Source organism: Manis pentadactyla, chromosome 14 (genome assembly GCF_030020395.1).
Source record: "Manis pentadactyla isolate mManPen7 chromosome 14, mManPen7.hap1, whole genome shotgun sequence".
NCBI classification, from domain to species: domain Eukaryota; kingdom Metazoa; phylum Chordata; class Mammalia; order Pholidota; family Manidae; genus Manis; species Manis pentadactyla.
In genome coordinates, this window is record NC_080032.1 from 22,298,924 (window position 1) to 22,434,229 (window position 135,306).

At 42.4% G+C, this 135,306-nt stretch overlaps 3 protein-coding genes across 10 annotated transcripts; 2 read left to right on the top strand and 1 right to left on the bottom strand.

The window, feature by feature from the left end:
- The first annotated feature begins 8,852 nt into the window (after positions 1-8,852).
- PPP1CC (protein phosphatase 1 catalytic subunit gamma) lies at positions 8,853-34,310 on the top strand. Of its 2 annotated transcripts, XM_036929410.2 has the most exons (8): positions 8,853-9,134; positions 22,223-22,354; positions 23,506-23,736; positions 29,477-29,581; positions 30,587-30,810; positions 31,020-31,154; positions 32,964-33,024; positions 33,920-34,310. In XM_036929410.2, exons 1-8 carry the CDS (start codon positions 9,080-9,082, stop codon positions 33,988-33,990), a joined length of 1,014 nt encoding a protein of 337 aa, XP_036785305.2. In that variant the 5' UTR covers positions 8,853-9,079; the 3' UTR covers positions 33,991-34,310. The 2 variants fall into 2 exon arrangements, with proteins under 2 accessions (XP_036785305.2, XP_036785304.1); XM_036929409.2 differs by having other exon boundaries at positions 8,856-9,134; positions 32,964-34,310.
- An 18,345-nt stretch (positions 34,311-52,655) lies between these two features.
- Positions 52,656-88,305, top strand: HVCN1 (hydrogen voltage gated channel 1). 6 transcript variants are annotated; one of them, XM_036929222.2, is made up of 8 exons: positions 52,656-52,862; positions 53,243-53,325; positions 57,500-57,537; positions 76,056-76,331; positions 80,588-80,689; positions 83,219-83,450; positions 87,587-87,699; positions 87,839-88,076. In XM_036929222.2, exons 3-8 carry the CDS (start codon positions 57,502-57,504, stop codon positions 87,866-87,868), a joined length of 789 nt encoding a protein of 262 aa, XP_036785117.1. In that variant the 5' UTR covers positions 52,656-52,862; positions 53,243-53,325; positions 57,500-57,501; the 3' UTR covers positions 87,869-88,076. The 6 variants fall into 6 exon arrangements, with proteins under 6 accessions (XP_036785117.1, XP_036785113.1, XP_036785115.1 ...); XM_036929218.2 differs by lacking the exon at positions 87,839-88,076 and adding an exon at positions 88,083-88,305 and having other exon boundaries at positions 52,672-52,862; XM_036929220.2 differs by lacking the exons at positions 52,656-52,862; positions 53,243-53,325; positions 87,839-88,076 and adding exons at positions 53,011-53,212; positions 53,374-53,520; positions 88,083-88,305.
- Positions 88,306-88,381: 76 nt separating this feature from the next.
- TCTN1 (tectonic family member 1) lies at positions 88,382-113,210 on the bottom strand. Of its 2 annotated transcripts, XM_036929214.2 has the most exons (15): positions 112,892-113,210; positions 109,741-109,861; positions 104,354-104,484; positions 103,100-103,251; positions 101,295-101,382; positions 99,632-99,741; positions 98,200-98,220; positions 95,316-95,450; positions 94,665-94,790; positions 94,181-94,266; positions 93,504-93,638; positions 92,201-92,363; positions 89,960-90,085; positions 89,406-89,544; positions 88,382-88,533 (listed from the first exon to the last, which is right to left on the bottom strand). In XM_036929214.2, exons 1-14 carry the CDS (start codon positions 113,109-113,111, stop codon positions 89,407-89,409), a joined length of 1,752 nt encoding a protein of 583 aa, XP_036785109.2. In that variant the 5' UTR covers positions 113,112-113,210; the 3' UTR covers positions 88,382-88,533; position 89,406. The 2 variants fall into 2 exon arrangements, with proteins under 2 accessions (XP_036785109.2, XP_036785112.2); XM_036929217.2 differs by lacking the exons at positions 109,741-109,861; positions 112,892-113,210 and having other exon boundaries at positions 88,382-89,544; positions 103,100-103,221; positions 104,354-104,488.
- Between the last annotated feature and the right edge of the window lie 22,096 nt (positions 113,211-135,306).

Consider the following 135,306-nt stretch of genomic DNA (forward strand, 5'->3'; position numbering starts at 1 on the left):
TTCCAAATACAGCTACATTGAGGCACCAAGGGCTATTCAACATATTTAAATTAGCAGAGAATGGCCCTTGGAGGTGAACCCAGAAAGGGGGCGGCCAGCAGCAGGGACCTCACTGTTCTGAGCTCTGTCACAGCCCCCTAGCCTCCCCAGGGTTAGCCTTTGTTTTCCAGCTGGCTCTGATGCCACAGTTTTATTCTAATTTCAGGACTATGAGAAGGACATCAGGTTTGAACACTCAAAGGCAGAAAAGACAATTTGCTCAGAGGCAGGACCTGGGAGCCTGCTCTGGCTTGGCTCTGGAGGGCTCTGAAATCTGGATGGAGCTTCCCAGCCAGGTTGGGTGGGGGCCAGAGTGTGGGCAGATGGAAGAGCTGGTGGAAAGTACTTAATCCAGAAACCATCAGTGTGGGCTCATATCCTCAGCAAGGGAGCTGGAGGGCCAGTCATTCCAGGCCACACAAATCTGAGATCCACAGAAGGCTTTCTAAGCTGAGCCAGCAGCCCCTTTATTGCAATCAATATTTCCTGGGAGAAAAGGCCAAGACAGTGCAGAAACTGAAATGGTCTCTGGGGACTACTGGTTTTTCTGCTCAGTGGCTGATCATCAACCTCTGTTGGGAGCAGCATTCAGTGCTTTTCCAGCCTGTTGGCAAGGAAGTATTGCTTTGGAGATCTGACACTAGAAAATTGCCAGAACAATGTGGAAGGGAGGGGAGGGGATGTCAAAGAATATGCTTTTTATTATTTTTGTTTTTTATCTTTCCCTTTTTTAATTTTTGAAACAATTTCAGATTGTGTATTTACTTTTTAATAAACCATCTCAGGCATAAAAATGATAGATAGTCCCCAAACTGGAAAGAATCCAAATACATCCTAACAAGTAAATGGCTAACCATATTCTGATCTATCTATACTAAGGACACTACTCAGAATATGAATGAATGGACTCCACACACAGACACACATGCACACACACACGAATCCTAAAGGCATTAGGCTGAGTGAAAGAAACCAGACACAGAAGAGCCCCCTCTGTACGATCCCATTTATCAAAACTCTGGACAAGACACATCTAACCTGTAAATAGTAGAAAGCAAGTCATTCGTTGCCTGGGACTAGGGCTTCCAGGGTGGAGAAAGATTGACTATAGCCTGGAGGAACTGTTTGGGGTGATGGAAATGTCTATCTAATTGGAGTAGTGGTTACATGGGATTTCTCATTGGTCAACACTCATTGAACTGTACACTTAAAATGAGTTCATTTTATCATATGTAAGTTATAACTTTAAGAAGTTGATTTTAAAAACAGTAATATAACAAGCTTCCACAAAATCACCTTCCAATATAGGAAACAAAACATAAGAAAATTGCACTCCTATGTCTGGCTCTCCAATCTCTTCCCTTCTTCTTTCCTCCTAAATACGACATGCCTCATAAATGGGTCTTTATATTTTTACTACATGGAAACACTTTCCTGAGTATGTGTTTCTTTCTCATGTGTCTTTGTACTTTCATTGCATGGTGGATAGTCCAAAACCAATATTTCTCAAACTTCTGGTTGCAACCCCTTTAGTAGATTGTATATAATCAACTTAGAGGGTCACATCAGCATTTAAAAATAAAGATAGGATAAGATAAAAAAAAATAATCAGAGTGTATCACATGTAGTAAGGTAAATACTGTCTTGTGAAACTTTAGTTCAAGTTTTACATCTGTGTATGTGTGTACTGAGTTGGGATATAAAATATCTTTCTTATAGTAGGGTGTGGCCCCCAAAAAGTTTGAAAACCACTGCCCTAAATATATAATATTGTTTTGTCATTTTAAACTTTTATGTAAATAGTATATACTCCTAATCCTTCCCCAGCTGGTTTGCACGCACTTCGCATTAGCTTCCAGATGTATCCAAATTGATACATGTAGCTTGGTTTCACTCACTTCCATCACTGTATAAACATGCCACAAGTTGTTTTTCCAACCACCTCTTATTGGATGTTTTCTTTTGCCAAATGGGACATTTAAAAAATAGCTGTCACTATCACTATCGTTTTACATCAGGAAGAACATTGTCACATAAAGTTGGAAAGCCCTACTCAGAATCAGAGGCAGTCTTTTAAATTGAAGACATCTGGCTTCATAAAACCACATTCCATTTGTCCCTGTGGATTAAAGGTGGTTGTTACTTGCTGATTGTTAGGTTGAGGTTGTTTATAAGTTAAGCTAGTTACCTCTGGGAAGGGGTGTGGGGGAAAGGGGAAGGATGGAAAAGGGATAATGTTGGATTTCTTTTGTTATCTAAAAAAAAAAGTCTAACTCAAATATGGCCAAATGTTAACATTTGTTAACTCCAGAATGTGAATGGGGTCATTCAAGCTTTGCTCCAAGATATACATTGTTCATTAAAAAATATTTTTTCATCACCAAACTAAGTTTTATATAGTTCATTAAAAATGTTTTCAACATCAACAATAGTTAGGAAATTTCTATTACAGGTAAAACAAGTAAAAGTTCAGTCTTCATAGTTTAAAATCTTGGGCTGCCAGTTTATCTTTTTACTCTGTGATGTTAGGAGAAATCATTTAACTTCCCTGGGTCTCATGTCCCTCATCTGAAAAAAAAACCATGAGAACCCAAATGTCCATCAGTGGATGAATGGGTAACAACATATGGCATATCTATGCAATGGAATATGATTCATCAATAAAAGCAGGGAAGTACACATGCTACAATGTCGATGAACCTCAAAAATATGATCCTAAGTGAACAAAGCCAGATACAAAAGGCCACATACTGTATGATTCTACATACATGACATATCAGGATAGTCAAATACAAAGAGAGTAGAAATAGATTGGTGGTGGCCAGGAGCTGGGAGGAAGAAGGAATCGGAGGTAGTGATAATAGGTCTGGGGTTTCTTTTTCGGGTGATGAAAATATTTCGGAACTAGACAGAGGTGATAGTGCACAACACTGAAAGGACTAGAAGCCACCGAATTGTACACTTTAAAATGGTTCATTTTATGTTATGTGAACTTCATCTCAATTTGAAAAAGTGGGGAGAGGGTGTGCCTCCTAGAATCACTGAGGATGAAATTAAACAAGACACATATTCAGAGGTCCCACAATGCCTCGCTGGGAGGCACCATTATTGTGCCTCTATTATTGCTCAAAGCGCCACCATCACCATGGAAGGGAAGGTGGGGCTGGCCTTATTGAGCACATTTCACCTACTAAGTCAAACCAGTGACTTGGCCAAAGCCTCACAGTGAGTCACATGTGGACTCTGCACTAGAACTTGGCTTTTCCAATCTGTGAGTACAGAACAAGTTCTCTCCATGTGCTTTTCTTAGTAGATATTATCATGGCCACTTTACTGTTTACAAAATATTTTTCCCTGTATGATTTTCTAAGACCCCTGGCTTCAGAGACTCAGTATAGTAGAGTGGTTAGAGAGCATCTGGGTTCAAATCCAGGCATTGTCACTTCAAAGCTGTGGGTCTTTGGGCAAGTTACCTAAGCCCTCTGACCCGTGGTTTCCCCATGTATAAAATGGAAACAATGATTTACCCTAGGTATTAAGGGGGAATAAGGCTGGAAGATATATATTAAGCAAGAGTTAGGTCAAATGCCTAACACATAGTAAATTCTGAATAAATGGGGTCTAGTAGTAGTAGTAGCCAAAGCAGCTACTCTGGCGAAATACTTACCATGTAGGGTTAAGAGTGACAAAGAAAAAACAATTTCAAAGACCCCAAATGTGCCAGAGCAGTGGTTCTCAACTGGGAGGGGGAAGGGATTTCAACTCCCAGGGGACATTGGTGCTACCTGGAGACAGTTTTGAATGTCACTATTGGGGAGACGGGGTGCACCTCTGACATCCAGTGGGTAGAGGTCAGGGATGCTGCTGAACGTCCTGCAAAGGGCAGGACAGGCTCCATGACAGAGAATGATCTGGCCCAAAACAGCAACAGTGCCCAGGTGAAGAGATCCTGCTCTAAAGAGCCTCCCTTGGCCAGACTTAGTTTCAAACACCAGTGGAACCCACCCTCCACATACTAGGACAGCTGGCTGCTTTCCTGACCACAGAGTGAGTCATTTTGTGAAGCTAAAACATTAAGCAAGGAATAATCGTCCTAGTTTCTCTGTTGAGTAAATCTAGATGGAAGCACATTTGGGGCCTCTTTCTCAAAGAGACATGCCCAGCATCAATACAGACTCCTTAAAGGCCAACGATGGATCAAGAGATTGTGAAAGACCCATCTAAATCCCGTCTGGGAGCATCCCAGAGAACCTCCTCACCCTGGTCATGCATGAAAGGCCATCAGCACAGACTGGAACCCAGTAAGACTCAATAAATGCTAGCTATTCATATCATCATCTTCCTTGTCATCTTTATTACTGTTATCTCCCCAAGTACATTGGAAGGTACATTCTCACAACTTTCTGAGATGGGTGATATTGTCCCCATTTTACAGATAAGGAAACCGAGGCCCAGAGCAGGGATCCCACACTTGCCATCAGCCCCCTCCTGGATCTCACAGCTTCTACTACTCCTGCCTACCTGCACCTCATTCTCTTTGCAGACCCCAAAAGTTTCTTAAAACTGAAATTAGAGCATATTTAGGAGGAGATGCTCTCTGGGTAATGATGCTATATGACATCATTTCTTTATGATTTTGTTGTCCTGGAAAATTAAGAGCAATGCCATGGTTGTACAAGATGTTACCATTAAGGGGACACCAAGTGAAAGGTATATGGGAACCCTCTGCACTATCTCTGCAACTTCTTGGTAAATCCAAAATTATTTCAAAATAAGCTTATTTAAAAATGAATCATATCATGTTACTCCTCTGATTAAAATCCTGTAGTGATTTCCCCCTGGGCTTAGAATAAAATCCAAATGTCTTCCCACAGCCTCTGAGGCCCTAGGTGGTCTGGCTTTTGAACACTTCTTCAACCTTCCCTCCTAATACTTGCCCCCTCAACGACACTCCAGCCACTCTGGCCTTTTCATTCCAACAACGCTGGAAGATTGTTTCTGCCTCAGGGCCTTCATACTTGCTGTTCCCTCTGTTGGAAGAGTTCTTCCCCTATAAAGTTCTCCCCATGACTTTCTCTTTCTTATCTTTCAGATATTGATTCAAATCCTGAGTCCGTCTTCTATGTAGTCACATAACCCGTCTGATTCTCACAAAACTCACCATTCCCTGAAATTATCTCTTTGATTGGTTTCTTTGTTCCTGTGTGTCTCCTCTGCTAGACCAGGAATTCCCTGAGGGCAGCGGCTACCCTGGTTTGCTCACTGCTGTGTCCTCAGCTTCTCACACAGTGCCTGACACAAAGGAAGCCCTCAGTAAACATTTGCCAAAAAGAATTCCAGTGTCTGCTGATAACACCATGGTTGAAATAAGCTGTGACATGGTGGTGGTGGGGGTCATGGGGAAGACAGTGCAGCACAGAGAAGACAAATGGTGACTCTGTGGCATCTTGCTGCATTGATGGACAGTGACTGCAATGGGGTATGGGGGGGACTTGATAATATGGGTGAATGTGGTAACCACAATGTTTTTCATGTGAAACCTTCATAAGAGTGTATGTCAATGATACCTTAATAAATAAAAAAAAGTATTAAGATAAAAAAAGAAATAAAGCTGTGAACTTTGTCAAAGGGCTTTCACCTGTATTTTTTCATGTGGCTCCCTTCTTTGTACAAAACTCCAGAAGACCCAGGCAGGTCCAGAGTTGCTGGCAGACCCCCTAAACAACACTTCTTTGACTCAGTTAGCAATAATCCTAATGCTCATTAAATTGGAGTAAGGGAGGAGGAAGAGGTTACCCCCAACCTTCCAGAATGGAGTTCCAAAGTGTTGCCCTAGGGCCAACTGTAGCCCAGAGATATATTTTGTCAGCCTTACACAGAGTTTTAGAAAAATTTGAGTTCATGGCTAACTTTTAAAAACGGGAATTCATATACCCAAGTTCTCCCGAAAACTCAGGCAGCTGGCCACACTAGGCCCCAGTTTCCCATATGGCCTCAAAGGACTAGAGCTGGAAGAGGCCCCTGCTTAGATGGAGTGTGAGCTCCAGTGCACCATGGTCCATATCTACCTGGCTTCATTCTTCCATGTTACCAGGCTGATCTCTTTTGGGCCTAGGGGCACCCTCAAAGCCTAAAGTATCCTTAGAAATACTATTAGTTTTCAAATATTTTAGCCTCTGTCCCTCCAAATCTTACATAGGAGCTCAATGTATAAAGCAGATAATAGTAATGCTTGTCAATATTGCATTGAGAGCTTACTGTGTGGCATGGCTTTGCTTGGGTTGACCTGAGGGGGTTGTGGATCAGAAGCCCATCAACTACCCATAATCTTCAACAGCCTTTTAAGAAAGCTCTGTGCATCCAAGGAAGACAGTTCAAAATGTACATTTTAATCCACTCTCCTCATTTTACAGGTACAGACAAACTAAGGCCTAGAGAGGAGAAGGGATACTCCACCCAGTCTTTAGGCAAATGCTTGTCTGCTGGTCCTTAGGGGGGACCACTGGTGTTGATAATAGCAGAAACAGGCCAAAAGGGGATAGGTCATTTCCTTCAAGACCTGTTTGCTGGTTTCTGGGAGCCATTCAGGTCTACCCTGTGAACCCATGCCACTCTTGGGCTCCAAGCCAGCTAATTCACTTAGACATGTGCCAGTAAAACTGGACTCTGGAGGGGAGTTGCCCAGAGAAGAATGGTATGTGGGTAGAGGCCCTCCCCATGTCTCAGTCCAGTCTGAAGTCCTCCTCTCGCCCTGACGTCAACAGATGTTCACACACCTGCCATTCTGTGTATGGAAAACTAAAGCACTTTTATTGTGGGTAGAGAAATGTTTAGATCACTCCATGGGGTCTCACATTTGTATGTGCCAGGTTTGTGCTAGGTGCTGGGGGTTTACACACAATGGAGATTTATTAAATATGAACAAGTGCTTCAGTTTCCTGCTATCATGAGTACCATCCTTGGCTCTGTAACTTCCTAGCTGTGAGACCTTCTGCAGACTACTAGTCTCTCTGTGCCTCATTTTCTTCATCTGTCAAGTGGGAATGATAGGAATAGTAAATAATTTCCAGGATTATCTTGGAGATATGATGATTTTTGATACATTCTAATAAAGTGAGTGCAGTGCTTTTATTTTTCCTCCACTCCACTTATCAGCTGGTATTTTTGTTTGCGTCTTTGTTTATTGTTTGCCTGGCTTACTAGATGACTGTCCATGGGAGAAGGGCCTTGTCTGTCTTGGTCACCCCTGCTTGGTTGTCTAGAACAATACCTGGCACAGAGTAGATGCTCCGTAAATATTTGCCTGCTGAATGAATCGCAGTCTTTCATATTCTTGCTTAATTGCCACTGCAATGTTGTGCCCTGTCCTGGAGGAGCCCAGTCTTGTGAACTCGTGAGGGCCACCCTGACCTTGGCAGCCAGCTGTTTATAACAGCGCTTGGCATCAATTCTGAATGTCACTAACTAGGCTCTGTGCCTGGGCTGACAAAAGACAGTTGTGTGTCTTCTGATGGACAGAACTACAGCACTGGAGAGTGAGCAGGCAGCTGGGGAAAGGAGTGAGCAGGTGAGCCTAGCAGTGGGAATCCTGAACCTCAACACCCCTGCACCAGGAGCAAGGGGGCCATGTGTCCACGTGGAAGGATCCTACACCCTGCCAGTGCTTGGGCCCTGAGAGGACACTACTACCAAGGATGGATAGCCAGGTAGCACAATCAGCTCAATGGTATTTGGGACGGGACCTGACTCCTGCTTACCTTGAGAAACAAGATGAAATTTCTCGGGAGGGAAAGGTCTTTGCACATTGTAAAGCACTGCAGGGAAAACATAAATGGAAAGGTCAAGAAAGAACATGTTTTTGCTGAGTGTGGGCAGCACTTCCAAACCCAGCTAAAAGCGACGCGCAGCCTCCAGAGGTGGTATATTTGGGGACCTCATGGAGAGGCATGCACTCGGGGAGGCTAGGAAGCCAGAGGGATGGGCCAAAGTTTCCCGGGATGTCTGCAGCCCCCACTCCCCGCTGCAAACTGCTCTTCTCTTCCAGCCTCGAGCTCCCGATGCGCGAAATCTGCATATTCTCCCTTTATCTGCTTGCACAGGCTCGTTCACCTTCTTTCTGGCTAGAAGCAGGGTAACCGTTCCGATGGTGATATAACTTACAGAGTTCAAGAAGATACTCCAAAGTTGGGGATGATGAAAAAATTTTTGAGGGTAGATTAAAAAATTTTTTTGCCCCAAATGTAAAAGTTAGAGCACACACACACACAAAAAATACATACACATATACAAATACCCATATTCCCACCACTCAAAATGTTTAGCTGTTACCCATTTTGATTTATCTGGGCAAGGACTTTTTCTATGTCATCAAATAAACCTTTCCCATATCCCAGCAAATGTGAATCCAAAATAAGTCAAATTCTCTTCATCCGCCCTCTCCACCTCCACCCCAGATTTATTTTAAAAGATAAATCCCATAGTCCCCCAAAATCTTCCACATCGTCAGGTCTGCAAACGTTTGGCGCAAAGAACAAAACCCAGCGGAGGCCGTCATCCTCGGAGCGCACAGTAGAACCTTCACCTCCATCCCTAACTCCCGTATGCAACTTCGTAACTCACGCTCCCGCCAGGGGGCCTATTTGCTCGGCCCGTTTGGCGGAAGGATCCCGCGCGTGGTCGCAGGCACTGTCAACCGTTCCGCCCTTCCCCCTTCCTGGCCACGCCCCTTCATCCACGGTCACGCCCCCTTCCTCGCGTCCTACGGCCCATAAAGAAGTCCCGGCAGGGCCGCTGTACTTCCCCGCGCGCATCCCTGCGCCGCCCAAAGCTGGCTGAGGAGTCGGCGGCCATTTTGCTCTTCTCGTGGTTCCAGTAGAGAGAGAAGGAGGAAGCAAGGAGCGGCGCGGTTGGGGGGGTACCCGCCGCGGCTGCTGCCACAGCCGCCAGCACCGCCTCTGCTCGTGGCGTGGGAAGGGAGGTGTGAATCCCGGGCGCGAGCCGGCGGTGGCGCCGCTTCGGGAGGGTCGGCGGTGGAAAGGCGATGGCGGATATAGATAAACTCAACATCGACAGCATCATCCAACGGCTGCTGGAAGGTGAAGGGGTCGGCGGGCGGGCTAAGGGGAGGCGGGCAACCCCGGTGCCCCTCAGTGGAAGGGGGAGTTGAGAGGCCGGTTGGGCTTGCAGCAGGGAGGGGAGTGAGACCCACGAGTTGGCCCGCGGGCCGGGGGCTGCAGGCGCAGCCGGCGGCTGGAGTCCTGCACTTGGCTCACCGCGTGGACCCCCCCGGCCCCGCCCATTTATTGCACGAGGGCGCAGCCTTTCTCCTGGTCGGGAAATTTGAAAACTCCGCTCCCCACCCCCACATTACCTGTCCATACCGCCGTGCTCCCCGCAAACGAGACCAGTCTTGGGAGGAGAGAAGGTTGGGGTCCCGGTCCTACCTGCAGGGCGGCGTGTTCCGTACTTTCTGGTACTCGTCCTTCCGGAAAGCAGTTGGGGATGTAGATTCCACCAGGTTTGGGGGGCTTTTTCCTATTTGCTGCTTGTGGGGCTGGGATCGGGCGGTCCGTTTCTTGTTATGTGGGGACGAACGTTTATATTTCAAAGGGGTGCTGAACTCATCTCCTGCCCTCCCAAAGACTTTTAAGTTACTCTTACCTTGAGGAGGTCCCCGCGCCCTTTTCTGAGCGTGCATTTAACGTGAAGTCAGCGATTGTTAACAGTTTCATTTTTCTAACGTGCCGTCTCTGTGTTAAGCGCTTTGCCTTCATCTGAAAATTACAATGGCAAAATAGCCAGCGCCTCTAAAGCACCTACTGTGTGTCTACCTTCTTTGAGCACTTACACAAATTTCATGCAATTCTCCCGCCAACCTTTCGAGGTAGGTGCTATTATTTTTCCCTGTTTTTCAGAGGAAACTAAGACAGACGTGAAGTCATTTGGCCAAGGTCACACAGTGGTGGTCCGGTTTCAAACCCAGGCAGCCAGGAGCTAGAACTCTAGACGTTCAACTTACTCTGTGAAGGAAGGTGCTGCCCAGTGGCCAAGCAGAGGTTAAAAATAAGGCTTTATATTTGACGAACCTAAGACTCTTGAGATTGTAGCAATGAATTCATATTGATGTGGGAGATGTTCGGATTTTAAAAGACACTGAAGTGAAACACTTCTCCCACCCCCAGTCCAGAGCTACTGCTAATGTCTTTTTCTGAGACTTTGGAGGAATTGAAACCCCTTTCTTGATTTGGCCATTGAATAATGTAGATTTGGCTGGATTTTTAACTGCTTTTTGCCTTTATACAGTCTTCCTAAAATAGTGTACTGTAAATTCTTGAGAGATGGAGTACAGAACATGAACAGTTGGACAGCTCTGGTAGAATTTGCAGGTTTTTAAAACTAAGTCACTAAAATGAAATACCTGGAAATAATCTTATAAAAAATATTTTATAAGAAATAAATGAAATTTATTGTGCGGTTTTTTTTTCCTTTTATAATTTCTTAAAAACCCACTGAATGTGTGTGTATAAAGACCTCTGAAATGCTCTTGAAATGTTGCTGCCATTTGTGGGTGAAAACCTTGTCATTCATTCAGTACTTGGCATTTATTGTAAGACCCATACTTTTAATACTGGTTAATACAGTTCTTTTGGTATATGAGGCAGCAAACCAATTATAGTGGTTAACAGTAAGAAAGGAACTTAAATCCTTTAATTTTTAAGTCTTTAACTTCCGCAGATCTGTGGCTAGATTAGGGTGGATGAAAACAAAATTGGAATCTATGTGGATAGGAATCATTTGAATTTTCAGATCATTTAAGTTCTGTATTGCCCATAACTATTCACTTAACAGATTTGTTCACTTTAACCTTTTTAAAATTGTGCTAAGAAATTTGCCTTGATAAACTTGGATCATCTAAAACGAAAGCAATCATTTCTTAGTAGTACTTTACATATTACATTGCACTTGAAAACCATGTTTTATTATATTTTATTTTTCATCGAAATAAAGCAATGCATTTTAAAGCCGTGGGAATAGGTTAGCTGCGCAGTACACTTAAATTCCCCCTTTATTTCTCATGGATGTTAAATTTAAATCGGCAGAGAAGTGGTTGGAGGTGTTCCCATTCAGGGTATATATATATGTCCGAGGTGGAAGGTGTTGATAAATTAAGTATATTTTAAAACAGGGAATATGAGTTTTGTAACCTTGTTAGAATTTGCATGTTGAGAATCGTCTTTTTAAGGTTGAGGACTGTACAAGATGAGAAGTGGCTCGGTATAGTACTACTAATAGTACTAAAAAGGCAACTCAAAAAGTGAAATTTTTAGAAAAGCAGCATGTTTAGGTTTTAGTCACTATATCTTTGCAATTCTTTTTTACTCCAGACTTTATAGTAGTTCTCCCTTAAGAGATACCACTTCTGCAACCTACCTTGGTAGTTTTTATCCAAGGCCTGCCTTGCTGGTGATAAAACTTGAAAGTTACACTCCTTCGTATAACTACTGTCCGGTTGTTTAAGTAACTGCATAGTAAAACTTAGGGGATTTAGAAAGAAAGTAAGCCAGCTGTTGATTTGATCGGATATTCCTACACTGTTGGAGAAAAGATTTAGGGCAGAGTTTTACTTTGTTAAGTGACCTTGTTCAGGAGCAGTGATGGCTAGCACTTTTTTTTTTATAGCTGGCAGTTGTAACTTATTTCACATCCAGATTTGCAAAATGCACCTTTGCTCTGAAGCTGGCCATTGTCAAACTGCAAGACCATGCCAGGCTCTGCATAATTGCCCTCCTTGGTTTAGAGATTTAAATATGACCTATGCCCTGGACCGGAGAAAGCGCCTACTATTTAATCCTCTGATGTGTAAGGATTCATCTGAAGACAGTGTTCAGATATTGTAAAACTCCAGTTGTTTAACCCATGTCTTTAGTTTTTTGAAGTGAAACACGTTTATATCCTAATGGCCCTGAACATACTAAAGGGCAAACATGATGGCAAAAAAAGAGTTCCTAAATTTCTGATAAAAGAAATCCTAATGAAACCTCGACAATTTTTATTTTTTACCCTCAGGTAATTTTAATAGAGGTTGTTCTTGGAATCAGTTATCATAGAGCATTTTGTTGATAAAGACAGTAATATCAAAGTTGTGTTAGAATTCCCTAACTTAGAAGTCTGTGCTGTGAGCCCCCTTGTTTACCTGGCCTTCCAGTACGTCAGTACAGTGCTGCATCCTCTCTGATGTGATAAAGACAGCATAGCTCTATTGGAGACATGATCTTCAGTTTGCACCAATCCTAAAGCACAGCATGGAAAGGGTTACTTTGCTTGTGCCTGAAGTGCCCCCTTTGTTTGTCAGTAGCGGCAGGCAGCAGTGAGGTCTACCAGGATGGTGTGTGTCATTTGGTTGTGCTTGGGGGAAATGTTAGCCACCAGAGCAGAGATCAGGCTTTGCTCCTCCCAAACTGGTGAAATGGAGGCAGGATGGGGCTCTGTGTTAGTAGCCTTGTCCATAGGAGAGGTAGGTGGGATTGTTTTGTGTTTTTGAAACTGCAGTTCTAACTTTCGAGTTGTTGTTCTGCAAAAGCATGTGCCGGTGCCAATCTGCCTGACTAGGTGAAGATTACTGATCTTGAAGCAGGGAAATAATTGATACTGGTATTTGATGGACTTGACCATTTCACTTAATTTGCAATCAGGGCTGCTAGTAGACCTTAAAGATTGAAATGTGAAGTAGATAGTATCTGATGTGAATTGCTTCGTAGATAAGAAAACTGGAAAAGTCTTATTCAAGAGAAATAGGAAAGATTCCATGTTTTAGGGACAAATTTTTAAATTTTAGGATCAGAACCCTGTATCCAAAGCATGTAAGAAAGATGGTTTCCTTACAGGTCTTGGTGATTTATCTGAAATCTTATAATTTCTCCATTCCTCTAGGATTTGCTGGTATTGAAAAAAGTGGGTGTCACTGATTTAGTATCATCTAAGGCCTATGAAAAATGAAAACTCATAAATGTAGGGTCAGATGTCTAGTTCTCATCAGTGGTATTTATCAAAATGACTTAGACTGGAAAATAAAACATTGTCCAATAAATACACTTCACTGTAGGTCCTTTGAGAGTGGTAGACCGTATTTTGCAACTATATTCCATCTGCCTTGAGAAAAATTGGTGTCATCTTTAAGTGCCTGACATGTGACAGCAGCAGTTAGGAATGGCAAATGGGGAACAGTGTGGTGTGGAAACAGCTAAGATGATCAGAAAGTGGGACTTTTCCTGCTAGTGGCATTGTAAAACCAAGGGATTTTTTATAACATTTTTGTGGCTTACATTTCTAGTAGAAAAGAACTCAGTTTTTTGTGGAAATTGCAAATATTCACTGATTCTCACTTATTTTGGTTTGAGTTCTTAACTTTCATAAGTCTGTCATATTGTGAAGTTACTGAATCTGTGAATAAGATGTGCAGTATTCTTATGATCATAACCTACTTTATAAAGTATTATCTTAAAACAGCAAAATCTTTGTTGACTTAACTTTTATACTGGTTGTGCCATTCTTAGGTTCTAAAAACTTCATTGTAATTCAGCTGGAGCTTTCTTTTTGTGTATGCTGTTCCTTTAACATGACCTTTCAACAATTAAGGGGCAAAAAGAATACTTTTTTCTTTCCTATAAATAATACCAAGGTGGTATTGGATTTCATTCCATAGTTTTCGTCCTGCTTTGCTTAGTGCCAGACTGTCAAAAAAGTTAATGTTGCTTGTGTGAAAAAGCTGCTTCTCCAGATAATCGCCTATAATCTTTTCATTATTTCAAGTTTTTGTCAGTTGATTTTGATAAAATTCATGGAAGGTTTTACCATGTGCTCATGTCAGTGATTTGCCAGGTAAATAGATTACATAAGTTCCTATAGAAAATAGCCTTTGCTGGTAACAGCCATACACGTTTTTCTGAATCTACCTTTCTAGACAGGTAAAGAAAAGCTTTTACTCAGAATTTACATGTTTATGGTCTGAGTTGGTAATTTTAATGTACTGATCACTAACCTACACTTGTTCACAATGCCTGCCTACTTTATTTCCATGCAGTGAGTGCATAGCTCCTGGATTTATGAGAAACTCTCCAACTGGAGAATGGAATTCTCATTTGTTGGAACATTTTGCAGTTGAAATAATTTTATATTTACTATTTATTTATTTATTTTTATTTATTTTTTTGAGAGGGCATCTCTCATATTTATTGATCAAATGGTTGTTAACAACAATAAAATTCTGTATAGGGGACTCAATGCACAATCATTAATCCACCCCAAGCCTAATTCTCATCAGTCTCCGATCTTCTGAAGCATAACAAACAAGTTCTTACATGGTGAACAGTACAAGGGCAGTCATCACAGAAACTTTCGGTTTTGATCATGCATTATGAACTATAAACAATCAGGTCAAATATGAATATTCGTTTGATTTTACACTTGATTTATATGTGAATCACACATTTCTCCCTTATTATTATTATTATTATTATTATTTTTAATGCTGAAGTGGTAGGTAGATGTAAGATAAAGGTAGAAAACATAGTTTAGTGCTGTAAGAAAGCAAATGTAGATGATCAGGTGTGTGCCTATAGACTAAGTATTAATCCAAGCTAGACAAGGGCAACAAAACATCCACGAATGTGGAAGATTTCTCTCAAAACAGGGGGGGTGAGGTTCTAAGACTCCCCTCTGTTGATCCCCAATTTCTCACCTGATGGCCCCCCTGTGACTGTGCCTGTCTTAGGTTGTTCCTCCCTTGAGGAATCTTACCCGTCTGGCTAACCAGTCATCTTCCGGGGCCATACAGGGAAATGTAAAGTTGGTAAGTGAGAGAGAAGCAATATTCTTTGAAAAGGTTAGCTTTTTACTTTGCAGATTTATGCCCTGTGGCTTTTATGCCCAGCATTTGTCTTGAGGTATCTTTACCACTTGGAAGAATTATGATACTCGGTAAATTCGATCTGAGGCACGAATTCTATTTAAGGGTTGTAATTAGGAAGGAAGAAGAAAAGCTATAGAAGTAGCAGACGGAAGAAAACATGGGAAGATTGATTATTTCTTTGACATATCTTCTTGTAGAGTAACTTAAGCATGTATAGGTTTTAAACTACTAATTCAATTGCGCACACACATTAACGTAATAGGAATACAGTTACATAACCAAAGCAGACCTACAATTACCAGCCATCTCCAGTGAAGCCAAGAAAACCAGTTAGGCACCCTAAGCATTTGTGAAAACTTATCTATGATATGATGGATATTGTCTAACTGAATTTGAATAGTTTGAGAAAAATCAGACAAATTAAAACAACACATTCCTGGGAACTGTTCACATCCCATATGTGCTTTTAACAGTAGATAGTCTGTAGTCTCAAGATTTTGAAGTGCTGCAACTTGGACTTCTCCTAATTCTTGGTTGAGTTCCAACAGTATATAGATCCAGTCAAATTTGTTGTTTTACTGTATGCACAGGCCAGCTTAGATATCTCCTTCTTCCTTCCAATGGCAATTCCAGGAACCAGTGGGATGAATGCAGCTACAACTGCAACAGCGCCAGGATCTTTGTTGACGTTTTTTGATGATCATCTTCTGGAATGACTCTTCCAGAGTATGTTGATGTTGGAACTTCTTCTCTTCATATCATATCTTAGTTCGTTTTCTGGGTAGCCAAATTAGGCTTTGATCCTCTGTATAAACACAAACAGACCCTTTGCCCACACTTTGATAAGCCCTTTATACCATTGTGAAGAACTTATTGGAGGTCACCACACAGGAACTGCTTTTTTTTAATAAGAGAAAGGAATATTATCAGAAAAATGTACTTCCATAGCTGATCATCTGACACCCTTTAAATGATCAAAATTAAGGATATTTAAAGCATGCATTAATCGATGATTTACAGTTAGTTTTATCCTATCAGGGAGTAATCCCCCTTTCCTCTTTTTTTTTTTGTTATCATTAATCTACAATTACATGAAGAATATTATGTTTACTAGGCTCTCCCCTATACCAGGTCCCCCCTATAAACCCCTTTACAGTCACTGTCCATCAGCATAGCAAAATGCTGTAGAATCACTACTTGTCTTCTCTGTGTTGTACTATATTTACTGTTTAAACTGCTACTACTCAGGAAGGCATCATGAGGTGACAACCCTTGAATTTCCCATCTAGAATCTCCTTTTTGTGCACAGAGCTTAGTGAGGGCCTTAAACTTCTATGTTAGTATTAACTGTTTATCGAGCAGAGCTGCACTGCTGTGATTTTCTTTGTAGTTACTAGTGATAGACAAGTTTTTGTCTTTTTAATGGTATTGAAAAATGTCACTGAATTACAGTTTTATCTTTGTAGAGGGATAGTTCTAGTTCTAACATTTATAACAATTTACATTTACCTACTTAGTCTTTTCTGTGTCCTTTGCAAGAAGAGCCAAGGTTCTTGTATATCCTGTTGCCAGGGTATCCCCCAGCATCCAACAGTAGTACATAGTACCCACATAGTAGGTGCTCAGTAACTATTGTGTTGAATGTTTGAAGTATGTTGAATAAGTATTGATAGTCTCAACAGATTGCCTAATTTAGTTCTTATTTAATGCTTCCAATTTGTAAGGATCCATTATGATTTTATATCCCATACCAGATTTTTCTTAGGGAGTAATGACTGTATATTGGGGCTTTAGTAGTGTGTCCTATACAAACCCCTTTGATTTGGAAATTTAATGAAGAACAGATTCTTAGTTGGGAGGGTGGTATGGTGGACACAACTAAACCTGAAATCACTCGGGGCCTGGTGTCCTCCTACAAATTATACGACCTTGGACCAAGTCACTGAACCTCTCCCAGCCTGAAACAAGTGACATTGCCTGACTTCATATGGTGGTTGTGATGGCAGTGTAAAGCCCCATAGCACAGTCCCCACCCAACATGTGGTACGTACTTGGTAAATGTGAGCCAAGACTAATAAATAATTATGTTAGGTGGACTTTGAAAATAGTAAAGTAGATTTTTATGCTATTGACCAATATGACCACTTTTTTTCTTTATTGACTCTTTTTTTAAAAATTTTATTTTGGTATCATTAATCTACAGTTACCTGAAGGACATTATGTTTACTAGGCTCCCCCATCACCAAGTCCCCCCCCTCTTCCCCGTTCACAGTCACTGTCCATCAGCCTAGTAAGATGCTGTAAAATCACTACTTGTCTTCTCTGTGTTGCACAGCCCTCCGGTGCCCCACACACACACTATACATGCTAATCGTAATGCCCCCTTTCTTTTTTTCCCCCGCCCTTATCCCTCCCTTCCCACCTGTCCTCCCCAGTCCCTTTCCCTTTGGTAACTATTAGTCCATTCTTGGGTTCTGTGCTTCTGCTGCTGTTTTGTTCCTTCAGTTTTCTTTTGTTCTTATACTCCACATATGAGTGAAATCATTTGGTACTTGTCTTTCTCCACCTGGCTTACCAATATGACCATTTTAAAGAAATATCATCAGTGCTCACTTGGACTGCCAAAATTTATTTTGAAAATCTTTGTCTTCTTTTAGATAGATAATCTTCAACTTGAAATTTAAGAGTAAAACTACATTCTTCAAAACTAGAAAAATAGTCTAGTAAAGCCTGGTAGGAAAATGACACTATTTGTAGTTTTAAAGCACAGAAAGTTTTTTTGCTAATCAGCTGTATATAGTCTGGAGTGCATGTTTAATTCTGATGACTTGAGTCATCAGTACTTAGAGATTTATCCAGAACCTCCTTCATGCAGCAGATTTTGAGCACCTGTCATGTACTGGCTATGCCGTACACTACAGAGTGAGTGGTGTGGTTTTGGGATCCAGATGAATAGGTGGGAGCAAAACAGTGAACAGAAGTATGGTTTGTGCAGTGTAGTGACCAGGTATTTTTGAGACCATTTCAGAAGGCGTAAAGCAGGCATGAAAAGGTAAGAGGAGGGGAAGGGGGTAGGAGGGTATTTCCGGGGTGAGCTGATAAATAGTCTTGAAGATGAACAGATATTTGGCAGTTGGTAGAAGAAGATGGTATTGGCAGATCTATTTTTATAATTTTACTCTTTAAGCCAATTATAGGGAATTTAAGAAGCTTTGGGATCCTGTTGTTTTTAATGAGCATTGTTCCTCAACCATAAAATAAATCTTGGTTTTGGAAAAATTGCATTTAATCCTTACTTTACATTAAGGATAATTTTTAAATTGTTTGTAATACTGCTTTTTACTAATCTCTGTATACTCACACTCAGAGGTCAAATAGGAAAACAGAAGAAGAGAACTGAAACTACCATAAGCTGTCTGAAGAGGGTAGTAGGAAGCCTCCAAACCTAGTAAAATTTGTATTAGCAACATTGATTTAATCTGACAGCATTGATATAATATGATAGTATTGATATAAAAAGAATAGCCTGTGTTCCTCTATAGATAATTCCTCAGGAGATAAATGCATATTCTCCTGAAAGATTTAGAGAGGGTTATTCATTCACAAATGTGGGGGCTCTGCTGAAAAAGATTCAGGTTGAAACCAGAAGCTCTTAGGAATCCCCTCCTAGCCCAAAATAAAATTCCCTGATGGGCAATCTGCCCAAGCTTTTGGCTGACTGGTGGTAAAATCACTAATGGTTGCGGTTTTCTGGCCAGTGTAGCAGGGATCCCACCGTCTTTCCACCAGGAGTGTTTCTTAAGTTCTCTACTACGTGTGTGTCTAGAGAAAGAAACTAATGTTCTTCAGGAAAAATCATTTTTTGTCGCTCAGTTGCTCTTGTATTATTATGTGTGTGTCCGTTTCATATCTTCCCTTAAAGATTATCGCTACTGTGTTTTCCCTTTAATTGCTTCTTGTTTTCATAATTTGGGATCCAAAGTAGTGATTTACCCAAGGCTATAGAACCAGTACAGAAATGTGGGGCTCCTGGCTGCAGCCCAGTGCTGTCTCAACATTTTTCTCTCTGTAGTGTGCTTTAAGAGTCTGACCATTCCCTCTTGTCATCCTTTCTTGTTTATTATCTTTTATTGAAAAAATCATACCCATTATAGGGAGGACTTGATAATATGGGTGAACGTAGTAACCACAATGTTTTTCATGTGAAACCTTCATAAGATTGTGATATCAATGATGCCTTAATTAAAAATAATAATAATAATATCCCTCTACACAGTGTTCCATTTCTGCTCAAAACTTGTTACTTAATAGAATGGTTCAGTGACTTTTCAGACTGAAGGATTCCTTTACTAAACTACAACAGTATTTCTGAACTTAGACACATCCGGTTTTTGGGGTTTTTTTTTTTTTTAATGAAGGTTTCACAAAAGTAACATTGTGGTTACTACATTCACCCATATTATTGAATCCCACACACACATCCCATTGCAGTCACTGTCCATCAGCATAGTAAGATGCTATAGAGCCACTACTTGTCTTCTCTGTGCTGTACTGTCTTCCCTGTGAGCCCCCTACATTATGTGTGCTAATCATAATGCCCCTTAATCCTCTTCTTTCTCCCTCCCCTTTGGTAACCACTAGTCCCTTCTTGGTGTCTGTGTGAGTCTGCTGCTGTTTTGTTCCTTCAGTTTTTGCTTGTTGTTATACTCCACAAATGAGTGGAATCATTTGGTACTTGTCTTTCTCCTGGCTTATTTCACTGAGCATAATACCCTCTAGCTGCATCCATGTTGTTGCAAGTGGTAGGATTTGTTTTCTTCTTATGGCTGAATACTTTTCCATTTTGAGTAAGTACCACATCTTTATCCATTCGCCTACTGATGTACCCTTAGGTTGCTGCCATATCTTGGCTATTGTAAATAGTGCCACAATAAACATAGGGGTGCGTTTTGAATCTGGGATCTTTTTTTCTTTGGGTAAATTCCTAGGAGTGGAATTCCTGGGTCAAATGGTATTTCTACTTTGAGTTTTTTGAGGAACCTCCATACTGCTTTCCACAATGGGTAAACTAATTTACATTCCCACCAGCAATGTAGGAGGGTTGCCCTTTCTCTGCATCCTTGCCAGCATTTGTTGTTCCTTGTCTTTTGTATGTTGGCCATCCTTACTAGTGTGAGGTGATATTGTGGTTTTTAATTTGCATTTCCCTGATAATTAGTGATGTGGTGCATCTTTTCATGTGTCTGCTGGCCATCGGAATTTCTTCTTTGGAGAAGTATCTCTTCATATCCTCTGCCCATTTTTTATTTGGGTTATTTGCTTTTTGGGTGTTGAGGCATGTAAGTTCTTTATATATTTTGGATGTTAACCCCTTGTCAGATATGTCGTTTACAAATATATTCTCCCATACTCTAGGATGCCTTTTGTTCTGTTGATGGTGTCCTTTGCTGTACAGAAGCTTTTTAGTTTGATGTAGTCCCACTTGTTCATTTTTGCTTTTGCTTCCCTTGCCCAAGGAGATGTGTTCAGGAAAAAGTTGCTCATGTTTATATTCAAGAGAGTTTGGGCTATGTTTTCTTCTAAGAGTTTTATGGTCTCATGCCTTAACATTCAGGTCTTTGGTCCATTTCGAGTTTACTTTGACAGCCGATTTTAATGGAAAAAAATTCTCAATGGACATCATGTTTTTTATTCATAATTTTTATTACTCTGTAATATTACAGAACAAAGCTAGATACAGACCAGTTAAAACTGTTGCTCTTATTCAGCTGTTGGGCCAAATAATTATACAATTTGAATACAAACACAGCCTCCAAAACCGGTGAAATTTAAATTGGCAATACTGATCTAATCTGATGGATTTTGTGGTTTTGCTAAAACTAAATCACTTTATATTGGGTTTAATGGTGGAAAGATGTAGCCTTACATTCTGTATTTAGTTTGGTCCTGAGTTTTTGCTTTAATTTAATTCGGAGAATGCCTACTTTCATAAATCATTTGTACAAAAAAGTATTTAAGACTTTGATTGCAAATAGAGGATGATCAGTCCTTATATTGAACCAGCCCCTTCATAACTGTAAAATTAAGGTAAAATTAGCAATGTAATGCTATTTAATCTGTGTTTAATGAATGAATGCTCTGTTGAAACTGGAATCGAAAAAAATATTTCCTACTACTGCCTGCCTGGTGATAAATGAACTAGGAGCCCAGAGTGCTTCTCTTTGATAGGGAGCAGAACTCAGAATACTCGGGTGCGGGCAGTTGTGAGTTTAGTACACTGGGTGCTATGCCATGATATCTTTATCCCTTTTCTTGATTTTATCTGCTCATATTACTAGGAAACTTTCTTCCTTGCAGCACACATTGACATCCTGTGCCCCATACAGGCATGATTGTATTCACAAATACAGGCCCAGAAATCGCACAGCAGAATATGCACCACAAGCCTACAACATGTTTTAATGAAATGAAAACCAACACTTAAATTTTTCATAGATAAATGGGGCTCTTGAGATACCAGGGATCCTCTAAAAAATATTGATGGCTGGGGGTAGATTCTTGAGTGTTTCCTGTCTCATATTTTAAAACAAGGGATTTTTAGAATCAATTCAGTAGCATAGTAATCTCTAAAATCTGTCATACAAATACTAATTCATTAAAATGAATAATGGGCAGCCTGTAGGTAAACAGGGCTTATTATGTGGCATGAATGCAAAACTGAGGCCTTGAGCTGTGCCACTGGGAGTCTGATTTCAGCAAGTGGTTAAAAAAAAAAAGGAAGGTCTTTCTAACAGTTCATATTCATACATACAGAGGATGGCCTATAGTTCAGGATACTGTAAAGAAGGTTGAACTTGGTATAGAAAATGCAACTGAATCATCTCTGAAATCCTGTCTGAGGTGTTCAGATTCTTTGTAGACATAACCATATTCTTTGTAAGTGTCCTGAAAGTAGCGCCAGCCAGAAAGCTGGTTTAACTGTTTTTGCCTCCTCTTTACCTAAACCTTGTATCTTTTCAGGTATTTTCAATTTTTTCATTAAATTTTATTTTAATTTTTTTCTTTTTAGTAAGGAATGCAATCTTAGGAAGGTCTCACATGAGTAACACTGTGATTTCAACATTCACCCATATTATTAAGTGCCCCCCCACACCCCATTGCAGTGACCATCCATCAGTGTAGTAAGGTGCTATAGAGTCATTAATTGTCTTCTCCGTGCTAAAAATTTATTTAAGTTAATTAAATCATTTAATTGAGGTTTTCTTCCCCCTACAGTGAGAGGGTCCAAGCCTGGTAAGAATGTCCAGCTACAGGAGAATGAAATCAGAGGACTGTGCTTAAAGTCCCGAGAGATCTTTCTCAGTCAGCCTATCCTGCTAGAACTTGAAGCACCACTCAAAATATGTGGTAAGTTTTGATACACTAACAGTTACCTTTGGCTATGTGATTAATAAACAGTCAAAGATATGTAGATGACTTTGTATTAGCCAGAAGAATAATTTACTATACATGAATAACTTGTAGCTATTTAAAATTAAGTTACCTTAATTTTAAGTCCATACCTCTAATGGACTTAGTTTACTTAGATTTGCTTCAAATTTTCTAAAAATTATTTCACTAAAGGAATATAAACATTGCAAAAGGAAACAAAGAAATGACACAGAATGGAGAGCTAAGAAAATTCTGAACTACATGAATGTGTAGGAATTATATTTAAGCTTAAAGCAACACTGGTTATGCCTAAAAGTAGACCTTCCTTAATGCCATTTTGTTGTTTCTACCTGATAGATGCACATAATCTGTATAAAAACTAAACTTTATTTAGGTGAGTGATGCTATATTCTAGTGTATTTGACTACATTGATAAAATAAAGCTTGTATGCATGTTTTTAAAGTAAAATGCTCTTTGGCATTATCTAGCAGGGAGAAATTGAAAGCCATATGCTTTGATGGATGTTGTGTGTGTGTACCTTTGTTCACGTGAGGCCAGGGCTCAATAGGAGTGCCACAGTTCTGCTGACACAGTGTATTTGACTACATTGATAAAATAAAGCTTGTATGCATGTTTTTAAAGTAAAATGCTCTTTGGCATTATCTAGCAGGGAGAAATTGAAAGCCATATGCTTTGATGGATGTTGTGTGTGTGTACCTTTGTTCACGTGAGGCCAGGGCTCAATAGGAGTGCCACAGTTCTGCTGACACAGTACCCATAGTCTGAACTGTCAGATATCTGATACTGATCAGCAGGCCTGAAAAGAAAATCGTAGTACTTGGCAAAAAAGCCTGCTTAGGCATTAATAATCCTTTCTACAAAATAAATTCTTAGTGAGTTGAGTTTTATGTGAGATTCTGGACATATGCATGTACTTAAATTTTTCATTAAGCTCAGTTGAACTAAATACAGTACAAGATTGGAAATAATGTTGGCTCTCAAATTAACTCATTATAAGAGGTCACTGCCATTGTGCAGTGAGTTTAAAGGATGTTTTTTCAGAGCTTTGTTAGTGGGATTGAGCGATAAATATGAAGACGCTGTGTAACAAAATTCCTGCTTCTAGGTGATATCCATGGGCAATACTATGATTTGCTTCGACTTTTTGAGTATGGTGGTTTCCCACCAGAAAGCAACTACCTGTTTCTTGGGGACTATGTGGACAGGGGGAAGCAGTCATTGGAGACGATCTGCCTCTTACTGGCTTACAAAATCAAGTATCCTGAGAATTTTTTTCTTCTCAGAGGAAACCATGAATGTGCCAGCATCAATAGAATTTATGGATTTTATGATGAATGTAAGTACTTTCTATGTCTTAAGGAAGAATTACTTAAATTGAGACACTTGGTCCTAAACTGAAGTATCACATATTTCTGTTAGGATTTGTGAAAGTTTAGATGCAACGTTATAATCTCATGTTTTCTATTTCATTAACTTGTTTTGTCTTAGTTTTTTCTTTCATGGGGTAGAAAAATAACACTGCCACTCACTATAATAAAGCTGGATTCTTTTTTTTTTTTCATGAAGTAATGATTAGATTAGGAACTGATGATAGAGGTGATAGTCACACACCCCCACCACCCACCAGGAATAAATCCCAGTGGTCATGGTATATAATCCTTTTAATATGATGCTGAACTCAGTTTGCTAGTATTTTATTAAGATTTTTGAAACCATTTTCTTTTTTAATTAAAGTCTCATTGATGTACAATATTCTGAAGATTTCACATGAACAACATTGTGGTTTCAGTGTTCACTCATATTATCAAGTCATCACACCCCCCATTACAGTCACTGTCCATCAGTGTAGTAAGATGCTATAGAGTCACTACTTTTCTTCTCCGTGCTGTGCTGCCTTCCCCGTGACCTACCTATATTGTGAGTGCTAATTATAGTGCCCTTTAATCCCCTTCTACCTCCCTCCCCACTCCAGCCCTTTCCCTTTGGTAACTCCTAGTCCCTTCTTGGGAGTCTATGAATCTGCTGCTGTTTGTTCCTTCTTTTTAGCTTTGTTTTTATACTCCACAAATGAGTGAAGGTGATAGTTTCTTTAAGATAGTTGTTGTGAATATTCACAGATAGCTTAGTTCTTAGTACAGCTCTGAGAACCTGTCCAAATAGCCATTCTTGTTTTTAACAACTTCACTGAGATAAAATTTTCTGTAAAATTCATGTTTTAAATGTATAATTCAGTGATTTCTGGAGTTGTGCAGCCATCACCAGAGCCCCAGACAAGCACTTATCTACTTTCCGTCCCTGTAGACTTGAATTTTCTAGACATGTCATATGAATGGAATGCAATATACAAGTAATTACTTTTTGAAATTAATGATGTAGGTTTTTTTTCCTTTTGTCATTTCTACACCTAGGAAAAACAGCAGTTAATATCATAAAATGTGCTGGAAGGAGAAAGCCAAAATATTTTTTAATTATATAATATTTTACTCGTTTTATGACCCATTTTGGCTTATTTAGTTGCAGGTGCACTTTGAATTGCATAATTGACAGAAACAAGATTCTTAAAGCTCTGAATCTAATTAGTTTTGGTGGGGAATTTTTTGTTGTTGCTGTTTAAGTAACTGCAAAATGTAAAAGGAGGGAACGTTTGAATTCTTACCTCCACTTTTCTTGGGTTCATTATTTCTGCCAGGAGAGGGTTCAAGCTGGGAGGACAGGGTGTGGTTACAGAATTGAGTTAGTAGCGTTTGTCCATGATCATAACAAGCAGTACACCTTATCACCAGTGGCCCTTCCTGGACTGTAGTCATAACCCACAGTCTCTCAGGGTGTAGTGGTTTTCTATCTGGTTTCATACAGGTATGTTCAGCTACCTCATTTGTTAGAAAGGTTACTACACTCATAGACATGGCCCTCCTATGCCCACCCTCTCCCACAGTTGGCTGTTTGCTTGGCCTTTGGTCTTGAACCAGTAAGATGAGGTGGGAGGGATCAAGAAGGAGAAAAAAACCTGTGGGTTCTGAACTGACCAGGACAACTGAGTCTGTGTCAAGAAAAATGTTTAATATTGACATTGAGTTTATCAGAGAAGTACTTGGCAGGCATATGCCACTCCTTAGGAAGTAAAATCAGAGGCAGAGGGTTTTATAACATTGTGTTTTGGATATTTGTTACCGATGCTATTTAGAACAGGTTAAGAAAAGCTTTCTTTTACACAGCTGTTATTAGCTCAAGTATTTTGATGTTTGCATTGATGAAGTTCAGATCTCTTTGTTGTGACATACATTCTAGTGTGAGAATACAAGCCACATCATTTTCCATTTTCATTTAATGAAGAGGCCTTTAAAAATGATGTAGAAGGTCAGCATTGGTTGGTATTGATTTTGACTCTTACGTGGTTGACAAGATATAAATCAAGCAGGTACAATTTGCCCCCTAATCTACTTGTGTTCATGAAAGTGTCCTGGGCATCAGTGGCTTTCAGTTGGCAGCTTACAGACTTTTAAAAATATAAATTACTGTATTTTAATGGAAAGTTTTGTTCAAATGTAGATTTCCATGGTACAATTTTAAAAACCACTGCTTTATATGAGAGACTTGGTTCCTACATATAGTAAGCACTCTTCATGCTACCATGCCTTTTCTTCCCAACTTAATGGCTGCAGTCCTGGAAAGGCTGAGGTATCTGTTGTTGGATAAAATGTGAACTTATGTTAGTTACCCTGTCCTGATACCAGAGCTGTCTGATTTGTAGTAATAGGAAACTGCGTTAGGGATTCTGGCTCAGACTCCTAGGATTTAGGAGCTTGAAGAGACCTTGGCAATTGTCCAAGCTAAACCTTTTTGGAGCCAGATGTTCCTAGGGATCTGAACTGGCCTTAGGGAGGAAATGTAGAGAAAAGAGAAAGGAAGAAGAATCCTAATTTTGATGGAGGAGCCAACAAGATAGCAAAGGAGTCTGCAGGAGAAGCTGGAGTGTTTTGTGACTATAAAGGAGTGAAGTGGACTTCAAGAAGGAAGAGGATTCTTTGGCACTGGCAAGTGCAGCATATGGGCAAAGGAAAAATCCAAGGGAGCCATTGGAGGGAAGTTCAGAAACAAGTTTCATAGAAAACGGAGATGGAACCAATTCACTTATTTTTCTTTTATGTTTATTTATTTTTTAATTAAAATATCATTGATATACAATCTTGTGTTTGTTTCGAATGTACAACACAGTGGTTCAACAGTTACCCATATTATTAAATCCTCACCCCCTCTAGTGCAGTTACTCGCTTAATGTAGAAAGATGTTACAGAATCACTAACTATATTCTCCATGCTGTACTGTCATCCCTGTGACCAACTTATATTGTGTTTGCGAACTATTAGGCCCCTTTTTTATCCTCTTCACCCTCCCCTGCACCCGTCTGCCCTAACCCCTCTGCCTTGGTAACCACTAGTCCCTTCTCAGTGTCTGGTGAGTCTACTGCTGTTTTGTTCCTTCTGTTTTGCTTTGTTTTTATATTCCAACTTTAAGTGAAATCATATGGTATTTGTATTCTCCTGGCTTATTTCACTGAGCATGATACCCTCTAGATCCATCCATGTGGTTGCAAATGACAGGATTTCTTTTCTTTTTATGGCTGAATAATATTCCATTGTGTATATGTACCACATCTTCTTTATCCATTCATCTGCTGATGGACACTTAGGTTGCTTCCATATCTTGGCTATTGTAAATAGTGCAGCAATAAGCATATGGGTGCATATGTCTTTCAAATCAGGGATTTTGTTTCCTTTGGGTAAATTCCTAGGAGTAGAATTACTGGGTCAAATGGTATTTCTATTTTTACTTTTTTGAGGAACCTCCATATTGCTTTCCACAACAGTTGCACTAATTTACATTCCCACCAACAGAGTAGGAGGGTTCCCATTTCTCTGCATCCTTGCCAGCATTTATTTCTTGTCTTTTGGAACCAATTCACTTTTATAAATGGGGGTTAAGACAGCCCCACTCTGTTCTTGTTATTTATCACCATCGTCGTCATTTTTATTGAAAATGGGAGGTGGTGATTGTGCACAGGTTCCCCTTCAGCCTTTTGTAGAGGAATTCTGTTAAGCTTCCAGAACCCTCCTGTGGAGGAAGATAAGGAGCAGGGCATTAGTGGCCTCCAAAGAAATACAAAACAGGGTGAACCATGGTGAGAGTTGTACCACATAAGCTGTTAGGAGAAAAAGGTGGTCCTCTGTAAAGGGTGAGTCAGATATTTGTCGAATTTGCATTACATTTCAAACCCTGTGCTAACCTCTCTCCCTGATTGAATTTGTGGAGGATGTAGCTTAAGAAGCCTGCTGCTTAGGCCAGTCTCTAACTCAGAGAAGAGGTGGGTACAGCTTTAAACCTTTAGGTGTCCCCAGGATACAAAAAGAGAGAGAAGACACTAAGGACAAGCTCTTGGTTTAGGAATGTTGTTCTTTGACCTTCAGTTTTTCTAGTATGAAGGGTACAGGAGACAAAGGCACCCAACAGTTGGCTATTCACAACCAGTTCAGAAAGATTTGTACTTCCAAGGTCTATGAGTAGGTTTTTTTTGTTTTTGTTTTTTTTGGTATCATTAATCTACAATTACATGAAGGACATTATGTTTACTAGGCTCCCCCCCTCACCAAGTCCCCCCCACATCCCCATTCACAGTCACTGTCCTTCAACATAGTAAGATGCTGTAAAATCACTACCCATCTTCTCTGTGTTGCACAGCCCTCCCCATGCCCCCCCAACACCATACGTGCTAATCATAATGCCCCCTTTCTTTTCTTCCCGCCCTTATTCCTCCCTTCCCACCCGTCCTCCCCAGTCCCTTTCCCTTTGGTAACTATTAGTCCATTCTTGGGTTCTGTGCTTCTGCTGCTGTTTTGTTCCTTCAGTTTTCTTTTGTTCTTATACCCCACATATGAGTGAAATCATTTGGTACTTGTCTTTCTCCGCCTGGCTTATTTCACTGAGCATAATACCCTCTAGCTCCATCCATGTTGTTGCGAATGGTAGGATTTTTTTTTTCTTATGGCTGCATAATATTCCATTGTGTATATGTACCACATTTTCTTTATCCATTCATCTACTGATGGTCATTTAGGTTGCTTCCATATCTTGGCTATTGTAAATAGTGCAGCGATAAACATAGGGGTGCATCTGTCTTTTTCAGACTGGAGTGCTGCATTCTTAGGGTAAATTCCTAGGAGTGGAATTCCTGGGTCAAATGGTATTTCTATTTTGAGCATTTTGAGGAACCTCCATACTGCTTTCCATAATGGTTGAACTAATTTACATTCCCACCAGCAGTGTAGGAGGGTTCCCCTTTCTATGAGTAGGCTTTTAACTCAGGATATAATTTCCATGTAGAAACAGTACCTTAAAGGCCTGCTCTGTCCGTATTACAGTCTGATTCCAGAGCGCATGGAACACCTAGGCTGGTGAGGGGACATAATCACCCTATAATACTGTTCCAGTGGGGAACATTCTGAGCATTTGTACACTGTTCAGAATAGATATCCCAGAGTCCCTGCAGTAAACAGTCTGTATTCCCCTCTAGTCATTGTTCCTCCTCCTAGAGTACTTAGGGGTTGGGAACTGTTGGGGCCTAGTAGGTTATTGAGGGTGGTGGGAGATAGTATAGGTTTTAACTCTCAGAGGTGTCCTCAGAAGGAAGGCAGTTAGTGGCATATATAACCATTGTTCATAATTGCCTTTAGAAACAGGTACTACCTGTGGGTTAAGATTGATCAGAACAGACTAGATTTCAGAGTTGGTGCTACTAAATAATTGCTGGGGTTTGTTCCTTAATCACTGTATCTGGGATTTTGACTTCAAACTTACATGGAATTTTTTAATACTTCATGTGAAAATGAAAATTGCTTTTGTGTATCAACATCTCCAAATGCTATATATATTTAATTCTCCAGAACCTCTCTAGGGGATTTTTAATAAAAGCATAGTTTTTGTTTACTTAATAGGTGATCAGAACCTTGCTTTGAGGGAAATTGTCCCAAGAGAATGAACCTACAGAACACCAGTCTTTAACCATCCTAAAATTTTCACAGGTAAAAGAAGATACAACATTAAACTATGGAAAACTTTCACAGACTGCTTTAACTGTTTACCGATAGCAGCCATCGTGGATGAGAAAATATTCTGCTGTCATGGAGGTGTGTGGGCTGATTTTAGTTCCAGACAGATTTTGATCCTTCTGAAGGGTGTACATTTTTCCATGTATCACTGGGGTGACTCCTAGTCAGGTAACTCTTTTATAGATCGATTACATCATGGGTCCACTCTGGCACATCCAGGATCATTTGGAAAGAAGTCTGAAGCAAGCAGTTGATTTTTACAGGGAATTGTAGACTCTAACAGTTTGACTTGAAAATAGAGCAGGAAGTATTTTTAAATATAAAATGAATGGCAATTAATATGCTGGGCCATAGATACACTAGAAAATTGAAAATGTGTATAGACTTCCCCTTGGTTTTTGATCCTCTCAGAGATTTTTCTGACTTGAATTTTAAAACTTATTTTGCTTTGTATAATGTAATTAAAATAGTAATTTCAAAGAGAACTTACTTTCATCTTGCCCAGAAATTAGACAGCCGTAAAAGAGCCAACACAGTATATCTTAATAAATCCATTACTATGCCCTCCTGCACTTAAACTGGTTTGGTAGAGTTAGATGTGTGATTTTCTTAAGCTCAGGCAAGAGTCAGCTACATCTGAGCTGATCTAATAGAAGTGATGGTCCTTAGCACAGGTCTCTGAGACATCTACAGCACCTGTGTATCTGCATCTTCTATACCCAGTCATTACAAAAGGTCAATAATAAAATCTTCCATGTATGTTATTCTCATCAACTGGGGAGGTGCTCAGAGGAGTAGAGTAGCTTTTAAATCACTGGACATTAATTTACAGAGTCTATGTGTTGAGAAGGGTAACTGTTTCCATATACTGTTTAAACATAATTGTGCCCCCAGAATTTAGTGAATTTAATAAATTCCAGTGCATACTCAGTTTAGTTTTTTTTTAACCAAGGCTAAATAAGAAAACAGCCATAGATTTTAGATTTTGTGTAAGTTATTGAGTCTCTGTAGACAAATTGAACTGTTAAAGTGCTAACATTCTTTTTGAAGTTCTGTTTTCTTCTATTTTTTCACATTTAATAGGTTTATCACCAGATCTTCAATCTATGGAGCAGATTCGGCGAATTATGCGACCAACTGATGTACCAGATCAAGGTCTTCTTTGTGATCTTTTGTGGTCTGACCCCGATAAAGATGTCTTAGGCTGGGGTGAAAATGACAGAGGAGTGTCCTTCACATTTGGTGCAGAAGTGGTTGCAAAATTTCTCCATAAGCATGATTTGGATCTTATATGTAGAGCCCATCAGGTATTGATTTTGGATTTTACATGTACACTTAAGAGCATGTGTGTGAGCACAGATTCTCCTTGTTGATTTTGGTGGGTAGGTATTGCTTATTTATACAGAATGTCTCTGGAAGTGACTTACAGGATATCAGGCTCAGTGTAAAAGAGAAGAGTGGTTTTTACTCACCTAAAATCTGCACCTTCTTATACTGAAAACATTTTCTCTCCAAGGTTGTTGAAGATGGATATGAATTTTTTGCAAAAAGGCAGTTGGTCACTCTGTTTTCTGCACCCAATTATTGTGGAGAGTTTGACAATGCAGGTGCCATGATGAGTGTGGACGAAACTCTCATGTGTTCTTTTCAGGTAGAGGATGTTTTCAACATTGTTTCCTTTAATTACGTCTAAATTTTATTGATTAAAAATAGGCTACTTTCTGCCTCAACGTTCATTTATGTTGAGTAGACTGAATTTTAATTTTTCCTCGACCAATGTTTGTCCTAGTTCAGTAATAGACCCCTTTTAAAGGTAAAAAAAAAAATGTTACAGAACCTTGCCGTAAGTGTTGAATTTAGCTGCTTTTTCATTAAATAGGTAAAAAGAGCAATATATTAGTTCCTTGTCCTTATAGCTCCTTTACTATAAATTTAAAACTATGTCAGTTAATGTGCAGCTGCAGTTAAATCACCACTTGCATATGAGAATGGTACTGCCATGTGCCAGATATGGTATGTAATTACTCAGGTCTCCCACCACTCTTCTCTAGTCTAATTTCTACAAAACCTCTGTTGATTCACCATAACATCATTTGGCCTTCTCGTGGCATAAAAGCATCGTTTACACTTAAAAGTCTGCCTCGATCTTTTTCTCATTCACTTACTAGAGTTAAACTTGTACAACTTCAAGCAAGCCCACTTTTTTTATTATTATTATTTTTTTATTATTATTATTAAGGTATGATTGATACACACTCTTATGAAGGTTTCACATGAAAAAACAATGTGGTTCTACATTTACCCATATTATCAAGTCCCCACCCATACCCCAATCCAGTCACTGTCCATCAGTGCAGCAAGATGCCGCAGATTCACTATGTGCCTTCTCTATGCTACACTGTTCTCCCCGTGGTCCCCCACACCATGTGTACTAAACATAATACCCCTCGAACTGTTCGCCCTCCCCCACCCCTCCCCTTTGGTAACCACTAGTTCCTTCTTGGAGTCTCTCAGTCTGCTGCTCTTTTGTTCCTTCAGTTTTGCTTCATTGTTATACTCCACAAATGAGGGAAATCATTTGGCATTTGTCTTTCTCTGCCTGGCTTGTTTCACTGAGCATAATGTCCTCCAGCTCCATCCATGTTGTTGCAAATTGTAGGATTTATTTATTTCTTATGGCCGAATAGTATTCCATTGTGCATATGTACCACATCTTCTTTATCCATTCATCTACTGACAGACACTTAGGTTGCTTCCATATCTTGGCTATTGTAAAAAGTGCTGCAATAAACATAGGGGTACATATGTCTTTTTGAATCTGAGAAGTTGTATTCTTTGGGTAAATTCTAAGGAGTGGGATCCCCTGGTCAAATGGTATGTCTATTTTTAGTTTTTTGAGGAACCTCCATATTGCTTTCCACAATGGTTGAACTAGCTTACATTCCCACCAGCAGTGAAGGAGGGTTCCCCTTTCTCTGCATCCTCGCCACAAGCTAGCCCACTCTTAAAGCCACTGAAGTCATGTGGCAGTCATCCGTGAAACGAATTAAAACAATTTTTTTAAACCAGTTACCAGGGAGAATTTGCAGCTCCCAGAAATTGAGAGAGGATCCCCTAGGAGTTTGAGAACACTGCTCTAAAGAACTTTACCCCTTTATGTCAGAAAGGATAGCCTGTAATACTACAAGATAAGACTTCATAAAGTTATCATTTTATCCAGAGACAAAGTAAGTTGTCCTGATCATACATTTTATCTGCTTTTCATCATAACATGTATTACCAAAATTTTCACTTATTGGTTTGATTTATGTTAATATGCTGGGGGGTCTCTCAAAGTTGATATGGCAATATTAAATGGCCAAAATCTTCCTGAGCAAAAAATGTAAGTGAGATTTAAGGAATCTTAAGATTTTAGATTGAGTTTAATTCCTAAAATTCACTGTCCTTTGAATCTTTGCAGATTTTAAAGCCTGCAGAGAAAAAGAAGCCGAATGCCACAAGACCCGTAACACCTCCAAGGGGTATGATCACAAAGCAAGCAAAGAAATAGATGTCATTTTGACATTGCCTAGTTGGGACTTGTAACATATAGGATACAACCTTCATTTTTAAGACTGTAATGTGTATTGGTCAGCTTGCTCAAATAGTGTGTTTGTGGGGCTCCTCTTTCCATTTTTGATTGAATGAATGGTATTTGCTGGTTATAACAGCAAATGAAAGACTCTGTACTCCCAAGAAAAAAATGTTTTGTTTTTTAATTCTCTATTCCCTTTGCAAACAACTTTAATGATGGTGTTAAAGCTGTACACCCAGGGACAGTTTATGCTGTCTAAGGGGTAAGTGTACAATCGATCTTTTTTAATTCAGCTCAACCCATGAATAATGTAAATGCTTGTATTCTTTAGGATATAAAGAGAGCCCTAGGGTGCTCAATCTGTACATGTTATTGTCATAAAATGCATACTGTTGATACAAATCACTGTGAACATAGATTTTTTTTAACTTTTAAATTTTGTTTCAAAGGGATTGCCTTTCTCTCATCGTCTTGTCTTGTACAAACTAGTTTTTATAGCTATCAACACAGAATTAACTTTTCAACCTTGCCAGCATCACTTGTATGATGTGTATTTAATTAAAGCACACTTTCCCCTACCTTACACTTAAAATGACAAAGCCATTATTTTAAATGTTTATGACTCTTTCCTAAAGCCAAAGTTTCTGTTGAAATATGTATTGACACACCCCTTAAGTACAAGGTGGCATGGCTGTGTATGTGTGCCACCTTCTTGGGGATTCAAAAACAGGTTTTTGATTTTGAATAGCAATTAGTAACATAATGCTGTTTAAGCTATTAATAATTAAATAACATTTTGTACAATTTCCATATAGTCTATTCATTAAGTAATCTTTTTACAGTTACATCAGGCCTGAACCCGTCCATTCAGAAATCTTCAAATTATAGAAACAATACTGTTCTATATGAGTGACCAATTATGCTTTCTTTGGCCTACATTCTTTATTCTGCTGTGAAGTTGAGGCTTATAAGTCAAAACAAAGGAACTAACTTACTATTCACCAGTTTATACAGAACTCACAGTAACTGACTTTTTAAAACTAAGATCTGTTAAGAAGAAATCTGTTTCAACAGATGACTGTGTACAATACCATGTGGTGAAACTGAATTCAGACTTATTAAATGATGAACTTGTTAAATCCTCTTGGTGTCTATTTATCAGCACAATACACACAGGAGAACTGTTGATGGCATATTGAATAGATTTTAATGAATAAATTGCTCTGGAAACCACACAGTTTCAATTTGGGTTTGTTTTCCTTCAAATAGTCTGTTTTCCAAAGATGGATTATAATATGGATGCTCATACTCACTGAGTTCTAACCTGGATATAGCTAAGTTTCTGAAGTAATGAGTGATGAGATTAAACTGTGCTCCCCTACTGCTTGGATGGGTGTGTTATGCCGTGAGGTGTAACATCATCTTTATCGGTAGTTTGGTTTTTGTCTGGGTTCAGTTGAACTTGGTAAAATTCAAGAGTTACTTTATTATTCTGAGTCAGTCAACAGTGTTTTCTTGCAGTTATTTATTCTCCCTTCCCTGGTTCATATGAAAGTGTTTTGTCATACTACATTTGTCATACATGTGTTGAATGCATATTTATTTCTCGGAGTACATTAAAAGTGGGCAAAGAGCATGTTATTTGCAAAGCACATTCTTCTATCAAAACTGGTCTCCCTTAGGGAGTTGGGAGAGGACCTCCTAGGGAGAAGCTGTTTGACTGGACAATCGTATGGGGAGGAAAAGCACCAGAGTACTGGGGCCCAGCCGCCCATCCTCACCAACAACCTCTGGGCGCTCTCTGTGCTCCTTTGTCGGGGACAGAGGTTGGATCTTGTGACTTGTCCCTTCCTGTTCCACATTCTGTGACTAATCCAAACTTGTATTATTGTACTTTCCTATCACAGTCTCCCAGATCTCTGACTGCAGGAAGAAAAAGCAATGATTGATTGTGTCAAAGGCATGTTTCGGTTGTCTATTAATCTGTGCCCTAGACATTATCAAATTATGTCACTTCTAGGATTTCAAAATCCTGTTAAGTTATAAAATTGGGGCAGTCTCCTTGGGTTATAGAGTGTGGAGTGTGGTATCTAGCTTAAAAGTCTTTCAAAAAACATAGGCATAGCACTGGTTACATAAAGAACAAAATCAGTGTTTGATTTTAGGACATGAGATCTTAGGAGAGACTCAAATAACAGCATGTAACAACAGAACTTGAGGACTTGACTTAAATTGCATTCTACATTCACCTTACTTCCTCATCTCTCCATGGGCATTTGAAGTCAATCTGCCTTTATAAGCTAGTGGTTACACTTGGACCAAGTTCTCTTCTGGAGACTGACTTGTCTCCTAGCTGTGAGATTTGAGTGAGTGACCTGAATGTTGAGCCACAGTGTCCCTACTTTAAAATAGGGACAGTACCTGCCTGTCACTGAATCTTGAATGAAATAATGTGATGTGCTCAGAAGAATGCTTCACTCCATGGTATTCAGTAAATGATCACTACTTATTACTTTATGATTAATGCCAGTTTTCATGTGTTTGAAAGCTCAATTGGCTGAGTTCTAAGTAGCAGGTGCCTTTTGTTTGTAACCCTATTAAGACCTGAACCCAAGCCGTGGACAGCTATTAAGCATTTCTGAGCACTGACTACATACAGAACACCTGTAGATATTTTCAGCAAATGCAAAATAACTAGGAAACATGAAGATGTTGCAGTTATCAGTGTAATATTTTAAATTATAGTTTTCTCCTATGTGACTTTTTTTAAGTGTTCTGTCCTCAAGATAACAGCACCATTACAAAACCAAAAAGAAAGGTGGTTCTTATGTTTAGCCATCTTTATGTTGCTAAATTAGTCTGTGTAGTTTAAACCCATCCATTAGAACCACTGTTTTGTATTGACTAGGCCTGCCCACATCTAGCTGTAGTCCATCCTTGTTCTTGAAGCACCTTGTTTTTAAGACTAGAGACTCCTTAGGTAACATATAAATGGATAATGGGACAGGGAACATATGATTGAATACTGAGCCCTGAAGAAGATAAAGCATTTCAACTGATTGAAAGGAAGACAAATCATTTAACGTTTCCCACTGTGGGACCATGGTAGAAGGTTGAAAGGAAACTCAGTTTGCTAGAAAGTGAAGATAAACAAGCTGGTTAACTAAGACAAGGTGGGCATCGTCGTATCCAGGAAGGCCAAAAGAGTTATTGCAGGGAAGTGCCACATGAAAAATGTTAGGTGTGCTTTTTGGCAGTTTGCAGACTAAGCATGTGACTGGAAGCAGACCTGCCAAGGCCAGGGTCTTGTCCAAGAATCATGAATTCAGTAATAGATTGGGTAGAGCTGGGGTTCTGCGTGAGGGCAAAGAAGGAATGTTTTGCTCATAAGACGACATGTAAAAGATGAGCTCTTTCAGAGAAAGTAAAGTTTGAAGTTGTGTGTGGCCATTCCTCTTGAGAAAAGACACCCAAAGCTCAGTCAGCCTTGCAGACCTGCTAGCTTGAACCTGTAAGGGTCATTCTTCACTTTTTTCAGTTCTGCAAATCAGATGTACACATTAGTCTGGACCAGAATGTGACACCACCTGCTCCAGGCTCTGGTTTCTCACCTCTAAACAGAGAACTAGAATACTTAACTGATGGGATTAGGAAGATTGAAAACCCACAAGAAGTGCCTACAACCTGGCTTACACATTAATTATTTCAGTGAAGACATCAAAATACCACTCAAGATTTACATGAATGGCAACACAAAGGAACTTCATTAGGAAACTTGATCCGGGCACAGGCAGAAGTCCACTTTAATTCATCTTTGCTGGATTACGGATGTGACTTCAGATGAAGAGTAAAATTAAGACATACTGTCAATGCTTTCACCCTCAGCCCAAGACTAACAAGAATGAATACCTAAAATTCCTGCCATTCCTGAATTAGTGCATGATTAATGATGATTGGATCACATAGATGGCCACCAACCACCTGTCGCCTGAACAGATGGAAATCAGATTTGTTGTAAATACCTGAATAATTTTAACTGCAGGTAAGCATTTAGTTGACAGAATTATGTGTGTAAGTGCATTGTCAGCTACTTGAAGTATGTGTTATAAAGCACTTGTTAGTTTTGAACACTTGTAATCAAAAAGCCAAAAATAAAACAATAGGGAAATAGATTGTTATCTAGATAAGTTCAGGAAGAACTTTATATTTTTCGAGCTAACAAGTTTGTAAGAATTTTTAAATAAAAGGCATGCAAAATACTGGAATTAGTGTGGCAACAAAGCTTTGAGGTGGAGGGATTGTGTAAAATCATTGTCATCAGCCAGGGTTTTTTTTAAGTCTAGGAATTGAAGAAGACATAAGTCACTATCTTAGTATTGGGTCACAACACTCAATTTGGTGGCAGGGCCAGCCAAAACAAAAATCAGACTCAGATGAAAGTGAGCATCAACTTGGTATTGCAAATGTGCGCATGCAATAAAGTGTCTGATGTTGCTAAGAATCATTCCTGCCTAGCGTCAAACTGAACAATTCTGACAGTTTAAATACTTATTTGCATAGATTTCATATTCATTCTTGTGTCCCAGTTTTTTTTAATTAAAGTATCATTGATAAAACAACCCACAACCAGTTCTCTTACAGTGACATTTGTGACCAAAAATAAAATTTTAATAACTATTCCAAGATATATTTGGTGCAATTGTAGAAAAATTTCTTAGGAGCCATTTAAAAACATGTATTCCTTTTCTCTTCTAGCCACCCAGTTAGCACAGTATCAAATACCGTATCTCCCAGAGAACTGGCCCACACACCAGTTCAGGGCTGGTGAACAAGAGAACAGTCATATTCTGGGACAGACTGGCTGCTGGACTATTCCAGCAAAACCCTGGCCAGTTAGGTAGGTGGCAGAGGGGATGGGATAAAGGTATTGCTCCTGAGGTTGGCAGATCATACGCCATCTGCTGGAGATTTGCTTATCACTAAGTTCCAAGACCCTTTAGATGAGTCAAATTCTATACCTGTTAGTTGCCAAAATGAAATCACTTCTTTCCAAGTTTTGATGACCCACCCGCAAACACCAGTATCTTCCTTCTCATGTTTAGTGCTAACACCAATGATTAAGGGATAGCTGGAGTTGACTAAGATTGTAGACCAGTACCCCTGCCCGGAGGCTATGCAGTATAAATGATAATATGCATAGACCCATCAAGGATTGGCAGTTGTCTGGATTTTGCTCCCTGGTTTGGCATAGACTGGATTCTCACTGTTCCTAGGTATTTCTCATGACAATGTCTTGACAAAAGTGGAAAGAGCTGGCTAAAGATTTGCTGCAGTGCAAATTGCTTATCGGATGTACATTTTGGTCACCATGAATGGTGTGTTTTTATAAAATTATTTTAAAAACCCATAATCTTGTTCAGGTTAACACCATTTCATTCAAAACTTCAACTTCTGCTTTCATTTATACAATCAAGATTTGAGGAAGGTGATCTACATTCTCTTCCCAACTCCTGAAAATTAGGATTCCTTTAAGACAGTTCTCAAACTTTTGACAGGTGATACCCTTCAAACAAAATCATATATCAAAGGCATCATATATAAAATCAGAATGGCTCAGTAAAAGCAGAGGCTGGGGCTGCCTGTTCCTCAAAGCTACAGCCTCCAACAATTTGCAACCACTGCTCTAAGAAATACTCGCTGCTATTTACAGACCCATTTGTAAACCTGCTTCGGTAAGATGTCACTACAACCTTCTAATAGAGCTTCTCAAACTTTGTGGTGCCTTGTCTTAAGATCAGATCAGCTAAGAAATTCAACTACTTTGCAGCTAAGAAGTCAAGTAATCACTATCAGAGTAGCTGGCTTTTCCTTCTTAGTGTGGGACACAGTAGGTGATCTAAATAAACTATCCTTTAGGAGACCACGGTTTTGCATTGAGAGGTTCCAGGGCCCCCTTTTTTTGTTTTTTGTTTTTTTGTTTGTGTGTATGGGTGGGTATAATTTAATTAAATGTATTATAATGTGTGTATACATCAAGGTATATTACCATTTTCTGTTACGTATTTTATTTTCTGTGTATTTCTCATCTGCTTTTTTGGTGAAGTATCTTAATACAAAAAAAAGTACTTAGAACACCCACATTCCCACCACCTGGTTTAAGAAATAGGAGTATCACCAATATCTTAGGAGCCCACTCTATCTTCCTCTGTGTAACTAAACTCCCTCCAGGGTTAACCACTATACTGAGTTTGAGATTAATCATTTCCGTGTTTTTTACTGTGTGTGTTCCTAAACAATATATTAAGTTTTGCCAACGTTTGGACTTTTATTATGTAATTTTTTATTTCTGTAATAATAACCATGGCTGTTTTATACTCCATCTGACTATTGCAATATCTGAGGTCTTTGGGTGTCGATTATTTATTATTCCTACTGTATCTTGTTCTGTGTGTGTGGTGATTTTTTTGAATGGGAGTCGCCCATTTTCCTTGAATCTTTATATGTGGGGAATCTCTATGGCCTGGATTGAAGTTGAGTTCCTCCAGAGAAGATTAGAGTTTGCTTCTTCCAGGATACTAAATTCCTTACTTGATGTTTTTCAGTTCATGCAGGTATCATGAAATTAGGCCTCAGCCCTACAAGTCCTAGTTGTGAATTCTCAGAAGAGAGCTTTTTAAGTCCCCTCTACCCAGTGACAGGATCAAGATAGGCAGGCTTCTTTGCTGTCTCCCATGTGGCAGTTATTCTTTATCCTTGTGCCATATACCAGCTGTATTTGGGGTCTACTATAATTAGGTTGAACCATAGGAGAATGCCTACAAAATTCAATAATGGCATAAAGTTTTTGGTCTAAAAAAAATGGCAGCTTTCCAATAGCTTCCCCACCTTGAGTAGTTCCTGGGCTTTATCCCGTCCTGCAACACCCCAGAGAGTTGTAAAACCGAAGCAGAAGGTCTCCAGGGTCTTGTAGAAGCCTTGAAGGCAAAAGCCATCTTGGCACTAACCTGGCTCCCAAAGTTCAAAGTTCCTATTTCCAGTTTGTTGAGGGGTCAGACTGCTAATCTCTCTCATGCCAGCCCTGTAGTTTTTTAATGTAGTTTTTATATTTCATTTAGCATTTTTATTGTTTTAACCAGGAGGATCTCAGGGTCTTTTTTTCCAGGCTTTGGTTTCTCCAAGTCTATTTTAGTAGTTGACTAATTAAATTAAATCCTTGGCATTGTTTTTATAGTTTCATGAATTAAAGCATACCTCCCCTTAAACTCAGAGACTTTAGAAATTGGTTGCCTGTCAGATTTCTCTTTAGTCGTTTCATTCTTTGATTCTAGATCCCAGTTCAGTGGTGATTATCTTTTACTTTTAATTCTTTGAGATTTCAATCTGCAAATCCTTTTTAAGATCAGTTTGATGTAGAAAATGGTTTACTGCATGGGTATATTACTACTATTATTTTAAAGACCCCTGTTGATTTTTCTGTGCAATATTCCTCATATGTGAGTTGATCGGACCACTGGATTCCATATGAGGAAGTGAAGGTGCTCTAGCAAAAAGACTGTCAGCACTCACAGAGGCTCTTTGGTAATTCTGTACCTCAGCCTGTGGTGGTATCAGTCTGGGTCTGTGAGCTCCCTCAAACTATGCAGTATATTATCTGTGAATACCTTACCTCTGTGAATCTTTTTTTTTTTTTTGCTATTATTAATGCACAATTACATGAGCAATATGATGGTTACTAGACTCCCCCTATTATCAAGTCCACAGCACATAACCCATTACAGTCACTGTCCATCAGTGCAGTAAGATGCTATAGAATCACTACTTGTCTTCTCTGTGTTACACTGCCTTCCCCGTATTCCCTGCCCACCTGCTACATTATGTATGCTAATCGTAATAGCCCTTTTCCCCCCTTATCCCTCCCTTCCCACCCATCCTCCCCAGTCCCTTTCCCTTTGGTAACTGTTAGTCCATTCTTGGGTTCTGTGATTCTGCTGCTGTTTTGTTCCTTCAGTTTTTGCTTTGTTCTTATGCTCCACATATGAGTGAAATCATTTGATACTTGTCTTTCTCTGCCTGGCTTATTTCACTGAGCATAATACCCTCTAGCTCCATCCATGTTGTTGCAAATGGTAGGATTTGTTTACTTCTTATGGCTGAATAATATTCCATTGTGTATATGTATCACGTCTTCTTTATCCATTCATCTACTGATCAACACTTACGTTGCTTCCATTTCTTGGCTATTGTGAATAGTGCTGTGATAAACATAGGGGTGCATCTGTCTTTTTCAAACTGAGCTGCTGCATTCTTAGGGTAAATTCCTAGGAGTGGAATTCCTGGGTCAAATGGTATTTCTATTTTGAGTTTTTTGAGGAACCTCCATACTGCTTTCCACAATGGTCGAACTAATTTACATTCCCACCAGCAGTGTAGGAGGGTTCCCCTTTCTCCACATCCTCCCCAACATTTGTTGTTTGTCTTTTGGATGTTGGCCATCCTTACTGGTGTGAGGTGATATCTCATTGTGGTTTTAATTTGCATTTCCCTGATGACTAGTGATATGGAGCATCTCTTCATGTGTCTGTTGGCCATCTGAATTTCTTCTTTGGAGAACTGTCTGTTCAGCTCCTCTGACCATTTTTTGATTGGCTTAATTGCTTTTTGTTTGTTGAGGTGCATGAGCTCTTTATATATTTTGGATGTCAATCCTTTATTGGATCTGTCATTTATGAATATATTCTCCCATACTGTAGGATGCCTTTTTGTTCTATTGATGGTATCCTTTGCTGTACAGAAGCTTTTCAGCTTGATATAGTCCCACTTGTTCATTTTCGCTTTTGTTTCCCTTGCCCAGGGAGATATGTTCATGAAGAAGTCGCTCATGTTTATGTCCAAGAGATTTTTGCCTATGTTTTTTTCTGAGTTTTATGGTTTCATGACTCACATTCAGGTCTTTGATCCATTTCGAATTTACTTTTGTGTATGGGGTTAGACAATGATCCAGTTTCATTCTCTTTTATGTAGCTGTCCAGTTTTGCCAACACCAGCTGTTGAAGAGGCTGTCATTTCCCCATTGTATATCCATGGCTCCTTTATTGTATATTAATTGACCATATATGTTTGGGTTAATGTCTGGAGTCTCTATTCTGTTCCACTGGTCTGTGGGTCTATTCTTGTGCCAGTACCAAATTGTCTTGATTACTATGGCTTTATAGTAGAGCTTGAAGTCAGGGAGCATAATCCCCCCAGCTTTGTTGTTCTTCCCCAGGATTACTTTGGCTATTCAGAGTCTTTTGTGGTTCCATATGAATTTTAGAACTGTTTGTTCCAGTTCGTTGAAGAATGCTGTTGGTATTTTGATAGGGATTGCATTGAATCTGTTGATTGCTTTAGGCAGGATGGCCATTTTGACAATATTAATTCTTCCTAGCCAAGAGCATGGGATGAGTTTCCATTTGTTGTGTCCTCTTTAATTTCTCTTAGGAGTGTCTTAAAGTTTTCAGGGTATAGATAGGTCTTTCACTTCCTTAGTTAGGTTTATTCCCAGGTATTTTATTCTTTTTGATGCCCTTGTGAATGGAATTGTTTTCCTGATTTCTCTTTCTGCTAGTTCATCATTAGTGTATAGGAAAGCCACAGATTTCTGTGTATTAATTTTGTATCCTGCAACTTTTCTGAATTCAGATATTAGATCTGGTAGTTTTAGAGTGTCTTCTTTAGGGTTTTTTTTTATGTACAACATCATGTCATCTGCAAACAGTGACAGTTTGACTTCTTTACCAATCTGGATTCCTTGTATTTCTTTGTTTTGTCTGATTGCCATGGCTAGGACCTCCAGTACTATGTTAAATAACAGTGGGGAGAGTGGGCATCCCTGTCTTGTTCCCGATCTCAGAGGAAAAGCTTTCAGCTTCTTGCTGTTAAGTATGATGTTGGCTGTGGGTTTGTCATATATTCCCTTTATTATGGTGAGGTACTTGCCCTCTATACTCATTTTGTTGAATGGATGTTGAATTTTGTCGAATGCTTTTTCGGCATCTATGCAGATGATCATGTGGTTTTTGTCCTTCTGCATAGTTTTTATAATGTGGTATTTCTTAGTGAAGAATGAGATTTTGTGAAAAACCGTTCTCAGTACTGTGGGGAGCAGGACTGAGGGAGACAAATGGAAGTGGAGAGACTGTTGTGAGCACGATGGTGGTGACATGACCCAGCAGGGCTGCAGTGAAGATGAGAAGGGGCTGTGCCTGGAGGCTCTGGGAGTTGGGGTTCTTGGGGTTTTGGGGAATCATCAGCTGTGGGGCAAGGAGGAATCAGGACTGCTTCCTGCCATGAAAATTCCATGTGCTTAACAAGTAAAAAATTATGTTTTCATTCTGAAGTCAGAACAGGCAGTATAGTGAGGTGTTTACTAGTGAGGACTTTGAAACAGACAGAACTGGTGTCAGATTCGCCAGCAGAGTGACATTAGGCAAGTCAGTAGCCTCTCTCAGCCGCTGTTTCCTTAAAGGAAAAGTGCTCAGCACTGTACAAATTGAGGAAGGTGTGCACATAGAACATTCCCTTAGAGTGGAGCTGGCACTTGGGAGAAAACCAGTCAGTGGAAGAGCTCTGTTACTGAAAATCCAGAGACTTGTTTCAGCTTCCAAGTTGGCGGCAGGATCTGGGTTGGATCCTAGGTTACCTAGTTAAGCCCTGGTCTCAGACTAGGTGCCATGAGAATCCCCTGGAGCCCTTGACAAAGTGCAGTCAGTGTCCTGGGCCTTCAGAGCTTCTGATTTGGACATTAGGGCCCAGGAATGTGCATTTTCATGGAGTTCAGAGTGACGCAGATACTGGGGTTTCATGGATCTCCCAGAAACACAGTGCTCTAGGCCCTATACTTTTATAAAATATGCAAGTGCCCCCACCCCTCCCCTACCCCATGTGATGGTAAAAGAGGCCCAGCATCAGTATTAGTTGGCATTCTTTAGGTGGCAGCCATAGGAACACCAAGCAAACAGGCTGTAGCAAAAGCAGCATTATTTACTGGTGGTGCAATTAACACATCCAGGGCGGCTCTGAGCTCAGCTGGACGCAGGGCCTTGAAGGAGATGAGTGGGCTGCTGCCTCCAGCTTCCCTCAGATGCCTCTGCTCTCCTCCCGAGCATGCCATGTCCACAGTGCCCCACAGAGGACTTCTTAGCCAAGGGTTCCCAGCCCGAGTGCCCCACGGAGCCCCACTGACCTGGCTGGCTCAGCCTCTCAAGAGACGGCTGCCTTGCGTCTATTGTCCTGTCTCTGTTCATCCCCTCCTCAGTCCTGCTGCCTGAGGCACCCATGCTGCCATGTTTGACCATGAGACCGAAGGCAGCAGTGAGCCGCAAGGTGCTCGGTGAACAGGGGCACCTTCCCAGCCCTGGGCTTTGGGCCTCCTGCCTTTGGCCTGAGAGGTAACTGGCTGGCTTGTTTCAGCCACTGACGTCTGAGGCTGTCTTAAAACAGCAGAGCCTGACCCGGACTCCCCAGAGTTTTCTGCCTTGCGGGGTTGTATGTGGGATGTGCGGGCGCGGTGCCCGGCCCTGCGAACTCTCCCTTGCGACTGGCTGATTTCTCCCAGTTAATACTGTGGCTGTGATTTCATTCTGCCTCGCACTCCACTGGGTTATTTACACTCTGCCTCCCACACTTGGGTGCCGCCCTTCCCATGAGAGCTCTGTCTTCCCTCCCCCTCAGCTCCTGACCTGGCTTCTTTGGGTGCAAACCGGGTTGCTTGGAAGACAGAGGTGCCCAGAGGGTGGGTGGGAAGCTGGAGACCCATACTGGGTACAGAAAGCACCAAGAGCCCCAAGGCTTCGCTGCTGCAGAACGCCCCCCCCGCTGTGTCTGTCTCTCTCCCCTCGGCTCGGTTTGGGTCACATGCCCCACTTCAGCTAGCAGAGGGACACACCTTGATGAACAGTCCACAGCACCAGACCCAGCAGGGGTGAGTGAGTTCCCCAAATGGAGTGGATGCTATTCCCAACAGAAAATGAAGTATACACTGAGCAACAAATGTGCAAGCCCAGGCAGGACAGTAACCCCAACCCAAAACAACCTCTTGAAAACGCATGTGTGCACGTGACTGCTCAGGGCAAGTGGGTTGGTGACTTTTCACCCTGGCTCTACCCGCAGACCTGAGGAGAGGGAGAGAGGCAGGTCCTGCAACACTCCTGGGAAGAAGACACTTCCCAGGGTCCCCAGCAGGCCTTCCCCCAGGCCTCACTGGCCAGAGCATTGGGTCACATGCCTTCCCAGAAACGTAATGGCAAGGAGAAATAGACTCACCAAGGTTGCTTTAGACTAATCTCCTGGGTGGAGAGAAGTTGAACTCAGTCCCAGGCCTGCTTTTGGGCCAATGTGGGACTCGTCTGGTCAAACCTTCCCCAGCTGTCCAGGAGGGCTGAGCCACATTGTCAAGAATAGTTTCCATGAGTTACCAGCAGGTGGAACAAGGTGATGCTGCTAAATCCCTTAGTTTGAGGTTCTGCTCACCAGGAGTCAGAAAACATTACCAGTGTCTCCTACCCTCTTCTGCCCAGGGTGAAGTCTTGCCCACTTCAGTAGGCAGGAAAGATTCCAGAGAACAAGAGAACTTGACCCACAAACATTAGCACCACTGCTCCTGCCACAGGTAGGGCAGCAGTCTATTGAGAACCTTGACTTTGGAGCATGCTTCATGTTCCAGCTCTGCCTCTTACAGCTGTGTGGCCTTGTTAACTAACTTTCGGAGGCTCAGTCTTCTCCATGACATGGACAAGATGCTCAGCACACAGCCTGACCAAGAGTCAGAGTCATAAGCAGGAGGTCATACACTCCGGGTGCACTGCGAGGCCAGCGGTGGTGGTGGACCAGTGTGGGCCCTGTTGTCCCATCTCTCCCCCTTTCAGGAGCACCACTCTGCCCTGAGTGGTTTGTCATCTCCCCGCTTCCCTCCCTCTGCACTCCTCAGCCCACTCCTATCCGCATTTGACATTGACTCCTTCGTCTTCCTCGACACGCTGTCTGTCCTCTCGGTTCCCAGCAACCCCACACCCTTGATTTTTCCTTCTACTTCAGTTCTACTATGTCTCCTTTGCAGCCTCTTCCTCACCTGACTGACCTCTAGCTCAGCCCTCAGCCCTTTTGTCTACACCCTGGGAGGGGTACCTCAGCCTGGTTCTTGGTTTTCAATACCAGCTGTATGCTGATGACCCCCTAAAGGAAAAACTCCTTTCTCTACACTCAGTATTCTGTTTCAACAAATGCGTGGGTTTTTTACACCAAGTAGTTCTGACACTGCCTGGCATTACTGCAGACCCCACAGGTTGAAGGTTCAGTCCCCTTTACTCTGCTGCCCTTCAGACACCAGCCACAAGTCTGGGTTGTCACTGGGCTTCTGACTGGCCAGCTATAAATCAGAGGTTCCCATGACCCCCTCCTTGAGTTTGACAATTTGCCAGAATGGCTCACACAACCCAGGAAAACAGCTTATTTACAATTAAGAGTTTATTATAAAAGGACACAACTCAGGAACAGCCAGATGGACGAGCTGCGCAGGGCAAGGTATGAGGTATTGGGGGCGGAGCGCACAGCTTCCCTGCCCTCCCCGGGAGCTGCCCTCCGACATCTGCAGGTGCTCACAGCTGGAAGCTCTCTGAACTCCATTTGGAGTTTTGAATGGAGGCTCCCTTACACAGGCAGGCATGATTAATTAAATCATTGGCCATTGGTGGTCAGCTCAGCTTCTAGCCCTTCTCCTCCCCAGAGGTGGGGCTGGGGTGAACTGAAAGTCCCAACCCTCTAATCATGTGGCTGGTTACCCTGGCAACCAGCCCCCATCCTTAAGGGCTTTCCAAAGTCACTGACTGCAGCAACATAAACTCTGGTGTGTTTGCAAGGGGCTTCCGAAAAACAAAAGATGCCCCTTTGACCTTTGTCACTCTTGCGCCTTTTCAGGAGTTGGGAATAAAAAGCAAATACTATAAGGAAAGATGCTGCTATTGCTTTTCAGACTTAGGAGATTACAACGGTTTTAGGAGCTCTGGCCAGAAGCCAGGATGAAGACCAAAAGACATATTTCTTCTCTCACAGCATCACCCCAGACCTCTGCCAAGCTCCAGCCTCACATCCTCCTGCCCACACAACACCTGCATTCGACACCTCAAAGCAAACTACCAAACGCAGCCAGGGTGTCCTTCCACCTGTGCCCCAGGCTCCTCCATCCCCATGGTGGCACCCCTGGGCACTCAGGTGCCTCTTCCTCACCCTCCAAGTCCAGCCTGCCCACGGTTCCCATCTGTCGGTCTCCCAGATGGGTCCTGAATCCATGCCCATCCTAACTTTCCTGCTCTCAACACGCTAGCCCATCTTCTCACCTCACTTCCATTTTTACCTCCCTATGACCAGCCCCACCCAGCAGCCAGTTATCTTTATAAAATCAAACAAATCGAAATCGATAGGTGAATGGATAAACAAAATGAGGCCTAGCCATGCAATGGACTATTCAGCCATAAAAAGGATGGGGAGCTGGCACATGCTGCAATGTGGATGAATCCAAAAACATGCTGTAAGAAATAACATGCTGCTGTCACCAAAGGCCACACTGTGATTCCATTTACATGAAATGTCCAGAATGGGCAAATCCACAGGGTCAGAAAGCAGGTCAGTGGGTGTTCAGGGCTGGAGGAAGGCAGAAGTGGGGAGCAACTGCCATATGGGTATGGTTTCCTTTTGAGATGATGAAAAAGTTCTGGAACTGAGTAGTGGTAAAGGTTGTACAACATTGTGAATGTACTAAATGCCACCAATTGTATACTTTATAATGCCTGAAGTGGTAAAGTTTATGATATGTGTGTTTTACCACAATTAAAAAATTCAAACTATGTCCCTCCTCTGCTTAAAATTCCCCTGGTGTCTTGCCCTTTGCATGAACTCCAGCCCTTCCTATTGGCCTCTGCTCTCATCTCTGACCAACTTCTCACCACCCTATTCCCCTCCTACCCCATCTTAATAATTCTGGCCTCCTCCTAGTTTCTCAGCAGGCCAAGTTCTTTCTCTCCCCAGGCCCTTTGCACCTAGTTTCCTCTGCTTAAAAGATTTTCTCCTCTCTTCACGGTAGGCTCTACCTCAGCTTTCAGTATTAATTTAAATGTCACAGAGAGGCCTTCCCTGACCATCCTGCCTCGGTGGGGCCTCATCTCTGTCCCCACCACCATAATTGTCTGCCATGCCTGCTCGCCGTGTCTTTCATAATACCATAACCGGGTCTTTGTGTGCCTCTCTATAGGAAGTGAGTTCCATGACAGAAGGAGGGACCTGTCTGTCTCGTACCTCTGTATTCTCAGTGCCTACCACATAGTTGCCTCAGTAACTATTTGCTGAAATAATGAAGGATCACACAGCTAGCAAGGAAAGAGATGGAGGCAGGATTTAAACCCAGGTCTCTCTGATGCCAACCCCTGTGTTCTTTCTACTCTTCCATGTGATTCTGATCTGTGAAGCAGAAGTTGAGCTGTCAGGAAGGGGGTCCGAGTTAGCCATGACCTTTTAATGTAGCTACATTAGTACACCCAAACCTTGTGCACATATCATCGTGTGCCTGTCACTACTATAAGTGAATCACATCTGCTGGCAAAGGAGCTACTAGACCCAGTTGGCAGATGTAACTGGGAAATCCAAACAGAACCCCCATTTCTCTGCTACTTCTCTTTCCTTCTTCCCATTTTCACATATTCTCCCAGAGCCAGGAGATGGGAAACTGGATCCTGATTCCTAAAAAATATAGAAATAGGTCCCTGCTGGTGGCCCCAGTCTCCAGGGCATAGGTCAGTTTGGCAGCTGCAGGCTTTTCCAAGACCACTGCAAGGTGGGGCACAGAGAAAGCACACAGGAAGAGTACTGAATAATGCCTCCAGCAAGAGTCAGCCAGAGGATCAAGTTCTGGGCAGAGTCTGAGCCTTACCTTAGCAGGACCTGTTGAGGCCACCACCTGTTTGTACTAAGCTTATAGTTATAGTAAGGACCATTATTAAAGTTAACAGAAAGAGGATTTCAGCTTTGAGGTGGGCAGGTAGGTGAGGTGATACCTGATATCGGTTCCCTCTGCCCTCCTGCACACTAAAGGGGTGAACGCAGAGAACAGTCCAGTCCACATACGCTCCCTCTCCATCTGTCTAGCTGGCTCTGGGAAAGGAGGGGAGTTTGTAATAAAACATGGGTTTCAAGTTTAAAATGGACCAGACTATACCTTAGAGACTGGAATGAGACTGTTGTAATAACAGTGTGACTGAGAAGTCAAATCAGACCAAGATTTTTTTTTATTTTACTGAGGAGTCATTTTTCTAAATTGAAATATCATTGACATACAATCTTATGTTGGTTTCAAATGTACAAGACAGTGGTTCAACAGTTACCCATATTATTAAATCCTCACCCCCTCTAGTGTGGTTAATATCTATCAATGTGGAAAGATGCTACCGAATCACTGACTCTATCCTCCATGCTGTGCTACCATCCTTGTGACCAACTTATATTGTGATTGAGAACAATTGAGCTCCTTTACCACCCTTCCCTGCTATCCACCCAACCCCTCCTTCTTGGTAACCACTAGTCACTGCTTAGTGTCTATGAGTCTACTGCTGTTTTGTTCCTTCTATTTTGTTTTGTTTTTGTACTCCACAAATAAGTGAAATTATATGGCATTTGTCTTTCTCCACCTGGCTTATTTCACTGAGCATAATACCCTCTAGATCCATCTATGTTGTTGCAAATGGCAGGATTTCTTTTCTTTTTATGGCTGAATAATATTCCACTGCATATATGTACCACATCTTCTTTATCTATTCATTTATTGATAAACACTTAGTTGCTTCCATATCTTGGCTATTGCAAACAGTGCAGCAATAAGCATATAGGGATGCATATATCTTTTTGAACCAGGGATTTTGTTTTCTTCGGGGAAATTCCTGGAAGTAGAATTACTGGGTCAAATGGTATTTCTATTTTGAGTTTTTTGAGAAACCTCCATACTGCTTCCCACAATGACTGCATACCAGTTTACATTCCCACCAACAGTATAGGAGGGTTCCCATTTCTCCACATCCTTGCCAACACTTGTTATTTCTTGTCTTTTGGATAGTGGCCATTCTAACTGGTGTGAGGTAATATTTCATTGTGGTTTTGATTTGCATTTCCCTGATGATTAACAATGTGGAGCATCTTTTTGTGTGCTTGTTAGCCATTTGTATCTTTTCTTTGGAAAAATGTCTGTTTAGGTCCTCAGCCCATTTTTTAATCAGGATTTTTATTCTTTGTGTGTTGAGGCATTTGAGTTCTTTATGTATTTTGGATGTTAACCCCTTAACAGATGAGTCATTTATGAATATATTCTCCCATACTGTTGGATGCCTTTTTGTTCTGCTGATGGTGTCCTAAACTGTACAGAAGCTTTTTAGTTTGATGTAGTCCCACTTAATTCATTTTTTATTTTGTTTCCCTTGCCCAAAGAGATGTGTCCAAGGAAAAAACTGCTCATACTTATGTTCAAGAGATTTTTGCCTATGTTTTTTTCCAAGAGTTTTATGGTTTCATGACTTACATTCAGGTCTTTGATCCATTTTGAGGTTACTTTCATGTATGGGATTAGACAATAATCCAATTTCATTCTCTTGCATGTAGCTGTCCAGTTTTCCCAACACCAGTTATTGAAGAGGCTGCCTTTTCTCCATTGTATATTCATGGCTCCTTTATAGTATATTGACTATATATGTGTGGGTTTATATCTGAGCTCTCTATTCTGATGCATTGGTTGATGGGTCTGTTCTCGTGCCAGTACCCTACTGTTTTGATTATTGTGGCTTTGTAGTAGAGCTTAAAGTCATGGAGCATAATCCCCCCAGCTTTGTTCTTCTTTCTCAGGATGGCTTTGGCTACTCGGGGTCTTTTGTGGTTCCCTCTGAATTTTAGAATTATTTGTTCTAGTTCATTGAAAAATGCTATTGACATTTTGATAGGGATTGCAGTGAATCTGTAAATTGCTTTGGGCAGGCTGGCCATTTTGACAATATTAATTCTTCCTATCCACAAGCATGGGATAGATTTCCATTTACTGGTGCCTTCTTTAATTTATCTCATAAATGTCTTATAGTTTTCAGAGTATAGGTCTTTCACCTACTTGGTTAGGCTTATTCCTTGGTATTTTATTCTTTTTGATGCAGTTATAAATGGAGTTGTTTTCCTAATTTCTCTTTCTGCTGGTTTGTTGTTAGTATATAGGAATGCAAAAGATTTCTGTGTATTAATTTTGTATCCTGCAACTTTGCTGAATTCATTTATTAGTTCTAATAGGTTTTTTTGGTGGAGTTTTTAGAGTTTTCTATGTATAATATCATCAGACCAAGATATTTATAAGAAAGCTGCTACCCAGTGGGAGGAAGGGACAGGACTGAAAGAGCAGACTCAGTAGAAGCTAATGGAAACAGTTCCCCTGTGGGAGGCAGAATACAGCACTCCCCAAAGAAATCACATCCTAACCCCCAGAACCTGTGGATATGTGACCTCACATGGCAAAAGAGACTTGATTAAGTCAAGGGTTTTGAGATGGGGATGTTTTCCTGGATTATTCAGGTGGGCCCAGTGTAATCCCAAGTGTCCTTTTAGGAGGGAGGGAGAAGCGTCAGATCTAGAGGTGATATGAGGATGGCAGCAGAGGTCAGAGTGATGTAGCCAGGAGCCCAGGAATAGAGTGCAGGCACCTCTAGAAGTTGTAAAAGACAAGGAACCGGTTCCTTCCTAGGGTCTCCAGAAGGAACCAGGCCTGCAGAGAGGTTGATGTTCACCCGGTAAGACCCATTTGGACTCCTGACTTCCAGAGCTGTAAGATAACAATGTTGTGATGTTTTAAGTCCATGGGTTTTGGTAAGGTATCATAGCAGCAAAAGGAAGCTAGTACACCTCCAAGGAGTTGAGATTCTTCCCACCCCCAACTAAACCAGAGGGAAGGAGGGGTGTAGGAGATGGCTTCTGCCCTTAGAATTTGGGAACAAGTGGTCTTGTTAGGGAGACAGTGGCTAACAACCGATTCCAACATGAACAGCCCAGAAATGAAGCATGAACAGAGTGCGGGTAAGCCCCAGCCAGGAAGCCCACAGGGAAGGAACATCGGTCCTGGAAGGTGAGAAGGAGTCAGCCGGAGCAAGGGGCGCAACCTCCAGGCAGGCCCTCAGGCAAGGGCCCTGTTCACCTCCGGCCTCAGCCCCTCATCCAGGGGCCCCCGGACAGCTTCAAGGTGAGCCCCTCCACCACCTGCATAAGGTGTAGGGGGCGAGCAAGGCCACTCAGAGCCACTCCTCGGTGATCAGGAGGTGGGGGCTGCTGCCAGAAGCCAGGCCCGCCTTCCCTGCGAGTGTGGCAGGGACGGGGTGGACTCGCCACCGCTCAGTCGCGCTGTAGGAAGGAAGTGGTTCCCTCCTCCCACCCCTTTGCTCAGGCTCGCCTGGGCCAGGATTCTCGTGACTCGAGTTTGGCTCCCACGGGCGGGACCTTTGTCCATCTGCGGGACGGCGGGAGGCTCTGGCCTGCGGAGCGGGAGGGGCCGGGTGGGGGAAGCCGCAGACCCACGGGAAGGCCGACACACAGGCAGGGGCAAGCACAGGGCCACAGACCCACTAGAGCGGGAGCCGCGGCGCCCTGAGTTACGGGGCGGGAGGGGCGGGAGGGGCGGGCGGAAGGGCGGCGCGGCGGCACGGAGCTTGCAGTTGCTGCGGCGGCAGCAGGCGGGAGGGGCGCGCGGTAAGTGCTCCCGGCCTGGGCGCGCAGCCCTCTGCGAGCGCGCCCAGCCCAAGCCCCCCGGGGAGCTGGGACCCCCCGAGGGACCCCGTCCCCAGTCACCCCCGGGTCCTACTATTTCTCAGCTCCGGCCGACGCGGATTGCCCCGGGGCCCCTGCCTTGCCCAGGATACTGGGGTCCTGCGGAGCTGGAGGGCAGAAGGAGGCACGCAGGGGACCTAGCAGGGAGGCCCCGCTTGGCCTCAGTTATCTGCCCTTGAAAGTGGAATTATTGATAAGAACTACCCTTTGGTCTGGCGTGCTTACTTGGGCCAGGTGCCCACCTCATCATACGCTCAGCGGCAGCAGGTGAGGTAGGTAACCTCCTTGTCTCGTTCTTACAGGTGAAAACACCAAGACTCAGAGAGGCAAAGTCACTTGCCTGGGGTCACACAGCCAAAGGAGGCAGAGCCAGACGTACGCCCAGGTTTGTGTGAACCCCTAAAGCCTTTTATTTCTCATCCCTGCCCAATAGGGAGACTGCAAGGAGAGAAGGGGAGTAAAGACAGCACGTGGTGTCCCAGGAGGAGGCTGGAAGGAGGCAGTTGCCTATCCCTGCAGGAAGAACCCCTAGAGCAGCAAACCCTTCACTTGGAAATATTTTAAACATTTGCCTCTTGGGGTAAGGAGTGCCAAGGAACAGGACTGGTGGGTCCCAGCCAAATTAAACTCCAGGACGCAGAGAGGGAGCATTGCATCCCCTCCAGAAAATCCTAGGCTTTTACCCTGCTCCTCTGCTTGGGTGCAGGGGCTTTTGCAGGCTTAGCCATGGGACTTCATCTTTCTGGGCCTCCGTTTTCTCATTCGTCCTGTGGGTTAAACATGATACCTATCTCATAGGATTGCTGAGAAGATTAGATGAGATGGTTGGTGTAAAGGCTTAGCCCAGCACCAGGGCCAGGGGTACTTCCCAGCTGTGCATCCTCCACTCCACCCCTCTGAAAGTATTTCTCTGTCCCTGGACACCTTTAACCTCAGGCTGGTCAGGGCTGTCTGAGATCTGCAATATTTCCGGACAGCCCCACCAGCAGCTGGAAGCTTCCTGAGCAAGATCAAGACTGAGGGCAGCAACTTCTCCCCTTCTGGCTCCCTGGGGGGAAAGACTGGTAGGCACAGGTTTTAAAAATCTTTGGGCTGAGGCTTGCACAATTCCAGAACTGCTCTGCAGCCTCCAAACCCTCCCTGGCCACTGGTTTAGCAAGAAGGAGGAAACCCAGAGTATTCTTGTCCCAAAAACTGCTCCTCTTCTCATATACCTAGGCCAGCAGCAAGTTCTACCCCTCAACATACTCTGAATTAGGTCACTCCTCTGCATCCCCATCTCAGTCCCCCAATCCAGGCCACCGTCATCTCTTGCCTCCTCGTGGCCTCTCTGCCACCACCCTTGACACCCAAATCCTCGATATCATCTGCCAAGTCCGCTACGTGATCTTGACTCTTGTCTTCTGCTGCCATCCTCACTTCACTGCTCACTGCAGCCACACTGGCCTCCTCTTTCTTCCTTGGACCTTTGCAATCTCAGGGCCTGAGTATATGTTCTTCCTTCTCCTGAGAATGCTCTTCCCTATCATCTTCTTGTGATTTACCTCTTTGCAATTCAGGGATCACCATAAAAGTCACATACTCCATTCTCCCCTGACCACCCTATCTACATGCAGGAGCTACCCTCACCTGCTATTGCATCACTCTCTTTCTTCCTGTGCTTAACCCTGAGTGATGTTACCTTGCTTACATGTTTCCTCATCTCCCTGGTTAAACTGTCAGCTTACCAGGGCCCTGAACTTTTTCTTTCCTCTTCATTTTGGATTCCCCAGAACCCAGCATATTGCCTGGCACATAGTAAAGGTGCTGATAATCTTGTACAATTGTAAGCAGTATGTGCAACTATCAGAGTTCTACTTTTCTTCTCATTGCTTAACAGCATTCTTTCCACATTTCTGCATAGACCTCAAAATTGTCATTCCTCCTAACAGCCCACTGCCTTCCTCAGCTTTTATCTAAAGTGAAGCTTGTGGGTGTTTCTGGATTCTAGCCAACATCCACCTTAACTTTAAAGATCATTGTCCATACTGCACATGTTTTTTGCTACCAAATGATTTCTTTGAGATACTGTTCTCAAACTGTTGTGTTCAAGTCAAGGGTATGATTATTTTGAAGGTACTTGCCACTTATTGCCAGATGGCTGTTTAGAAAAACTATCCCTGGCAATGTGTGCTACTTTCCCTATAGCTCCATAAGCATTGGGGTTTATCATTTTTATTTGTTTTGTCTAGTTTAATGGAGAGATCTAAATTTAATGATAGGGTTAAATTTTCTGTTGCTCGAATTAGTGAAGCTGGGTGTTTTTCTATGTATGTACTAATTCTGTTTCCTGTCTTGTGGAGGAAGGAAATCTCCAGGGCACTTTAATTCCTCCCTTCACTTTTGTTTGTGGTGATGGTTCTACTTGAGCCCATCTTGGAAGAGCAGTGAGGAGGGCCCCCAGGGGCTGGACAGGAACACACTAAGCTGAACTCTGCTGGCTGCAGAAGCTGCTCTGCCAGTCAACCAGGAAGAAAACCTGAGAGTCCTGTATACCCTCAGTTTAGTACTATGGGGAGAGAAAGAACTTTTTTTTTTAAGTCTGTGGATATTTTTTATTACAAAATCACTTGGTGTACAGAGTTATTCACTGGAACACTGGGGCAACCAAATATTGGGCAACAGTCTAAATAATGCTGATCACTAGTAGGTCTACACACATTCCTATAGGGGAATCCTCTGTAGTCATTCCAAAACAGTACACTTGATCTAGAGCATACTGACCTAGAACAATCTCTAAGATACTGTATCAGTCTCCTGTGGCTGCTATAACAAAAGACCACCACTTTGATGGCTTACAACAACGTAAATTTATTATCTTACAGTTCTGGAAGTCAGATGCCGAAAATCAGTCCAGTGGGCCAAAATCAAGTTGTTGGCAGGGCTGCATACGTTTTGGAGGCTACAGGGGAGAATCTGTTTCCAACTTTTAGAGGCTGCTCATATTCCTTGGATCGTGATCCCATACCTCCACCTTCCAAGCCAGCAGCAGAACATCTTCAAATTTCTCTCTGATTCCAGTCTCTGCTTTCATAGTCAAATTTCCTTCTATATTGGATTCTCCTGCTCTATTCATAAAGACACTTAGATTATAATGGGCCCATCTAGATAATACTCCCATCTCAGCATCCTTAATTTAATCACATTGGCAAAGTCCCTGTTGCCACATAAAATGACATATTCACAGATTCTGGGGATTAGGATGTGTGCTTCTTTGGGGAGGCCGTTATTCAGCCTATTTCACCCTTAGGGGAAATGAGCAAGGTCAGAGCAGTGTGTGTGGGCTCCTATTTATTTAAGGAAAAGAGAGAGAGAGAGAATAGAAATGTGCTTGAGAATGCAAAGAATACTCCCGAAGGCCATATAGGAAACTGGTAAGAGTGGTTCCTTCTGAGAAGAATTGGTAGAAAGGAGACTTACTTATCATAGTGTATCTTTTTGTATTATTTAAGTTTTTACTACATGCATACATAACCTATGTTAAAAATAATTTAAGAAGTAACACATACTCATTGTAGAATTCAGACGTCCCAGAGGCAAAGAAAAAATACTATCCCCAAATAATACCTTTTTTCTCCAGCAATAATCACTGTGAAGAGTTTGGCTATATCCTTATAGACTTTTAAAAAATGCAGATGTAATTTTTTTGCGAAGAGATGGTCATACCTTACACACTGTGCTATGATGTGATTTTTTATTTTGGCTTACTGTATTATTCACAACTTTCCTCATCCACATTTGAAGATTTAACCGTACTAGAGTTTCTCAGTGCTCAGATGCCCTTGAACTGACTTAACCGGACCCTCCCTGTTGGATATTTAGATTCTTTGCTGCTTTTCAGAACAGTCGTAACACTGTGATGTCTGTCTTGTTTCTTTTTAACTTTAGTGAAATTAACCATTTTAAAGTGAAAATTCAGGGGCATTTAGAACATTCCCATTACCATGTAACCACCACCTCTGTCTAGTTTCGGAGCATTTTCATCGTCCCAAAAGGAAACAGCGCACCCATTCAGCAGTAACTCCCCATTCCTCCCTCCCACCAGTCCCTGGCCTGCTTTCTGTCTCTACAGATGTGCCTTTTCTGGATATTACATATCAGTGGAATCATGTAATATGTGACATTTTATGCTTCTTTCAATGAGTGCAATGTTTGAGAGGTTCATTCATGGTGTAGCATGTGTCAACACTTCATTTCTTTCTATGGCTGGATAACATTCCATTGTATGGATATAACATCTTTTATTTATCCATTCATCCATTAGTGGACCTTTGGGTTGTTGTCACATTTGGGCTGTGAATATCCATGTACATGTATTTGTGTGAGTGCCTATTTTCAGTTCTTTTGGATGTTTACCCAGGATGTACATCCCACTACATATACTTTGAGCTTTATACTACTTGCAGCCACTGTTAACTTAAGCAAGTTAAAAATAATTTGTAAGAAAGTGTTGCAAAGCACACACTAAGGCAAATGATAGCAGGATGACAGATCCGAACAAACGTTTTCTTCTTTTCCAGATATGGACGACAGGAAAATGGACACCTGGGATGAAAAGGTAAATTGATTCTGGTGGACCAGCAGTGTTAAAGGACCTCTGGCCTTGAGAAGATAACTCTGTTTGGTGTTTCTAACAGGATAGAGGGAAAACACCTGTGCAGGTGTTGCCACCATACCAGTGTTTAAAGTCACAAGGGTGAAAACTAGAAGGAATTCATGCAACCTCAGGTAGCCTGATAATCTGAATCAGACCATTCAAACCCCAGTTCCGCATCTTAATGACTATATGTCATTAGCCCAAGCCCTTCACCTCCCTGAACCTCAGTTTTCTTATCTGGAAAATGGGGGAAACCTACCTACCACCCTGTTCCTTAAGGCTTGTTGGGAGGAGCTGAAACAATGATCTCAGAATGTTAAGTCAATACTTAGCCCACAGGGGCTCTTCCCTACTACCCACTTCACAGAGAAAGATATTTGGGCACAGAGAAGATTTGTTCAAGATCACACAGGTAGGAAGTGGCAGAAATGGGATTTCAACCTGGCCTGAGCCCATAGTGAATGTTTTGTCTGCTGTGTCATGCACTGTCTCAAGCAGGACTAATAAGCTCTGTCCTTAATATCTGGGGTGCAGGTTCACTGTGGTTGGGGGGCACTGTTTATGCAGGGTGGGGACTGATGGAGAGGAAGTGTTGGATTTCATCCCAGGTGTTCACCTGGCGATTCTGGGGGCCTCGCCAGGCAGTGCTGTCAGGGCCGTTAGCCGCTCAGGCCGAGAGGCAGGGTGTGGGGGGTTGGTGATGATGACCCTGTGGCTTATCAAATTGCTGACCCCTTTAATTGTAAGGGTCATTCTGATTTTAGGGCTGTTTACAACATGGGAGGCAGAAATGACCAATGGCACTTTTTAGGATACCACCCATTCCGATTTCAGAAATGTTGACATACGAGGAAAATGTCCATCTTTGAATTTATGAATTATGGTGGCAGTAGTAGTAATAACAACACAGGCAACCAGCTTCCATTGAGCACTTTGTGTGAGGCATGTGCTGAGGACTTTGTGCGTATTTATTTCTTTAATCCTCACAACAGCCCTTATGACAGCATGAAGTACTGTTATTCCCCCCATCTTACAGATAGGGAAGTTGAGGCACAGCAAGGTTTAGCAACTTGCCCAACAGCTGGTGAGAGGTTCAAACCCTCACAGCCTGGCCCTGATGGTCTTAATCACTGTGATTGTGCCCTGTACTGTTTTCAAACACAAATCTCTCCCAAAGATAGGATGAGTTTCCAGGGGGATGAGCCTGGAGAAGAGTCCAGGCAGGCAGGAAAGAAGCTGAAAGCGGGGAGCATGGGAGCAGCAAGGGCTCTCGGGGAGCACTCCTTCCCTCATTCACAGATCCACCTGACATGTTTATGAAGCACCGTGTGCCACACGAAACATAGCTATCAGGCCACAGCAGCCAAGCAGGGGACTGGTCCCTGCCTGCCCGCAGCGTCCTCCCCAGCTGGGAGACAGACCCTTATCAAGAAGTCACAAAGTTGAATGTATGAAGGTGCACATGGAGAGAGCTGTAAAGGAGAGGCCCTGGGCAATGTGGGAGCTTCCCAGGGGCCACTGGGACCTTCAGATCACAGAGGCCTCCCTGAGCTGAGACCTTGAAGGCTGCAGGAGGAAAACTGAGAAGGTGTCCTGGCAGAGGAAGCAGCCTGAGCAGAGGCCAGGAGGCAGATGGGAGTGAAGCCTTGGTGGGCAACTTGGTGGGGGGCCAGGAGGTGCTAAGACTGGAGAGGCAAGGCTGTGCAGAGCCTAGGGGACACTGAAAGTTTTGGTGGTGGTTCCAAGAACAGTGAGCTGGCAATGCACGGGTATGAGCTTGGCAGCAACTGATCAGGAACTAGGCTTGGAAAAGTCTCTGGTGTTGTGTGGAAATGGCTAGAAATGCCAGAAAGGACAGGGAGGTGGGGAGCCCTCCTGCAGGGAAGCAGGGGCATGGCAGTGGTGCTGGAGAGAAGTGAGCTATTTGGGAAGGATTTACTGAGTGCTGTGGAATGCACACAGAATGTAGGAGTGGTGTTTCTCTTGGAGCATCATGGAAGGTTCTGCAGAGGAGGAAGCCTTTGAGCTGGACATTGGGATTTGAACTTATGGGGTGGAAGGAAAGGGCATTTCCAGCAGAGGGAACAGCATGGGCAAAGGCCTGGAGGCAGGCTCATGTAGAATTCTACAGCGAGGAGGGGAGTGGGGGTGATGAGTGGTTGGTGAAGGGCTTTGAGTGGCCCGCTGAGGAGTCTGCACTGGCATCAGAGTGAGCCTTGGTTCCGGAGCAGAGTTCCTGTCAACCTGGGAGATGCTGACCTCCAGCCTGGTCCAGCCAGTCTTTGGATGCTCTGTGGCTCCAGGGGCTAAAGGCCTGGAGGAAGCTAGGGAGAGCAGTGGCTCAGGGCTTGACAGCCTAGGTTCAAATCCTGTCTCTACTTCTTGCTGGCTGTGTGACCTGGAACTGGTTTTGGAATCTCCCTGAGCCTCCATGTCCTTGGCTGTGAGTGGGCTTGACAGCCATATAGAGTTGTGACAGTTCCTGATAAGATCTGGGAAGCATAACCCCTGCCACCTGATTGTAGTTGCTCCATGAGTTCCAGTTATTATTATTAATCAAGGAAAGGCAAGTGGAAACGTTCATACTTTCCTTCACTTGTAATTCCCTATTAAGTTAGGCAAACTAAAAAGCAAGCAGAAATGCTCAATGCTGGTTGTTGGTAATAAAACAGGGAGAGGCTAGATCAACCTGTACAGATGTTCTGAAAAAGAATTCAATAGTGTATATCCAGAATCCTGAAAATGTTCATAGTCAAACCTGATCATCTCATTTATGGTAAAGGAAACAGCCCATAACAAGAAAAAGGTGTAATTTATGGCACCATATTCCTTAGCACATAAGACACCATAGATTGTAGATACACCATTATTTTATGTACTATGAAGAAAAAAATGTGCTGCCATTTACCGTGATATAAGGTGACACAGTGCTGACAGTGGACACTTGTAAGACACACTCAGATTTCAGAAATGTTAAAAGATGAGAAAATGTCTTAGAATTGGTGATAAAGGTGCTAAAAATGAGGAGCAGTTGGTATATGCAATAGTGAGAGCATTGATTCCTTGGTAAGCACTCAGCCATTAGAAAGGCAGAAGTCTGATGCATATAACTAGTGGAAAAAATAAGACACAAAATTGTAGTCAGTCTTTGATGATAATTGCAAAAGATACATAGATTAAAGAGAGGTAAGGGACAAGTCTGGTGTGTTGGGATTATTGTGAATTGATTTCCCTTGGCTCATGTTTTCACATTAGTAATACCAAAAGGAATAGGTCTAGGGCAAAGTTCTGCTCATTGGGGTGAAGGAAAGCAAGTAAAGCTGGGCGAACAGTGTCCAGGAGGGTCTGGCAGTCTCAGTGAAGCTAGGGAGCTACAGGGGTGGGGTGGGGGGGTGAGGTTCCAGAAACCCAGGGGAAGCAGGGTTGGAATGCAGACCCAAGGGCACACCTCGGGGAACTCCAGGGGTGGGGCCTCTCTGACCTCCCACAGAGGCCAGTGCCAGGGGCTGGCCCAGTGGCATTGTGGGAAGGTTGGGCCAGGACCACCTGTAGCAGATGCGCCTCTACAGGTTCAAAGAACAAGTTACATTGAGTAATTGACCCTTATGGAGTTAACTGTGTTTTTTTAAAAATTGTTTTAATAGGATTGCTTTTAGAATATTTTTAGTGGTCTGGTTCACCTAGTTTTTGAGGGGAAAACAACTGATTTGAAGGAGAAATTATTGGGGTTTTTAGCTGTGATTCAGACCTGATTTGCCGTAGCCAGCCCTGCACGGGGGCTCAGCAGACTGGACACCTGCCGTCCTCAGAGTCTGCTCTGCCCCTGCACCCTCCCTGAAGGCCTGTGAGCTGGTAGCAGTAGCGCTCCCTCCTAGAGGTGAGGAGTCCACAGGACCTGCACGGGAAGCACTTACCAGGGTGTTGGCTGCAGCAGACACCTCAGACCCGGAGCTGTTGACTCCATCGGGATAGACTGGGTCTTCAGCCCACCAGCTGACCTGTTCCTCGTCTCAGATGATTGCACATTACCAGCCCCATCTGGGGAACCTGGGAGCCAGCTGTGCTTAGTAGTCCTTGTGACCCTGTGGCTCATTTGTCATGAGATGCCTGGAGGCTCTGTACTCACTTAGGGTGCTGGTCCTGGACCTTGGCACCTTGTAGGAGCTCCCAACACCCAGGCCATCCACAGATCAACTGGGTCACAATCTTGGTGCCTGGGATCCAGGGCCTTGAGGTTTTATACAGCTTCCAGGTGGTTCCAGTGTGCAACCAGAGCTGAGAAAACCACTGGTTAGACTGTGCCTGGGCAGGGCCTCCTCCACAGATCAAACCACAGCAAGACAGGAGAGAGGGGTGCCCTAGACGCTATTATCCCCTTTGCCACGGCTGAAGCATTGCGAAGCCACTGGGGTCGGGGTGGCCCAGATGAGTTAGGCACGCAGGTAATAAGTCTTAATTTATATCTGGATGACTGTTTTTTTTTCCTGAGCTTGTGTGTGTGTGTGTGTGTGTGTGTGTGTGTTTGGTATGCTTTTGTAAACAAATGGCAGCATGATTTTATGCCTAACACAGCTGATGTCACAGACTTTGGACAAGATTGTTGCCTCTGATGATCATCTCCCCGCCCCAGGGAAATAGGATACACACCCTTCCCATACCTGTGCCTTTCAGATTCAACCCATTGATGACTCCTAAAATGCCTTAGTGGGCTGTAATCAGCCTTTTAAGGAATGAAATAGAATAAAATGGAAAACATAAGAGTTCACACACACAGTAACTTTAGCATTGGTCATGGAACATGTATGTGTCACTGTGTACTAAGAGGCAGGATATAACATGCATTTCTTACTGAGTAACCCTGGGGAGAACTCCCTGCCCAACACTGGCCTTCACCAGCTCTGAGCCAGGTCCTCGGCTGTGTTCAGAGCCATGGTGTGGGCAGAGGGGGCCCCGGCCAGGCAGCCTGTGTGGGAGTCCAAATGCTGCTTTTTGCCGGCTGTGTGACCTGGGACAGATTGCCTGGCTTCCCTGTTCCCAGTTTCCTCAGTTAGAAACGGTGAGGATTCAGTCCCCACCTCATGAAGTTGCTGCAATGTGTTATAAGGGCTTCCACAGAGTTCAGAAATGGCAGGTGCTCTGGGCATTGTCACGGTCACTGCAGTTCCCACTGCCATAAATGCTGGTTCCTGCATCATACCCACCCAGCCTCATGATTGTCTTGCCAGGTTGACAGATGCATTTATCAAGACAGGAGGGATCCAGACATGAAAGGAAAGGAAAATGTTGGCAGGCATGGCTCTGGGGTAGTCGGTCAGGCTCCTCGGCCCGAGCAACCCTGCCTTCCCAGTAAGCTGGTCAGCTACCAGCGGGGGTTGTTTCAGAACCTCAAACTTCCTCCCCACCCTAGAAAAGGAAAAGCTGCAACGCTTATTTAAAGACTTCCCTGATCTTAAAAATAGGCATTCCTCAGAACACAACCCCCAAGGGGCTGGGGGGTGGGGCTGGGGCAGGTGGGCTCACTCCTGCCTCCCCGCAGAGGAGAGATCTGCTCAAGGGATTCAGTCTACCATCCAGGTGTGTCTAGGGGGAATCTGCAGTCTGCCAGTTGTGGAGGATACGGGGTGAGCCGGGACCCACTCAGTCTCTGCCCTGATGGCAGGTGACAGACTCAATTACACAAACAAGTGGACCTGACTCCACAGGGAGGAGTATGGGGCCATGTGCCAGTACAGCAGGAGGTATACCTGCTGAGTTTCCTGGGGCTGGAATGCTTGAGGAAGACCTCCTACAGCAGGAAAAGAAGATAAATGACCAGGTGGAGGGAGGGTGGGCAGGAAACCACATGTACGAAGGCCTTGTGGTTGAAGGAATCTGTTGAGTTACCAAGGGCTGAATGGAGACTGGCCAGAGCAGAGAGACAGAGGAAGGTGAGGTCAGACGGGCAGGCAGAGGCCACAACATGCAGAACGGGCCTGGGCCTGAGCAGGGCACTTAGGTCTTAGTTTTTAAGAGCAGTGGAATGCCAAAGAAGAGTTATAAATAAGGGAGTCTGTCAGGGGTCCCCAATATCACTCCAGGTTCAGTGATTCACTCTGAGGATTCACTGGACTCAGAACACAGTACCACGCATGGCTCAGATTTTTGCAGCAAAAGGGATACTGGCATACCTTGTTTATTGCTGTTTATAAATATTAAATTTTTTACAAATTGAGGGTTTGTGGCAACCCTATATTGAGCAAGTCATTGGTGTCATTTTTCCAACAGCATTTGCTCACTTTGTGTCTCTATCACATTTTGGTAATTCTCACAGTATTTTAAACGTTTTCCTTATTATATTTGCTAATGTGATCTGTGATGTTTGATGTTACTGTTGTAATTGTTTGGGGGGGCCATGAACCACACCCATACAAGACAACAAATTTAATCAATAAATATTGTGTGTATTGAGACTGCTCCACTGGCCGGCATTTCCCCGAGCACCTCTCTCCCTCTTCCCTGAGACGGAGCAATGTTGAAATTAGGCCAGTTAATAACCCTGCAATGGCCTCTTAAGTATTCAGATGGAACGAAGAGTCTCACATCTCTCACTTTAAATCAAAAGCTACAAATGATTAAGCTCAGTGAGGGAGGCACATCAAAAGTCAAGATAGGCTGAAAGCCAGGCCTCTTGTGCCAACAGTTAGCCAGGGTGTGAATGTAAAGAAAAACTTCTTGAAGGAAATTGAAAGTGCTACTCCAGTGCACTCATATATAATAAGAAAGCAAAACAGCCTATTGCTGATAAGGAGGAAGTTTTCATGGTCTTGACAGAAGATCAGACCTGCTTCCGTAAGCCAAAGCCTGGTCCAGAACAAGACCCTGACCCACTTCAGTTCTGCAAAGGCTGAGGGAGGGGAGGAAGCTGCAGAAGAAAAGTGTGAGGCTCGCAGAGGCTGGTCCATGAGGTTTAAGGAAAGAAGCCGCCTCCATCACATAAAAGTACAAGGTGAAGGAGCAAGTGCTCAGGTAGAAAGTGCACCATTAATTGCATTAATATCAAGATCATTAATGATGGTGACTAAACAATAGATTTTCAGTGTAGATGAAACAGCCTTATATAAGAATACGCCATCTAGGATCTGTATAGCTAGAGAGAAGAAGTCAGGGACTGACTTCAGAGCTTCCGAGGGCAGGCTGACTCACTTGTTAGTACTAATGGAGCCGGTAACTTTAAAGCCAGTGCTTATTGACCATTCAGAGAATTCTAGGCCCTTAAGAATTGTGCTAAATCTACTCTGCCTATAAATGGAACCACAAAGCCTGTATGACAATACATCTGTTTACAACATGGTTTCTTGAATATTTTAAGCCTACTATTGAGACCACTCAGAAAAAAAGATTTCCTTTCAAAATATTACTGCTCATTGACAATGCAGCTGGTCGCCCAAGAGCTCTGATGGAGATGAGCAATAAGATTCATGTAATTCTCATGCCTGCTAACACATCCATTCTGCAGCCCATGTGATCAAGGAATAATTTCAGTTATTTCTTATTTAAGAAATATATTTCATAAGACTGTAGCTGCCATATATAGTAATTCCTCTCATGGATCTGGGCAAAGTCAATTGAAAACTTTCTGGAAAGGATTCACTGTTCTAGATGCCACTAAAAACAGTTGTGGCTCATGAGAAGAGGTCAAAATATCAGCATTAACAAGTTGGAAGAAGTTGATTCCAACCTTCATGGATGACTTTAAGGGGTTCAAGACTTCAGTGGAGAAAATAACTACAGGTAGAAATAGCAAGAGAACTAGAATTAGAAGTGGAGCCTGACAGTACAACTGAATTGCCGCCATCCCATGATAATACTTCAGTGGATGAGGAGTTGCTTCTTATGGATGAGCAAAGAAAGTAATTTCTTGAGATGGAATCCACCTCTGGTGAAGATGCTGTGAAGATCGTTGAAATGACAACAAAGGATTTAGGATATGACATAAACTTAGTTGATCAGGCAGCAGAAGGGTTTGAGTGGATTGATTCCAATTTTGAAAGAAGTTCTGTTGTGGATAAAATGCTCTCAAACACCATTGCATGCTACAGAGAAATTGTTCGTGAAAGGAAGAGTAGTCAGTTGATGTTGCAAACTTCATTGTGTTCTTATTTTAAGAAATTTCCACCCCAGCCTTCAGCAACTACCACCCGATCAGTCAGCAGCCATCAGTGTGGAGGCAAGACCCTCCACCAACAAAAAGATTCATGATTCACTAAAAGCTCAGATAATGGTTGGCATTTTTTTTAGCAATAAAGTATTTTTAAATGAAGGTATATACATTGTTTCTTTAGACATAATGCTATTATATATTTAATAGACTATGGTATAGTGTAAATATAATTTTAATATGCAGTGGGAATCCAAAAACTACATTAGACTTGCTTTGTTGCAATATTTGCTATATTGCAGTGGTCTGGAACCAAACCCACAATACCTCCAGGGTGTGCCTGTACAAAGACAACTCAGCAAAGGGAAGAGGTACGTGAGGTGAAGTCCAGGAAAGCAGGCACTGCTTCCAGCGTCCTCTCGCAGGGGAGTCATGCAGGACTCGCTTGATTCCTCCAGCACCAAACGGTGACATGTGTGAAATGCTGAAAGGAAGGGAGCTTGTTAGAGCCTCAGCACCTAGGGTTTTTACTGGGGCTGGTCACATAGGCACCCTCCACCTAGCACTTACAAAAGAAAGCAGGTGTTCAGCAAAAGCCACCTAGTTCATACAAACAGTCTAGGCTGGGTGAGCTGTTCTTATCAGGGAGTGGTGGGAGCGCTCCTGAGGTCCAGGTTCCCAGATGCCGGCCAAGAGCCAAGCAGACTTCTGGAAGCACAGCAGCCTCAGGCCTTTCTGCACAAGGAGTGACATGATTATGTTTGGAAAAGTGCTCTGGGCTGTTGTTGCAGGACGCAGGAGTGACCAGTGAGTGGTGAGGGGCTGATGCATCCTCCAGGTGAGAGGTAGAGGCAGGGCCTGGGCGGGGTCAAGGACCAGAGAAGCAGGTGGGTTCTAGGGTCATTTAGAGGGTAGCATGGGTGGGGCTTGGCGATGGTGCTGTGGGGGAGGGAAGGCAGAGTGGGGGCTTCTGGGCCCCTGCCTGTGTGTGTCTTAAGACCCCTGACCCGGAAGGCAGATCCAGGGGCATGTCCACAGCCCGTCTACTGACTGGTGGTGGCTGCCATATTGCAGAGCCTCGGTTTCCCATCTGCTAAGGGCGGAAGATGGCATCTCAAAACCTTGTTTCCACCTCTACAAAACACCATTCTTGTTACTTTAAAAATATCAGCCTTTTCTGCTCTTTGGTAGAGCATCTTGGGAAAAAAAAAATCTGGTAGATCTGAGTTCAAACATTGGCTTTACCACTTGTGATTCTTTGTTCTTAGCTATTTGATCAGCTCTTTTGCTTTGGTTTTCCTATTCAGGGGTTCCAATAATGTACATATTGGTTCATTCTTCCTCCTCTCCTTCCCCCAAATACTTCGTTCTCATGACTCAGTTCTCTGCAGGCTAGATCTCCCTCCAAAAATAGCTATGTCTTATGGGTAACCTAATAGAATACAAATTGAGTTTCTCTTAACCATCCAACCAAATCCCACTCCCTTTCTAGAGGTAACCATTTAGTTTGGGTTGTTGATTTTTGCCTGTTCCTAACCAAGAGGGAATGATATGGTGCATTGTGGTCTGTGACATGCTGCTTTCCCCTCAGATCTAACTGCTGTGCCACGTCCTCTGGCGTGGGCCTACCACACAGTGGTGAGCACTGGGCTCTGAGGCCATCTGCAGGTTTGCCTGTGGTAGCAGGCCTGCAGCGAACATCCATGTGCTCAGATGATAAGGACATTTTACATCTTGACAGAATCGGTTTAAGACTGATTCTCTCCTTTCTCCTATGCCTGGCACATAAAGAGACTTATATATTTTTTTCAAAAAATGAAAGAAACTGTTCTACTGCGCTCCTAAAAAGGGCATACCCCTTTCATGCCCACCAGGGGGTACATAGGTGTGCCCCCTTCCCTATGCCTGTCTACCTGCCGCACCATGGGACTTTGGGCATTTTGTTTCTCCTCCTTGCCCTCAGTATCCCCTCCTGCAGAATGGAAGGCCTGCCCCCCTGCCCCAGCTACCTCTCAGGATGGTTATGAGCATCACAGAGAGCAAAAGGGGGATGCAAATGGCCTGTAAGCTGTGAGCAGAAAACAGCAGCTACTGCCAGGATTTGGTGCAAGAACAGGCTTCCTCCAAGTGGTTCTGTGACCTCTGAAGGAGCCTGATCTCTTTTCGGGGCCCACAATGGATGTGTGGTCCTGGTTGTGGGCACATGCCATCTGTACAGCTTCCTGGGGCTGCCATAACCAAAGACCACAGACTGAGGGGCTTAAAACAACAGAAGCTTCCTCTCGCAGTTGTGGAGGCCAGAGCCCAAAATGGACGTGTTGGCAGGGCCCGTTCCATCCCTGTCTTCCAGCTTCTGGGGGCTGCTGGCTTCATTTGTGTTCCCTGGCTTGTAGATTCATCCCTCCAATCTCTGCCTCCATCTTCACGTGTCTTCCCCTCTGTGTGTCCTCTCCTCTTCTTATGAGGACACCAGTCATTGAATTTAGGGCCCACCCTAAGTCCAGGGTGATTTCATCTCAAAATATTTAATTTTATCTGCAAAGACCAGTATTCCAAATAAGGTCACATTCTGAGGTTCCAAGTGGACGTGACTTTGGGGGCAGCCACAATGACACCCACTATGCCCCCCAGCCAGGCAGGTCTCCCATCACTGGCTGCCTGGCTTTTTCTCAAAGCATGGGCTCCAGGTCATACCACCCAGGGGCAGATCCTGGCTCTGCCATTTTTGAAGTGTGTGACTATGGACAAGTCACCTCCCTCACCAGGACCCCAAATGACGGCCTCAACCTAAGAGGGTAGTTAGGAATTAAAATGAAATCATGTGTTTAAAGAATTTAGTGGTGTGCTAACATAACAAATGATAAAACAATCAGTAATAATATATGTCAGTGCTAGTGGGTCTTACTGGAGTTTGGGGCAGGGGTGTGAACTAATAAGCAAATCAGGTCCCCAAAAGTAGGCTCTGGGAGGGAACAGGGAAATGGAGACCTAAGGGTCATTGGGAGTCGGCTGAGTTTCTTAAAAAGTACCTTTATCTGTGACTGTTGGATGACCATGAAGTAGGGACTTTCCTCTGTACAGACGGCAGCTTCAGAGCCTATAAAAATAGACGTTCATAAGAACATTTCTTCTCCATCTCTGTTCTTCTCATTTCTCCCCACTCGCCCAGGTAGTAATTCTTGTGGTATGACACCTGTCATGTGTAAAAGAGAAGTAGGCGAGATGCTTGCCTTTGAGGGGTAGCTCCTGTGGTTTTGCTGTTGATCGCTTATTAAATATTTATTGAGCCCCTCCCTGCAGTTGAGGCAGGAAGAGTCTGTGCCCTCCAGAGCTCACAGAGCAGTGCAGGAGGCGGATGATGCCGAGATGTCGCAGCGCTCATTAGTAAGTGGCCTGATGGGGAAATAGAGGAAGAACCCTTACCCAGTGGGTGGCGGTTAAGGAAGGCCTCCTTGGGGCAAAATCTAGACATTTGTAAGACCTGAAAGAGAAGTAGAGTGAAACAACCAAAGGCTGTTCTAGACAGTGGGGACAGGCCATGAGACATCCTGGAAGCAAGATGGCATGAGGTTCATTCTAGAACTGCAAGACTTTTGGTGTATCCAGAGTGTGGCAGCACTGGGGGCCTGGGAGGAGACTAGTGTCTGGGGAGACCAAGAGAGATTTGCCTGTGTCTGGAAGGCAGTGGTCAGCAGGGCGCTGGGGAGGGCAGGAGCAGGGACACAGCCAGGCCAGCACTGGAAAAAGGTGCCCCTGGCCGCTGCTGTGGGGACAAAGGACTGGGGCAGGAGGAGGCTGGCACAGAGGTGCTCGTGGTAGGAGAGGGTTAGGCAGAGAGGAGAAGATGACTGGTGCCAGACTGACAGGGCTTAAGGGAGGGAGGGGCCCCCAAGAGTGACCTTTGGCTCTTGACTTGGGCAGGGTGGATGCAGTGATAAACCCCAGGGGAACATGGAAGGAACAGTAGCTTTGGGGGAAAAGATAATAATTCAGTTTGGGTCACAGTAAATTAACAACCTGGCCAGATACCAGACAGAGGAGCAGCACTGAGAACACAGGTAAAGAGAGAGCACCAAAACGGGAGCTCACCGGGACAAGGTCAGGGCTGGGGTCTCGAGGAATCCCGTGTCATGGGGCAGGGTTGCCATACAGGAGGCTTTGAGAAGGGTAGCCTCGGGAGAAAAATCAAAAGATTGTCAGACAGACCAAGTCACCAGTGTGAGAGGATGCACTCGGTCAGGTGGGCACCAGAGTCACGAGCTTTGACACGGGAAAGGTGACCCTGGAGAGAGTGGGGTCGGGGCGTAGTGGGATAACAAAGGCTAACGCAGGGAGGATGAGGATGGGGGTGTCCGGTGCCAGGACTCTGCTGGTCTAGAGTCTCAGGGTTGCCAGGGACAGAAACAACTCAGCTTGAGCTGCAGAGGGAATCTGTCTGGTTCACGTGGCTGAAAAGTCTGCAGGTTGTAGAGGCCAATTAGTAGTGAAGCGAAATGTCCACTGACAGTGATGAAGTCAGAGGAGTAGGGGTAAGAGTTTTACTTGTTGAAAAAGACCAATAATAGCCAGCGCTTATGGAGGGGTGGTTCCAGGCCCTAAGGTTAGTGCTTTGTGTGACTCACTGAGTCAGTCCTTCCATCTGCCCAAGCTGGGTGCCCGGAGCCTGCGAGCTGAGAGGTCAGAGTGGGTGGTGATGGTGCCGAGGCCCATGACATTTTTGCCATCAGCCATATCTTTGCCCTTTTCTGGAAACTTTCTGCTTCTGGCATGATGTTTTTGACTTAAAACCAGAGTTGTTTTCTGCTCTGCTGGGTACCATAAATATTTTCATCCCAAATTACTGAAAGTTGCTTCTTTACTGGTGGAAAGTTTTCAGAAAGAAAAAATTTCTCTCCTGTAAAATGTAAGTGTGGCTTTTGCAAAGCACTCTGAGGCTCCCACCATGCTGAGAATTAGCACAGGAGGTTTCCATTCTGGCAGGTAACATGTTTTAGGGGAAGTTTTGGTCAGTAGCGGCCCAGAGGGTTTCAGGACAGCCCTGGGAACATAGTGATGAAAGGTCCAGCCTGAGATAAGCCGTGCCTGGTGTAGGACACAGGGTACCAGGGTCCTCAGCCACTTGATGGGCTTCTGCTCTAGGTCAGGTGTCACATGAGACTCTGGGAACACAGAGCTGCCTTCATGGATCTTAAATGCTAGTGCAGAAAAAGAATAAACAACTGCACACAAACACACAATTCTAGTTAGAAACTGTGATAAGGGCACTTGAAGAAAAAGTAAGAAATATAAAGAGAGGTTATAACATTGAGAAGGGGTTTGATTTAGATTTTAGGGGTCAAGAAGGGCCTCTTTGAGGAGGGGACAATTCAGCTGAGAATTGAAGCATGAGTAAAAATGAGCCATGTTCAGTGTGGGGAGAAGAGCATTCCAGACCGAGGGAAGAGCCCACATGAAGGCCTGGGGAGGGGAGCGTGTGGATCCCTGGGTGCGGCAGCCAGCGAGGCTGAGTGTGATGAGCAGGTCATGGGGAAGAAGATGAGGCCAAGCCCCATAGGGCCATGTGCGTACTGCATGTGAAGGATCTTGGATTCTTATCCAAAGAGCAGAAAGTAGAGGGCAGTGATATGATCAGGTGCTGTGGTCAGAGGTAAGGGTTTATAAAACCTGCTCAGGCTGCTGAGTGAAGGCACTGGAAGAACCAGGTCTGTAAGGAGGCCACTGCAGTCTTCTGGGAGAGAGGATGAAGACTTGGGCTAGGTTGGTGGTGGAAGAGGAAATGAATAGTGGAGGTGGGGAGAAGAGAGCCAGACAGGCCCAAGCGTCATGGATGAGGAGAAGACTGGAAGGTCCACTCCTAAGAAGTTATTATGCAGTGGTCATAGCTGTCCCTGGGCCTCTTAGCATTCTGAGGAAGTCTCAAATAAGGGGCTCCCCAGGTGCCCAAATAATATGGGAAACTGGGCAGGAGAGGCAGCCTGGAGTCCAAAACCACTGGATTCCTGGATGTAGCATTTTGGGTCACCACCCACCTCCACACACATCACTCACAACCTTGCCCTGCCATCTTTGGAGTGATAGGAACTTCCCCAGGGCACTTAATACAAAGCAAGGGTTCCGGGAAGCTTATGAAAAAGGTATGGTATCCTTTGACCAAATTTGGAGCTTGGAAACATATCAGGTATCAGAGAACAGGTGCAAGGATAATGGACTGGGGGCAAGACAGCTGGAGTCCTATTCCCCAGTGCACTGCTGCTGACCGCCTGAGTGGGGAGATCAGACCAGGTAATCTCTTTGGGCTCTAACCTTTCCTAAGCTTATGAAACCTATTATGAAAAAAATCTGAACATGCATCGAAGGTGTTTTACTTTACTTTGGGAAATGTCAAAATATGAAAAGAATAAAATATTATCAAATACTTACATAATTGTCATCCTGAATTGACAGCTATTAACATTTCGCCTTATTTTCCTCAGATCTTTTTGTAACTTAAAAATGTGTTTTTCAGATAGCTTTCAAGTTGTTTTTTGATTCCCTCCATTTTCAGCCCTTCCCCTCCTTGAGGCAACCACTATCATGAATTTTGCATCTCCTTTCAGTTCATTCCTTTTTGTGTTTGTCCTTGGTGTTCATTGAGCTTCTTGGATCTATATGTTTCTATGTTCTAATCAATTTGGAATTTTTTTCAGCCATTATCTATCCAAGTGTTTTCCTGCCCTAGTCTATCTTTCATCTCCAGGTTCATATATGTGAGACCACTTCATATTGTCCCTGAGTCTCTGTTCTTTGTCCTTGCAGCATATCTACCTGTTACTTTCTATTAGTCCGCCTTTAAGTTCACTGATCTTTTCCTCTGCAGTATCTAATCAGCTGTTGAGCCCAAGTGATTAAAATTTCATATGTGTATTTTTTAGTTTTGTAGTATCCATTTAGATCTTTTTTCATGGTTTCCATTTCCCTATTGACATTCCCTATTTGTTCCCTCATATTGTTCAGATTTTCCTTAAAATCCTTGAACATACTTATAATAGCTATTTTCAAGTCTTTGCTGGCCAATTCCATCATCTCTGTCCAATAACCTAATTTTTCTGCTGGTTATGGGATACATTGTTCTGCTTAATCTATCTAGTAAATTTTTGTTATAGGCTGGATATTTATAAATGCCATGTTATTGACTCTATTTTGTTGTTCTCCCTAATAGAGTTTAAGTTTTGTTCCAACAGGTAGTTAATTTACTTGGGGATCAGCTTGATCTCTTCAAGGCTTATTGTTAAGTTTAGTTGGCATGGATCTAAGGTAGCCCTTACTTTAGGGCTAGATTATGTCTCCTTATAAGGCATGACTTTCTGGAATTTCTTCTGAATGCTCAGGGTGAGATCTCCCTACTCTAGCTATTTGAAACTCATACATCTCCCAACCCAGCCCTGTGTAATCTCTGGTAGTTGTTTAATTGTTTAGAACTCAGCTAAAGTTGGGTTTTTGGAGTTCTTTCTGTGCATGGCTTCCATTTCTGTGGTACTTTGCCATGCAAATTCCTGAGGGAAGGAGGTTTAATAGCCCTGAACTGTAATATTTTCCTCCATAGTCCAGAAAATACCTCCAGGCAGAAAGCAAGGGTGATTGCAGAGGTCATGTCATTTGTTTCTCTTCTCTCTGGGATCACAGTAAATTTCATATAATTTATCCAGTATTATAGTTGTTTATGGCAAAAGGGTTAATCAGGTGCTATTTATTTTATCATGGCCAGAAGCAGAAATCCCATTCTTTTGTAAGTTTGCACTCACATTTTTACACATTCTAAAAACAGTATTTAGTAATATTTTGTATGTATTTTAAATTTTTTACTTAAGTAGTATTACATTGTTCTTCTATATCTTCCTTTTAAACTCAACATATTTTTAGATATCCACATTGATATCCATATTTTAGATATCCATTCAGTCCCTTAAATATTTGAGTGTTTTGAGTGTCTATTAAGTGGAAGATACTGAGTATACAGTTGCACAATATGGAAAGAGTCCTGCCTTCGTGGAACTCAGAGTCTATAAACAGAGTTTTAAAAGGATATATATCATGTCAGACACCAATAAGTGAAATAAAGAAAAATGAGCAGAACAAGGTGATGCAGTGTGACTGGGGGAGGATGACCAGACAAGATGTCGTAAGAAGTGATATTTGAGCAGAATCCTGACTTATGTGAAGGTGTGAGACATGCAGATATCTGGGTGAAGAGAATCCCAGAAAGAGTGACTTAAGTGTGCTGACAAACCATTTGAGAGCTTTAAGGAAGGACATGACATGGTCTTATATAAGTTTTAGAAAGTTCTTTCTAGTTGTTGAATGGAGAATGGATTTGGGGAGGAAGTGAGGAGGTACCACAGTAATCTGGGCAGGGGATGGCAAGCAGTGGTTGGCTTGGGCCAGGAGATAGCAATGGAGAGGGCAGAACTGTTCTTACTTGGAATGTAGTTTAAAGGTAGAGCCAATGAAATTGACTGTTAGGCAAACATTGAGTGAGAGGGAAAGCTGGGTCAAGAATGATGCCGAGGTTATTGGCCTAAGGAAACAGACAAATGAGTGTCAGAAACTGAAATGGGGAAGGTTTGGGTGGCAAACAAATGATTCTGCTTTGATATGCTGGATATAAGAAAATATTAGATATCGAAGAGTGATGTCCTTAGTTAACAAATGGTTATCATGTCTGGAGTTCCAGTAAGAGATTGGGACTGGAGATAGTATTTACACATCATCAATGTAGAGATGGGTTTTAAAACCATGCTGCCGAATGAGATCCCCTAGGAACTTAGTATGGAGAAGAGAGGTGGTCATAGGCCTGAGCCCTGGGAATGCCAATACTTAAATGTAAGGTTTTCTTCTTAAGGGATCCAGCAAGAGACTGGCAAGAGTAACCACTGAGGTAGGAGGGAAACCAGGAGAGTATGGAATCCCAGAAACCAGTGAAGGAAATGTTTGAAGGAAGGAGTGATCTACTGTGTTCAGTGCTGCCAAGCAGGTACATGTGGACGTCATTAGTAATATATACAGAAAAATAGTTCATTCATTTAAACTGCTATATGGCATTCCATCACATGAATGGAGAAGATTCATTCCTCTATCTCCCACCATTCAGGTGAACATTTTCAGTGAACATTCTTGAACACGTCACTGATTTGAGCACATGTGGGTTTCTCTTTGAAGAAACACGAGTTTCTCTTTGGAGCTTTTCTAGGGATAGAATCACAAGATCATTAAAAATATAATCAACTTTACTCCCAATCTGGGATGTGTATTAACTTTGTAAGGTTATGTGTAGTATGTGTATGTGAATGATATAAAAAGTTTTAGTTTTGACTAGTCAAATGTATCCATTTATTTTGTTTTGTGTCTCATTTAAGCGACCTTTCCCTGTCCTAAGGTCATAAAGATACTTGCCTGTATTTTGTTCTAAGGCTTTTAAAACTGTTTGGGTTTTTGTTTTGGATTTTTTTACATTTATATGTGTTACTGTTCATGCATCTGAAATTCTGTATTGTGTGAGATAGGGAACTTTTTTTTGGTACTGGGAAGGTCAGCTGTCCTAACCTCTCCAGTTTTTATCACATCCAGGTTCCTACAGGGCTGTGGGTCTGTTTGGGACTCTCTTTTACCCATCTATGGCTCCTATTGCCTATTCTCGTACTCATACCTGAAAATTTTCATTATTGAGCTTCATAAAAATTTGATATCTGGTAGGGTAAGTTGGGCAAAGGGAGGAGGATTATTCACTTTTTGCTTTAAAGTCATGTCTTTAAACAACTGTCCTTAGTATATTTTAAATAGCAGTGGTCGAACTTAGGAAAAAATCCATTTTCCCTCCCCTCTCAAGGACTGCTCTCTGGTGTGACGAGGGGACCTTCACTTTTCTGTGAAACTCTAGGTACTCTTACTTTTGGCTTTACCTGCCCCTGCCCCGGCAACTCCCACCTCCTCGGGTCGTGCTGCCCTGAACTGGGGGGCCGCTCTTCTGGTATGTACACGTGGGCCTGTAGAGAGTATTTTGTGACTGGGCTGCAGTACCAATTCCGTTGGTTACTGCAAGCAGACCACACTGACAGGCCTGATGGGGCCTGGGGTTTCCTGTTGCCTCACTGGCACTGAGACCCTGGATTCCAAAAATAAAAGCACAAGAAACCACCGTGACCTCACGGTCTCCGCTCGCACGGTACTCTGAGCGCCCGGTCGGTCTTTGCCCTGGGGCCTGGCCCAGCTGGGGCCTCGCTCGCCACCGGAGTGACGTGGGGGCCCGAGTGGCCTAGACGGGCCGGAGGGCTGCCCTTCCTGACCGCCCTCTGTGCCCTCCCTTCAGGCAGTCACCCGCAGGGCCAGGGTGGCTCCCGCCGAGAGGATGAGCAAGTTCCTGAGGCACTTCACTGTCGTGGGGGACGACTACCAGGCCTGGAACATCAACTACAAGAAATGGGAGAATGAGGAGGAGGATGAGGAGGAGGAGCAGCCGCGAGCCCCAGCCTCTAGCGAGGAAGGCAGAGCTGCCGACCCAGCGGCAGCCCCCGTGCCCGCGCCCAGGCCCCCCCTAGACTTCAGGACCACGCTAAGGAAGCTCTTCAGCGCCCACAGGTTTCAGGTAGGTGGGCAGAGGCCCGTGATGCCCGGGGTGGGGCAGAGCTGTCAGTGAGAGTCACGAGGCCAGGGCGGGGGCCCGTCTCTGCCACCACCTCGGTCATCCGAACGCTAACCATGCGTCAGGTGCCCCCACAGAATTGGGTACACAAGGCAGGTTCCGTGTTGTCAGGCATAAAATAAGCCCTGACCCAAAAGTCAATTCAAGGTCCATGACCTGATGGGTAAACAAAATGTGGTCTCTCCATAGGGAGCCAGAAAAAGGAATGAACACGTGTACAATGTGATGAGCCTTGACAACATGATGCTGAGTGAAAGAAGCCAGACACCAAAGGCCGCATACTGTATGGTTCTGTTTATATGAAATGTCCAAATACATAAATCCGGAGAGACAGAAAGCATGGCTGCTATAAGTTAGAGGGAGGGAAGAATGGCAAGCGACTGCCTAATGGGTGCAGGGTTTCCGTTTGGGGTGATGAGAATGTCCTGGAACTATACAGGGTATGATGGCCTCCTGACCTTGTGAATGTGCTGAAGGCTGCTGAGCTTTAATGCCAACTTTAGAGTGGTAAATTTTGTGCGATGCAAATTTTACCAGACATACACAATGTAAAGGAGAACCCTGGAGGTTAAAAAAAAACATTCCTGCATTCATTTTCAAACCAGTCATTCAGCACGCATTGTGTGCCTGCCCTGAGCTGAACGAGGCCCAGAGGGTACTGGGCCTCAGACTCATCGTCACAGGGACTGAAGTCTCTTCCTTTGTGGAATGATGCCCAAAATATGTGCCTTGCTTTGCCCACTGCTGACCTGCAGGTGTGGGCATGGGGAGAACAGGAGAGGGAGACGTGTGTCCTTGAGAGTAGACAGGGGACAGAACTTCCTAAGGCTCAGTATCTGTCCTGATATCTTCCCATTTTGAAGGACAAGCGCAGATTGAGTCTGGCCAGCCCTGTCTCACCCCAGAACCCTGAGATGGGCAAGTAGGTGTCTGGAGGCATGTTCCAAGTCCCAGAGAATGTAGGAGGCCCAGGAATGTAAGGGAAGCCTGAGGCTCCTTGTCAGCCCAGTTCCCAAATGGAGCCATCTGGGGGATCTTGCTGCAGGCATCTTCCTGAACTGAAATTAGCCTGTTCTTTCCTACAGCCGGTGTCTGGAAGCAGAGAAGCAGCCCTTTCTTCTCCCATTAGTGACTTTGTTCCAGAGTAAAATAGAAAAAAATTTACTTTGGACTTTCTTTTGCTCTTGGGTGGCTCAGAAAAATGAAGCAAGCCAAGCTACCCAGCATGCCTTGCAGCTCAGCGCTTTCTCTGTGGCCGTGACAGGAAAGGAAACATGGTATTAAGTTGTTGGGGTTGAAATCCCAAACCCTCAATCTTGGGGGCAGAAGGAAGAAGCCAGCTTCCTCCCAGCTGTGAGGGGGGCCCTGGGCCATCCTCTCTGGGAGGTTGCCCCATTTCCTGACTGGGCCACATGACTCAGGGCTGGTACCCTGAGCTCGGACCCCCAGACACTCTTATTCACTCCACAGTTGCTTCTTCAGCACCCACTGTGTGCTGGGGCACGGTGGCCAGCATGGCAGACACAGCTCTGCCCTCACTCACGGCCACCCAGATCACTGCTGGTTCCAAGTGGAAAGAGCCCTCTGCAGGAAGACAGAGGGAGTTCGGGGGAAGCCTGGGGTTGGGGGAGACCTGAGCTAGATGGACCATCGGAGGATGTGTGGCAGATGAGGTGACATCTCTCACCTGACACCTCAGGGCTAAGCAAGAAGCAACTCTGTGGATGGAGAGGGGAGGGCTTTCCAGGAATTAAGTGGCCACATGGCCCATGTGTAGTGAGTAGAGGGATCCCTTGGCAGGAGAGGAGGTGCTGGAAATCATCGGTGGGTGGGTTGGGGGTGCCCATGGAAGTTCTAAGTGTGTGGTAGGAGGTCGCGACATGAGCAGGTCTGTGGAGGGACTCGGAGTGGAAACAGGGAAGCCACCATGGAGCAGGAATACAGGTTCAGGGGTTTGCTGCCTGCTGGTAGAATCAGCTTTCCAAGATTCTGGAATCCATGTCTCTGATGCGTCCCCAGCTGTTACATGGTTTGAGGCAGCCAAGGTGACATGATAACAGTTAACTGCTGCTGTCACTTCTCACACAGGACAGTACAGCCTACGGGGAGAATCTGGGGTCAGGCCTCTATGGAAACGATGGACAGGGCAGCTGAGCCAGGGAAGGGGAGTCAGGTAGGTCAAGTTGCTCACTGTGGCTGGGCCTTGTGCTAAGCACACTTCACACCTCATGTAATGCTCCCATTGCTGTCCTGGGATGGAAAATGTGACCAACCCGTTTTCCCCAGGAGGACTCTGAAGCTTAGAGTGAACCCAAAGCTCTGTGGGACTGAGACGTGTGCCCAAGGTCCAGGCTACTGGGGGCACCAGGTGCTGGCCCCCTACCTGCTGCCCGATGGCCCATGCTCTGTGCCACTGCCGTCTCCTCTGAGGCACGGCTGTCTTTGCCACAGCAGGATTCGGAATTAACCAGCTCCCCTGGATTCTCAGCATTTTCCTTTGTGACATGATTGCCCTCAGAAATCCTACTACCCTGGGAACTGGCAAATCCAGACTCTTGGAGGTTAGTTCACAGAGGCACAGTTGGGACCCAGGTACTATAGTTTTAGGACCGTGGTTCTGTCTCTCTTCTTTAGTTGAAGTGAGGTTCACATAACATAATCATTTTAAAGTAATTCTGTGGCCTTTATTTGGTGCATTCACACTAGTGTGCAACCACCACCCCTATATTGTTCCAGAATATTGTCATCCACCCAAAAGGAGAGGCAGCACCCATCCAACAATACACCTCCAGCCCCTCAGCAACTAACAGCCACTCATCTACGTCTGCAGGTTTACCTCTTCTGGACATTTCATATAAATGGAATCAAAAAGTACATATGGTCTTCTGTGTCTGACTTCTTTCACTCAGCATGTTTTCTGGGTGGAGCCATGTTGAATCAGTACTTCCTTTTTATGGCTGAATATTCAGCCTGTTTTTTGGTATCTCTGTGCTTTGATTTTAGACCAGATAAGCTCTCAGATCCCTTTAGTTCTAAAATAAAACCAAGGATAAAGAGAAGGAAAAAACGTACCAAAGGCTTGAATTTTTATTATGTTTCTGAATTTGGATATGTGTGAAAACTTCATAGCAAAGCAATTTGCCATGCAATTTTCACAATAAACCATGTCATCAAATACTTCACTAAAATAATTTCCTACAGGATGAAATGGTCAAAGGATTAATAGTCCATTCTTATATGAGTCTGAACTTGTTTAATTTCAACCAGAAACTGCCGACACTGCCATGGTAATGGCAGATTAACTGTCAGAGGTCAAAGTCAACCTACCTGAGAGTGTAAGAGGCAAGGCCCTGGCGGAGTAAGTGTTGGTCCAAGATTTCCAAGGGAAGAGAGGGTCAGCGTCCTTTGGGGTTCCTCCCATGGCTGCCATTTCCACCACCACATCATCTCCAGGGTCTACACCCTGCCGTCAACATTGTCACCACGTCCATCACCCCCACTGTCATCAGTGAGACTGTGCACTTGTTCGCCCACTCCTCATCCCCTCCACCAGGTCACAAACTCCCCAGTATCTCATCTTTCCCACTGCAACCCTTCTCCAGAACTCCACCTTTGCCCTCTCTGAGCACGAGTCAGGGCAGATATTTCACAGCTCCAGACAGAAGCTGTTTTGTGTGCTGAGCGAACATCACTGCAACCCAACTGCCAGGTGTAGGCAGTCTCCAGACATCCTTCCACAATTCAGATCTCTGAGGCTGGATGTTTTTAGTTATTTATTGAGCATCTGTTATGGGCAAGAACAATCCCCAGAAATAGAAAAAAACTTTAAAAAATTATTTTTTGCCATCTAGGAAAAATCATTAATTAGCAGTTTGGTTTAAGAGATGCTGAGAAACAGCAAATGAGTAAGAAAAAGATGAGGAGTGCCTGAGGGTCAGTGAGTAAGCCACACAGAGAAGCTGGAGGACAGGTTCTGCTCGGAGGTGGACAGGCCAGGAAGGTGACAGGGAGGAAAGGCTTCTGTCCAGAGGAGCTGGCCCCAGCAGGCCCCAGGTGGGGGGCACCCCAGCTCTGGGCAGCGGCCTCCCACGCTTGGCATCTTCACCCACGGTTTCACCCTGATGTTTCCAGCTCTTAAAAATGGAAGGAGGGTCCCCATGCAGGCCCCATGGTCTCTGACTCCTCCCTTTCGTCCACAGGTCATCATCATTTGCCTGGTCATTCTGGATGCCCTCCTCGTGCTTGCCGAGCTCATTCTGGACCTAAATATCATCCAGCTGGACAATAACTATGCCGCCAAGGTAGTGTGTCAGCAACTCTGTAGTACGGTGCACTTCTGTTATCTGTAGTGAGGATAGGCAGTGTGGGGCAGATAGCATCCACCTAGAAGTGGCAAGGCCTTAACAGATTAGCTTGATGGGTTGGGGAGCGGTGGTTAGTCAAAGAGCAGAGAAAACGTCTTTCCAAATTACATATAGGCATTCACTACAGGCAGGAAACCTCACTGCACTTGATGGCTGATATCTTGAGCTACCCTGCACCACCGAGCTGCAGTGGGTCATGGAACATCTAACTAGGACCATGATGCCTTTCCATCCCCTGGAGGCAGACGAGCCCCCTCTCCTGCTGGCATTTTGATGTGGTCCCTATGCTGAAGCCATCTTGGGGACATGCCCCCACCCATTCCCTGATTCAAGTTACTGCCTAAGCCCATCCCAGACATTCACCCAAGGGGCAGTGGGTGCATGAAAAAATGCAACATGTGGCTCATCCTGAGTTACATGGGAGAAGGCTCCACACCTTCTTTTTTTCCCAATTCAATGGATAAGGCAAAAATGTCTTTTCAAGTAGGAAAAGAGGAGGAAGAGATTATTAAACCTCCTTCCTACTCCTGGCCCCCTGCCCAAGGCAGCTGTTGTTTTCTTCTGAGGCCAGCCCAAGTCCTTCCATAGAGGGATGAATTATCTCTCCTTTTCCTCTATTTTTAAATAGAATCAGTAATATACCTGCTATACTGTCTATGCGTTTTTCCTCAACTTTTTACTACACAAAATGGCAATGCACATTTTGCCGTATTTTCTTTGTCTCTATATAATCTACAAACACACCCATGTTTTGACCATTTGAAAATGTTAGACATCATGACCCAAAGGCTTCACCATGCCTAAGGTCTTTCTCCTACAGAAGCAGAATAGCATTATCACATCTAAAGAAAATTCATCAATAATTTCGTAATAGCTAATAACCAGTTTGCATTCAGATTTCCTCATTTTATCCCAAGAATGATCCAGACTTGTGGCATTATATCTGGTTAGATGTCCTCAGACTCTTACTAATCTGGAAAAGTCCTCCCTTTTTCTCTCATGACATTGCCTTTTTGAAGTCCAGTCAGTCTCTTGTAGGATGTCCCGATTCTGGATTTGTCTGTTTCTTCAGAGATCCTTTAGCTTGTCCTTTATTCCCTGTATTTCCCATACTCCAGAGGTTAGGTCCAGAGGCTTGATTACCAAGAGTCCTTTACTCCTGGGCTGTTTTCTTTGTATGGTGGTGCCCTGGGCTGGGGCCCCCCATCAGTGACAGGAGGTTGGATCGCTTCACTAAGGTAGTAAATGCTGAGCTGCTCCAGGAGCACTTTTCCCTTGGAAGTTATAAATAACCTCCTGGTGACACCTGAATGCCATGTGGAAATCTTCTTCCCCAGTCAATCAGCATCCATTCATGATCATTGCCTAGGTCAGTGGAGATGTGGGGGTGAAAACTCATGATTCCTAATTCTGTCTTGCCTTCTATATCTAGCAGCTGGTATTCTTTTCTAGAGAACTTTCTCTCCCCACCCCCCATGAGCATATCTCCCCACCCCCCATATCATGATGATGGACTCAGGGGTTTTTTTGTATTCAGAGTATTACATTCATAATCATTCTTTTCAGTGTTCAAATCATCCCAAGTTTGGTCACTGTGAACCTCTTCAGAATGACTGCCATGTCCTTTTGACATAACTCCACAGTTGCTGAGCATTTCCTTGCTTTCCAGCTCACTTTGAACTTCTCCTGCCCCAGAATGAAATCGTACTTTAGTGAAGACTAGCATTTATAAGTCAAGATCTAGGACCCTCTTCACATCATCTATCCTTATGATCATTTCTCTCAATACATATGGATCAACCTTGGTCTTTTTAACAATTGCACAGTGCTCCATGTGGAGGGCCCACTATGCATTCGACAAGTGCTCTAATGGATATTGCTGTTCTACAGCGTAAAAAATATTTTGTTCTGCAACCGATGCTGCGGGAAACATCCTTATAACGTGTCTTTGTGCATGTGGGTGCTTGGCTGCAGGATAAATTTCTAGCAGTGGGATTGCTGAGCTAAAGGACACGGTGGACATGTTCAGTCCTGCCATTGCTCAACTGCCTATGGAAAAGCAGACCCGAGCCCTTGTCTGTGGTGTTCCCAGCCCGGGAAAAGTGCCTGGTGCTGGCAGTTCAGGATTGGTCAAATGAATGAATTCTCTCAGGTTACCAGGCAAGTGCACTCAAATCTAGAACAGGGACATCCTATTAGAGAACTGGCTGGACTTCAAAAAGTCAGTGTCATGAGAGAAAAAGGGAGGACTTTTCTAGATTAATAAGAGTCTGAGGAGATCTAACCAAATACAGTATCATAAATCTGGATCCTAGTTTGAAAGAAAAGTACTATAAAAGGCATTCTTGGTATGAATGAGGAAATGTGAACGCATACTGGTTATCAGATATTATGGAATTACCATATGATGTGCCCCAGCTGTGGCCAGCCTGGCTTACTCTCCCTGTGCCTCCTCGTCCCCTTCAGGTGTTCCACTACATGAGCATTGCCATCTTGACCTTCTTCATGGTGGAGTTTTGCTTCAAGTTATATGTCTTCCGCTTGGAGTTCTTCCACCACAAGTTTGAGATCCTAGACGCCATCGTGGTGGTGGTTTCCTTTGTCCTCGACATCGTCCTCCTGTTCCGGGAACACGAGTTTGAGGCTCTTGGCCTGCTGATTCTGCTCCGGCTGTGGCGGGTGGCCCGGATCATCAACGGTATGTCCCACACTCCCAAGTTGAGAGGAGTAGTTGGGTGTGTGGAACCCGGGCGGAGGCACAGGGGCTGGCATGTGGCATTTCCACTCGTCCCCTCCTCCTGCAGACTGGAGGAAAGTGAAGTAGTCTGATTTGGCATTTCACTGCTGTCTCTGAGGCTACAAAATGTTCATCAGGGATATTAGTCTATAATTTCTTCTTTTGTGGTGTCTTTGCCTCATTTTGGTATTAGAGTGATGCTGGCTTCATAGAATGAGTTTGGAAGTATTCCCTCCTCTTCTCTATTTTTTGGTAAACTTTCAGGAGAAAATCTTCTCTATATGTCTGATAAAATTCGGCATTGAATCCATCTGGCCTGGGGCTTTTGTTCTTGGGTAGTTTTTTGATTACCGATTCAATTTCATTGCTGATAATTGGTCTGTTTAGGTTTTCTGTTTCTTCCTTGGTCAGTCTGGGAAGATTTAATTTTTCTAAGAAGTTGTCCATTTCTTCTTGGTTATCCAGTTTGTTAGCATATAGATTTCCATAGTATTCTCTAATAATTCTTTGTATTTCTGTGGGGTCTGTCGTGATTTTTCCTTTCCCATTTCTGATTCTGTTGATGTGTATAGATCTCTTTTTCTCTTAATAAGTCTGACTAGGGGTTTATCTATTTTGTTTATTTTTTCAAAGAACCAGCTCTTGGTTTCATTGATTTTTTTCTATTGTTTTATTCTTCTCAATTTTATTTATTTTTTTCTCTGATCTTTATTATGTCCCTCCTTCTGCTGACTTTGGGCCTCATTTGTTCTTCTTTTTCCAGTTTCAATAATTGTGACTTTAGACTATTCATTTGGGATTGTTCTTCCTTCATTAAATATGCCTGGATTGCTATATACTTTCCTCTTAGAACTGCCTTCGCTGTGTCCCAAAGTTAGGGCTTTGTGATGTTGTTGTCATTTGTCTCCATATATTGCTTGATCTCTATTTTAATTTGGTCATTGATCCACTGATTATTTAGGAGCATGTTGTTAAGCCTCTGTGTGTTTGTGAGCCTTTTTGTTTTCTTTGTACAATTTATTTCTAGTTTTATACCTTTGTGATCTGAGAAGTTGGTTGGTAGAATTTCAACCTTTTTGAATTTACTGAAGACCACTTTGCGGGGGAGACACCATCTCAAAGGGTGCATGTAAGCTGAGAAATGCTTTTTGTGGCCTAGTATGTGGTCTATTCTGGAAAATGTTCCATGTGCACTTGAGAAGAATGTGTATCCTGCTGCTTTTGGGTGTAGAGTTCTGTAGATGTCTATTAGGTCCATCTGTTCTAGTGTGTTGTTCAGTGCCTCTGTGTCCTTACTTATTTTCTGTCTGGTTGATCTGTCCTTTGGAGTGAGTGGTGTGTTGAAGTCTCCAAGAATGAATGCATTGCATTCTAGTTCCTCCTTTAATTCTGCTAGTATTTGTTTCACATATGTTGGTGTTCCTGTATTGGATGTATATATATTTATAATGGTTATATCCTCTTGTTGGGCTGACCCCTTTATCATTATGTAATGTCCTTCTTTATCTTGTTACTTTCTTTGTTTTGAAGTCTATTTTGTCTGATACAAGTACTGCAACACCTGCTTTTTTCTCCCTATTGTTTGCATGAAATATCTTTTTCCATCCCTTGACTTTTAGTCTGTGCATGTCTTTGGGTTTGAGGTGAGTCTCTTGTAAGCAGCATATAGATGGGTCTTGCTTTTTTATCCATTCTATTACTCTGTGTCTTTTGGTTGGTGCATTCAGTCCATTTACATTTAGGGTGATTATTGAAAGATATGTACTTACTGTCATTGCAGGCTTTGGATTCGTGGTTAGCAAAGGTTCAAGGGTAGCTTCTTTACTATCTTACTGTCTAACTTAACTCTCTTATTAAGCTATTATAAACACAGTCTGATGATTCTTTACTTCTCTCCCTTCTTATTCTTCCTCCTCCATCCTTTATATGTTAGGTGTTTTATTCTGTACTCTTTTGTGTTTCCTTTGACTGCTTTTGTGGATAGTTGATTTTATTTTTTTTGCCTTTAGTTAGTATTTGGTTGGTCTGCTTTCTTTGCTGTGATTTTATTTTCTCTGGTGACATCTATTTAACCTTAGGAGTGCTTCCATCTAGAGTAGTCCCTTTAAAACATCCTGTAGAGGTGGTTTTCCCTCAACTTTTGCTTGTCTGGAAATTGTTTAATCCCTCCTTCAAATTTAAATGATAATCGTGCTGGATACAGTATTCTTGGTTCGGCCCTTCTGTTTCATTGCATTAACTATATCAAGCCATTCTCTTCTGTAGGCTCAAGTTTTTAATTTGGTGTTTCCTGAAGAGTGTTCTGTCAAACCCTATCCCACTTTGCGGGGAGAGACACCATCTCAAAGGGTGCATGTAAGCTGAGAAATGCTATGCCCTGGATTCCACCCTTTGAGAGTCACAACACGCCTCAGTATGAGGAAGACTCTGAAAACTGTAGTCTTCCAAATTGACTGATTTTACACTTTGAGGGGAAATAACATCTATTAATGTGCTGTAGACTACGGCTCTGGAGAACACATTTGGGGAAGTAATACTTTACTATATTTCAGGTAAAAATCCTGTTCTCATGCACACCCTGTTGGTGCAGGGAACCTCCTACCATGTTTCTGGTACGATTTTATGTGGACAGAGTGGTCACCAGCTGGTTCTTGGTTCAGCTGGCAGTGAACCCACAGAGTTGCTCAAATGCTTGTCTGTGTACTGGCCACATCAGAATCACTTTCAATGCTTTTTTTTTTAAATGGACGGTCTGAGGCAGAAGTCTGGAGTGGTGCCCAGGCAGGGTGTCTGCCTTGAAACACTACCAGGTGATCTGGCGTCTAGCAGGTTTGGGAATCCCTAGACTGGGGTCCGATATGATAGGCTGTGGCTCGTTGTCTGGAGAATGAGCAAGCAACAGCACTGCCCCCAAGGCAGGCCCATCTTCTGATGTGGAGCTCAGACCCTGGTGGCACAGTGAGCCCTAGCGCAGCCTCCCGGGCTTGGCAGCCACTGCATGACCAGCAGGTGAAGGGCCTCGTCTGCTCCAATATGGGGCTGGGTGAAAAGCTCTGCCTGGGGCAGTGGGGGCTCTCACTGGCTTTAGGGGCCAGTTCAGATCTAGTGATTCAAATAAAGCCCATTGAGAACATTTATTTGAACTCGGTCAAAGGAAAGAAAGGTTTTTAGTTACCAGTGAACGTGCTTATGCTAACTGATCATTCATGAAACAGAAAAATTCTCTGTACAAAGGTTATGCACAATTGAGGTAGATAAACCATTATTAATCATAAATGACTCATAAACCACAGCTACTACCCATCACTCTCATGTCACCATTGTGAGGTTTGCTTTTCCAGGTGAAACCAGAAGATAACTGCTAACTTATTTCTTTGAATGGTAGCAGGGCATGGAAAGACTTGCTAATAGCACAGTATTACTTTGCTATCAAATTTAGAAGCATGTTGCTGAAACAAGGCTAAACTGGACACAGTGAGGCAACCAAGAAAGCTGGGGACCAGGAACCATTGCTCCCAGGCCTCATGGGCACCTGTGGAAACAGGTCCAGATGTGGTCACTCTCACTTGAAAAGGGGCAGGGCACCCCCAGTGCAGTAAGACAGTCCCCACTGCGGTGGGCATTTGGGAGCCATCAGAGGAGACTGCTGACCCCTCTGTCAGCCAAGATTTAGGTTATCACCTGACAGCTAAACTGGCCACATGTGTGGAAGGTGAAAATTTGGGAAAGTGACAATCCCAACCCCATGCTTGAACATTTCCAGCGTGGCACTTTCCTGGCCTTTGTGTACAATGTCGCTAAGCAGCAGGCCTGTGGTGACCGACTTCTGTACGAAGGAGCTTACCGACCATTTGATCAGTGATTATTTGAAAGGATTTCTCATCCCCTGCAAGCTGGAGAGAAATATTTCGCAACTGGATACTGAGTAGCTCAGAAATGAAAATCTGACCCTGTTAGTTCTCATGCCTTTAGGCAGCAGCTGTTTGACTTGTCTTTTTCAGCCCTCTTCCCAACCACGCATTTATAAGGAATAAAGATTTTTCCCCAGGTGATTAAATTTGAAAGCAGGATCATTGAACCTCTTGATTATTTTTCAGGGATAATTATCTCAGTTAAGACTCGTTCGGAACGGCAACTGTTAAGGTTAAAACAAATGAACATACAACTGGCTGCCAAGATCCAACACCTTGAATTCAGCTGCTCTGAGAAGGTAAGAAGACGCTCCAGGGAGAGTGCCGTGTTTGCAGTTCCGTCCCTTCATCCGGAGCTTCTCCACACCCCACGCTGGGCCTCTGCTCAGCCAGGCTCCCAAAGCCCTTTCCTGTGGCTAAGTCTTCCTGTCCTTGCAGATTCAGCTTAGTGATCGCCTCCTGCCCTAGAGCTATGCCACCTGTCCCTCTGCTGATAATCTCTTGTCACTGCTACCACCACTGGACCCCCGGTGACTAGTTGCTCCTTCAGCAGATTGATGCCAGGAGGAATGTGGCTTGTATTCAACTTTCTTTTGTCCCTGTGCCTCACAGAATGATTGTCAACGTTGCTGGTGAGGCTCAGAAGGTAAATCCAGTTATTTGTCTGCTTTTGTAATAACAGGAACAAGAAATTGAAAGACTTAACAAGCTGTTGAGACAGCATGGACTTCTCGGTGAAGTGAACTAAATGCCTACCTGCCCCACCAAAAGAGAGGACGCTGCCTTGGGGGCTTGTGCCTGTGAGGAGAAAGACAACTGCCTTTCCTAGGCTTGGTTTGGGGCTCTTGCCTCGCTCTCCCCAAGCTTGGATTCTAGCCGGTGGGGGACACAGTCTTTTGGAAGGCTTTGTTTCTTCTTTGATATGACCAAGAGCTTCCCATGTGCCATTCCAACCCTGCACTGTATAACAAATATATCATATTTTCTCACATTGAACACTTTATTCTTCCTTGAAGATGAACAACAAAGCTGGACAATTACTAGTTGTATATAAAATTTAAACTCATCACATGTACAGTTTTCACATTTCATATGTATATTGAGGAATCAGTACATCCTTTCATATGAGCACTCTGGAAGACAAAAGAGAGAAAGCTCCTTGAGCTATCAACCAGCCCATTCTAGAAAAGTCTTTTAGATTTCCAAGCTGTTCTAACCACTCTCTCTTATTGCAGTTCCCCCCTAGGGAAGTGGTTCTCGGGTACCCAGCCCCCACCTCTGCACCACCCAGCTCCTAGCTGGCTCCACCTAGTTCTGCCACCTGACAACATTTTTCTCAATTACTGTACAATTAATGTGTAAAATAAACTCTCTCCTTCCTCGGGCCCTCCTACTATATTCTTTCCGGCTTCAACTGCTTGGAACTGCTCTGTGGCATCCCATACCAATCCACCAGTTGGAAAGCTAGCTAGCTACAGTGCCTGGTACAGAAATGGCAATTAGACCCAAGACTCCACATAATTAACATGACATTGGGGGAAGATCCCCTCCTGAGCCCTGTACTCTACTTGCACGATCTTATACAATACACTGCTATTTTTATACTCTCTTCAACAGGGCCTGAAAAGGAAAGAAAACCTGAACTACAAACAATGAATAATTTTTAAAATAACTCGCATCAAAGCAGTGGGATGAATAAATTGGATTAGCCCTCAAAGCCTGCACCACTTCACGGTCTGTTCTCTTTACCAGGTTCCCAGAGGTGTGATTTGGTTTCCAGATATGACCTATGTGCTGAGAGTACTGGAAATAACCAAGACCAGATGGTGCCCCGTTCTAAAGCCAAACCAAGAGGAATAAAATTTCCAAAAGAGGGAAGCGAGTGGAAAGGGGAGGTGTGATGGTTTGGAGGCAACCTCAAGGGCTACAAGTATAATAAAACAGGATGTCTCTGAGCAACCCCAGGCCTCACACAGTGGCATAGCTTCCTTAATTAACAACTTACATCAGACAAATGGGAAGAAGAAATTAAAGGGAAGCTTGGCATTGATGGTTGGTCGGAAGCCTGCCTCTGCAGGTGCAGATACATCCACAAATGTGACCGTGGTGGAAATAAGAATCATCCTCTCATTTCCTGAGTTGGTCTGTAAAACAAAAAGAGTGATGCACGCCCCTGCCTTCCAGTGGTGCCAGGATAACAAAGATGGGACGTCTCACCCAACCACTGTCAGTTCCTGAATCTCATAGGTATGTGGAGGGCTAATCAGTCACTAACTCAGATGAAGTACAATTTTTAGCCAGGTTATCCTAACACACTGATGTCAATCATAACTCAATTTTCACCAGAATTTTAAAGATGAAATCTAAACAATGCTAATTTCAATTAAACCTCCCATCAGTGAATTTTTTTTTCCTAAAAGATAACCGCTAAATTGTTTTAAGAATGCAAATTGCTTAAACTTCAATTGTAATCTTTTTCACAAAATAATAAATTTCACTATCACACTTGACTTTTGTCTGGACTTGTGTCCTAACCTATACCCTTAAAGTTAGGCCTACCTCAGGAAATAAGGATGAAATTAGATTTGCAGTTACATTTACTATTTTAGCCTGTGGATTCAATAAGGATCCGTATTTTGTCCACTTCACTTCTATAACCAAAGCCACTGGGAGTTGGCAAGAATCCTACAAAACAAAATGCTGTTAATCAATTTAATTTAAATAGTACACAACCTCAAATCAAATTTAATCTGCAGTTCAAAGTTTTAATTATGTTTCACATATTACAAAATGTTCTGAACAAGAGAATGAATAGACTTTAGAAGTTCAGATAAAAACAGCTTAGAGAAAGCACATATTTAAAGTACGCAATGCTCCAAAAATATTTTAACACCTAAAGCATAATTTTTCCATCCCTTGCTATCTCTAAAGAGACCAGCATTACTTGGGAATTATGGTAATTCCCATACCCAACTATGGAACCTTGAGGGCCTTACCTGCTCTAACTTCATCTGTCTATTTATATCTGCCTCACAGATATTTCCAGAGAGAAACTGGTATTGGGCAGGGAGGAGAAAGAGGGAGAAAGGATAGTACTATGAATAGATAGAAATTAAATCAGATTGCATATCACACTGAAATGTACCTAGAGGAACTTGAAGTGCTTTCTTTTCATTTGTTTAATTTCATTGGTTGGCACTTAAGATGTTCCATTGGGGTTTACCAGAAGAGAGAGTAAGTCATCAAAGTTCATCTTAACAACTGTCCATGTGAACCAAAGAGCTTTAGTGTTACAACTGAGCTGCCCCAGTTGAGGTTAGATGCTGAGGGAACTGGCCTGAGGCCTCTGCCCCAGGGCTTTTGTTTGGTCAGTCCCAAGAGAAAAATGGGAAAATGGACCTTCCCAATCTTTTCCTGCCTTAATTGGCAAATGTGGTAACTGTTGAAGCTGTATGGTAGGTAGAAGGGATTCCATTCTATTATTCTACTTCTGTGTGTGCCTGAAAATTTTTCCACAAGTTTTTAAAGAATATGTCTCTTCAAGGCATGAAAAGCTAGCAGGCCTGCTAAATTTGGTGTCTGCCAAAAGGCACCAGTGGAATTCCTTAGCTTGGAACTGCCTTCTAAGAAATCTACAGGCTGGAAAAAAAAAGAAAAGAAATATACAGGCTGAAAATCCTTGAGCTATCCTAAAGATGCAACATGTAGCTGGTATAAACTGAGCTTAGCAGATGCTCTCATGCCTGTGTCTACCTGGTTTCCTGGAAGGTTGGTATAAAACCCTCTCTAGGTCCCCTAACTCCCTGGACCAGCACAGACCTTAGAAATGCTGATGTCCACCCTGCTGCCTCTCCTCCCAACCTATGTTTACACTTCTTAAGGGGAATAATAACTGGAAGTCTTAACTCATCTCAGAGAAGCCAGAAGCAATTTGCCTGGTTCACTGAGGCAGCAGAGCTGAGCTAAGACTTCGCAGCTGAACAGCAGGAACTGAATAATCACGGGCCTCTGCTGGGGGCTAGTGAGTTAGTCCTCACCCCTGTTGTCCCCAGGCTATAAATATGCTAAGCAGATAATGAGAGGCCTGAAGAAACTGTGACAAGAAAAAGCTTGGCAATTAAAGGATAAGGTGGAGGGCACGCCTCCAGCGATGGGGACCAGCCCACACACTGACTGCTGAGACAAAAGAAAAAGGTGGGCAGAAGAATCCCATGTGATCAGGAGCCTATTTGTAGGACGTCAGCTGCCATTAAAGTCTTTAAGGAGCTTTGGAATTGAAAGCTCTCACATGCAGGCTGCCTTTGCAGACTGGGGAACAAGGGTGGGACAGCTACCTGGATGAAGACTCAGCCTTTCTGAGACCGTCCTCCCCCTCGACTGTCATATCACAATACCTGGAGAAGGCCTCGTGTAACAGTGACAGTGGGAATAGTCAGGATGCTGATCAGTGGCAGTCCCCACTTGCGGAGTGACCACTAGGCACTAAAAATGTTACTTTGTTTAACTGGACAACCCCATGAGGTCAATAGCATAGCTACAATTCCCATTCACAGATGAGGACACGGCTCAATCCCACAAAATCACTGGCCAAAGGCAAGAGTGCTCACAGAGGGCAAAATCAGTCCTCAAGATCCAGGCTCACCTGAAAGCAAAGCCAGGAGCTCCTAACCCAGAACCACGCCACCCCCCGCCACCCCCCGCCCCGCAAACAGCTCCCCAAGCTGCATTTCCCCCGAGGCCGGAGGAGCAGGGCAAGGAGGACAGTAGCTTGCAGGCATCCTTCAGCTCCCCGCCCTTTACCTTCACGTGGGATATCTGGGTGACAAAGTGGACAGGCACCCAGTCCAGCACATCCTGAGCCCTGGAATTTCCAAAAGAGGCCACATAATCTGGGAAGCCCTGGCCCTTCAGCAAGCCCTTCACCTTCTGCATTACAAGCGGACATGTGATAGCTCTGGTCAGTCTTTGGGAAGGAAAAAAGGTCAACAGAATGAGGCTGTGGTTCTCACCAATATAGGCCTCAGCAAAACCAGGCTTATTTCACAGAAACTAAAGAGTAACTTTGGGAAATCTTGGTTGGCCAGGGAGATGAATCCAAAACATTTTCCAAACTGTGTTCCATTGAGAAGCTCTGTACAAGAAGGGATTCATGGCCAAAAGTTTGGGAAATACGGCATACCCATGCCCCTCCTGGAGCACACTGGCATATCAAAGGCTCTGAGAAGTCCTACAGTAAGGAACCATACTTTTAACCAATATCCCAAGGATACTGGACCATAGGCCTACACCTACTGACATCTTGTAGAAATGTAGTCCATGGAACCCCTTTGAGAAATGCTGGTCTAAAGTGATCAGAATAATGTAAATAGTGAATATTGGTCTAACCAAAATAATGATATAATTGCCAGGGAGATGTAGGGATGGAAAGTGAGCAGTGGTGAAGTAGGGGGTGAAAGGGAAAAGAGCCAAATTTCATCTTACCTAGTGGGAACTCACTAATTTATAAAAAACAAACTATCAAGAAGTAGCCTTATGTGCAGGTCATTTAAAAATATGGGGGTAAATTTCAAAAAAAATCAGCTACAAGAGTTGAAAGTGACTGTCCCTGTGGTGAGGGAAATGTGGGTAAGAACTGCTGTCTTTATAGACAGCAGGGAGAGCTGCTTGACCTTTTACATTATGTACATATTTGATAATAACAAGACAAATTAAAAACATCACATCAGACTTCCTCTCACTGGGTTTGCTGCTCTGTGTATATTAAAATTCAGAAATATAGGGAAGGACTTTCAGAAAAAATATTTTTGCTGGGAACTGAAGTGCTATGCAACCTTAAAAACAAAACATAGTATGTCATAGTTTTCCTTTGAATAATGATAAATGGCTTATGGTTATGAGAATCAAAATTATAAAACAAACAATGCCATTATAAGGTACAGTTATTATTGCTACTATCCATTAACACCTATAATAAGCTACATTGTGGCTTTCTTTCACTTGTCAGCTGATGTAGAGGTTTGATTAAAATGGGGAAGGGTAAGGATAGGATGCTTTGTTTTCTCATCAACACAAACAAGTTCCAATAGAAACAAATTACTCTTACCTTAGTTTACAGCCAGACTGCATATTGTAACCAAATAATACTGGGGTCCGGATCCCTGCAAAGCAGTCTTGCTCAGCTATACTACGAAGAATAGTTAATTGTCCGTATCTATTCCTGGTCTGAATAATCCCGGACATTCATAGAGTTAAGGGACAATCACTCGGTACCAAAACAGTCTAACTCTCATGGGACAATGTCACATGTGTGACAGGAGAGAGATCCAATATCCCTTCTCTGGGCCTCTGGGATTTTGACAGTTATTTCCCAGGAGGGGCAAACAATAGTTCTAATTTCCTTGATTGATCAGTAGATCCTCAGAAGAAAAATCCTCAGAATTTGGCCCTTCAAAATTAATTCCAATTTTTCAAAATCACTAAATTTGTTTAAGAGTCTCTGTTGAAGTGTGAAATTAAATATATCTAATGTTTGTCACATTTTCTGGCCTTAAGATATTCATTATAAAACAGTGACATTCTCCTGGGCCATGCCATTTCACCCTTAACCACCTTCCCACACAGCCCCACAAACTGTGTGGCCAAACACCCACCAGGGTGACCCAGAGGAAGCCCTGTTGAGACTAGTCTCTCCAGACAACAGGACTCTCAGCAATAAAGAGAAGTGCAGCCCTCGCATGTGGACAGGGAGATCAACCTTCTGTACAGAACCAAAAAGGATATCCTCTCCGAGGCTGAAATCCAGCAGCTAATGGGAGTCCCACAACATAACCAGGATTTCCACTGAGAGGAACTGGCTTTGTACCTTGCTGAAAGACAATGCAGAAATGCCCCCAGATAATTCTTGTTTTAATAAGAAAATGGCAAGGAAAAATGAAATGCTTTTCATAATAAAATCTGGGATTACCATCCAATAAAATAATTTTCCCCCTACTCAAAACTATAAATATATCTGCTGAGTGTGGGAGTACATAATAGTGTAAGAGAACAAGTGCACATGGAAGAGAATCTTTTCCAAATGGGAAAAGATACAAGAACTCTGCCTGGTTTCATTAGCCTCTACATGCACACCAAGCCCTTTGTTTAGTGCAAACTGTTAGATGTACTAAATTTAGTAATACTTCTAAATTGAGATGTTTTTTCACTAAGAAGTTATTATTTCTTTTTACTTGGCAATTAAAACTTGCACAAAACTGATCAAACTTACCTGAATAAAACTAATTTCAAACTTTTGATGGAGCGGAAGCACTGCACTGTTAACAGTCCCCAGAAGGAGCGAGAGGTCGGCTTTTGTTACTTCACCTGCGTCTGTGTATGTGAGGCTGTACTTCACCTAAAAACAAAATGACACTCTAAATACACCTGTTCCTGTAGCTCCATTAATAACTCAAATAAGATATATATTGGAGACAAGTCCTTTCCCATTTCTCTACTTGTTGAAGCTTTTCTCTCCTGTCCAGTCCAGTCACAGGAGGTGCTATCTCAGCATCAGCCCAGCTGACAGACAGGTCACAGCCTCTCTGTGCTTGACTGCATCAGCCCCAAATCAGCCTGTCTGAGCAGAATGGATCAGGCTATCCCTGCAGAGGAAACGTGTTACAACAGAATAGCAACAACAAATCTGGACGTATTCTTACAAGTCACTAGGTTCGTGGAGAAACATCACACATGATTATTTCAGAGACAAATATGGAAGTGTCCTCTGATGAGACAGCATAAAGGCAAGCCAGAGGGCGAGCCAAGAAAAGCAATACCATAGGATGGAGCCCCTTGGAGGTCATCATCCAGTTACTCTCTCAGGACCACGCAGCTGGAGTCTGCTGCAAACACAGCGCTCAGAGCCAAGCTGGGCACCCACCTCAAGAACGACGTTAATGCAGATTGCAATGTCCCCGGCCCCAACAAGAGCCTGCCTCAATTTGGCAGTGTCTTGCAGCCGGGTTAGTGTTTTATTTAGAGATCTGACAGTGATGGACCGTACAGTAATTGGGACCTGCAAAGTAAAGAAAGACCTGGATCACTAAAGACCCTCTACAACTGAGGTGAATGGGTTAAGATAATGAAAAACTTGAAACAAACCTTTGCTAATACACTGCAAAGTAGGGAAAAGCATAACTACAGAAATATATGTGTACTATAATTCCATATTTGCAAAAATAGATATATTTATAAATACATACATTCATACAGAAAATACTCAAGAAGGATATAGCCAAAATTTTTTTAATGGTTCTCTCTGTAAACCTACGTCCACACAAAAAAGTGTGCACAAATGTTCATAGCAGCATTCACAATACCCCAAAACTGAAATTAACCCAAATGTCCAACAACCGATGAATGGAAAAATGAAACCTGGTACAGCCATACAAACGGATATTATTCACACATAAAATGGAGTGAAGCACTGACACATGCTACAGCATGGATGAATCTTGAAAACACGACGCTGAGTGAAATAAGCCAGTCACAAAAGGCCACATATTATATGACTGCATTATTATAGGGAATGTCCAGAACAAGGAAATCCACAGAGACAGAAAGTAGAGGTCGCCAGGAGCTGAGGAGAAGGTTGGGAGTGGACTGCTAAGGTATGATACAGGGTTTCTTTTTAGGGTAATGAAAATATTCTGGAATTAGATAATGGTGACAGTTGCACTACCTTGTGAATACACTAAAAACCATTGAATTGTACCTTTTGAAATGGGTGAGTTTTGTGGTATGTGAATTCTCTCTCTCTCTCACACACACACTCCATCACACCATCAAATGCATGTGCATACTCTCAGCTCAGAAGCACAGCTCCTACTGATAAATGCACTTGCTCTGTTCTCACTTGTGCACCTTCTGCTCCACACAGTAGTCCCAGAGCACACTAAACCCCCCACAACCTCCCTGAATATATGCCAGACCAACTTCTGTACACACACACTGGGTGGTAGGATCATGGGTAAGAGAAAACAGAAACAGACACATCTTTTAAGAAGAATCAGGAAGCCCTGGTTGACCCAATGCAATAGCATTTAAAAGACATTTTTCATTCATGGCCATCACCAGCTGAGTGACAAAGCAGCAGACAATCCTTCAAGGAACTTAACCCTCCAAATGTGACAAACCTGACATTTGCTCTAAATGTCAGCTCTTAGAAACCACTATTTAGGAAGGAATCTTACTTGTACCTAGTTGTTTATATTGCTTTGAACTTTGCCCTCAATCATGTACCCTGCTGTTTATCATTCAAAACTACTAAGTATTTAAGCTGTCATTTTTTTAGATAAATAAGTAGTTCTTACGTGTCTGCTCCCATGACCAAGAAGACCTGCAACTGTCCTTGTAAGTCAAATCTCTCACACAAGAACATGACATGGTTCGGGAGCAAAGACGAGCTGTTAGGTGACAAGAGTGGCAAAGGCACCTCCAATCACCACAACGCCCTCTGCATAACAAGCCACACCAACGGACTGCAGAGTTACACAGGAGGTACCGCGCTACAAGCTCACTAGCTCCTAAGTTTACATCATCAAAGGACAACCCCAGATTCCTTCATCTGAACATACTGACCCCTGATCCAGTGACGATACAGGGTTCCAGAGGTGCATGCCCCTCCACACCAGCCTGTGACGGAGCCATTCCCATGGTGTGCAGGTGTGCTGGCAGAAACTGAAGGGTCCAGTTTAAACAAGCTTTGGAAAGACTGATGGGCTAGTGTAGGTGGCAAGATCTGCCCTAGTGAATCAACAACCGCTGGAACAGTCACAAGAATGAAAAGGCGGGCTGTTCTGGCTTCCTGAATGCCCTGTGCAGTCATATCCCATCCCCAAGCCACCCACTGGCAAAGAACCAAAGCAGACTTAACAATGAAACCAGGGCCAGAGACTTACTGAACTTACTGAAATGACTCACGGAAGCCACTTACGGTACGTTCTGAGTCCTGAGTGCCTCCTGGTTGCCAGACACTGCAGCGGACACCCTCTGTGTGTTGCCCACTCCAACCTGACACTTAAGCCTCTGGGACAGATGCTTACCCACTGCTTTACAATGGGGAGACTGAGATATACAGCATACAAGAAAATGATGGCAAAGCTGAGTCTGAACTAAGGCCAAGCAATTCCATGGGCTTTGGGAGGCTATGACAAGGCCACCTCTTTGGGCCTCCTGGGGACTGTATTCACAGGCAGGTATACGGCACAGACCCAAGAGCAAGGGGTAGACCCATGTTCCTTTCTCTGTGGCATATCCACAAAGGGACCTTGGACTCCTGACCACAGGCTGACAGAGCCACTGGGCTGGAGGTGCTAAGGCTGTAAACAGAACCTACCCATAACTCAACTCCTGAAGCTACAATGAGAATGTTCATCTCCTACACAGGTACGTACATTTACTGGGCAAAATGTTTCTATCTTCTACAACTGTATAGACAGCATCCTGAGGCTTGGCCGGCTCTCCTGACAAGAGATCAAGAAGATAACTAAGGAATGCCCTGAAAGCACAGAAGCCAATCTCACCCACTGTCTGTCAAGCTATGCCACATAAACAGGAAAAAGTATGGACTACAAAAATTGGGAATTTAAAAACCTGGAAAACTAAAAAGTTTCCCTATTTTGTTTCTGCTTGCTCTTTGGCAAATGTTTTTGTTATTGGCAGTAAGGTACCCTTCTAATCCTAAAAGTGTTCATTTCAAAAGGCTCAGAGATAAGACAGTGTCCTGCAAGCTACCTTATTTTTCCCTTGAAAAATACTCTTACCTTTGTTGTTGAACCAGGCACCTAAACGAAAAGAAACATCAAATTCTGTTAAAGACAACTAAAAGAAGACCTTGGTTCTTATCCCCCTTAAAGGGGATAGTCATCTTTTTAAAGACTTCACAAAAAGGAAAACAGATTTCTGTAATTAAGACTTACCATCTACATGTTTTTGAATCTATAATCAAAGCTTTAACTACATTTTCCTTCTATGTTCATTTCCAACAGGGCTAGTTTCAGGAAGGCCCCATGCTTCGGTGTAATTATTCAGTATTTCCATATGGTCCTCAGTGACATAGCACTGTGGGGAAGACATGGCTCCCATCCTCCCGGTCACTCACTACACCTGTCCTCCCTGGAAGGACCCCATCATTTGCCCAGGTGACTTCGATAGCTTCCTGACTGGTCTTTCTGACTCTAGCCCAAGCCCCCTCGTTGCCAAGCTCCTGCTTCCCCACCACAGTTGAGCCCTTTCGGAAGGTCATGGCCTCCCTTCTTTCCTCGTCCCCATCTCCCCCAGTCACAAGACACACCATCAAGTCAATGGAAGGTTTGGGGAGACATGTGCTGAAAGAGAACTGTGCCTGAGGGATACTTCCAGGACAACTGAAATCGAACTAATTGGAAGGATTCACAGGCCTTCACAGCTGACTTATGAGAAGAGAGCGGGAGGAAAAAGTTAAACTTGATTCTGAAAACTGAAGCCCAGATGAATACTAGTGCCATGGACTACCCTACCCCCACACTCCCCTATCCAAAAAAGAGGAAATGGTGGGGGGAGAGGGGACCTTTCATAACAATCATATGGTTTTTAATCATTGAAAAACCTCTTCTCTTTCAATCCTCCATGTCATCCACCAAGTGGGCCAGTGGCCTCTCCTTTTCTCAGTTCAGCCTTGTCACTGCTACTGGAAAGAAACAGGTCTCTTCACCACCAGGACCTCTTCTACCTGCCCCAGGAATCCTACTTCCTGTCCTTCCCTGGTTGCTTATTACATCGCCATCTGGAAAGCAGATTTTCTATTCTTTTCTGGTCTGTCTCTCAAAGAGGTATCTTTTTGGAGCTAATATGATTATTTCTGTCACAGACGTTAAGACATTTATAGTTGCTAAAGTATTTGCTTACTCAAGTTGTTTTTAATTCCAGAGACAGACATTATCAGTTACCATCAATATGAATGGAAAAAAAAGGAAAAATGAATGAAAGCAAATATGAGCTAGCTAAAAATAGGAATTGTTTTAAGGGATTTTTTTCAACATCTTTGGTATCAGTATACCAAAGAACTAGAGAAGAAAAATTTAAACTTGAGTTGTCACTCATGCACCAGAATTATTCTACACTTAAGTATCTTTTCAACAGAATATATTTTCCTTCATGTATCAGAAGAACAGAAAGAAAACTAATAAATCAGTTTCACTTCAAAATAATTCTTACCCTCAAAATTTTAGGGCTGCTGTAATGAGCCATGCTGAGGGCTTCAGCTGCTTCACACTGCTCCACATTTATTCTTCTGGTGCAGCCAACAGCTTGGTTCACCAGAAATGCTGGAAATCATCACATTCCCAAGGAAAAAAATAAACAAAAAAGAGAAAACATTTCTCCACTGTCCAATGGTAACTAAAAAACTATAATCGAAGTAAAACTGCAAGATAAGTTATGACACAGATATACAGCATGCTTGAAATAGTTTAAAAGTTGTTTTTCAAATAGGTAATACATTCACAATTCAAAATGCAAAGGCACAGCGTTTAGAGTGGTCTTCCTCCCAGCCCTGCCTCCCAGCACCCAGCTTCCACCAGCCCCTTCCCCAGGGGTAATCACTGTGCAGTGTCTTGTGCATCTTTCTGGAAATATTTTATGCAAATAAAAGCATGTGTGTATATATCTTTAGCTATTTCTTTCCCCCTTTGGAGACAAATGTACAATATCTGTTCTGCCCTTCATTTTTTTTCACTAAACAATATATCCTGGAGTTCAGTCTATTTCAGCACACAAAGTGCCTCTTCCTCCTCTTTTAGGGATAATTAGTATTCTGTCAGAGATATGCCATAGCTGATTCTACCAGTTCCCCATTATTGGACACTTAAGTTGTCTCTAGCTTTTCTGTCACAAACAATGCTGCAATCTATTATTTTGCATGTGGGCCAGAGTTTCTGTAGGACCAACTTCTAGAAGTAGGACAAAGGGCATATTCACTCACAATTTTGATACACATTGCCAAACTGCTCTTCACAGAGGCTGTCCCAGTCTACAATCCCACGGCCACGTAGATGAGTGCCTGCTTCCCTACAGCCTTAAATTGCTTAAGCTTTGCCAGTCCATTAAGTGGAAATAATGTATCAGTTTGGTTTTAATGTACACTGTTCCTATTGTGAGCAAGATTAAGTATCTTTCAACAGGATATATTTTCCTTCATTTACCAAATGAGGCCTCATTAAGCCACATGCTGTCATCCATTACTTAGCTAGCTTCTTCATAGTGAGGCTGGCTTAAGGATTAGAGGGCCACGCCTGCTGCCTTCCACCGCCAAGAGGATTACACCACAGATCCTATGATGCTCCTGAAAGGAGAAGCAGGACCCATGGGGGGCAGTTTCAGGGGCTGCATCCACCCACTTGCACAGGTTGTACCTCTGCTCCACCACCTCCTGAGGGAGCCTGAGCAGGAAATTGAATGCCTCTCAGTTTCCTCATCTAAAAAATTAAGATAACAACCTTACCTTAAAGATCACTATGGGGATCAATTGGAAAAATACTTGCAAGCACTTAACACAATGCCTAACACACAGTAAGTGCCTAATAAATGGTAGTTGTTGACAAACTTTAGCTCCAGTGAAAAAAGAACTTCCCAACTGGCTGTGTTCAACAACTGAGTGGGCTAGTTTCAGGCAGTGGGTTCCCATCACTACGAGTGCTCAAGCAGTGACTACATGTGGTAGAAAAGATTCCAGCACAGGGTAAACTAAACTACATAACCTTGAGGCCTCTTTCAATTCCAATACTGTTTCCAGTTAGGAAGCCTGTTTAATTATGACTACTATAAATTTAAATTAGAGCAAACTCTGTTTACAGAGACAAAGAAAAATGCCCACTCTTACCTGCAGGGTTATTATCAGTGCACAGAGATGATGTGAGGGGAGAAGGAAATCTCAAAAACGAATCTGAAGTCTGCAGGGGAACCCCATACTGCGAATGGAACAATCAGTAGCTGTTATATTATTCAAGCCTTCACTCAACACTGACTGGACACCTACCATGTGCCTGGCAGCACTGCAGCATCAGGAACACAGTGAGGAGCAAAAATCAGATGGGGTCCTTGTCCACATGGAGCTTACATCTAGCTGCCCCACCCTTTTCTTTAAAGGATGTGTGTTTCTGTGTGTGCATGATACTGTATTTGCAGGCTTTTTTATTATAGAATTCCTCTGGGAGAGTATATAAAAAGCTGACATAAATGTCTGCCTCTGCAGACAGGAACTGGGTAGGCAGGGGCAGGGGTGAGAGGTAACTGTTTTTCACTAACGATAATTCATAACAAATAACAGGTACAGTACACATTAAAATCCTAACATTGATGTGCCTTCTTCCCCAAAACCAAACTCCATGAAACTTTTCCCCAATATTCAAAGCAAGATTTATAGCTATTGGGCATACAGGTAATTTTTTTAAATTTGAAAGTATCCACCTGCCTTGGTGCCACCAAGGGTATGGGGAAAGAAGCACTCTTCCTTCCCAGGAGCTGAGAGTGCAAACTCCTGCAACCTTTCTGGAGGGCAATCTGATAAGGATATTTTTACAGCTCCTTCACTCTAAGTTAACCCACTTACAGAAACCTATCCTAAGGATTAAAGCAGCAAAGATGTATATATCTGTAAGAATGTTCATTGTGGATTATTTACAATAGCAAAAACTGGAAAAGAAGGCCTGTTAATAGTGGAATGGTCCAATAATAAATGATACATATGTGGAAGGAATACTTACGTATAAGAAAATGTAGTTGCAACACAGCCTCTGACAAGTTACTTTCCTATACTCCAGTTTTTCTCATCAGTTAAATGGAAACAATCTTGTATCCCTCCCATGCATGTATGAAATAAGCTTGGGAAGCTCTGAGCAGTGCCTGGCACATGAAAAATGCTCAAGAAATGGTAACATTTATATTGACATGGGAAGATGCATAACATTTATCCCAGAATAAAAAAATAAGTTTACAGAACACTGTGGATAATTAAGAATCCCAAGTCTGTACAGTACTAAATGTTTACCTTTATAGATGCATTTAAAAATTGGGAATTTACACCAATATATTAATATGACTTGCAGCTGTACATTTTAATGGCGACAGGGGACCTTTCCGTTTTTACTTATGTACTCCTATACTTTTAACTCCTATACTTTTTATACTTTTAGAACCAGCACATTGCTTTTATACTTCTCTTTTAAAATGATGCTTCCAGAAATTTTGAAGTTTACTCAAAGTTAATGCATATCACATTTAAAGGTTTACTGATGGATAGATATAAAATAGCACACATCTTCCCAAAGGCTGTAAAACTAAATACAACTTTGAGAAGAGGACCAGGCATCTAACCAACCCACAACAAGCTCCCAGCAGCTGCCTTAAGCACTTTGCTGCATCTTTTGAGGTGGAGAAGAGCAAAGAATTCTGCATAGACAAATGCTAACTTACCACAGAATAAAAAATTTTAAACCCTGTGTTAGAATTCAACAGCACAACTTCATTTTCATGATCTTTGATATATAGGCACAAACATTAAGTTTTTTCATCTGAAATGCAAATTCTGTCTCAGGGAAGCCAGTTTTGCTGAGAACGTACTGAAAAATTAATTTGCGAGGACAGGATATTTGTGATGGGGTGAATGGAATCAAGTTCTTGACTCACCTCATATTTGGCAGTCTTTGGAGTATCCAATTTGGGTGTAAAAGAAACATCTGATTCTGCATTCAATGAAAAACCACTAGATGTTTTCATCAATTCATCAAAATTATTTTCATCAGGTACTTCTGGATTAATAAAGGATAATGCAGGTTTATCTGTTTTTAGAAAAATTATTTTAAATCAATATAAAATAAAATATAAACACACATAGCATATGTAATATTTTGGAAACAGTTTTTAGTAGCATTAAGGCTGATGTGACGAAAATAAAGTGTCTCTTTTTATATTTATTTCCCCCAAGATTTCTGGAATCTTATTAAATAAACAAGCTCCCCAGACTTGGCCTGTATCTCTAACAATGTGGAAGCAATGGTTTCTAAAGCCTACAGGCAAATGACACAACAGAAGCCAAAATCAATCTCATCGGCCCATGGACTGAGAGGCCTGCTGCATAAACATCTAAGGGGAAGCTCTCTGCAGATGGCTACAGGGACCAAAGACCATTGTTTCTTCTCTCACACAGCCACCTCCAAAGCCTGGGAGAACAGCATGCTGTGTATGGGCAAGAGAGAAGAGTAGGCAATGGGCGGCAGTGTTCACTGGCTGGTGTTATGTTGGAGAGTGTGACGACCACTGACCAGTCATTACTTTAGGTCCTAAGTTTTCAGTTGCAAGGGGAAGAAAACAAAATATAAAGACACTCTAAAAACACAATGAAGCTTAATTGGTAAAACCACAAATACATCTCTGATCTTTGAAAGCTTGACAACATTTTTTCACTTACATGTACTTTGGATCTAGACACCTACTTGAGCTAAATGCTCAGATAAAAATAAAGATCCTGTTTTCATGCAAATATTTTTAGTAAAAATAAAAGAGAAAAAAGGAAATTGAAACTGAGCCCGATTTTCAACCATTAAACCAGGAGGAAATAGAGTTAAAAATACACACACACACACACACACACACCCCTAAATAAATCTAGATTCCTATGCACGTCTACATATTATAAACACCTTTGAAATAAAATAAGAGATTTCAAAAGACAACTATACAAGCACAATTACTTTTAAAGAAATGTACATGCCCACAGGTCTGTAAAGTTACTTCCAGTTGCCTTGAAATGGCCTCAGAAGATACACCCTCGACAAACCATAGAATTGCTTTAAATCTAACCGAATGGCACATTTTTCCATAAAATAACTTTTAAAAGGAAAAAATTAAGTTTCACAAAGTGTATCACCATCAAATACTTACAGTTTGTAATATGAATGCAGAAAATAGATGGATTGATCTGGTCAACAAGCTTAAACACCCTTTGAGGTGGGTTTGCTGTAAAATTTAATGAGTAGATGGCTGCTTTTTGACTACAAAACTGACTATCACCCCTGAAAATTAAGAAAATACAAAATTTTAAGGCATATGCACACAATCTTACCAAGATTATTTTAAAACTCAGATGCTTGTATTGTACTATGTTAACTATATGGAGGATATTTATATGAAAGCATGATGTTAGAATTAAATCCATTTTTATTTAGTTTATTCAGTGTTAAAATATTTGGCATTTGAAACTTTTTCCTTTAACAGGAAAAATATTAAGACAAATAGAATAACTTTTAAAGAAATCTTCCTTAAAGTATGTAAGTACAGAATACAGACCAGGGTGTAATTTTCATGTAAATGAACCTTGTAAATTCTGACAGAATTAATTATATAAATGTTTGCCGAACTTCAGATTGTTTCTAAGTACTCAGGATGGATCCCAAAATTCCTTGTCTTTAGAAGAAAGCTCTCTTCAAAGAAATGTGAAAATGAGAAAATACGGAGTCATCTGAAGTCTTGGGGCTTAGAAGTTAGGGTAGTCAAGACGGCAACCAATCTCATACTTGACAAACCCTAATCAATTTGATAACAGAGATAGATGTAGAGTGGAGAGAGAGATAACAAAAATGGGGTCATATTCTACATATTGCCTTAAAGCCTTTCTCACTTAATACTTACTATGCAATATTTCCCATGTCATATGTTTTTTCAACATTATACTAAATGGCCTCATTGTACACCAACTTATTAAGACAGGCCCATTTTTTTTTTAACCAATCCTCTACTGTTGGTTCGGGTTTTTGCTAATTTTCCCCAGTTATATATAATGCTTAATGACATCCTTGTACATAAAATCTTTATTAATGTCTCCAGTTCTTCCTTAGGCTGTATCCCCTGAAGTGGAATCGCTGAGTTGAAAGGTAAGTACATATTTAAGGCTTCTGAGATATCATGCCAGACTGCCCTCCAGAAAGGCAAGGTGCAGCTTCATCAACTCTATAATAAGGGTGCCCATTTCCCTGTACTTTTGCCAAGATTGGATATTATTATTGTTTTTACCCTTTGTGAGTTTCTTGGGCAAAAATCTGTTATCTCACTGTCATCTTATTTTACCTGAATTTTCTCGCTTACTAGTAAGGTTAAACATTATTCCATATGGTTATTACTCAATGGCATTTCTTCTTTAACTTGCTTGTTCCTATCTATTGACCATGTTTGTCTTCTCACTGATTTATGAGAATCCATATTTTTAAGAATCTCCTTTTGGTTGTAAATATTTTTTCCCAGTTTTTTACCTTTCAATTTCATGGTTTTTTTTTAAATCATATAGAAGTTTTAATTTTCTTCATAATAAAATTATCATTCTTTTCTTTTATGGTTTGCCTGTGGGTTTATGCTTAAAAGACATTCCCTAACCCAAGATTAACAATGTTCACCTTCATTTTTCATTCTTTCATTAATTTTTCAGCATTTTACTCTTCAATCTATTAGTAACTTTGGAATAATGGCATAAAACAGGAATGTGATGTGCTTTCCAATAATTTTTCATCCTACATCATTTACCAAATGATACAAACTTTGCTCCAACTGAAGTGAAATACCATATTTGCTATATATTAAATATATAAATGAAAAATATGAAATACTTTAGAAAATATCAGCTGCATATAAAATCAGTACACACACTTGATCTTTGGCCTTTCTATTCTCTTCCACTGATCAACATATTTGTCTTGAATCAACAGACATTATTTTCATTATTGTAGATTACAACATGTTTGAAACCTGGTAGCTTGCTCTTCTTATTCAATAACGTCTTCACTGTTCTAATGCTTATTCCTTCAGATAAATTTTAGAATCATTTTGACACCTTACCCTTCTCACATCTAACTGGAATTATATTTATAATTAAGTTTTTATATATTAATTGAAATGTTTACATAATGATTCTTTCCATCCTATCTCTCCATTTATTTAAATGTTTTATGTCTCTATCTTTTGAAGTTTTCTTCACATAAACTCTGAATACTGAAGTTCATTTCTTGTTCTCTTTCTATTGGTGGTATGAATAGGATCCATCTCCATTAATCCTGTGCAGTGTATTAGTATCACAACTGTATTATTTCTCTCTAGTCACAACCTTCAGGGTGTGGGCAGGGTGCTTATTAATCCGCATCTGCAATTGCATCTGACTTGCTTCCCTGCCACCAGGTCTGGCCCTGTGAACCATCATTCACACTGATGCAGAATTGTCTAAAATGGAAATCTGATCCCCTCATTCCCTTGCCCCCTGCAAAATTCAGGAAAGATCCAAACTCCTGAGCATACACACAGGCCCCTCAGGATCTGACCCCTGCCACTGTGCCACACCCCTCTTGCCCCACCCTTCCCTAGCAGCACTGAGTTACTTACTGTTAAGCCAAAAGGCCATATACTTTCACCCCCAGGACTCTGCCCTGTAACTCCCTTGGCCTGGAATGCCCTTTCTGATTCCACGCTGGCCAACTTCCATTTGTCCTTCAGCTCAACTCATCTTTTCTAGAAAGCCTTCCCTAGTCCAACTGTCTAGGTTAGATGTCAGTCCTCTGAGTTCTCTAGGAGCAGTAGGAGACTGGTGCAGAAACTGCCATCCACTCATCTACCTGCCTTATTCCATAAGCTCTCTGAAGGCAGGACCATGTCTAATTCTTTGGTATAATGCTGGGGCTGGGACACTGGAGATGCTCGAGAAAGGCGTGGTGAGGTGTGAAAGTCAGATTGTGAGAAAGCAGGGAAGAGGCAGGAGTCAGGGTAGCCTCCAGGTTTCTGGCCTAGTTGTCTACTGAAAGAACGGAAGAGAAGTGAAAAGAGTGGTCAGTTAGGAATGGGGGGGAGAGATTAATTCATCTATTCAACTTAATACCTTTATGTGGCAGGAGCTGTGCTAGGCACTAGTGGTATAAAGTATATAAAAGGGATATTCTTTCATGATATTTCATTACTACTTTCAGGGATATTTCATTACATCTAATGAGGAAAACTGACATCAATCCAATAATCTTCACAATAAATTTACAATTTATTAGATGATAGGATTAGTTGTTGACAGTTTAGCAAATACTAACAAACCTTTTCTAAATTGGAACATACAAAATGAGTGGAAAAACGCTCAATTAATTAGGATTATTAGTTTTGATTTCATGATTTCTACACTTTATATTTAAAAGCAAGTCACAAGCAAAACGAACTGAAAAGAACCCTGAGGTCCTTTCCTGAAGGCACTATGGATTTAGCTCTAACTTCTAAACCAGGGGTCCACAAACCATGCCTGATTTTTTTTTGGTATCATTAATCTACAATTACATGAGGAGCATTATGTTTACTAGATTCCCATCACCAAGTCCCCCCCACGTACCCCATTACAGTCACTGTCCATCAGCATAGTAAGATGCTATAGAATCACTACTTGTCTTCTCTGTGTTGTACTGCCTTCCCTGTGCCCCCTCTTCCTACATTATATCTGATAATAGTAATACCCCTTTTTTTTTCCCCTTATGCCTCCCTTCCCACCCATCCTCCCCAGTCCCTTTCCCTTTGGTAACTGTTAGTCCATTCTCGGGTTCTGTGAGTCTGACGCTGTTTTGTTCCTTCAGTTTTTTCTTTGTTCTTATACTCCACAGATGAGTGAAATCATTTGATACTTGTCTTTTTCCACCTGGCTTATTTCACTGAGCATAATACCCTCTAACTCCATCCATGCTGTTGCAAATGGTAGGATTTGTTTTCTTCTTTTGGCTGAATAATATTCCATTGTGTATATGTACCACATCTTCTTTATCCATTCATCTACTGATGGACAGTTTGGTTGCTTCCATTTCTTGGCTATTGTAAATAGTGCTAATGATAAACATAGGGATGCATATGTCTTTTTCAAACTGGGCTGCTGCATTCTTTGGGTAAATTCCTAGAAGTGGAATTCCTGGGTCAAATGGTATTTCTACTTTTAGTTTTTTGAGGAACCTCCTTACTGCTTCCCACAATGGTTGAACTAATTCACATTCCCACCAGCAGTGTAAGAGGGTTCTCCTTTTTCCACAACCTCACCAACATTTGTTGTTATTTGTCTTTTGGATGGTGGCGATCCTTACTGGTGTGAGGTGATATCTCATTGTGGTTTGAATTTGCCATGCTTGATTTTGTAAATAAAGTTTTATTGCAACACAGTCATGCTCATTCATTTATGTATTGTCTATGCTGCTTTTGCTCAACAATGGTACAGTTGAGAAGTTGCAACAGAGACCATATGGCCTGCAAATCTTAAAACATTTACTATGCAGCCCTTTAGAGAAAAAGCTTGCTGACCCACATTCTAAATAGTCTATGTCTAAAATTACAGTATTGGCTAATAAAAAAAACCTACATTCTAAATAATCTTCTCAAATTAGAGTAGAAATCTCACTCTCAAGGTCCTGGGACTTACTAAGGCAGGAAAACAAAATTATTTTCTTCAAAAATTTTTTTTTTGAAGTCAGGTAGGTGGTACTGTAATATCCCATTCTCCAAGCATTTTTACAATATTAGAAGTAGATTCAATTGCCCACTGTAGTTTCCCAAATAGTTTATCACAGGAAAAATACATTATACTTCCGAAAAACATTCAGCTTATTGAGTATCAATTACTACATTCACTGCAAGGCTAAATTTAAATTAGCTATCTCTGAATAGTAAGTTGGTTCCACCCTGAATAAATTAACCTTTTCTAAGTGCTGCTAGTTTTTTTTAAGTTTTGAAATCTGAATTATGAAAAATAGACTATTTAGAGGAGATTATTTTAAATCAACTAGGAATGTCATTTTCTATTATTTTCCTAGACAATGTGAACTATGAAAATTCTTGGTAGATTTACATATCAGGAAAGTATAAACAAGGCTTTCCTATTTAATTTTTTGCTACAAGTACTGTGTCCACAACAAACGCTGTAAAATTAAACTGCACATTTCACCCTAGGCTGTACATGAGAGTAATTCACTGACACAAAAATGTGACACACCATCTGTTTACAAATCAAAGTGAAATGCAAGTCAGTCTCTGAACACACAGATTTTGTTACACTCTTTTAAGCAAGTACCTGCTCTTCTCTTTTGCCTGTACTGTCTGGTTGGATGCAAGTAAGGGATACACTTCTATCTATTGGTTTGGACAGTATGGCTTCTGAATAATACAAAATTCAGGAAATCAGGTATGTGATTTTTTTAGCCTAGTGGAGTTTTCACTTTCTGTCTCCAAATTTTATCATCTTGGTCCAGTTTTATCAAAACTACCATGTGTCACAAACTTACATGACAACTGGAACTGAGCAGGCAGAAAAGACACTGAAATCCATGGAGCTGCAATCGGGATCACAACAGCAGTTGACGTCACACTGTGCTGGAGACAAGTCACAGACACACAGAGCAGCAACTGCAGAAACAAAAGGGGTGGGGGATGCAGAGCATCACAATCAGCAGGTAGTGACTGCCCCCTGCCACTGAAATGTACCAAAGATCCACTTCATAAAAAAGGCCCGTTTCATTTTTCCTATTGCCCTTTGGGGGAAATTTGTGAGGTGAACATTAGTTTGAGCATTCCTCGATCTGAGGCTTCCCCCCAGTGGCTAATCATCTGACTCACCTGAAAAATTCTGTTTGTGTTCGGTAGAGACACAAAGACTCTGATTTGCTAAGCTGACTATAAACCCAGATGTCTGTGTTTTTCAAAAACTTCCCAGGTGATGCTGATAATTAAGACAGGTTTAAGAACCCAGCACACTAAATCATTTTTGCCTGATCATAGAACCAAGGGTTTAAGATTGCAGATTTCCAAGCCCCTCCTCTGGAGATTCTTATTCAGAGGAAGGGCCCATTTACGGCTGCCAGGAACCAGGGTTCTCAAACTTGTTCCTCTCCTCAGACATCACCTACAGCCTTGGGGCTGAGCCAACATTCACAGACTATTGGCCAAGAATCAAGTTGGCTCAGGTGCTTTTCAGGGATCCTAGAAATAAATATCTTCGGTAATTTAGACAATAAAGCATGGGGAGGGGTAGGAATCTCCCCATTTAGCAATTTTTAATTTGTAATAATGACGATCTTCTGGATTTTTAATTCCCTGTTTTATTCTGCCAAATGGGGAAAAAACCCTTTTAAAGAAATAGCAGAGCATGAAAATGATAAACACTGAATTTATGGTAGTAATTTTTGCTGGGGGAGAGGGAATAAGATAAGTGCTTTGATCTTACCTATGTTTTGTTTCTTTTTTAAAAAATGATCTCATGAAAAAAAAAAAGGATATCAAGCAAATGCTGGCAGAGAGTCCATGCAATATTCTTATTCCCATGTATGAATTACTTCACAATAAAAATGAGCTTTAGAAAAATATAGCTTGAAAAAGATGCAATAACACTGGAAAAAGTTTGTGAATAAGGAGAAGAGGAAAGTTTCATCAATAAATACACAATCCTTTTATAGCCTGAGACACAAACTTTCCCCTTAAGTTTACCTCTCTCTAGCCAAGGACTCCTCTAAGCACTTAGTAAAATGACAGCATAACTCATGCACACTAATTTAAAAAATAAAGAGTTTAGGTTCCCTGGCTTATGTGTTTAAAATTACAATCCTGATTTTTTTTCCAAAACTTAAAACCCTAGTAGGTAGCCAAACTACAAGGACAAAGCAATAGTGTTTTTAATAATTCCACTTAGGGAACAAAAGGTCTCTATCCACGATGTGAGTATACTTAATCAGCCAATCAGTTATCTGTTGAGCACTGCCAGGATCTAAGTGGCACTCCGCTGGTCTTTCACACCTCTTAACATCTATATGCCTGGCTGTAGAGCAGGGTACTAATGAAGAGAGCTCAGATTCAAGATGAAAGTTGCCACTCTTCTCTTCCATCTGGTAACCCACTCTCCAAATAGCTGTCCAGTTCCCTACTCAGAGTCAGTCTCCTGCTCCAACTCTACCAGGGGTGTCACCTAAAATCAGCCAGGTAATTCACCTACCTGAAAAACGGGGATAACCTGCATCATAAGGAATTAAATGAGAGATATCACGAAAGAAATGCTTAGAACAGGGCCTGCTAAACAGTAAGCAATTAATAAGTGCCAACTGGCATTTATTATCCTTAAAGAAGGGTCCTTTAAAAAGATGAAGGTAAGTGCAAATTCATCCCCCGTACTGGATAAACAGCACTAAACACATGCCCAAATAATGATGGCTCAAGAATAGCTTAATTTGGGAGAGAAGGTACATTAACAGATGGAATGCTTACATGGATAAAAGACAACCCAAAAACCTTAGAGAATTTCAGATATTGAACACTCTGCTGTATTGTCTCCATTTACTACTTATTTAACTTCCGTACTAATTCATCAAGTTTCAGTATAAAACAGTTTCATTTATATTCACTGAAATAGCAAACATTTCTCTGTGCTTTTTCTTACATACTACTCATAGTTTATAAAGAAGGCCCTTTGGACATATAATGGTTCAGAAACTGAAGTTAAGTCCTAGAGTTCAGGTTGTTATCAAAATATGACTTTCCTATTTACTAATACTGAGCCTTACTCAATGTAAGATCTATTTCTCCTAAGAAAGGATAGAAAAACACTGCATACCTATTGGGGTTACAGTCTGAAAAACTTAAGAAGTTTCTTTTTTGAGATCACAAATCCCTTTGAGAAACTGCTCACTGCTATGAGTGCTCACCCCAAGAAAAATACATATTCACAAAATTTTGCACTCAATCTTGATGTCACAGACATCCCCTGAAGTCATCCACGTCAAATCAGACTATAAAGTACTCATTAAATGTGTAACTCCCGTTACTGAGTGTGTAAATACTCACTAAATATTGCACATTTGAGAACTGCTCTCCTCTAGTACTGAACAGGAGCAGAGAGATCACATCACCATCCTTGATGATTAGATCACTTTGTGAGAAATATGTTAAATATTCCTAAAGATGAGTCCTAGGAAGTGGGCATAACCCCTCACCCAGAACTCTCCATCCCAAATCAACACAGGAGGAATCCTGAGTTTTCATAATTCAAGTCAACAGACAAGGGCCTTGACCTAGTCACATTTAAGTAAACCAGACTTTTGGCATCTCTTTTAGAAAAGTGAAAAGTTCAATGCATCCTATGCATTTAATTTCCACAACTGTCTAGAAACTTCCAATTTAATTTCATCGACTGCAAATCTGCAAGGATTCATTCATTATTACTTTTAGCATTAATGTTCAGGACTACTGCAAGCCTTTCAAAAATTTTACACTGTCCCACTTACACTCTCTTTGGGTTTTTGAGAGAATTAATGCCTATGAAACATGAAGCAATAAACACACAGTAAATGTTCAATAAACGTTAACCACCGTTAGTATTATAATCATCATCGGGTTACCCCTTTCAGGTTGGATCACTATGAACCGCAGGAATTGGCACTTGGTACCCACCATCCGTGATCGGGGTGGGCGTGGGGCCAGAGGAGGGCCAGGGAGCCCTGGTGGTCCCGGGGGGCCTAGGAGACAAGGCGGGTCCGGGAGTCGCTGAGCCTGCCTCCGTAGAGCTGAGGCCTTCCGTCGTCACCACCTGGGTGGCCACGGCCTGGACGCTCACGGAGGCCCAGCAGTCCAGGAGCACAAGCAGGAGGGGCGACAAGCCCCGAGGACCCATCGCCCGGCTGAACCCGACACGGCCTGCTCTGCGGACCCTGCGTTGCCGGGCAACCGCGGCGACCGCGCGCCAGACATCACGGGAAGAATCCCGCGAGGCTGCACGAAACCGCGCGGTGGGCGGGGAACGGGCGGGGATGGTCCCGAGGGGCGGGGACTGGGGCGGGACGGGGGACAGTGTGAGACCTGCGGAGGCAGAGGAAATTGTAAATGCTGGCGGTGGTTTCCGAGCAGAAGGCGGTGCTTGTTTTAGTAAATGCAGATTTCCAGATTCCATCTCAAGGTACTCGGACTCAGTAAGTCTAGAGCAGGGTCCAGGAATTAGTGTATTTAACAAATGTCCTGACGCAACCGGGGGGCGGGGTGGGGACAGAAATTTGGGAACCCGTCTCCTATAGCTACTGAACAGGGTCTTCTAAAGGAGCAGAGAGATCACATCACGGTCCTTGAATTTTCTCTATCCCACACCCTATCGACTCTTGCTTTACCTTTGCTGTTTCAGATGTGTCGGAGGCAGTCGCCAGATAACTTTTGTTCACCATGGTGTGATGAGAGGCGCAGATGAACATTTAACTTTTTTACAGACAAAAGAATTAAGTAGAATAATTTCTAAGTCTTAGAGGAAAAAACAGCGAATCTCTGTTACTATACAAAATGACACGGAGACCACAAGACTTAGAGAAGCCCCTCCATTCTAAACTGGCGTATGTTTATAGAGGTACTCCCTCCCAGGGCTGCTGGCTATACCTGTGGCATTTAGTTTTCTCCCTACAATTCAAAAGTAAATGTCAAAATACCTAAACATATCATGGTATTTATTAAACAAACACATTTACCAATTCACAAGAATGCCCAAACAGTATATGTACCTAGTTTATTAAGTGTGTATAGCAAATCTAAATCATCAAAGTGACATCTTAAGCACCCTCCTGTGGCATTCCAGAGAAAGTATATAAAAATATAATTGAATCTCTATAACATCTTTCTATATTGATAGAGAGTAACTGCACTAGAGGGGGTGAGGATTTAATAATATGGGTAACTGTTGAACCACAGTGTTGTTCATTTGAAACCAATATAAGACTATATTAATGATACTTGAATTAAAAAATATATATATATATAATTAAATCAAACGTGTAACACAGATGTTTCCCTTTTATCCCACAAAGGATTGCTTTAAAAAATAACTGAAATTCTGGACCACTTTTGATAGCTGATGTAATGTTTTCCTTAAAAAAATTTTTTTTCTAAACTTTCATCTCAAAATTTCTAAATCCAGAACTGATTGTTGTTTGTTTTAAAATCGTCTCTTTACTTCCAGCCTCTACTTTCTTTTCTGCTCCTTAACATCTGTGAATTGCTTTGTCCTATTTTCTGTTTTGAAATTTTAGGCTGTTGGATTAAATATTGATAAAGTGCCCTTCGGTTCTAACATTTTTGTCTTTGTGGTTTGGGAAATAACCTCACAATTCTTTTGTCCAATCTCAAACACTCAGTAAATGGTCTGTAAGTAATTTATGACATCTTACAAAATCAAAATGAGGGTTGCATCACCGCAGACCTATTTTGTAAACCTTGGGAACACTGAAACTTTTCATTTCACAGGTGGCTCATTTCTGCCAGGCTTTTTTCATCTTTCAACCCAGAGGATTCTTTCTCCTTTCCTTCTCCCCTGACCTTGGCAGTCTCCTTCATTAGGATGGAAGGACACAAGGAAGGGCAAAGATCTATTTCCTTATTTTGTTCCCAACTGCAGCTTTTGGGTTATGCATAAATATTTGTGATTTAAAATGTCCATCTGTTTCTCTAGGATTATTGGCATTCTCAATTCCTTATAGTTTGTGCCAACAATGGGAACAATCAAGACGATTCAACTTTTTGGAATTCTGCACTTGGAAGCTGCTGCATATGTGGAGCCTGAAAAGCAAAGACAGGAGAGGCTAGGCAGAAAAAGAGCTAAGGCCGACTTTGCAAGGCAGTGTTAAGTGTTCTGTCTCAGTCTTTGGTGTGGTTTGGGATGGTTTGATTATTGTTGTTGTTGTTATTATTGCTGAAGTAGTGGCTCCTAACCTATCTAACATTAGATGTCCAGTTTTTCCTATAGTTAAGTATAGGCACCCATCTTCCACTTCTATTCCTCCATCTTATTCTTCTGTGCCAAATATTTTACAAATAGGGAGGAAGAATCATCAAGCTACAGGAGCTACAGGGAGATCACAGCTGTGTGAGGACAGAGGACTGACTCTACCGTTTTGACGGAGTGAGCAGCTCTGTGACTGATTTCTAAACCACCATCCAGAGGAAAGTAATTCTCAACTTTCCTCCTTCCTTTCCCTATGAGCCTAGTCAACCACCAGGTACTAATCTTGTTCTTCAAATGTTTTCTGAAACACATAGGGGCAGAGGGGTTATTGAAGCAAACTTCTCATTCTTGAAAGGTCTCGAATTTACAAATAGGACTTTTTCTGAAAAATCAAGTAATAAATGTGGTCACAGATACACACTGACAGGAATGAAATAAGAATCCCGTTTCCCAGACCACTTTAAACCTGCATCCTATTATCGGGCCACACTTGAGTTCAAATAAACTCGTTGACTTTTTACAAATCATTTTGTTTTTATTTTCAGATTGAAACATTTCAATCATAATGAAAGGTACAAAACAGAACACCACTGTGCACTGCCCCAAGATCATTCAGATTTAACATTTTGCTCTATTTACTCCACATTTCTTTTTAGTCAGTTTTATTGAGGCTAATTTACATACAGTATTATTTTTTGTGTGTACAGCTTTTGATGTAAAGGTTTTTCTCATGCATCAACATACAGTGTTTCTTTTTTTTGTGTGTGTACAATTTTATGAGTTTCAGCAAACACATACAGTCATATAACCACAATCACAATCAAGATATAGAACAATTTTACCACTCCCATGTTCCCTCATGCCTCTTTATAGTCAGCAGTTTCCACCACCCAATCCCTTGATGACACTGATCTATTTTCTGTTCGTATGTTTTTCCCTTTTCCAGAATATCACATCAATGGCGTCATCCAGTGTTCAGCCTTTTGAGCCTGGCTTCTCTCACTTAGCCTAATGCCTTTGAGATTCATCCATGTTTTATGCATCAACATGCATACAAACAAGTCTGTTCCTTCATTATTATTATTATGGTAAGAAGCACATAACATTAAAATTACCATCTTAATCATTTTAAGTGTATAGTTCAGTAGTGTTACGTGTTTTCACATTGTTGTGCAATTGGTCTCTAGAACTTTTTAATATTATAACACTGAAACTCTATACCTGCTTAAACTAATTCCCCCCTGCTGCCCTCCCTGAAGCCCTTGGTAGCCAGCTTTCTATTTTCTGTTTCTATGATTCTGACTACTTTAAATAATTCATCTGAGTGAAATCGTATAATATTCCTCCTTTTGTGACTGGCTTGTTTCACTTAGCATTATGTCCTCAGGTTCATCCAGGTTGTAGCATGTGACAGGATTTCCTTCTTTTTTAAAGGCTGTATAATATTATGAGTATGTATCACATTTTCTTTATCCATTAATCTGCCAGTGGACATTTGAGTTGCTTCCACCTCTTGGCTACTGTGAATAATGCTGCTGTGAACATGGGTATAGAAATATCTCTTCAAGATCCTGCTTTGATTGTTTTGGATATATACCAGAAGTAGATCATATATAATTCTATTTTTAATTTTTTTAAGAATCTCCTTACCATTTCCCATAATTACCACACCATTTTACATTTCTACCAACAGTGTACCAAAAGTTCCAACTTTTCCACATCCTCACCAACATTTGTTATTTTCTGTTCTTCTGATAGTAGCATCCTGAAGGGTGTGATGTGTATTTCATTACAGTTTTGATTTGCATTTCCCTAATGATTAGTGACATCACAGATCTTTTCTTATGCTTATTGGCCATTTGTGTATCTTCTTTGGAGAAATATCTAAGTCCTTTGTCCATTTTTAAATTTTTGTTATTGAGCTGTAGAAGTTCCTTATATATACTAGACATTAACCCCTTATCAGATATATGATTTCCAGTTATTTTCTCCCATTGTATAGGTTGCCTTTTCACTCTGTTGATTATTTCTTTTGACACACTAAAGGTTTTAAGTTTGATGTTGTCCCATTTGTCTATTTTCCTTTTGCGCCTGTGCTAATGGTGTTATATCCAAGAAATCACTGCCAAAATCAATATTCTGAAGCTTTCCTCCTATGTTTTCTTCTAGGAATTTAATAGTTTTAGGTCTTTATCCCATTTTGAGTTAATTTTTGTGTGTAGCATAAGGTAACTTTTTTTCTTTTGCATGTGAATATCCAGTTTTCCCAGCATCTTTTGTTGAAGAGACTGTCCTTCCCCCATTGTATAGTCTTAGCATCCTTGTTAAAAATCATTTGGCCATATATGCAAGTTTGTTTCAGTCCACTCCTTTTTATTGCTGACAAGTATTCCATAATAGATATACCACAATTTCTTCATTCATTTGCCAGTTGAAGGAATTTGAGTTTTTCCAGTTTTTGGTAATTACAAATAAAACCACTGTAAATACTCACATACAGATTTTGTGTGAATGTACATTTTAATTTTTCCTGGATGCATACCTAGGAATGAAATTTCTGGGTTGTATGGTGGGTGTGTATGTTTAACTTTATAAGAAACTGCCCAACTTTTTCCAAAGTGATTGTATATTTTGCATTCCCACCAATGATGTATGAGATTTCCAGTTGCTCCACATGTTCATGAAACTTTGGTATGGTCAGTTTTGTTTTCATTTTCATTTTTAGCTATTTTAATAAGTGTGTGGTAGTATGTCATTGTAGTTTTGTTAGTTGGTTTTTACTAAACCTAATCATCTTGTAATGACACATTTTAGATTGCAAAATAGTCTTGGGGTGCCATAAGTATTTGTTAAATTTTCAGTGAATTAATTAATTCATTTTTCTGCAGGCAAAGAGCTTCAGAAAATGAAGTGAGCTTGGCCTCTTGGTACCCCTGAGGGGCACTGCTCTCATTTCCGCCACTTCTGTTTCTGTTTCTGTGTCGTAAACATGTTTTCATCCTTGTCCTCAGAACCTGCAGTTAGTTCCACTTTCTTTCACCCCTCACTGGCAACTTGTTAGTGAATTTCTCTTTAAGCTTGAACATGCTTCACTTTGTCTTGTCGTGGAGTCAGGCATTTCTGCTACTGCTTGTTTCAAAACATTGACCTTTGTTGACCCAAATTTGTGGGAAAGAATGTGGAAACCAATGAAAAGCAAATATGAGATTGGGTCAGCCTATGTCAAAAGCATCAGACTCACACTATTAAAGTATGTTCTCCATACCTAAAATCAGGACCCGTAATCTAACGAGTATGCATGTAGTTATGAAGACAACTGGAATGTCCTAGAAACTTCAGTTATTTGTGGCCACAGTTATGAAAAACTGGAAGGAATGAACCCTAATTCCAAACCCCCAGAATCCTGATCTCTGCATTATAGTCAATTTATTAAGGGAAATTAAAAAAAGATGAAGTTTATGTAGGTCCATTTGGACAAAGACTTAAATTGATACCTCTTTTTTTATGGAGATCATTTGTGAATCACTTAAAACAAATAATGAAAGTCCTTCTAGTCTGAATCCAGCCACAGGTTCTCCCTCAGAGGGCAGTGAGATAACAAAATTAATTTACATAATAAATTTCTTATTTAATATGTAACTTAAATATAATAATTATAACAAGATGTATCCCATAAATATATGATATGATATTTTTATTGTACCATATCATACAAATATCAGCCATATTTTAACTTCTGTCCCCTCCCAATACAAATCAGCCTAATATTTTCCTCTTAAAATGTTCTTTGCAAGACATAAGAAGCTGGTAATTGTAATAGTTTCTGGGAAGGAGAAAAGAAGGAGATCACACTTCCATTTATTGTGCATGGATTTTCCATTAAAAACTAATTTTAAAATTAAATAACCACAACAATAAGACAAATTTTAAAAACATATGTTCCCTCTCTTAATTGTATCATTCCTATTTTCCATTAGAGGGAGCATTTGGAAAACAGGGCAAAAATCCTTCCCTCCTGCCAGCCTTGCCCAATGTCTACTGCTTAAACTAGACATGAAAGCAGATTTTTAAAAAATTTTATTATCATTAATCTACAATTACATGAAGAACATTATGTTTACTAGGCTCCCTGCTTCACCAAGTCCCCCCAACAAACACCATTACAGTCACTGTCCATCAGCGTAGTAAGATGCTGAGAATCACTACTTGTCTTCTCTGTGTTGCACAGCCCTCCCCGTGCCCCCCCCATACTATACATGCTAATCGTAATGCCCCCTTTCTTTTTCCCCACCCTTATCCCTCCCTTCCCACCCATCCTCCCCAGTCCCTTTCCCTTTAGTAACTGTTAGTCCATTCTTGCATTCTGTGAGTCTGCTGCTATTTTGTTCCTTCAGCTTTGCTTTGTTCTTACACTCCACAGATGAGTGAAATCATTTGGTACTTGTCTTTCTCCGCCTGGCTTATTTCACTGAGCATAATACCCTCTAGCTCCATCTATGTTGTTGCAAATGGTAGGATTTGTTTTCTTCTTATGGCTGAATAATATTCCATTGTGTATATGTACCACATCTTCTTTATCCATTCATCTACTGATGGACACAGGTTGCTTCCATTTCTTGGCTATTGTAAATAGTGCTGCGATAAACATAGGGGTGCACATGAAAGCAGATTTTAAAACTTGTGAACATTTTTCAAGTCTAAAAGACAAAACAGACTCAAACAGATATTCTTGTCTTTTATGGTTATACTATAGGAAGTGTTTACTTTGAGGAATTAGTGAAAATATACCTTACTGTTCTTAAAGTTTTTTAAAGGGACAGCACAGAGACCAGTTGGTTGCCTGGGTAACTTCTTCTGGTCACTGGTCACCATGATTTGGAGGCTGGCCCTCAGTTTTGACAGTTCAGAAATAAAACCTTTCCAGATCATCCAAGAATTACTGGGTCATGATAAGCAGATCTTTCAAAAAACTAGAAGAGATGTCTGTTTATGGCTCCTATTTATCCTTCAAATTCACCTCCCCCAGGGGGGCCTCCTGCCCTGACCCGCCAAGGAGGCAGACCCTCCAAATTTTGAAGCAAGACTAGTCTGGGTTAATCCTTTTCTATTTCTTATTAGCTGGATGACTTTGAGCAAGTTACTTAACCTCTCTGACAAAATCCATCATACTGATATTTCCAATTAAAATCAAGACTAAAGGGGTTTTACTTAACCATATTGATCTCATATATGTATTTCTTTTCTTTCACATCACAAAGCTTGATTCTCAACAACTCCAACTTTATTGTTTGTTTTATCCCAAAATACACACCTAGCATAGTGCTAAGTCTCAGAATAACAATACCAACACTATCACCAAACACATGATTATTAAAAATAGGTTAAGATATTTTTTTTAGCTGCACACTTTGATTTAATCCCTTTGTTCTTAGCATATTGTATTACCACCACCACTTATCTGACTTAGTCTCTGAGCCTAGAGCTGCTCTGTTTCATGTTCTTCAAAGAATACAACCTCACCTTCTGCAGGTATTGTAGCAAGGAGTCACAAAAAGGGGAATCCAGGGTTAACAGTTCCTAGTATATGTGTACAATTAATTATCTGTTTCTTGTCCTACTTCTCACTCAGATACCTGGGACCTTCAATTCTTGAACCTTTCTGGAGTTCAACTGCTCCAACTGGCTTGCTCCTCTTCGGCATCTTGTTCTGTAAGACCTAGGGTTTCTCCACTCAGCTAAATCCACCCCCTGCCTTCCAAAAGTATTTGATATCTCTCATGAGCATCATCTTCTCTCCTGTTCTCTATGGGTTTAGACCTTTTTGATACCATTTCTATCATTTTAATGGTATTTCAGGATAAGGCAGAGAGATAAGTGCATGGGCTCCATCCACCATGCTTATGCATGTGTCATGTAAACATTTTCTGCATAGACAGAGAGTATAGTGAAATGATTAAAAGTACACATACCGGAGTGTACTGGTTTAGGAGCCCTAGTGCTGCCACTTGCTAGCGCTGTAACCTTGGGCTTGCTTCCTTGTGCTAGGATTCCTCATTTATAACATTGGGTAAGAGTGTACCGATCACAAAATTGCTTGTATAGGTGGCACAACTCCAGTGGCTTAAAACATGTTAAGTAATTCAGGGTTTCTTAGCTGGAACGGACAAATGATGTTGGTTAGTGCTGCTGAAAGCTTGAGGAGGAGAATTAATTGTCTTGTAATCTTGCCCTGAAGTTGACCGTATTTTCCCTCAGGGTTTAGCAGTTCTGAATCTTGCAATTTCACTTTTTTCCTGAAGGTGGCAACCTTTGTCACCAAAACTTAATTCCTCACACATGGCTGACCCTGAAAACAAACTATCTTGATTCTTTCATTGGCTCTATCATTCACTCAACAAATATTTACTGAGCACCTACTATCTCAACAAATATTTACTGAGCACCTACTATGTGCCAGGAACCAGGGAGACAATAGTGGTCAAATACACACTGTCGTGGCCTTCTCGGAACTGAAAAGAGTTTGCAACAGCTCTGGAGCTGAATTCAAAGAAGATGAGAAGAACCCCTTCCCCCAAGAAAACCTTCCATGTGATTATACAAGTATGATGCACAAGCCCTAGTTGGAGTCCTATTCAGGAACAGAATGCCCTTTTGAGCAAAAATGGTGCTGTAAAGGACATCACTTAACACTAATATTTTTCAGACCTACTTGAGCTTAAAAGGAGGTTTTCATAAGCTTCAGCTTCAGAGACAAAGGTTGGGAGGCTAATGGGCATTGAAATAGTCATGATAAAGAATGGTTTTGGGGTGTTGGAGAGGGTGGACAGGAGGATTTAGGAATTACAGGCCAGAGATAACAAGTATCAGAATGTCCCTGAACTTTTAAGCCAAACATCATCTTTTGAAAGAAACCCAGAATTTGGAAGTAAAACCAAGAGAGGGCAGCATAATTCTTTTGATGTCTGTCATCTAGGACATTAACAAACCCACTGGAAGATTAACTCTCTAGCAGGGACCAGCAAACCTTTTCTGTGAAGGTCCAGATAAGTAAGCATTTTATGCTTCAGTCTATAGGCTGTCTGTCAACTATTCAACTCTCGTCTTAGCACCCTCACTGTAGAACAAAGGCAGTCTTCGACAGTATGTAAATTAATGGGTGTGGCTGTGTTCCAATAAAATTTTATTACAATTTCAAGTAGTGGCACCAGTTTGGCCCACTGGCCATATATATGTATATATAGGCCAAGGAATATACCTCCCTTTGCCTAGTTATTTACTATTGAGCAAAAGCTCAGGTTTTTGTCTGGTAGAGTTCCAAATTATTTCCCTCTGCTACAAGAACCCTGAAGTTTATATAACCCTACAGAGATTAACCAGTTTTGTATCTGTTTCCAATTTCCTCAACTATCAACTTCTCAGAATTCTTTCTAAACCAGCTTTACCATCTTATGTTTCCTCTTTAACAAGTTGAATACATTTTTGACACACATCCATTCTCTATTCAAATAAGTCAGGTTTGAACTTTTGATGCCGTTGTTATACATCTGTTGTTCCCTAGTAATTAGTAGCAAAACCTATTAACTAAGAGCCCTGCATTCTCAATGGCGGGCAGAAAAAAAAAGGAACTTCGGACCTGCATCCCTTTCTGTTGTCACACTCAGAGAGGAGAGAAACCCTCTTGTGTTACGGACTGAATGTTTGTGTCCCTCAAAATTCCTATGTTGAAGTCCTAATCCTCAGTGTGACTGCAATTGGAGATCAGGCTTTTATGAGGTAAAGTGAAATGAGATCATAAAATGGGGCTCTAATCCACTAAGACTGTGGCATTTTAAGAAGAGGAAGCCACAGGACGATGCAGTGAGAAGGTGCTATCTGAAAGCCAGGAAGGGAACTCTCACCAGAACCCAAGCATGATGGTACCCTGACGTCAGACTTCCAGCCCCCAGAACTGTGATAAAGTAAGTTTCTGTTGTCCAAGCCACCCAGTTCATAGTATTTTGGTATGGCAGCCTGAGCTAAGACATGGCCAAATGTATTCCCAGCCAAGGACATTTGCACTTGCTCTGCCCTCTGCCTGCAGAGCCCTTCCTTCACAACTTTGAATGGCTGGTATTTTTCTCATATCTTCCTTTAGGTCTCAGATCAAATGACACTTCTTCAGAAAGGCCTTCTCTGCCCACTTGAGTGTACTGCCCCACTCTAGTTATTTCCCTGATTAGAAGTGTGGGTAAAATTGTAACATTTCCAGAGTATCTCGCCTGGCTTTAGTTCATTTGCATATTCATCCTCAGGGGTGGAGAGAAGTTAATCTCCATGTCAATGGGTAATTACCCGGGCAACTGAAGGCATGTCTGAACCTCAGAGTTTAAAGCAAGGGGCTGGCTTGCTGGCTGGCTGGCTTCTTCAGGAGCAGAGGACAGAGATGACTCTGGACTGCAATTTGTAAACAATAAACAGGTTTTAAACTTTATTTCTCCCTTTGACTGATTTCGGTTTTTAGAGGTATTTTGCCCTGGGATTTTCTCTCCCCAGACTTACATCTGGCAGCAGTCGGCAGGGTGCCTGTGAACCTGAAATCTTTCATAATGGGTGCGACCTGAGGGAGGGCTGCTCCTGTGGATGGTGGGGAGGCCCCAGTGGATGCAGCCGCAGAGGGTGCCGCTTCACCTGTTATAATCCCCACAGCTGTGGAACTTCCAAGTTGGGAACCCCTAGTGGGGAATTGGTCTAGGGTAAAGTATCTCTTAGAGGGGTGGGGTCTTCCCCAGAACTGGGGAAGGGTGGAAACACCGGAAGCTGCAGAATTAGCCCTTGGTGAGTTGGAAGACTGCTTGGAGACCTTAGGGGGCCATGTAATGGTTAGCATTGTAGGGTCTCTTTTCATCCAGATAGTGGAAAGTGTTATACAGGACAGAGGATTATCGAGGGACTTAGGCAGGAGAGAGACACACTTCAGCATTTCTTGGAGGAGCTAGACGATAACCTATGGGATGCTGTTAAAGAAGAGAGACAGTTACTGAAAAAGCAGGTCACGCTCCTAGAAGATTCCTTAGTGGTGATGGGGGGAGGCAGCAGGAAAAGCTGCATTGCAGGAGGCCGTGGGGGAGCAGGAGGAGAGAGTAGTGCCTTCAGCCCTGGAAATGGTGGAGTTGGAGCCTTCGGTGAAGAAGCCCAAGGGAGAAGAGGAGGCGCGGCCATTGGCGGATCTGCTACCCAGGCCACTGCCGAAGGTACTATCTTCTCCTGTTTTAAAGGCCCATCAGCTGTGATTAAGAAAATAAAAATCAAACAACTGCAGGCTCCTCAGGGGGAGGAGCAGCCCCCTCCCCAGGTTGTGGCACATTCCATGCTTCGTCCCTATACCCAGGATGAGCTGGTGGACGTGAGTGTCTGGTATAGGCAGAGGCCATTGGAATCTCTGCCTACATGGCTTTTATGTCTCTAGGATATGGGGGTGGAAAACATTGTTGTGTGGGGTACTGAGATGAGTAGAATGTCTTCCCTGATGACTCACCCTTCCCTCTGGCAGGGGTTGCAAAATGCCCATCTCGCCTCAGTTAATCAGACACTCCTGGAATGGCTGACAGCTGCCATCAGGATAGTTTGGCCTAATCAGGGTGATTTACCATATTTTCCCAGTAGTTGGAAAATGTATGCAGAACTCAAACAGGTACTGTGGGAATTGGGTATGAAAAACATCATCTATAATATGGACCCCCAGGGCCCCGATGAAGAGGTGTTCACTATACCAATGAGAAACCTGGTGCTACATACAGCTCCCACATCTCTCTTTGGGTTCCTGGTGAATAAATACTCTTGCCCTCCACCTAGGGCAACCCATAAGGGAGGCTGCTCGTACTTTAGCAGATCTGGAGGAGGTTGAAACAATAAGGGTATGGAGGGAGGTACAGGCCATGATTGAAAAGGCCCTGTGAAGGTCTTGAGGACCCAGATGTGGGTTGATTTGATAAAGGCCAGGGTAGTGAAAGAAAAACTCGATGGGCAGCCCAATAGAATATTGTTAGAACTGTGGCACCAATTAAAGCCAGAGGAGCAGTTCCAGCTGCTGAGGTCCAGGATATGGAAACTAGAGTCAAGGCCTCATGCCCAGCCTGTGTCCCTGCAAAACTTTATGGGAGACAGTACTCAGGATTTGCCCGAGCCCTCACCCCCACAGGAGAATGATTGGGCATCATGGTTCAACTGAGTTGGGGGGGTGGTCAAAGTCCCCACCTAGGGGGACATGGTGGGGACCAGAGGCCACATGTATAATTAGCAATTCATTGGTCCCCTGTGAGTGTACAATGTGTCCTGGCACTGGTGGACACAGGAGCTGAGTGTTCTTTGATTCATGGCAACCCTGAGCAGTTTCCCGGGACCCCTGCTGTGATAGATGGCTATGGGGGTAAGGCAATTAGAGTGAAGAAAGCCCAAATTTCATTGGGGATAGGGCGTTTACCCCCAAAGGAGTATACTGTGTACATTTCTCCCATCCCTGAATATATTTTGGGGGTAGATATCCTGCAGGGCCTGTGGTTTCAGACCACTGCAGGTGAGTTCAGACTGAGGGCACGTGTGGTAAAGGCAGTTCTGAGAGGACATGCTGAGCACCCATCTGTAGCTCTGCCTGTACCTCAGCAGGTGACAAATATTAAGCAGTATAAATTTTCTGGGGGGGCACAAGGAAATTGGAAAAATTCTAAAGGAGTTGGAGAGGGTGGGCATCATAAAGCCCACTTGTAGTCCTTTTAATTCCCCAGTGTGGCCAGTGAGAAAGCCAGACGGCTCCTGGCATATGACTGTAGACTACAGGAAATTGAATAGAATCACACCCCCTTTGCATGCTGCTGTCCCCGCTATAGCAGACATTCTTGACACCCTCAGCCATGAGCTAGGAACGTTATCATTATGTAGTAGACCTTGCTAATGCTTTCTTCTCTATTGACAAAGCACCGGAAAGCCAGGAACAGTTTGCCTTCACATGGGAAGGCCAGCAGTGGACGTTCACTGTTCTTCCACAGGGATATCTCCACAGTCCCACCATCTGTCATGGACTTGTAGCCGAGGACTTGGCCACATGGAGGAAACCTCAAACAGTGCAATTGTAGCACTACATTGATGATAATTATGCTCACATCTGATTCTCTTTCAGATTTAGAAGGGGCAGTTCCTAGACTGTTGCAACATCTACAGGAAAAAGGATGGGCTGTGAGCAGCAACAAGGTTCAGGGACCCAGTTTGTCTGTGAAATTCTTGGCGGTTGTCTGGTCAGGTAGAACTAAAGTTGTTCCTGAAGCAGTTACAGACAAGGTCCAGGCTTTCCCCACCCCTACCACTGTGGCAGTCTTACAAGAGTTTTTTAGTTTTTTGGGCTACTGGAGAGTATTTATTCTGCACTTGGCACAAATTCTGAAGCCCTTATACCAGTTGGTACGAAAGGGCATCAGGGACTAGGATGAGACATGTGCAGCTACTTTTACTGCTGCCAAGCAGGCAGTCAAGGCTGTACAGGCCTTTAATGTAATGGACTCATCAAGGCCCTGTGAACTAGATGTTCATGTAACTGAAGATGGTTATGGATGGGGTCTTTGGCAGAGGCTTGAACGGACATGCCAACCTATTGGATTCTGGTCACAACTAAGGAAAGGAGCAGAGGTCCGATACATCTTAATAGAGAAGCAACTGGCTGCTGTGTACCATGCCTTGCTGGCTACAGAGCCCATTGCCAGAACAGGTTCGACCAAGGTAATAACCACCTATCCCATCGCGGGGTGGGTGCAAGACTGGACCCAAAGGCCACAGAGTGGTGTGGCAGACACCTACACTGGCCAAATGGGGTGCATATTTATAGCAGTGCAGCGCCCTCTCTACTAGCCATCTAAATGGAGAACTCCAACACTTATTGGGGCCAGTGACCCATACCAGTGGAAAGCAGAAAGAACTTGTTTTCAGCCCTTGGTAGCTGAGACTCCTTATCAGGAGCTAAAAGCCCCTATACCTGAAGATCCTTGGTACACAGATGACTCTAGTCATGGGCAACCCCCAAAGTGGAGGGCTGTGACTTTCTACCCTAAGACTGAGACAATATGGATGGAGGATGGAGGGGAAGAGCAGTCAATGGGCTGAGTTGCAGGCAGTATGGCTCATGATCACCCAGGAGCCTTCTCCCATAGTTGTCTTCACTGACAGCTGGGCCTTCTTATCAGGGCTTGACCCTGTGGCTTCCGACATGGTATCATGCCAACTGAATGGTTGGTCACCCGCCCCTTTGGGGTCAAGAGTTGTGGCAAGACCTATGGGTCTCCTGTCAGACTAAGACTGTTACTGTATATCATGTGACTGGCCATTTGCCTTTGGCATCCCCAGGGAATGAGGAAGCAGACACATTGGCCCAGGTGCACTGGCCAGAAGGAAAGCCTGCCTCTGATGTGGCCCAATGGCTGCACCAGCGTTTCTTGCACACAGGGCAAAAAACAGTGTGGGCTGTAGGCCTTCAGTGGGGCTTGCCATTGACCTTTGAAGAAGTCAGCAGACCCCAGAAGGAGTGCCTTGTGTGCTCTAAGAGGGACTTACAGGGAGTCCCGCAGCAACATGGGACGATAGTAAGGGGGCCAATACCCCTTGTCAAGTGGCAAATAGACTATATTGGGCCTCTGCCCATATTGGAAGGATATCAGCAAACCACCAAGAGGGGCCTGGAGTGTCTCTTTGCAGCCTGTGGCCAACCGCAGGTGATTGAGAGTGATCAAGGCACCCACTTTACTGGACATGCATTACAAGAATGGGTGCAGCAATTAGGAATAAAGTAGAAATTTCATGTACCATATAATCCTACTGGGGCAGGCATAATAGGTACAATGGTTTGTTGAAATCTGGCTGAAGTCAGACACCAATAGTCTATGGGGCTGGTCAGTTCACCTATGGATGGTGCTGTGGTGTTTGAATGAGAAGCCACGTAAAGGAGCTTTGAGCCCTGTAGATATGCTCACACACCTTGCTGCCTCTCCTATACAGTTGTACATCCAAACCAAAGAAGAGTTATTGAAGCCAGGATATGTCCAGCAGATCAACATCCTGCTGCCAGCCCCTGCTGCACTAAGCCCTGGAGACACTATTGAATGGACCTGGCCCTGGACATTTCAACACATGGACCAGCGATGGCTGGCCCTTCTGGCACCTTGGGGGAAAGGCCTGGAAGCTGGCCTCGTGTGTATTCCTGGAGTAACAACTGAATGGCCCCCAAAGGTCACGGTAGTGTATCCAAAATGTCCAGGAGGTAAGAGCATCTTGCAGGGAAGTTTTGTTTTATCTCTATGACCAGGGCATGTACCTCCCGTAGCTCTATATATTGACCCATCTGTAACTCCCACAGGGAGGGGGGTGAAAGTCTGGTGTACTAGACCAGGACGAGATCCCATTCCTGCTACTGTTTTATCACAAGACCGCTCTCTTGCATGTATCCTACCTGATGGAGAAGATTTGCCTATGCTGGTGTCATTAAAGCATGTAATCTATCTTATCACCCTTAAGGTCATTTTCTCCTACAGTCCTTGTGGCCTGAATGCGCCCCCTGGCTGCAGCTGCCGTGTGATGATTGCTCTGAACCCTCAGCTACTGCCTGCCTATGGAATGGACAAACTATAGACTTAATCTGCATAAGGCATTGAACATAGCTGAATCCTCTGGCTTGAGGATTGTCCTAATTTTATTGCGGTTGCTATTGTTATGTCAGTAGTCTGGTCACAGTGCTCCAGTTTTCTCGCCCACGTACCATTGCAGAAGAAGGGGAAGAGTAGATTGTAAAGCAAGATTTCTGGAGGGGTGGCCTGTGGGTAAAACTGTAACATTTCCAGAGTATCTCGCCTGGCTTTAGTGCGTTTGCGTATCCTCAGGGGTGGAGAGAAGTTAATCTCCATGTCAATGGATAATTACCTGGGCAACCAAGGGCGTGTCTGAACCTGAGAGTTTAAAGGGAGGGGCTGGCTGGCTGGCTGGCTGGCTTCTTCAGGATCAGAGGAGAGAGACGACCCTGGACTGCGGTTTGTAAGCAATAAACGGGTTTTAAACTTTATTTCTCCCTTTGACTGACTTCAGTTTTTAGAGGTATTTTGCCGCAGGATTTCCTCTCCCCGGACTTACAAAGTGTAAGATTGGGTATCTCTTCCTATGTCTAATATACATATAGGTTATCTCTTATGAAAGGCCCTTGTTAAAAAAAATAAAGGCGTATTAAAATTTTTAAGAGTTCATTTGAGCAAAATTCGATTCGAATCAGGCAGCACCAAACCAGAAATTGGTAGGAGTGCTCCACCAACAGGAGCTGGGGCAAGACTCTTTTAGAGAAGACGGTGAAACAAAGCCAGGGAACTGTTTGATTGGCTGTAGCTTAAGTGGTTGCCTTTTGTGGGAAAGCCTAGTTGGCTGTTTGTGACAGGTTGTCCTTAGGTTCAATTTCTTAATCTTGAGGCTCTTACAGGCTTAGCTTTTGGTTTACTTACATAGGCTGCTAAGGCATTCAAGCCACCCCAGTGTAATGGCCTTCTTGTTTAATTCATTTATTACCCCGTTAGCATTTTTTATATTTTTCTACTTTTTCTCCTTTGTACTGAGTTGTTTCTTTGTAATTACTACTGTAAAGTTCTTCATATACTCTGAACACTAAACCTTTCTTGGCTTTATGTGTTACAAATAACTTCCCTCAGGCTGTGGCTTATCTTTCAATTTAAAAAGATTTTACTGGCGTCTTTTGTTGTGCAGGAGCTCTAAGCTTTTGACAGATGTTTAATTGTGGTAAAATATACATAATAAAATTTAAGGCACCACTTTTAAATGGACAGTGCCTTGGTATTAAGTACATTCACACATTATTGTGCAATCATTACCACCATCCATCTCCAGAACTTTCTTCAACCTGCAAAAGTGAACTCTGTACAAATTGAATACTAACTGCCCATTCCCTCTACCCTCCAGCCCCTGGCACCTACCACTCTACTTTCATCTCTATAGATTTGACTACTCTAGGTACCTCATGTAAGGGTAATCATATACTGGCTTATTTAATTTAGCTTAATGTACTCAAAATTCATCCATGTTGTGACACATGTACGAATCTCCTTTGTCCCTAAGGCTGACAAATATTCCTTTGTATGTATAGCACATTTTGACTCTCCATTCATCCACTGATGAGCACTTGCATTGCTTTCACCTCTTGGCTATTGTGAATAATGCTGCTATGAACATGGGTGTACAAATGACTGTTCAAGTCCCAGCTTTCACTTCTCTTGGGTATATGCCCAGAAGTGGAATTGCTGGATCACATGGTTATTCTCTGTTTAATTTTTAAGGAACCAACCATACTGATTTCCACAGCAGCTGCACCATTTTACATTCCCACCAACAGTGCCCAAGGGTTCCAATTTCTGCAATTTTTATTGGTAAAGTTATTTTGTGTTTTTAAAAAATTATTACTCTTATAGTAACCATCCTATAGGGCATGGGTGGTATCTCTGTGATTTTGATTTTGATTTCCCTAATGATTAGTGACGTTGAGCATCATTTCATGACTTTATAGGCCATTCATATAGCATCTTTGGAAAAATGTCTATTCAACTTCTTTTCCCATTGAAAGATTTTTTTCTGTGGTTATTGGGTAAGAATTCTTGATATATTCTGGACATTAACCTCTTATCAGACATATCATTTACATATATTTTCTCCCATTCCATGGGTTGTTTTTTCACTCTGTTGATTGTGTTCTTTGATGAACAGAAGTTTTAAAGTTTGATGTAGTCCTATTTATCTACTTTTTCTTCTGTTACCTGTGCTTTGCAGTCATATACAATTAATAATTGCCAAATCCAATATCATGAAGCTCTTCCTCTATGTTTTCTTCTAAGAGTTTTATAGTTTTAGCTTTCATGTATAGGTCATGGATCCATTCTGAGGAATTTTAGCTTTTAATGTAATAAGGTGGATCAGAATTTTCCTTAACAACTTGTGCATTTTTATATATTATTGAAGCCATCATTTCTTATCCTAATATATTCTATATCTCTTCTAACAGTTTTTTTTCATAATTTATTATAGATTTTTCCCTTTATATTTTTTCTTTTTTTTTATGAAGGTTTCACATGAAAAACATTGTGGTTACTACATTCACCCATATTATCAAGTCCCCCCATACCCCATTGCAGTCACTGTCCATCAGCATAATAAGATGCCACAGTCACTACTTGTCTTCTCTGTGCTACACTGTCTTCCCCGTGACCCCACACACACACCATGTGTGCCAATCCCCTTCTCCCTCCCTCCCTACCCACCTTCCCCTTTAGTAACCTCTAGTCCCTTCTTGGAGTCTGTGAGTCTCCTGCTGTTTTATTCCTTCAGTTTTGCCTCATTGTGATACTCCACAAATGAAGGACATCATTTGGTACTTGTCTTTCTCCTCCTGGCTTATTTCACTGAGCATAATACCCTCTAGCTCCATCCATGTTGTTGCAAATGGTTGCAGGATTTGTTTTCTTCTTATGGCTGAATAATATTCCATTGTGTGTATGCACCACCTCTTCTTTGTCCATTCATCTACTGATGGACACTTAGGTTGCTTCCATTTCTTGGCTATTGTAAATAGTGCTGCAATAAACATAGGGGTGCATATGTCTTTTTTAATCTGGGATCTTGTTTTCTCTGGTAAATTCCTAGGAGTGGAATTCCTGGATCAAATGGTATTTCTATTTTTAGTTTTTTGAGGAACCTCCATATTGCTTTCCTCTTCTAACAGTTTTAAAGATTTGCTTTTCACCCCTGAAATTTACTCTTGAATGTGGTATGAGTTAGGGATCTAATTTAATTTTTTTTCCAGAGGAATAACCAATGTCCTCACACCATTTAAAAATAATTTTAATTAACTTAATTAAAAATATTAAAAATTTAAAATATGTATATTAATCTATAATAGCCCATCTTCCTCTCAAGTGTCCATATATGCATGGGTTTCTTCTCCCTCTTAATATCTGCTTAGGCAAGCCTTCAAAAATTTATTTCCCTTTCATGTTCATCTGGTCTGTCTACTAAGATCACAGTTCTAGCTTTAAAAAAAACCTTTCCTTCCTCCAGTTTGTCACCCAGTCTGCCTTTGTCTTTCACTCTTCCACTGGTTCTGTCTGGTACATGACAGAAGCATATTTTTTAGAAACTACTTAATTCCTCCCTGGTCTTCTGAGCAAACCTGTTTCCCAGAGACAAAATCTTGGCATAAGCTACATTAACTATTTTCTTAGCTTTTGGGTTTCATTAGCTTTCTCTACATCAACCCATAAAGAAACATATCTCCTATAAAATAAGGGCCCTGTTCTTTTCTTTGTTTTCATTAATAAAAAAATACCCCCATTCTACTCTGGAAGGGTAGAGTCCCCAAATCCAAAGCCATGATCAAGGCTTAAGCAACAAAGGAATCAGAGCCATCCTGAGATCCTAGCAGTAAGGTGAGCTTTACCAGCATGTGACAAGCCAAATGGAATTGAGAGATCAGCCCCTCCACCAGTCCTGCTTATGGCCCTGAATAAAGCTCAGAATAACCTCCAGAAGAACACATTTGAGGATGCTAACTGCAGCATCCACCTACACCCAGTGCTCATGCTGTAAAAAAGCTACAATCTCGCAAAGAGTTCTGTCAACCCTGTATAATTAAGCTGCCTTTGCTATTTAAGTCCAGCCCATGTCTTTGCTGAAAGACATACTACAAGAAGGAAAAGCCTGCCCACCACAGCCTAAACATTTGTAAGCTAAAGCTCTGCCCTCTTTAAAGTAAGCCTTCCCTAGGACAGAAAGATTTTTTTCCAATAACTTAATCCCTGCCCTAGCTGCTTGCTGAGGTCAAAGCCGTGTTCATGTGTGTTAGGTCAAGGCCTGCCCCAGAGGCCCTTGTACTCAGGGCCTTGCCAGTAAAAATCCTGTTGAACTACTGAAGCTGTCACAAACTGCCCAGGTCAAGAACCCACTTGGCCCACAGTAACCTTTAAGCCTAGAGCCCTGACTGCACCAGAAACTTGATCTCCAAGTGTTATTTTAGCCCCCAGATGTCAATCCTTGTGCCTGCCTAAGTTTTCTGAAGAGAAAATGAACACGTTGGGGGCGTCTGAAGTGACAATTAATTTCACCCTTCTCAGCCTTTCCAAATTCTAAACCCACTGAGAAGCCACGTATAAATCAGGCAGCTGGAGCTCTAGTGTATCAACTTTGTTGATAAGGGTGTTTGGAGAACATGGCTTTGTTTTATGCACTCAGTCCCCCTCTGGATTACACTGATTCACCCAGTCATAGGCTGGGTTCTGCAAGCCTCTTCCACAGGGACAGGCTCCCCATGCTGCAGGAGGAAATTTGATTGTCCAAAGGTCAGGCCACAGCAAGAAAGAAAAAAGAGAAAGGGACTAGATGACCCACTTAGCATCTTTTTCCAAACCCACTGATCTGAGGAAGCACTCCTCATCCCATGGATGTATGAAAGAAAGAGGTCAGAAGTTTTCCTCAGTAGTTTTTCTATTAAGGAGTGGTAGTTCCTTCTCTTCTATGTAAACAGGGGATGATGAAGGCTATAATTTCAGGGATCATTTCTATAGTTTGTAAATAAGGGGAGGATAAGTTCATTTTTAACAGTTAACCTTTGGCTTGGGAACTTATTCTTGATTCAGCAAATGTAGCCATGGTATCTGGATCACATGATGTGTTTGTCAGAGTTCACTGCATTGCAAGCCAGACTCAAAGCGACTTAACAAAATAGAGAACTAATATGTGTTCAGGGACTGACCCTTCTTCAAGTAAAACTGGATTCTGGGGTTTGTTCTTCGTCACCAGGCTTCTGTTTCTTACCATTTGTAGGCTTTGCTTCTCTCGGTATTGCCTTCATTCTCAGACTGGCTCCTCTCAAGTAGCTGTAAAGAGAGCCATCAGCAGCTCCAAGCCTGCTTTCTATCCCTTTGAAAACTCTGGTGAGAATTTCTCCTTCTTAGTACTTACAGCTAAATCCCTAACGTTTCATTGGCCTAGTTTGGATCATGTGCCTTCTCTCTGGTCCAATCACTGTAACCAAGAGAATGTGATGCTCTGATTGATCAGACCTGGGTCATGTGTTCACCTCTGAATCAGTTCCTCCCAGTTTACATAAACCAAAGGGGTGTTGGATTATACCTCCAAGGAAAATAAAAATACTATTGTCAGAGAATGGAGGGAATGGATTCTTGATGGAAAAAACATGACAAGCATACACAATGTAAAGCAAGATAAGTTCAACGGAAAGAACAGCCTGTGGCTAGTTCCTTCAAAAGGGCTTTGCTGGCAGGCACTAAGCATTTCCCAGACACCTTTGCAGTTCAGCCTAGCTCCACCCATTAGTGTCCTATTGAAGAAATGTGTTTGTTACTCGCCCTCTTTCCTCAGCTACAAAATAAGTTGCTTATTCTATGTGATTGCTAATGTTCTTTTATTCAACAGCATTCACTTATTAGGTATTTATTTAGCACCTATTATATGCCAGGTACTATTATGGACACTTGAGATTAAGTAGTGAATAAAATAGACAAAATCCCCTGCTCTTATGGAACTTATATTTTAGTCAAGGAGTAGCCAAATTGTAAACAAAATAAATAAGTCCCAATGGTTATAAAGAAACACACAGCACTGCTGGGCAATGGTGTATTTAAAAAGAGTTGGAGCAGATGATACAGGTGAGGCACATGGTAAATTTTCAACCCATGGCATCTGTTGCTCACTCTCAATACTGTTCTTATTATCACTATTGTTAGTATTTTATTTATTCTTTTATTATAATTACAATATTATTTATTATTTTATTATCATTACTGGTATATTAAAAGCATTTGGTGACCCTTTGGTGTCTCCAATATTAAGTACCCGCAGCTTAGCATATACAGCCCTCTGTGGGAGGTTCTGAACCTTTTTGCTAACTGAGATGTAATTCACATACCATAACATTTGCCCTTTTAAAATGTACAGTTCATGTGTTTCAGTATATTTATAAGGTTGTGCAGCCATCACCACTATCCATTTTCAGAACATTTTAATGATCCCAAAAAGAAAACCCCATGCCCATTAG

Bases quoted from the DNA above. Each gene is read 5' to 3' on its own strand.
- PPP1CC (XM_036929410.2), top strand. From the start codon at position 9,080: ATGGCGGATATAGATAAACTCAACATCGACAGCATCATCCAACGGCTG. The intron at 29,582-30,586 runs GTGTGTGGGCTG...CACATTTAATAG, and splicing joins AATATTCTGCTGTCATGGAG to GTTTATCACCAGATCTTCAA. The intron at 31,155-32,963 runs GTAGAGGATGTT...GAATCTTTGCAG, and splicing joins CTCTCATGTGTTCTTTTCAG to ATTTTAAAGCCTGCAGAGAA.
- HVCN1 (XM_036929218.2), top strand. From the start codon at position 57,502: ATGGACGACAGGAAAATGGACACCTGGGATGAAAAG. The intron at 76,332-80,587 runs GTAGGTGGGCAG...TTTCGTCCACAG, and splicing joins TCAGCGCCCACAGGTTTCAG to GTCATCATCATTTGCCTGGT. The intron at 80,690-83,218 runs GTAGTGTGTCAG...CGTCCCCTTCAG, and splicing joins ACAATAACTATGCCGCCAAG to GTGTTCCACTACATGAGCAT.
- TCTN1 (XM_036929214.2), bottom strand. From the start codon at position 113,111: ATGGGTCCTCGGGGCTTGTCGCCCCTCCTGCTTGTGCTCCTGGACTGC. The intron at 104,485-109,740 runs GTAAGTTTGTGA...CTTAATTTTCAG, and splicing joins TGCTCAGTTCCAGTTGTCAT to GGGTGATAGTCAGTTTTGTA. The intron at 90,086-92,200 runs GTAAAGGGCGGG...TTTGTTTTGTAG, and splicing joins CCCAGATATCCCACGTGAAG to GATTCTTGCCAACTCCCAGT.